The sequence below is a fragment of the Lytechinus variegatus genome, chromosome 12 (genome assembly GCF_018143015.1).
Source record: "Lytechinus variegatus isolate NC3 chromosome 12, Lvar_3.0, whole genome shotgun sequence".
Lineage (NCBI taxonomy): Eukaryota > Metazoa > Echinodermata > Echinoidea > Temnopleuroida > Toxopneustidae > Lytechinus > Lytechinus variegatus.
The window spans coordinates 20,693,532-20,837,710 of NC_054751.1; the positions used below are offsets into that span (position 1 = coordinate 20,693,532).

At 36.7% G+C, this 144,179-nt stretch overlaps 5 protein-coding genes and 1 long non-coding RNA gene across 12 annotated transcripts in view; 3 read left to right on the top strand and 3 right to left on the bottom strand.

Annotated features, from left to right (window-relative positions):
• Window positions 1-12,399: 12,399 nt before the first annotated feature.
• Window positions 12,400-37,679, bottom strand: LOC121424913 (PWWP domain-containing protein 2A-like). 5 transcript variants are annotated; one of them, XR_005971456.1, is made up of 5 exons: window positions 37,412-37,678; window positions 33,042-34,623; window positions 32,583-32,797; window positions 25,224-25,262; window positions 12,400-13,293 (listed from the first exon to the last, which is right to left on the bottom strand). XR_005971456.1 is itself a non-coding variant. In XM_041620801.1 (4 exons), exons 1-3 carry the CDS (start codon window positions 37,582-37,584, stop codon window positions 25,233-25,235), a joined length of 1,731 nt encoding a protein of 576 aa, XP_041476735.1. In that variant the 5' UTR covers window positions 37,585-37,679; the 3' UTR covers window positions 12,400-13,293; window positions 25,224-25,232. The 5 variants fall into 5 exon arrangements, 4 of the variants coding, with proteins under 4 accessions (XP_041476735.1, XP_041476732.1, XP_041476734.1 ...); XM_041620801.1 differs by lacking the exon at window positions 32,583-32,797 and having other exon boundaries at window positions 33,096-34,623; window positions 37,412-37,679; XM_041620798.1 differs by lacking the exon at window positions 32,583-32,797 and having other exon boundaries at window positions 37,412-37,676.
• A 4,427-nt stretch (window positions 37,680-42,106) lies between these two features.
• Window positions 42,107-46,260, top strand: LOC121425097 (mannosyl-oligosaccharide glucosidase-like). The gene is made up of 2 exons (XM_041621072.1): window positions 42,107-42,949; window positions 43,462-46,260. Exons 1-2 carry the CDS (start codon window positions 42,233-42,235, stop codon window positions 45,355-45,357), a joined length of 2,613 nt encoding a protein of 870 aa, XP_041477006.1. The 5' UTR covers window positions 42,107-42,232; the 3' UTR covers window positions 45,358-46,260.
• Window positions 46,261-52,325: 6,065 nt separating this feature from the next.
• Window positions 52,326-76,342, bottom strand: LOC121425699 (alpha-centractin). Its single transcript, XM_041621869.1, has 10 exons — window positions 76,202-76,342; window positions 67,210-67,274; window positions 64,923-65,037; window positions 63,022-63,108; window positions 61,983-62,107; window positions 60,557-60,773; window positions 58,644-58,736; window positions 57,632-57,868; window positions 56,920-56,960; window positions 52,326-56,268 (listed from the first exon to the last, which is right to left on the bottom strand). Exons 1-10 carry the CDS (start codon window positions 76,244-76,246, stop codon window positions 56,166-56,168), a joined length of 1,128 nt encoding a protein of 375 aa, XP_041477803.1. The 5' UTR covers window positions 76,247-76,342; the 3' UTR covers window positions 52,326-56,165.
• A 491-nt stretch (window positions 76,343-76,833) lies between these two features.
• LOC121424919 (suppressor of fused homolog) lies at window positions 76,834-97,400 on the top strand. The gene is made up of 10 exons (XM_041620809.1): window positions 76,834-77,179; window positions 83,774-83,908; window positions 85,142-85,281; window positions 87,742-87,884; window positions 88,288-88,373; window positions 90,506-90,702; window positions 92,395-92,626; window positions 93,169-93,307; window positions 95,759-95,827; window positions 96,413-97,400. Exons 1-10 carry the CDS (start codon window positions 77,034-77,036, stop codon window positions 96,482-96,484), a joined length of 1,359 nt encoding a protein of 452 aa, XP_041476743.1. The 5' UTR covers window positions 76,834-77,033; the 3' UTR covers window positions 96,485-97,400.
• Window positions 97,401-131,967: 34,567 nt separating this feature from the next.
• Window positions 131,968-137,733, bottom strand: LOC121424947 (melatonin receptor type 1B-B-like). Of its 3 annotated transcripts, none has more exons than XM_041620847.1 (2): window positions 137,601-137,733; window positions 131,968-134,146 (listed from the first exon to the last, which is right to left on the bottom strand). In XM_041620847.1, exon 2 carries the CDS (start codon window positions 134,067-134,069, stop codon window positions 132,933-132,935), a length of 1,137 nt encoding a protein of 378 aa, XP_041476781.1. In that variant the 5' UTR covers window positions 134,070-134,146; window positions 137,601-137,733; the 3' UTR covers window positions 131,968-132,932. The 3 variants fall into 3 exon arrangements, with proteins under 3 accessions (XP_041476781.1, XP_041476779.1, XP_041476780.1); XM_041620845.1 differs by lacking the exon at window positions 137,601-137,733 and adding an exon at window positions 135,636-136,121; XM_041620846.1 differs by lacking the exon at window positions 137,601-137,733 and adding an exon at window positions 135,955-136,118.
• A 3,331-nt stretch (window positions 137,734-141,064) lies between these two features.
• The window catches only part of LOC121424837, a 6,776-nt gene continuing 3,661 nt past the window's right edge, over window positions 141,065-144,179 (top strand). The window contains exon 1 of the long non-coding RNA XR_005971435.1: window positions 141,065-141,196. This is a non-coding gene — a long non-coding RNA (uncharacterized LOC121424837). The remainder of the gene's footprint in view (window positions 141,197-144,179) is intronic.

Genomic DNA, 144,179 nt, shown 5'->3' on the forward strand with positions numbered 1-144,179 from the left:
AGAAAAGGGTCATTTGAGATAAACCATGAAGTTGGCTTTCAAATTCACTGACATAGGCATTTGTGATCTGATGGTTATTCATGTATTCCTTTCAAAATATTCATTTTATCACATCCACGCTGAAGAGTAATAAATAGAGCCTTCATAATGACTGGTATTTGACAGTAGCCTAAACAATAGTTACATGTGCCAAAGGCAGACAATAAAACAGATTTCCAAACTTTATCCCTGATGTACTATTTTAGTCAACTGGTCTATACAATGTGTTTTGTTCTTAGAATTTGAATATTCTACCAGTGAAGCTTATGCAACATCTACATTTGAAAACAATAGTGCTTATCCTAATGAAAAATCACAAAGGTCATTTGAGAAAAGTTGATCATGAGCTAACCGTGAATTGGCTTATTGGAGGTTTTCTCTACCGATTTTGTGACTTGGAAGTACTGGTCTCGAATACATACCTGCTTATAAACTGTACACTTTCCTTCATGAAAATCAATCTGAATGATTTTGATTGATAAGTCTGTAAATATACTGTGAATTAACCAAAGTTTAACCATCTTTACTTTGTTATATCTTTTAGTTATGAAAACTAAATTCTTGATATTTTTTCACAAGTGCAATTACTGATTTGTATTGTAAATATTTATGTAACGGCTTTGTACAAATGTGCATGTGAGTAAAAATTTGCTGGAATGTTCGTCAAGTGGCAATGTACATGTACAATCATATATATGATTATTAATTTGTTAGAATGTTGTTTACAACTCCATCCCTGTGAGTGTCAAAGTTATGGTGCTTCTCTACTGATCAATTTTGACTCCCAAGTTTCATAACCATTCAAACTAGTGTGCAAAAAAGAAGAAGATTAAACAGTATATGAACGAAAGAGTTTGAAATAAGAAGGGGTTTGAATTTAATTTTAATTTTTGCTATATTAGACAATAAAGCTTAGCAACATTTGTGAATAAAGTCAAAGTGTTACAAGGTGGACATCAATGTTGTAGAGATGCCTAGATATTTATATTGCCAGACTGAAGTTTAGGCTGTTGACCTTTCATATACTGAGTTTGAGCAAAATATGTTGGTATGAGTTGTCAGTGCACCAATTCCACGTGTGAGCTGTTGCCATGGAGACAGGTATGGCCATTTCTGTAGCAATTGTCACGTAGAGTGACATTATTATTTCTATGACAAAAGAGTTTTACAATCAATTCTGACATATATGAATCAATCAAGTCAACATATAGTTTTGCATTGGCGAAATTCAATTTGGATAAAACACAATAAATATAAAAACCAAAAATTAAACTTTTCACTTAGTTTGTTCTACCTGGCAGGATTTACTTTACCAAGATGTCATTTTGTGTGTATAAATATGTGCCACTTTCGTTATAAAATATGTAAATATGTTTATATACAAAAGTATTAACAGAGCAAACTGTCAAAATGATATAAAACTGTTGCCTATTTTGTACATAAGTAAAAAGCATGGCTTTGCAACAAATAGTAAACAAAAATGGATTTGTTTTTTATCTATATTTGCCAGCCATTTCATCAAAAACATATCCGCCTTTATTTACTCCCCCCCACCCTCCTTGTTTACTGTGTCCTTTGCCTACTGTTGCCCCAACTTCTTCGTAGTTAATAACCTCCTTATATATTCACAAGGGAATTCCTTTTGTTAAGTTCATTCATGAATGATGCATACTACCCTCTTCATGACATACTAAGTCTATTACTCTTCTTCTTTGGTCGCTATGCTTAAATGTTTGCAGCGTTTGTTTACACCATTACAGTAGAACATAAAACTTCAGCTTTGGCTTAGTTTCATATGTTACATGTACATGCAATTTGTAATGTGTACCTTGTCTCTGGGCTGTTGTGATATGCTCTGGCTACTTGAAACCTGGCAAAATAATTTCATCTGACACCATTTGATATTAACCGAGTGAGTTGCAAATTGGTCTGTAGATGTATGTGAATATACCGGTCATCAAATTTAATTTATACACATTCTTAAAAGTTAAAACAAAATTACACATACTTGCAATGTATCAGACCTTGTTCACTTTAAAATGCCTCTTGAGAGTAAAATTGTATGTTTCCTTATTGAACAGATGGCAGCAGGAGAAAAAAAAAACACATTGTCATTCTTAAATTGAATCAAAATGAGCTGTTGTGTTTTGGGGTCATTAAAACGATGCTCGACTGAGATCAAAGTCCTTATTCAGTTTTTCTTTTTAATTTATTGTAACAGATTTCCAATAGACAGTGTAAACATTGGAGAGTATCATTGTCAATTGAATTGTTAAACTCCTAACGTTTTTTTGCTTGGGAGCCATTTCAATTTGTTGTGTTAAGAATCTTTTGATCTTTTCTTACAGTAAATGTACATCAAAATCATTCATTGCCTTTCGTTCTATGTTAATTTATGGTATCACAGAACTTGCCTACTTTTTTGTTTCCTCTGGTGGGTGGTTTTTGTTTAAGAGCATCACTTTTGTAACTCTTCTTGTTCATTTGTGAAGAAAATTATTAAACTTCTTTCAAATAACAAAATTTAAATTTGTGTTCTTTTTTGCACCGATGTTGAAGGAGCTTCCCAGTAATGAGATCTTGTGATAGTTTTCATGTGTGACAAAACTTGCAGAGCGAATGTTCAAGCTTGTCCTTTACATGTGAATGAATGTTATTCAACAAAAGGCAAATTGTTCTTCTTTCTTCTTCCTCTGTATATGTATAAGTGGAATATATAGCCCTGATTGAAATTGAACTTCCTGAATTTAATCACCCCACACCATTTAAGTGATAAAGTAAAATCCCTTTTGTGTTAATTTCAAAGCAATGAAAAACTGGTACTTACACATGTATTGGTAATATATATATTTCACTTACTTGAGTATTTTGCTCTAGTTATTGGGCTTAGAAAGAATGCTTTGTGTGTTTCATGGGTCTCAGATCTGTAACATGTGTTCAAAGCATTTAGATGCCAGAGGACTGTACACAAAACAAAAGGGCGATATTTGAATCAGCAACAACTCAAATTACACTTTTTTTGTATTTCAGCGAAAACAAAGTAATACATGTAGAAATGAAGAACATTACCATCAGGCCATATCTCTAGAAAATGGTTACAAGAAATTTCGAAATGACAAAAAAATAGACACGGAGACATGAGTTGTCCCGACCCCCGATATTTTTGCTTTACAGATTTCGCATTAGAGTTCTTCATTCTATCACATTGAGATATCGTAAATATTTTTTCCCTGCAAGCTTGAATTGATGAAATCTACAGCTTTTGACTAGTTATTGCCATATCTCACATCCCGACTTCAACTTCTCTTAAGATTACTCTCTTATCTCATTTGCGCATTTCAATTCTCAATCTCTTCTTTCATTTCTCATTGAATTCCCTTCATTCCATCATCCTAAAAGTCCTTCTCAGTGCTAATTAAAGCCTCCTCTACATTATTCACAGGTTCATTGGACTTTTGTGCTCTGTATTATCCATCAGCACACAAACCTACAATTAATATTGAGCTCAACATGTTGGCTATGTAAATACACATGATCCAGGGCATTGGTCTCGAGCCCTATGTATCAGACAAATTGTACTTGCCATGCTCTATTTTTGATGATTTCAAACTAAATGCTGACAAATTAAATAGCTAATATAAAGAGATTTGCATCACAATTAACTGACCATACATTCGAACAAGGTTAAGGACGTTCTACTGCCTAAATGAAGCCCTTGTTCTCCGGCTGTTCACTCATTGTGACGTCAATGTGCACAGTGTCAAACCAAAATCAGGACATGCATAAACATGACTGGAACATCAATGTTTGTTTTGACATATGTGTACATAAGAATGTTGACTGTCTACAAACATTAACAAAACATTGTAAACAACTATTAAAAAAAAGAAGAACAAACCATCACATATACATAACTGCAGATGGTACTGCAACTTTATTATTTTTTACAAAGAACTACAAACTGAAACATACGACTCATATCAACAGAGGAAAACAAAAATGTTTTCATATTTATGTCTCTGCATTTAATTACACACATGGAATGAATCATCTCTTTTTTTCCTTTACAAATTTTTTCCTGTTTTGTACAAAAAATGTCTAGAAATAATACTTCTACTTGGTTCCTCTTTCTCATCTACTATACATAGTTTTACATATTCACAGGTTATGTTAGTTCTACAACACCGAGGACAGGTGTTATTTTTACAAAATGTACAAGATAATGAACAGAGTACTGCAAGATAAGTTTTGTTTCTAATGATAGGTTTAAACCTGAGATATGAGGAGAGAAGTGAGGGGTGAGAAAATAAGTTACACAGTGTACACATTAAAAACCCAACTGCAAGTCTGAAACATGTATGATTCTCACTGCCTGCACAAAGCCAAGCCTTTCTACAGTGCCATGGAATTTGTGCTGTCTACTCGCACAGAAACATGGACACACAGCTACACCAGCAAGGGAGGGCACATCTCCCAGTCGCTGGCCAGGCTGAGGTATGTAAATGAGCACTGAGCACAGTCAGGGATCATCTCAACAGTTCTGTTAAGCAGTAAGCACCAACCGGCACTCTTGAAACTTGTCTGAGTGAAGAACATGTATATGGAATCGACATGAAGTTTGGGCCTGTTTTTCAGTGATAAGAATTTCAAACCCTGAATACAATAAAGATATTAGTGGAAAAAATATACTGATAACTTGAGCATTTATTGCATAAATCTTTCCTATACATTGAAGTAAAATACAATGCTAAAAATAGATGGCATGATCTTTTACCTCCTTGCGACAGATATTTGAAATATTTAATATGATATGAATTAAAGCAAATGGCCTATGTTATGAACACCAATTACATAAAACAATATAAATCTTTTGATTGCTGTTAAATCATCATTCACACTTTGCCGCTCTCAACCCAGGTATTAAATGGGTGCCCTTTAAGGCCTGGTCACACCGCCCGAGCGTTGTTAGAGCGGTCGTAGAGCGGTAGGGAGAGAGGGTCTAATTTCGCTCACAAAATTGGGGAAAAAATCGAAAACAAAATAAAAACAATTGAAATCGAAAATAGAACAGTAGCGAGTAGTGATGATTTTTTCTCTCCACTCCACAACCGCTCCAACAACGCTCGGGCGGTGTGACAAGGCCTTTAGGATGTGAAAGCCTTATGTTGTATACCAAGCAATTGAATCATTGTACTCTTATTGGAATACTCTCCAGGACAGTGGAGAAAGTGCATACATTGTGTGTGAGCATGCCAGAATATGATGACCGGGGCAATGAATAATTACAAAGTAAAGCACTTTAATAATGCAACTAAATCATTATCATTATTATTATAGTGCTCGTTTGATTACTCCTCTGAGTCAACTCATTTGCTTTCCGGTTGGATAATATTTTGACAAAAATTATCATCTTGCATAAAAAAAATTTATCACTACAACAGACAGGTAGACAAATCAACGCTTAATAATCATACTTTCCCACAAGTATGTCTTTGCAATAGTGCACGATTATCACAAAATTATTTGTCATGACATCAATTAATTACTATTTTTCATTCATATTATAAGCATTTTTTTCAAATTCATGACTGGGATAACCACTTCAGGGCCATACAACATTAAAATTGATTGCAACTTTTTGTACAATGTCTGCTATTGACTTCAGTTTCTCGTAATTTTACATCTTTAGTTACTGGGTCAAGGGATAATGAGAAACCAACCTAACGGTGAAATTATGCTAACCCGATTACATCCAAATATACATATACTGTTTTTTGAAGGGGGGGCACATAACCTTTCCTGACCGAGCTTGGCATTGGGGCACTCTTGCATTTTTGTGAGTCACTTTCTTAACCCCCCCCCCCCCCCCCCCCCCGCTGCATGCGGTCATGTATATATATTACAAGGCCTTGTGTAGGCTCCAGTAAGAATGATACATCTTGCCATGCAAGAGGAGAAAAGAAAATAATTTTTCAATGTTACTTTCAAAATTACATTTCTACCAACTACTACAAATGTTCAGGAGGATTGTTCAAACAAAGAGGCTCACTTCATGTTCTTTTTTTTATTTGAATAGATTTGTTGGTCGTTACTTAGTAATACCCACAGAGCGTGGAGGACAATCAGAAACTAAAGTAATCCACAAGCCACAAGACATGATCATGAAATGGTCCTAGAAGTGCATGATATGATTGTGAAAGAAAACAAATCAAGGACTCGGGGTCACATGATGACATGTTTACATGGATAAGGTTTCCAAAACTAATGTTACATTTTTCCAGTTGTGATAGTTCAACTGTACAACTTCAATCGTATAGTCACTACTCACTGAATAGATCACCGAGTCATGCATTCCTACTGGGTGACTTGCTTGCTTCAGGGGCAGTCATATTTTCCCTACGGTGGCCGTACAGCGAGTCAAAAACAGGAATTTTAATCATTAAATCACCATTTTTATACCAGGTGGTTCGTATAGGATTGCATTGAACGGCCGTTTTGGACTTGCCATGCAGGCACTGTAGGGGAAATGTGACTGCACCAATACAGTGGGACACGTGTTGTCCTTTCAGTTGATCAATCACTGCTTGCCAGACATGGCACTCACCATGTTGTGGCCTATATGTTAAACTTGGCCAAGGACTGTGACAACGAGGCTAAAACAGAGCCATCAATTGGGAGAGCTAAGCCAACCAGGGTCCCGTAACACAAAGGTTAATAGCGATTGATCGTACACTTGATTTTCACGATTGATTGTACGTTGTAGTCAATGGAATCATCATAGAAATATGTTCTATGATCATTGCTAAGCTTTGTGTTACGGGCCCCAGGTGGGTGTTTCATAAAGCTGTTTACAAGTTATGAACGACTGGTGATCCTTTCTAAGGCGCTAAACTCAACTTCAATGAAAATTTGGTGTATACCATTTACCACAAGAAAGGACCACCAGTCATTAATTAGTCGCTTGTAACTTACGAAAAGCTTTATGAAACAAGTTGGGAACATATGGCTGATAATGCTTTGTCAATAAAGACATGGGGAAATACATACACATCTGTTCTTGGTATGTTGAGACTCAACCTATTTTGGCCAAATGCAGAACACATCAGGTTTGAATGTAGATTTATGATTAACAATTACAACAAACGGATACAAATTATGGATGTTCATTGTAAAATTGCTACAGGTTTCAAACTGTTGCACAATCTTCAAGTTTTACAGGATCAAATGAATACATTTTGGATGGCAACATACAATTTAGAAAAATGAAATAAAACATACAAGTACTTGTTTCATATGTCAAAGTAATCCCTTTAAATTTCTTACTTGCCTATACTTGCCCACCTTGCATATTCCAACAAAATTTAAGAAAATTAGACATTGACAGTAGATATGTTGACATTTTTATAATGATGAAAGTTTTGTTAACACATGAAATCGTAGTAACACAGTGCTTTGCCAATCTGACACCCTATTGGGGGGACCGTTTCACAAACAACTGAATTTGAATGCACCCACAAAAATCAATCACAGGTCAACATTGTGCATTATATGCTTTAACATGCATCTGTTTCAGCTAAATGGATCCGTAAAAAAAATTCTGAACCACAAATCACAAACCTGCATAAAAAGATCGGATTTGAAAGAGTTCCTTGACTTTAAAGCAATGCTTGAGAAGATTACTGGCAATGATTGAAAATAAGTAATAACCATGACAATGAGCCAGTATGACATAACACTTTGGTATGCAATTAACAATAACTTAGTAGACAAAATAATACAAACTTGAATAACTTTAGCACATGGTATTTACCTTAAAAAAATATACACATATATACCAATAGAGCTGCAAAAGAAATACAAAAGCTCTCCTTCTCGGAACTCAGAATTGAAATATCTACATAAACAATTTTATTGGAGTTCTGAGTTGAATAAGCTTCTTGTGTCATGATACTTCTTATGTACAATATCTTGAGGTTTCCATTTAGTCATGATTATCAACAAAAATAAAAATGAGTAAATGATTCCCTGATGGTTTTTAACAATTATAAAACTACAGAGCATAACTAAATCTTAAGTAATACAATGCGTAAATAAATTAAAATACATTCTTTAGATTCTGGTGTGGAGGGTGATTAGAATTATCTGTACAATCTTTAAAAATCAGGCGTATTCTGACCTGAACTTCAGCTGTGAGCTTTTCGTAAAAAAATGAAAACATTCAAAGAATTAAAAGGAAAAAAAATATTTGTAAAGTATATTCCATGAGATGAACATGATTTTGACAAGATGGATGAATGGCAGAGAGAAACACAATTAGAGACTCAATAAATAAGAGAGTTGGATTTTCATCTGAAATAAGGCCCCATTGCATAAAAGTTACTATCATGGTAACTATCACAGAATCCTTGATTTTGATTGGCTGATGGGCACTGTTACCATGGTAGTTACCCTAGGAATAACTTTTATGCAACAGGGTCCAGATCTGCTGTTGTGACGTCAATACGCATGATAACATAAATCATAGTATAACATGCTAAATGTACATATTACAAAACAAACAAAAACATTCGAACAAAGTGCCATACATTTAATGGCCAATAACAAAATATTGCTACAGAACATCAACTTATTTTCCTCTGAATTTGGCATGAACAGTTAAGAATAAAGCTCTCTTTAAGCTATAGGAACAAAATTAACAATGAAAAATAAAAACTAACATTTTCAACAACTGCATAAGATAAAGCATCTACATGTATTGCTCTAAGTTTGTGGAGTCTTTCCAAGGTATAAAGAAATGTGCATACCTTCTTCTATTCACTCACCTCATACATACACATCTACAATTTGAAAAAGGAAACATGCCTGCAAACGCAAGTGTATAAATCGCGGAGCTTGGGGGCACTGAACAACCCCCTCCCCCCAAAAAAAAAGAATTCACAAATTAAAAAAAAGAAAGAATTCACAAATTAAAAAAAGAGACGAAAGGAAAAACAGTGAGTTATGACATTATTTTCTGAAAATTATGTCTGTTACCTATTACAAAATAAGATTTTCATTCTGTGGAAGTCAATGATTGCTCGCTCGTAACTTTTCAGAAATGTTGCCCTACACACCAAACTGTGCCCCCTCTGATATTTTGGCTCATCATTCCACTGCCTGCAATTTTAAGACATAAAAAGCATGGCAGTGTCAAAGTCATCTCTCTTGGACCAAAAAGAAATCAGACTAAAAAAGAAATTTACTTGCCGCCCTTTCACACGGTAAAAAAATTGTAATTTGAATGATTCCAGTGAAAAATTTGGCTAATGACGAATTTTTAGCACGTGTGAAACCAATCCAGAACATGATTAAAATTACGAACGCTAATCACAAATTCAAATTCTACTCCAGGGGTGAATTCCAGTTTAGTTTCACTCAAATCACAGTTTTTGATTGAGCGTTTGACAGTTCCGATGATTCTAGAGACGAACTGCAATTATCATTACAATGATGATTCAAGATTCATGTGTGGAAAGGACCTTAGAAATTGTAAAATACCGGTTTTGCATAAAATGGACCAAAATAGTGCTTCCACTTAGGGGATCATTTGACTAATGTAGGGAAGGTTGACTGATGCCAACTCAATATGTTTTTAAACCAAACATTTGAAAAGCCATTGTTAAGTTTACAGTAACTCGCTATAAACATCTTGACAAGATAATTTTAAAGAATTTTCACCTTTCTTTCAATTTGATAAGTGTGAAGTAGACAGTTCAAATAGAATTCCAAACCTCTTTTTAGGAAAACAGTTAAATTTATTGTGTATCATTCTATCATAAAATTACATCATGAAAGTGTAGAATAGGGGGGGTCTATAGGACTGTTAAGCAGTACTGTAACAGAAGGGGTTGCAATCAAACACAATTAAACAAAATTGATTGCGGGTCCAACATGCACGTGCCTGATTTGATGAAAATCAAGTTGCATTTGATTTGCATTTTTAATGCAACCCTCTCTGCAACGGGCCCCGTCTTGAGCTGATGGCATTCACCGTAGCTGTGACACCCTGACTGCTGACATCGCAACATAGGAAGTCTAACATGAATGTTTTCCCACAAGGTTAGGTATATCTCATGGGTGACTAACACAAAGAGCGCTAGAAGGAAATATATATTACCTTATCTCATGATGGCCTTCCCTTTACATGCATGATAAACCATTGCTCTGCTACTCTATAAATGAGTAATAATATACTACATGTTCTCTACCATTAAATATTCATGCTGGGAATTGTTACATCCATGGTTAATTGTACATCGTGGTCATCCCATATGCATCGTCAATCTCTACATACCACAGCAAAGAGCTCTTCTATTGCATAGATGTCCATAGATGTATACACATTGCTCAAGATGGGTTTTAACATATAGTTGGTCACATCTGTACAGTGTTTGTACAACATACATGTACATGTATTTCTCTTTTCCTTCAATAATTTGTCCCACAGAGAAAAATCTTGGTTAAATTTTATCAAATCCTCGGTAATGTGTTTAAAGCCAAAATTGGTTGCAGTGAGCTGTGAATTTTTAACTAGAAACTCTTCAAAATCGAGTTTAACTGTTACCATATCATCAATAATCTAAACCTTGTAAATTTAGTTAAACCTTGTGTCAAGGTTTATTGAAAACTGGATGTAATCGAAAATAGGCTGAAAATCAACCAACACAGATGAACATATGTCTGCAAGTGTATTCTCATTATGATAATCATTATTACTGTAATTAATAGTGTAAGCTCAAGGGCAAAGAAGGCTTTACTATGCACATCACTTCATTTCACATGTACAGATTGTTGCTGGTATAGATGTACCAGTCAATCATGCTACTGGACATCAAAAAGCCCTTTCCACAGTAAAAAACATAATATGGCCCCAACGATTTCAGCTATATTTCTAATAGTTTGAATATCTCAGAAGAGAACAGTTGCAGTAGATAGTGCTCTTCTTTCTAATCATAAAAAGAAGTTTAATCATTATGTTATAAGTACATGTAATATAAGGGAAGATATTATGTCACAATGAGAGATGTCACTAGTAGACACACAAGATTGTGCATTTGATGTGCAGTAGCGACATATTGGAGTCTCGGAGAACACAAAGATATTCTATCATGACCTGTACCCTGTATCAAACACAAAGTTCAGCAATTGCTCATGGGGATGTGTACTTCTCCATGATCAATCGCTATGCTATGTGTTATGGGGGTACTAGACCTAAGCCCATAAACCAGTAGGGCCAAGAACAGGGTCATTGCAGGAAAGGCGTCATGAAACGGCTTGCGCCATCTCATTGGGTTGTCGCTTCAGCTCGGCCAATCGCGAAACCAGACCATTCAAGAGGACCTCCTAAATTCCTGAAAGGTCGGGTCCACTTACCCGATGTTTTGCGAAAATTACAGCCAAAACTCTCAAATGTTCGGGTAAACTGGACTGATGTTTTAGGAATTTTGGGATTCTTTTTCTCGAATGGTCAGGTGCACGTCATTCCGCAACCCGATGTAATGGCACAAGCCCATGAAACTGGTTTCACATCCAGGCCTGTGTGCTTCATCATTGCACGTACATGAACATGAGCACAGTCATGCTATGCGAATAAGAAAGGACGGACCAAATCAACGAATTACATTATACATCGAGCAGAGGGACGTTTTAGAAATATTTAAGCATGGCTAAAACTCACACTCAAATTCCCAGCTGCGTGCAGCATACAACGCATCACCAGGTCAGTCAGAGGATGTGTGCTACTGCGCAGTCATCAATGAGGTTAAGCATACCGGTATATACCGTATGTGCATTGGCATCTAAGCATGACTTTAACTCGCACTTAAGTCTTTGTGGAACCCCCCCCTTCAGTCAACCTGCCTTACCTTTGGATGTCACTTTTTCATGGGTTATCAGCTTATCTCAAAAGATCTTTGATTTCCCATTGGTTCCTGTTCTGTATGAGGTTAACCTGTTAACTGCCAAACTCTGTAATTCCTGTAGGGTTAGTACAGGGACCATCTGGTTCATGTAGGGAAGAGATTAAACAGATATTATGACTCATTGCTGATGATCTCTCTCTCTCTACCTCAAAGAAGGAAAAAAAAAAGAAAAAGAAAAAAAAATGCAATTCTGGAGTTCCCTTCACTGTTTCCACTTCTGCATGAATACGTCTTGGATAGAGAACACACCATTCCTGTCATCCACAATAACAATAACTACCCGATATGTTATTACCACATGAAACAAAAATTCTGGAAACGAGCAGGTTTTTCTACTACTATTCATATGAATCACATCTTGTTCTAAACCAAATATCATTTTGGGGAGAGGTCATACTAGGACATTTAAAGGGCAAAATTTCTCAACTCTACATATTTTTCTTATTTGGATCGTGTTCTATTCTTTTACAACTGATACTGTACTTTGCTGTAATACTAAGATGAAAACTTTCATTCAAGTGAATTATCTATTTATCAGAATATTCTTTTGGTGGTGTATGATGAACCATCTATAGAGAAAAAAACAAATCTTGAGATCATAAATTCTCCCTCTAATCCATAAATAAGTGAACACACTATCATATACCTCCCTGGCAGTTTGAATTCATTGTAAACCTTGTAAAGAAAATGAAGCAAAGAATCGAGACCCCTCTGTAGAAATACAAACAAATCATCAGGTTCAAGACATCAATCCTCTTCTTCATCTCTAATTTCAAATACCTTGATATCACTTTATCTTGGGATCATTGATATCATCATTACATGTGGGGCTCACCGTAAAAAAGTAGTGATTGATTTCATATCAATTGCAAATTCATTTCAACTGAAGAAACATCAGTTGAGATCAACTCAAAATCATGACTCATTAGAATCAATTGCAACTTGATGGCATCAACATGTAAATGGTCAGTTATACCAAGATCATATTTTCAAAATGAAATTTGTGTATTAAACAAAAGCTCATGGAAGATAGGCCACGACGCCCCCTTTAGTTTCCTCTGCGGTTGATATTATCTGCCTCTCCTTTAGTGATGGTGGACTTTGACCAGCCTTTCCTCATGGTGGAATTCCTTGCATTCTTGAGGTTTGATGGAAGCTAACAAGGTCGGTTGACAATCCCCTTCTGCGGTTTCACAGGAGAGGTAGACTCGGCTCGTCAAGGTAGGCTCAGCGAGGGTCAGAGCTGTCTTCCACACGTGGGCTCCAGGATGACTTGATAGTGCTGTCGAAGTACCTGAAAGATACAAGCCAACATTCTTTCACATTATTCAAATTGAAAATAAATTGTAGCTGAATTGCTTTTTAGTCATTCAATGTAAATAAGATTAATTATGTTGTAGCTACACCAATTAAACTGACAGAGATCCGACAGATGGTATCGCATTTGGAATAATGCAATAGCTTTTGGTCAGTTTGGAATGGGTTTCATGCACTTAAATATGCATGCAATCAAAATTATGCTTGGGGGTATATAAAACGTCCAAGAGCATAAGGACTAGGCCCTGGGGTTCAGACCCCATCACAGCACTTGTGTCCCTTGGCAAGGCATTTATTTACATATGCCAATCTCCATACAGGTATAAAATGGAAGCCCATGGGCCGATTGCATGAAAGGGTCTTTGCAAGGACCGTCTTTCGTGTCGCCCATCTTTTATGATGCGCCATGTGAAACGCATTTTAAATAAATCATCTGCAAACATATTTCATTGTCCGTTAAAATAAGCAAAATATTTGTTTATAAAATGATATATCATGAAATTGTATAAAATTTGATTTAAAAGCAAGCCCTAACGAATCTTATTTTTTGTCATAAATTTCAGAAACACCCCGCTTATAAGCGTATCATAAAAGATGGGCGACACGAAAGACGGTCCTTGGAAAGACCATTTCGTGCAATCGGCCCCAGGATTCCTTGAGTGCTTAACCGTCTGATCAGGGTAGCTGTGCTAAAGCTGGGGTACAGTTAATTGTATGCAGCGATTAGAAACATTATATTACGCGCTAAGAAATGTTGCAAATTGTATGAGAAATTTTGAATGATGAATAATTATGTAAGCGCCAAGCAGTTTTAAAAGAGCACCCATTTCAGAAAAGATCATGTGATCTCAATGTGCATGGGTTCGAGTCCCACGCATGCCGCAAGAAGTTTTAAATAAACTGATGCTGGCGTTGTCACCGCTGTATTCAGTACAGGTGTGAATGCAGTTACAAAATACTCTGTCCATCGGAAAGGATACCAATGATGGTCCAATATATACAACATTCATAACCTATGCAGATTAAAATCATAAACAGTATAAAAAAAGAGAGAAAGGCAATTGCATGCCCAAAGTACAACTGCAAAAATATTGAGAATTGAAGTAGGCAGTGTAACTCAAGAAGAAGGAATATTAATTTGTATCAATAATACAACTTCCTTCCTGTCAATATTCAAAGTCAATTTTTAAGGAAGTTGATAAAAACAGAAGAAATGCATGTTGAGTGAATGATGGTATGCAGTTGTATTTTCACACATAAATTGGCTGTGATATGTGGATATTTTAATAAAACCTTAAAACCTTATACAAGACAACCACAGTAAAAGAGGCACAAAGGAATGTGATTTATCCCAAAAACTCAATAACAAAAGAAACCATTGAAATACTTCCTACATTGTTCTATATTGAAATTCAAGCTAGATGTAGAACCAGTATCAAGAATTTAACAAATGCACTCTACCCCCTTTAGGAGAAGTTCAACCTGTATTTTTGTGGAAAAATAAGAAAAACATGAAGGTTTGGCAAAATATCAACAAAGAATAACAGAATTATGTAGGGGAAGGCGGGGTAAGTTGAGCATAGGGGCAAGTTGAGCCACCAGCCCCAGGCCAATAATGAATGAGTCAGACATTGTGGTGGTGTCATGTATTGATGACCCATAGCATAACCCCTAACCCCACCACATTGTTTTCAACTTTGAAACAAAAAGTAGTTTTTTAGAGGGAAAAACATGAATTTCAGCCAAAAAAGTAAAAAAGAGTGTGAAATAGATAAGTGCTTTATAAACACACACGTCTTTGAATATAATAAAGATATTATAACAACATTATTAGTCCAGGTATGGATCTTCATTCTTGTCATAGTCATTTATATGATGGATGCATAATAAATGCGTGGATACAAAATTATCGCACTAAGTTCGGACTGGGGTAAGTTGAGCCAAACAGCATGGGGCAAGTTGAGCCATGGTAATTCCTATGGTAATATATCTTAAAAAACAAACAAACCATAAAAATCGATTGAAATGCTGGCTGAAAGGAGCAAATTTACATGACTGCCCTTTTCCTTTTAAAGGATGTTAGTATTTATAGAGAATTAGCAAGTGAAAAGACTTTAAACAAAAAATTTACATGCTGGTTCTCCCCTCATACATTTTGTACATAGTTTTTGTGGCTCAACTTACCCCAGAAGGTGGCTCAAACTTACCCCATATATGGGGCAAGTTGAGCCATTTGACATCGTTTTTTTCAAAGGTCACGATGACTTTCAGTGTGGGGATAGAAAGTTATATATAGGTGGAAAATATTTCAGAAGAATTAAATTTCAAGGCAAGGTACTTATTTCGACAAGATTATTAATCATATCAATTCTAACATGCAAAAAGCAAAAACTGTCACAACTTACCCCGCCTTCCCCTATATGTTTTTTTTTCATCAAAAGTTTTTATTTTGTGACGCAGCTCCCCAAAAAATGTGTGATATGAATTCCATGACAGCCACTTTCTAAGAAAATAGAAAAGATTTCTCAAAGTTTGCATGTCTGGTACAATATATAATAAGCCATATGATTTTATACACACTTCTCTGAAAGGTCAACTCCACCTATGAAAAAATGTTGATTTTAATCAATGGAGAAATATCAAACGACCATAATGCTAAAAATCTAATCAAAATCTGATGTAAAATAAGACAGTAATTATATTCCCCTTATTTCACAGAACATTTACATGCACAACTCAGTGACATGCAAATGAGACTGTCAATGATGTTCCCCCACGATTTATTTTTTTTATTAATAGTTTGAATTATACAATATTTCAATTTATCAATAATGACCGAATTGAATGAACAAAAAAATGTTCTTCAAATCAAATTTTTGTTGGGGTGGACTTTAACAACCTACAAAGAGAATCATGACTGTTGTATTCTTTTGATTTCTACCAAACTTTCATTATTAACATTTGTCTATGATTTAGAACCCACATGATGTATGCATGCAGGGGTTCTTTTCAGATAATTCCATGTCAGAGCGACTTTTCCTTTAATATAGGCTTGCAGGGCTATATATTTAGGGCCTATATGACAGTGTTATTTGCCTCAAGGAAGGACTGGCTTAATTGTGAAAATCTGAACCAGTGAAATACAAGCTCGAAGTTGACCAGCATCAAATCAGACAAAATTTTAATAGATCTCTGAATGCAGAGGCATAAGCCTTCATTCAGAAGTATCCATTAAGTACATTATACATGTACAAGAGTGCATGTGCATGGTCTGGAGCAGACACGCCCACTATATCATGGGTCAAGGAAAGGTCACTTATGAAGGACTGAAGGATCAAGGATTGGAAGGAGAATTAAACAAAAGACATGTTGCTGAGTTGAGATGTGTGTTGATAACAAAGAGGTTCACTAGATGATATGAATACTTTTCCCTGTGGTGATACCTAGGTACTACAATTACCATGCAAGTTCTTGGTGAAACTTCTTTGGTCAGGAGTACAGCTGCAGTGAACTTTGCACTTACATGTATGTGTGGCCACTGGTTTAAAAAGTCCCCTAAATAAGTTCTTTTTATTGGGTAAATATCTACTAACCATCTATATTTGAACATGTTTCCTTGTGAAATGGATCCTGAAGATCACTACTATACATGTACGGTACATCTCATGAGGGATTTTTTTTTTTTAAGTTGAATTCATTTTTTAATAGGTGAATTCATATCACTGCATGGCTCATGTAAGCCTACATGTATCACAGTACACAAATGCATGCATCACCCATGAATAGACCAATCAACATGAAAGCCAGCAGGTACTTGACCTTTGACCTCAGTGCTACATGTACATGTAGAAACATCCCTCATTGCTGCTGTAAATGTTATACAAAGCATCAGACTTTGACTTTGATGTGCAATGATCCATGGATTTGGAAAATGTTGAAATTAGCAAATAGAGACATGAACCTATTTAAATTAAAATGTAAATAACATGGTATAGCCTACTTTGTAGGCAATGATTTTCTGCTTTTTATTTATTATTACATAAAGCGTACCAACTAGATAATTAACGCCTCACAAAATTACCATTTCCTCCAACCTGAATGTATAACATCTTTGTTTTCAAGATCCCCATAGGTACAATTCTTGAGTATATCAGTGAAATTTTATTTCCATGAACGAATTTGATAAGGATAGGGCTCTCTCCTATCCTATATATATCTCAATTTCAATTTGCATGTCGAGTGTCTTAATTGCCTTAGAGAAATGTCAGAATAAACATTCTTTGAAGCGTGCATCAGCATTTCATTACTATTAGTCTATATTAATTTGTCCTCTGGACCTCGGTCTTCTCGAAAGTATGATAAATGAGATGGTTATATGTATAAACCTAGTTAATATACACCTGCTTTTCCAAATTCCATGCAGTTATAAAATGGCCTTCAGTTTTAGTATTTCATGAAGGAGTGTACAGAGAACTACACTGGCTATTTACCGCCAATTTATTTTTCTTTTTCAGAAAATGAATATGAAATCATGTATGGTACATATACGTACTTCAAAGACTTACATGTAACATTCTGTACACAAGAGGATATGTTTTTAACCATTCAAAATGGCATCTAAGAGGGTGGGATTGATCACATTCAAATGTAATGACTCATCTTAAATTCCCTGAACAAGCTTTCAGTCAGCAGCAAGCCTCCATTATTACACATACATTGTACCATGAGCGTGAGTTCCTCACAATGCACACACTGCAGAAACTCACCGTACAGTGCATTATTGTGCAGTGTGTTGTGTGGGTTGACAGTACACATATGTCTTTTTCACTTTGTACTCAAGGTTAGATTTCTTCACTCCCTGCATGCACAGTGGGCCCTTTAGAATCTGGCAGCCATATTGGATTGGGTTGTAATAAAATAAAGTGACACAGAAACATCAACTGATGTCTTGCACACAGATCTACATGTATTTCTCATGCATTTATTGCAGTTTACTGTATTCACAAGTTTGTAGAATATGCATTCTCATCTCACCTACTTACAGCATAAAGAGTTATCGGAACATGAAGCCCAAATAAGGATATAATTCCAAAATAGAGATGCAGAATTCTATCTGTTTCCTTTTGCAATCTACATTGTAATTCATCCCATTAGTCATCCTTGCTGTGAAACCCTTAGCTGCACTAATAAAGAAAACTAAAAAGCATTTCATTGTCAAGATTTCAAAGAATTATTGCTACTTATATAAACTGATGAAATAAAGCTAAATTACAGGAAACATATGTGTACTGTAGTGTGTTATAGATTTTTCGGAAACAACACGGAGTTCCTGGTTGGAAAAGCATATCAAACCATTTTCTTCAATTCTAAATGAGTTGAAATATATGCTCTCTTGCTTGATATAGGCCTATAGCTCCCTCAAACAGCATGAAGCCTGGAAACAATATGCCTAGTACATAGGCTGACATGTTAATAGAAAACATTTCCCTCGGCTAAAGTATATGCATTATGCTGAATATGTTGACCAGGGGCCAGGCATTCTGTATTGGTATGTGATTGCTCAGTATTCATAAATCTGCTGTGACCTTTCGTGGCATTTTAACATCCAAATAGAGATAAATTGAGGCAATACTTTAGATGATCTTTCAATGTGAATTACTGCTGACAGAGAATACTACACTATTTCCTCCCCCCCCCTCCATTCTTTCCTAAAATGTAGAATCTACGAGGACATCAAATGTAGACATTTGTGATTGTTTCAATTATTAACATAACAACGTTAATGTATGCCATGCCCATGTGTGTGGCACAAACAATATGATGTCCATTTCCTGGAACATCTGTTGTACTATTTCCACTAAAAGATACAATTTCTGAGAACAAGTCAAATCTCATAAATGCATCTTCAAAGGATATAGTATGAATGAAAAAAATATCACGTATGATATGGTGGTTGGTGGTGATTTTTTACCTGATTTCTAAGAAAGCAAGAATGCTTGTAAGCAAGCAACCAGAGGACCGACGGCTTAAGGTCCTCTCCGAAGGACCTGGTACTGAGGATTAATGCCTTACCAAAGGGCACTAGCGCACCAAATGGGAATCGAACCCGGGTCACCGGTATACGAATCCCCCGCTCTACCGACTGAGCTATCGCGCCTCCTTCGGTTATATTTTCTGGGTGACACCTCTTGTATTTACGCTAAAAAGTATTATTTAAATGGATCGGCTTGCAAGAAATTAGAGTTTGGGAAGTTGCTGCGGATAAAGGTATGTATATCAACTTTTTCCAACTAACAGAACTTAGTACAATGAATGAATTGATGTTTTTCCAACTGATCAGAAAGTTTGGAGTCACATACATGTATGTATATGTAGGGCTGCCCTGGTTCCACGACATTTGCTCCGGCGACAATTACTCCACTCTAATTTCCACACAATGATCAAATAACCAACTTCAACCCTGGGTTTCACCCTTTACCCTACCCTAAACCAAACACTTAACCTAACATGAAACTCTAACCCTATATCGTAGACAAAATTAAGCCCACAGCAACTGTCAGGAGCAACTGTATGTCATCCGATATAGAATACAAAAAGATTTGTTTGCTAATCATGTTTTAAGACATTCACAATCAAACAAAATGTGCAAACTGGATAAAAATATCCCTATGGAGATATCTAAATGGACAAAATTCCTGGTTTCCTAGCCATTTTTCAAAGGACTATGATGAAGTATAAAACTGCAAGTTGCTCAGATCACTGCAATTATACATGTACATGTACCTGTATTAACATTATTGGGTTAATGCCATTATCATTATCTTGGGTATACAAAGGATAAAGACACAAAGTGTTAAAGTGTCAAGAGTAGTGTAATGTGTAGACACTCAACAGCCAATCTTGACAAGGTCTACGGGTCTTTGTTCTCTTTGTTCATGTTTAAAGCAAGGATTGCTGCACCCTTCTACAAAGAGAAATAAAGGATGACTTGGCACCAGACAAAGGAACAAGCCCTATTGGATCAAGCATATTGTCCTCTTTAATCAATGCTATTCACCTGTATACATGTGGATCCTTACAATAATCTGGTTGTGTTGCCAAAATATCTCTGGGAAAAAAACCATGTTGCCCCTATAACTCTCCTGAATTCTGCATGCCAATTTTCATGAAAAATTCAACTTTACAATGTCTGTAGTCTATTACATCAAGGAAATAGAAATCAGACCATCATAATCTTGATTGATACTACAATATCTCACAGATATATGTATACATGTACATGAAATGTACAGTGTACACTGTGCCACCACAGAGATTGTTGGAAACTGAAAATACAACTTTTCAGTCAAAATGCAAAAGAGTGAGGAAGGAAAAATCACAAGTTCTACCTCAACTTTGAGCTCAAATATGGCTTCCAAATCCATAACTGCTTACATTGGAATTATAAATCCTTTTCTAAGATAAGTGCTACATTGACTTAACAAAGATGAAATTGAGTCATTAAAAGCTTTATTCATGTCCCTTTATGAACAGTTAAAATTGGTTTGCAATACTGGCACATTGCCTGTTTAACAAATAAAATATGCATCAACGGACATTGTTATATGCCAAATCTTTGTTACATTTACAACTTTTTTCCCAGGAATATAAGCTACAATGTAATGTGTTTCAGTATGTCAATGGAGAAACACAAAACAGTGCACAGAGATCAACATATTTTCTTTTCCGCAATTTCTAGCCCTTTCTCATAACGCTACCAAAGAGACAAAGGGACATGACTGAGAGAGTGAACATACACCACAGGGAATACTCCCAAGTAGTTCTTTGTGACATGAGAGATAATCTTTGCTTGGTTGGCAATGCAGGTCATTGACACTGGGGTCAAAGTTCAAAGTGGATATTGAGGGTGTGGGGTTCCTATACTTGACATTTGGCTCAATGCCAAATACACAAGTTATTTGTCTCTGAAGATTCAATCTCTATCATGTATGCCTAATACTATTTCTCTTCTTCTTTCTCTCTCTCTCTCTTTCTTCAAGATCTTCCAGCCTCCAAAGTTCTAGATATCTCTATCTTTATGTACTTCTTCTCTCAATATGGCACATCTCCATCAATTTTATGATGAAAATAAAACACAAATACATGTTCAGCATTTCATCATGCACTATAAAATTCATTCTGAGGGATGGGTAATAATTCTCTCAGGAGGCATGTTGATGTTTTAATTGCTTTTGTAGGAGGATTATGCACGTACTGTTGTTTCTTCTCTAAAAAAAGAGAGATGTCTTCAACCTATTTGAAGTAATTGAAGCTATAGCTTTCTTAATACTTGATACAAACAGTCAAGGAGGGAGATTATCAAACTTAGGTAATTCTTCAAATTAAACACTGCCATCATAATTTTGTCTTGCATTCTCTCTAATACACAGTAAACACAAGTATATGGGCATTGGGGTCTGCCCCTACATGCAGCCATAGAGAAGTGCTGAATCATGCAGTTTAATTGACAAAGATGAAATATTTATACTATGGGTTATATTGGGTAGGCTACCAATAATCTTAAATTGTCCCTTGGACATAAGTTATATTCAGATTTAAAGCAATTGTGGGATTTGGAGTGGTGGCAAGGACCCTATCTGGTTCAATATACAAATTCAAATAAAATGAGATCTGTTCAAAATGTTCAAATTTTTCACCTTTTTATACAAAGGAGCCTATTTCATTCTAACCTATAGTTTAGCCAAGTTTTAAAAAAAAGTCTCTCTTCCATATTATGTTGCAGGAATCCTTGGTCAATATTGTTGTTAGAACATTAAAATCTTTATAATGTTCAAGCAGATACACGAAGATGCAAAATTCTGATAGCACATATCATGATTAACTTTTGCAGACAATGACTGACTGAGACAACACAATTGGTTTTATAAATCTTCTAGACCTCAGTATTAATTTTCCTTCAACTGCAGTGCTTACACTTTTGTAGAACAAAGCCCAATTTGATTCAGTTTTTTCTTTTTGGCTCACAATTGGCATTCTTTCATGGTGTATTTGCATTCGCTATTAAAGCAAGAACATTACAATCATCGTAAATTTGCGCTATATGGTATACATGTATGTATGAGCCAACTTCAATATCACTGACTCAAGGATTGCTCATGTAGTGCAACCTTTATCACATATCTACTGATGTATTCCAACTGCTTTTCAAAAAAGGAATAACTGCATTGCCACCTCTTCCTATTCCCCCTTCCTGAAATGCTGATTTACTTTTTCTCCTTCTAAGATTTCAACTAGTGTCCTTCATGTAGCTATGCAATACATGTGCAATACACACACATGTAGATAACAAGCACTGAGCATGCCAGTAATTATTGAAGCAAGAATCTATTTCCTGATGTAGAGGTCTACTCCATCTGTTAGCGATCTATGAAAATAACTTGTGGTCAAGCACATCAGTGGTTTCAAGGGAAATTTCGAGAAGTGATTGGACAATAGGTGGTTTCAAACCGCCTCGATCATAAGAATCCCCATTAAATTATGAGGACTCTTTTAGGCTAAAAAATACCAATTAATTGTTCTTGCATTCACACCGCCCCGAAACATACCCTACGGGATAAATTCCTAAAGTTAGGAGCATGCGCAGTATGGTCTGATAAGCAGGCAAGGCGCGAGATTCAAAACCACTAGCTCAGCAGCCACCCACGGCACCCCACCCAACTATACGCTTGGCTAAAAGTTCCCGTAAATTGCTTTCACATTGCCAAAATACCTGCAACCTTGGAAAAATCTCCATGAAAGTTCTCGTAATTTTTTATAGATACAGATAGCAGCGAAGACTTTGTGGGACAAGGAGTGACCATTAATAAATCATCACAGTGTTGTGGCAATTCTTGAAATCAGAGGGTTGTGTTCAAATTCCTACATGGCACTAAAAGATTTTACAAGATGACAATCAACAATTCGCTACTCTCGACCCAGACCTTGGTACCCGGAGAGTACAAAAGTAAAATTATTATGCCTCTTAGAGCCTGGACGTTCATATTCTGATATTGTTGTCCAATACGATTCGAGATTCAAGAACAGTTCATTATGTTCAATTGGCCCCATCATGTAATAGTGTCAAAGGTACACACTGGTACACAGGGGTTTTATATTGTGCATGTATGGTGTTATATAACTCAATGGCATGCAAGGCATCAAGTGCAATTACTGCACTGTAATGTTTTTTTCTCTCCTTACTTCAAGAGTGAATGCTCTATACATGTACATGTATGTATCTTAAGCCTCTAATTCAGAGCTGCTGACCTACATGAATGGAAAAGCAAAATCTGTGTTCTCCATCTCCAATATTTGTAGTTTAATGTTTTTCCATAAAAACTTGTATGATGTCAAAGAACTATATTTTTTTTGTAATTTTCAATACTACCAATTTGCTCCACAAGCTACAATGTGTTCTACATGAATGATAACACAGATTCTAAATGCCGCTGCTGAAACTTCCAGAGAGGTTTACTATGAACGTTTGCTATAAAGAGCACATGTACGCTAAAGAAAATACTCCAATCAAGTGAGTGCCCAATCCAGCTCTCTCTTATTCAGCAGACAATGCATAGTAATATGTATACGTTTATTCTGAGGAAAGCTCTTTCATCCCTCTTTGCAGACGACAGTCCCTGTAAAAGACTCTTCTCTCACTTCTAAATTATATCTGTAAGTCTTCAGCATGTTTTAAAGCAATGTTTCTAAATCATAAAATTCAAAGTGATTTTACCTCCCTGGGATGTCTCCTAGTCATAGATCAAAATAAAACTATTTTTGAATAATAATGACAATACAGGGTATTCATCTTGCGCACATATCCACCTTGTTAGGTGCTCAAGGCGATCCTATATTACCCGGCTAAGCTAGACGTTCATAGCGCACACAGCTTTTCAAGGAATTACTTCCTATCGGCACCCATTTACTTCACCTGGGTTGAGTGCAGCACATTGTGGATCAGTTTCTTGCTGAAGGAAATTACGCCATGGCTGGGATTCGAACCAATGACCCTCTGTTTCAAAGTCCGAAGACTAATTCACTGGGCCACAACGCTCCAAGAAGGCACGAGCGCCGCAAGATGGAGAGATAGGCACTCCCTAGATGCGCAGAAGGGGGCATGGGCAGGCCCAGGTGTAAAATATAGATAGCAGCAGTCAGAAGAGCAATAAAACAAAATACAATATAAATGAATAGCGCAGGTGACAGGTTTTTTTTTAATATTTTAAAAAATATTTCCATGAATAACAGGTATAGGGATAATGGGGTATTCAAACCCTGAAATCTATCTCATTTCGAATTCAATATAATTTTGTTTTTAAATAAGTTATCGGAATTCTCATGTAAATAACAGGGGCACTAATCAGACCTAGACTCAAATGAGGATTTAACCAGCACTGGGTAAAATCGTGTAGAATATAGACCAGGGGGTGTTTTACAAAGATTTAAGTACATGTATGACTTAGAGTCCCTCTTGAGTGATGACGCGTACATGATAATTGATGAATACGCAGTAATGCGCATGCTAAATGAACGATCTGACCAATGCGGTCGAGCCTTGCATATCGCACACAACTAAGCATTTAAGTACGACTCTAAGTCATACTTAAATCTTTGTGAAACACCCCCTGGTGGTGTTTCACAAAGAGTTTTGTGTGACTTAAAGTCATGCTTAAATGGCGACGCGCACGTTATATTATAAGCGCAATCCCACTCATGAAGGCACAGTAGCATGCATTCTCTGAGTATGATCTACCCAATGAGGTAATGTGTTATATACTGCATGCAACTGAAATTTAAATGCAGCTCTGAGTCACACTCTTAAATCTTTGTGAAACAAACCCCGGACAATTGAAAGACTGTTTCACTCACCTGTAAAATCTAAGCAGATTTCCCTTGAGACAAGGCCATCTTGACGACGAATCAGAAGGGAGAGGAAGATGAAAGAAGAAAGTGAGTACAGGCATGGATGATGAGGATTGATCTTCAGCAACGATCTGTCTAAATTAACACTTTGGTCCGCCACTTGCTTACTGCTGAACAAAGAATGCTCCAGATGGAATTCAATATTAGTAATTATCAAGTTAGACTTTATATGACATACATTGAAATATATATGTCAGTTGATAAAATAACAAGACACAAATATGCATATGTGATACTGATAGATAATTGAATGTGAAAAGATTAGCACATTCCTATCCAAACCTCCCCCCCTTGAAAATATTAAACCTATCATCTACAAAAAAGTTTTTAAAAAATGAGTTAAATTCATATCCCTGTAAGTAACAAACAAATTATTTCATGATTAAATTCAATTTGGTCAAATGATTGTTCAATTTAGGCCAAAGTCCTAACGGTTAAGTATCAATCATTGGTTGTTTTTGTAAAAACAAAATTAACATCTGAAATACCCTGTCAATATCCGTATTTCTTTGAAAATATCTTTATTTGGTTGTTGTCTACCAGTAAATGAAAATTTCATTACATGATGTGGTACAAGATCATAATCTTGTGGTAACGACACAAGTTATGTGTATTATATTTTTAAGCATAAAATAAAAAAATACATTTCAAGAAAATGGCAAATCCAATAATCAATTGAAATTCAAAAAAGTCAACCTTTCTGAGTCCAAAAAAAAGATAACATCTTCATGTATTTTTCTTTTATTAAATTAAACCAAAATAGAGACAAATTGAGGGGTTGGAATGTAAAAATAGGATATGAATTTTAAGCAACTTATGTAGAAGTTCTCTTTTTCCCATATGATTTTTATGGTTTGCAAATGGCAAACAATTATGCTTTTAGCAGTCATATAAACAAACATTTTTGACTCGGCCCTAGTTAAATCAATGCAAACAATTAAATTTATGAATGAATTCTGTGAAAATATATTACTCGCAAAACCATGACAGTTATAAATGAAGTTATAAGGTATGAAAAGCAGATTTTAATAAATAATTGCAAATATTATATAAGCTCAAATCAGATGTTAAGCAGATTAGTTAGAGATTAAATGCTTTGCTTAATTTACAATCCAGTTGGGGAAGACTTTTCTTGAGAGAGGTTGGGGGTCATTTTGAACAGGTTGAAGCCTTGCATGAAAATGAATTGAAAAAAAAATTCAATACAAGTATTTAGAATCAATTACTTCTATATCAAATGAAAAAAAAAGAACATGAATAGTTGAACAAATTCATTCTATAAGTGACTGATACAGATTATGCATATACGGCATTTTTGTTGACTAAAATGATATAACAGAGCACAAAAGAATTTTATTTCTCTGATTACATGATGATAGTGACAATACAGTTAATGAATGTACACATCACGCTAATATTGGGAATCCACATTATCATGACAGTCTGAAGGGAAAAAGGGAACGAAATCTTGCTAAGGCAAGCACATAATAGCCCACCTGTAACATGGAATTATTGGTCAAGCAAGAAAAGTTGAAGGTGGCGACTACTATAATGCAGCATGATTACACTGGCTTTAGTTCAATTATGTATGAAATCATTGCAGGGGAACCAAATTAAAAAAAAAAAAACATTGCCCTAATCCACTCACTTGGGTCCAAAGCAATGAGTTGTAAGATGTTCAGCTACATGTTAACATTTTCCCCTTATTTCTTGAACCTGCTTTCTATACAATCCTTAGCTAGCAAAGAAAAATGGTGCACATTGATAATTCATGGAAGCGATATTGCTACATCATAGCTTGTTATAATACTCAAATAGGCCAAATGTATGTACAGTACAGTGCTAAACAGTACTCCACCCCTTCCATATCCTTCCTCCTTACTGAACCCAACCCCTGTACAATGTCTACAGTACATGAACCTCCAACCTACAGTATATATCCCAGAATATTCGGCCTCAATTACCAAACCGCCTTCAACACCATCCTGAAATGGAAAATTTACCCCCCCCCCCCCCTTTCATGAAAAATCTTAAGAACTATTTATACACTGCCTTCATTACCTAAAGCCCCTACCCCATGACGTTCTTCATTCTTGACAAACCAATCCATAATATATCTATGTATAATCATTACAGTATGTGCCTCTCCCCATAAACAACAGGTTCAGACTTATCTAAGGAACACCTCTCCCACCACTTAACAATGAGTTTCATGTATGACTGAATCCTTCCCATTCCCCATGAAATATTGTCTGACATTATTTTCATTTGTCTTTATTCCATATGCAAACATCCATCAATCTTCATTACTCTTAACAATGACAGCCTCCCCCCCCCCCAACAATCATCATAAAAAATATCCAATACATGTAGGAAGCGGTTCACATCCAAAGTTGTAACAAGTCTCACTGCAATACGAAGCATGTTTGATTACTAGCTAGCACTGTCAAGCTATGCATCTCACTGAGATCACAGGGTTCTTTCAGTCAGCCAGCCTCCAGGTACTTCCTGTTCATCAGAAATCAAAGAGCCTGAAAATCATATACATGTCTATAGCCAGGAAAACACAGAGCCAAACTGCAACTTTACCGTACATGTACTGTACGATACTATGAAGTGTTTTGTTAACAAACAACATTTTGTGCATAAATTTGAATGATTAATTCAAATCCAAGTATTCTATCTTCGTCTGCATACCGGAATGGAGTCTATGCTGTAATTGTAAAGAAAATGCATGCCAAACATTGGTGTGGTTGACTGCTAAGATCAGATGGGGATATATGTAACCGTAATGGTCCTCGCCACCCCAATTCCTCAACATCTATAACTACCCAGTCCTGTTATGTACAGTTAAAGGGTATTATAAAATAGGTGTATTATTTCAAGCATCGCGATTAGCCAATACGCATCACATGACATCCAACATTTTTGGTGCACTGCACGGCAATGCAAAAGGTGTGCAATGAAAATTGTCATTGCACGCTCAAGCAAACCAGTGCGGTAGAAGTCCCGGGAGAAGTCCAACAAAACTGTACTGTAACTTTTTAAGAATTTGTTTCTGTGTTGCTGTTTTATAAAACAAATAATGCACTTGCTCTGTCGTGAGTAAAAGTAAATGCAGAGAAAGCTCGGTTTCTTCAGATGGTGCACACTGGGCACTTGCTGCCAGCGCCTCATGCAGTGCAGCACCTACATGTATCTAACGAAACCTTGTGTGCTCTGCATTTCGACTAATGCACTCGGCTGCATCCATTATTTGTATACATTTACAGTTTTACACATATACTGCCAACTGACCAAAGTCAAGCACAGGAGTCAATTACTATAAAAATTGAGTAAAAAAGGACAAAATAAACAATGGCCAGTGAATAATTATTTGCAGTAATGACAAATGAAAAGATCCAAGACTTAACATGTATGTGAACTTGAAAAGTATGGTTTTTACATGCTCACTCAGTCAAATTCACAAACACATGTACATCCATGTACTTCACATATGAATTCCATGTAGACAGGGCACCAGAATGACTTCACGCTCACCAACAAGATCTATGAAACAGTGATGAGAAATGACCTTTGACCCCAAATTCATGTTCATGAGTCCTATCCAGTAAAGTAGTCTCTTGACAAGTATAGCATGTAGACCTAAATGAAGTGTAAGATGTCTTCATAGTTAGGCCTATATTGAAAATACCATCACAACTACATTATGTTAAATGTTTAATGGTAGGCCTACATTATTATTCAAGGTCACTATTTCTACTCTTGTTTTGCTAGACATAATTTCCTTCCATATTCATAACAGATTCAAATAAATAACTGTGAGAAAACTGTGAATTACCAACTCTGAAATGTTCCATATTCCTCCATGGGAGTGGAATTTGATCTTACATAGCCTTTGACCTATTAAAAGAAAAGAGCTATCTTGCCACTTTTTTAACTATTAAGACAGCGAACAACTTTAAAGATGAGGTTAGAGTCAATGACCAATCTAATGTAGACTTTATGGAAAATTTGAATACAAGATCTAATTTGACCAACCCATCTCTCCCCCCCAAAAAAAGAAGTTATACATTGCCTATTATCACCCGAGCGTGCAAAATCTGAGCTGGTCATTTACAAAACCGTATTGCCCTACATTTTCTGAATATCGGGAAGGGTAGGTATATTACTAAATAGGTTCATTATTGCGGATTGAAATAATCGCTAGAGGGTATTCATTTGTCTCGCAATCTACTATGGTCAACAAGGAAATTCGTGATCACTCTCGCAAAAAGTGTTCACTGGCTTTCTAGGAAATTCGTGATCACACTCGCAAAAAGTGTTCACTAGCTTACAAGTTCACGAGCTTTCGAGTGCCGCTGCAACTCTTTATCAAGTGACACGGATTGTCCGATATCGTACTCTATTTATACTAACCTCCAAGACCGTACGCACAAACGCGAGAACAATAGGTGGGCACTGATCCGTTGTGTGATTGGTCAGGAGTTATGCAAATAAGCCGGGGGTATATGCAAATACGCCGTGGGTCGGCAATATGCAAATGAGACCAAAATTGGTAGGTATATTGTTTGTATTTTCCTCGGTCTCAATGCGCGTATTTACTTTGCATGCAGAGACGATGCAAAATATACCTTTGTATTTTCCCTGGTCTCACATGCGGGCATTTTAGGATGCGTATAAAGAGATACGCTTCATAAGGATCCACACACCAACAATATACTTCATAATAAAGACAACGCTGGATCCGAGCGCTTGCAAGTATGTCATAATGGTTAAGTGCAGAGCCTAGACCGACACAATAGAACTCTATTTTTAAAAGAAATATCACCATTATCATGATTTTTGCTCTAGATATCTGATTTGGATGATAATAAAAATATTGACTAGCTCTTCTTTCGGAGAACATCAAATATATTGCCCTTAAATGACCCATATTGCCCTCGTCTAAAGACTCGGGCCAATATGATTCATTTGCTGGCAATATATTTGATGTTCCCCTCAAGGCCAGTCAATATTATATAATCATTGCCCATCTATTGTCACATTAGAAAAAATAAGTTAAAAAAAATTACCAGTACTGATCAAGATGAGGTAAAAATGAGTTATCAACTTTAATCACCCTAATTTGATATTTCAACAACAACCATCCCACCCCCCTCTTGAAAAAATCATTCAAAACATGATCTGCATTTCAAATGCACATTTTGATTCGAAAATAATATATCAAAGTTCCTGTTGTCTAATCCAAGGGCACTGTATGTTGATCATCCGTTACCCTATTTTGCTTTTTTTGTCTATGCAAGAATTATTGTGTGCCGACTCTTATGGTAATTCTAAATGTAAATGCTCTGAAAAGAGGATACAGGAGAGATTGCGCTATCGTCAGGTTACAATAAGGACAATGGATGCAAATTCAGAAGAAAACTACCAGTGACAGCGCATTAAATACCCCCCCCCCTCCCCCGCCTATAGCTCACATTTAACCTTTGATATTAGAATGTTTTTTCCACAGTAAACTCATGGCATTCTCTTTTATACTTGTTTAGTACCATCTATTTAAGTTTTCACAGAAAAAAGTCATTAAAGGCAACTTCATATCATCTAAATAATCCCCCACCAAAAAAAAAAAAAGATGAGAGGAACAGCTAAAGGGAGATCGTAGTTTAATGCTTGAACGATAAAACTTTCTTTTTGTCAATGTTAATTGACAATTTTTCTTAAAGAAGGTAGTGAAGTGATAACCAACAAAAACGTATGAGTACGGATAAATTTAAGGTGAAAATGTTGTGTGTCGTACGGGACTCAGAATTGTCCCGTATGACTGAAACACTTTCACTCCTAATTCATCAATGAAAAACATATTTTGGTTGGTTCAGTAGTTTATTATCACAAAACAACTTGAAGTTCTTGTTTGTTTGGACAACAGGTTGAAAAGTGTTGTGAAAAAGGCTGATTTTTCTAGCACGGAATCGCCCAAAACAGATAGGGCCAAGAATTTTTTACTAATTCAGCAAATTTGTGTTCAATAAATTTTTTCAAAATTCAAAATCATAATCTTCCTTTATATTTTGAAAATTCATTCCATTTTTTTTTCTAGGTGGACTTCCGATATGGAGCAAATACATGTATCTCAAGAATACATTATTCAGCATGATGTAAAAAGGGTATTAGTCTGACACAGGATGTGAGTCAGACACAAGGTCTAAGATAGAATAAATATCCAGTAGCTCAAGTTCCTATGGGTACAGAGTTCTCTTTAATGCTACACTGTATGTTGTCTGTGTGTGTGTGTTTTGAGTTTTGTCAGATGTGTATCAATCAAATATGATTATTCACGTCTGGGACCGACCTTTAACGTCACCATCACGTGACCAGGGCTTGAACCCCGAACCTCTGTATCAATTTGTAACTTCCCCACAGCTTGGATTACAGGTGCACACCCAGTGTCTCATGTAATTACTTCCAATATAGACCTCATTCATTATTTATTATATCATGTATGTAAATGTCATGGTTAAACTAAATTGTATGGTACATCTGATAACGTTTGCACCCTAATATAAACTACCCAAAATCATTGTGGACAGACAGTGGAATTTGATTCCTCATAAATTTTGGATTAATACAAAAAAAAAGAACATATATACAAAAGTTTCCTGCGAACACAACCACATCACATGAGAGTTCATAATGCTACCTGTATGTACATGTATGGACCATTCTGGTGTGGACTATAAGATGCCCAGCCGAAACACGCACAAATATGAAGACGTTGAGAGAAAAACACTTGTAAGCTATCAAAATAATTATAATGGCATATTTACCCAGGGGAGCCACTATAGTTCTGAAAACTGTTCTCCCAGTGGGCCCTGCTACTATTATTACCCGGCTTAGCTGGGCTGCCTAGGCACTCAAGCATTCAAGGAATTTCTTCCCATCGAGTACACATTCACCTCACCTGGGCTGAGTGCAGCACAATGAAGGTAAATTTCTTGCTGAAGAAAACATGACATGGATTGGATTTGGACCCATGTTCATCAGATTGAAAGACCAAAGTTATAACCACTAGACCACAACACGTCATCCCCACCAATGTCAAATATTAAATGCAGAGCAAATGTAGATGAGTACAGCCAACACAAGATGATAATGAAATTAGATGCCAGTGCGTTGGACTTTTTTAACAATCAGATCATATACCAATAAATATCCACATTATGTCAAGATTTTTCTTTCTATCAACATATCAACTCCCAGAACTTATGAGTACTAAACCCAAAGGGGGAAACAATGATGTCTTACCTTAATACTGCACATCAAGACCAGCCCTACATGTATATCAATCAGATCATTATTGATACTTCACAAACTGTTTTCTACACAAAGAGCTGAAATCTTACAGGATTGATGCTCACCAAGTCTGCACAATAAGGTTGGATGACACCCTTGGAGATATGTTGCTAACAGCTCTTTGACTATTAATAACATGTTATCTTAGAAGTGTCCTGGATGAGAGACTACCAAAGAAAAAATACTCTGCATAAAAAAATCTGGAATAGGTAAATTTGCTAACATCTATGTAAACAGAAGAGCTTGAAAGTATAAAAGTTATGATCCCTCAAATTTAGAAAGCAACTACCTGCCACAATTTTGTGTCATATTACAGAAATGGTAGAAAAAGAAAATGTCATGATAATGTGGATTCCACTGGAAAAAAAGAGCAATGATGCAGGATTAGCAGATGAATCTACAGTGACTCACCTTGGGTTAGGATTTGTTAAGTGGAGTTTCAAACATAGTATGAAGTTCTCGTACTTCACTGGACAGTGCCTCTGCAGCTTTGGTTGCCTGAGTGATAGCCTCCTTGTACAGCCCCTTCCTCTTCTTGTCATAGTACTTCTTGAACTCCCCCAGGAATGGTGGAAGCGTGGTGAGTGGCATGAAGGAGATAGAACGTGATGCAAACCAAGTGATCTGAGCCTCCTGCAGAGTGATGCTACCTTCGTTGCTTCGTGTCACGATGATCTGGACGATGCGACCTGGCCACCAAGGGAATCCTCTTATTTTCCCCCAGATGATGTCACCTACACACACTGTCCTGCCACAAGGCATGATGCTCTTTGTCACATTCTTCTTGTGGATGTTGGGTTTCACCTCCTCTATTTTCTTGGAAGCTTCCTTCGATGAAGCATCAGAGTCGAACTCACATTCTGAATTGTTGTTGTTGATAGAGCCATTCTGCTTTCCTTTCTTACTCCCTCTTCTTGAACCCCTACTAGTATGAGATGAACAATCACTGGCTGTATCACTGATATCAAATGGTGGCAAGATATTAGGGGCAGAAGGCAGTTTCTCTTTCTCCTGTGGACTGTTCACTGACCGATACCCATTAAGTAATGGTATCGGCTTGACAGTGACATTTGCAACCAGTTTGTTTCCTCCGTTCACTATCTTTGGTGACCCCGGGAGAGGGCCATAAGTTCTTACAGGTAACTTTTCTGTAGGAATTGTGTAAGTTCCTTTGGACTTTACAATCCTTATTTTGTCATGCTGGGTTTTCACTGGTGAATTATGCAACCCATTCGCCAACGGTCTCTTCGTTAGGGAGTCAATTTTATGCTTACCAAGTGAAGATAGTGGTGATAATGGAACAGTTAGTACTCTGTTCTTGCTCTTAGATCCTATCCCTTGAGAGGTAGCACTTTGCTTGAAATTGTTTGTGCGAGGTGGTATCCTCACAATTAATCTTTGTCCTTTCCCAGGTGTTGCATAAGATATCTTTATCGCAGGGCTGGTTTTCTTGATAGACTTGTTTTCTGACTTTGCTGGAGTACTCAACGGACGGGAACTTGATGCCCCTGCATTTGTTTTACCCACATTAGTTCCACCATTTGTTGTGACTCTCGCGTCAGGCCTGGGCTTTTTACGGACAACATCTCCTGAAGAATCTGCTTTCCGCTTTTTAAGACTACTCTTGTCAGTTCTGTTTCTTGTCGCAGTCTTTGCTTTAACTGACTGACAAGTTCCTTTGCAGTTGCTGCAAAGCAACTGCCGAGGCCGCAACCGAAACTGTCTGGACCTTCCATGAGCGATTGTCTTTTGTTTGATTTCTGGTGTCTTTTCTTTCTTACCAAACAGAAGTGGTCTTGCGGGTGGCAATGGCATATTCTGGAAGTAGGATTGTCTAAAGCTCAAGGCTGAATCCTCTACTTTTGTAGCAGTGTCCCCTGTCCCTGGATCTTCTTTTGGTAGGATGACAGCTGTGTCCATGACCTGCACCCCAAATTCCTTATTCAAACGTGAACCAAGGTTGGTTGTATCCGGCACACCTACAGGACATGCTCTAAAGAGCATAAAATAACAAAGAATTATAATTTAGTATATTCTTGCCTACAGAATTAAATATCTTTCAAAATGTGAATCCCTAAAAACGGTTTCAATTGTTGGAAATACCTGGATATCCGCTCTATTTCATTCAATCGGGCATATTTCATCTTGGCCTACATCTATATATGTGTACTTTTCTACAGACCAAAGTTGTCATTAAATAAATGGAGGAGAAAATAAACTTTAGACAGATGATGTTACAACTAGGCTGTTTTATACTAACTTCAAAAAGTAATACTAATACTGTAGGTCCCCACAAGGTGATAATTGGACTGAAAAATTACAATTAGACTAAATTTTTCTCAGATATATACCAAGGACAAATTCCAATTGAAACCCATTGAATTTTCAATTGGTTTCAATTTGAATTCAATTGGTATCAATGTATGTATACTATTATATGGTCAATTGGTCTCAACTGGGCCAACTGGCCCCATTAGAATTTGCAATGTGGGGACCAATTGAATCCCCATTAGATTTTCAATTGGTTTCAATTTGGATTTAATTGGTATCAATGGGTTTCAGTAGGTCCAATGGGTCCAAATTAGATACCAGTCGAGTTCCTGTTGTAGGGTCAATTGGACTCAATTGGGCAAACTAGACCCATTAGAATTTAATGGGGGACCAATTAATATCCAATGGGGCCAATTGGTCCCAATGTGTCTTCAATTGGTCGCCGATGGAATTAAAATGGGACCCTGCAAATGTCCAATTAGTTTCTAACTCGTTTTAATTGGAACCACTGGGCCACTTGGTCCCCGAATTGGTTTAGTTGGGACCAATACCCAATTGGGTTCAACTGAGACAAATAGCCAATTGGTTTCAATTGGGACAACTAACCTATTGGTTTCCATTAGTAATCAATTGGGATCATGTGATACAATTTTGTTTTTGCAATGTACTTTTTAATCATTTTCCAGTGATACATTAGTTTAAGAAACAAGAATGAGTATTACAAACAAATACCCATAAATGAAAAATGGCTCAATTGCAAGAGATCAAAAGTTTATATGGAGAACACTATTACCATAACCAAACCACACCAAATAAGAAAATATCTGCCCTTCACCAGATGGAAGAAAAATTTGCACAATATCTCTGCCCTTTAAATTGATATAATGCAGACAGATGTAGTACGCTTCTGCAGCAGCATGAGCAGATATTGGTGGAATTTCCTCATTTCCTACTGAGATGATATTGTTCTACTAATTTTCCTTGTGCCAATTAGAAGTTCCCATTGCTTCCAATTGAAACCAATTGACTGCAATTCGTTTCAATTGGTGTCCAAATTGGGGACCAATTGAGACCAACTGGCTTTATTTCAAGTTGAAACCAATTGGTTCCAATTGGGACCAGTAGTCAATTAGTTTCAATGGGGACCATTTGGTTTCAATGGGTACCCATTGTTTCACTTTCCATGTACTCCAAATTGATTTCAATTGCCAATTGGTATTCAATTTGGATATTCAATGGGTAATCGATTGGAAATTTGTCCTATAGGCTACTGCCATCAAGACTCTCTTGAAAAGAGGCAAAATTTTCAGACCAAGTGGCTACAAACTTGGGAGTTGGGACTGTTTTTTTTCCTAATTTGGAGTATTTGCCCTAAAGATATTGAAATTTAGGGCCTGCACACAAGAACAAATCTTTTTTTTCACAAACTAGGTCTGAATTGATTCTAAATTTTTCTGAAGAGCACTTTTCTTGTTACGCTATCCTCCAGAAGTACAGTGTGGGTGCATTAAATAGCCAAGATCTCCAAGCTTTTCCTTTATCTGAACTTCGACAAAAAGTCAAATTTGTGATTATCCAAAGGTAAACAATAAAACACTGGATTATCAACAGCATCAGAAGACAAGAAAAGTTGAAGATTTTTCCAATGATCCAACCAGACCAGGGCTCTCAGCTTGATATCCTGTCTAAATCAGGGTAAAAAAAGAATTACAATAATCATATTCACATAACATGTATCTATCCACATATATATCTATTGAATATAGATTAAAAGCTAGATATATTGTAAACCACATTCATTAAGGATCTCAGAAACAAAGAAAAATTCTTTTGTTTTGGCTAGCCTAGCCCTAGGCCTAAATGTAATTTAATCAAAAGAGCTGGCCTTTCAATTTCATTAACCACCATAACATAATTTCTGAAGTTTCTGAACAATACCGTATTAACATGGCACTGCTTGGGTACATTTTCATGATGTGACACATAGGTCTACTTTAATACTATACGCAGATCCAGGCATAGGCCTATCAACGACAACGATCTAGACCTAGGCTAGAGTACCTCCCCTAAATTTGTTTATTATATTGTTACATTAATATTAGAGAGGTATTACTGATTATTTATGTTTTCTTGGAAAAAAAGAACATAAAAAGGCATTTCGGCCATCAATCTGAGAAAAAGACTTGATTTGGTTTGGCATGTCATTATCATAGTTCATATACACACCCCAAAAAAGTGACATGATTTTGTGATTTCATCACACACATAATTTTACAAAAACTGCAGAATATCACTTCCCCGTCACATTATTTCATCGTTCCAATTTCATAATGATGTAATTTTATCATACTTCATAAAAATTTACTTTAAAATAAGAATACTGACAACTGTAACAAATTTGACAGCACCCCTTTTCATCAACAAAACATCTGCACTTCATAATCTGTCATGTCAGACACTTCTCAATTTTCCAAATCCATAGACGTGCTTTACACTTATTTTATACTTACCCTGAATTAGTGTCAATCAGAACACCACGAAAAACTTTGCCTCCAGACTTCAGTGATACCATTAGCAGATCTGGGAGAGCTTGTTCTACTTCGACCGGCAAGACAGATCCAATTTTCGGACCGTCTTCAGCAATTTGCGAAGCCATTTTTGGCTTCTGTAATACAGCTGACATAGCCAGCTTTTCTGCGGGATACTACGGCTCTCTCGGCAGCTAGCCTAGTATTTGCGATCGCTTACGCTTCATAAACACAAACGCAGCATCGAGAACAAGGGAAAGCTGAGTGTGTCCCGCGCAAGATCAGAGAGCGCATGCGTAAATGTAATGCTCCAAACCCAATCTTGATTTCGAGAGCTGTCAATCTGAATTTTAACCCAAGATTGCACAATTTTGTATGTTGAATAGTGTAAAGCGGATGGTCAAGATATATAATTTCAAAATCACAGTTAACTTTTTCATAAGAGTCAGAAGACGAATTATTCTTAATAAAATGTAAATTTGTTTTCAATCATTGGTGCACTTTGCGATTTCTATGTTCATAGCAGCACATACAACATACCGAGTGTAGTATTATATGAAGGGATCAGCTTGGAAGTTCAGAATCTTGCAACTGGGCTCTCCATGTCGATTGGTATACAAAGGCCTATGATAGCAGCCGACATGATACAAATCGGGTACAAACTATTTGTCAGTTTGGTAAAAAAAAAATAAAAAAAGAGTTTCATGAATATTTAGATAATCAGAAACCTATCGATTTAAAACACATTTCATGTAGTTTATTTCCATGTTCAACAATTACAGTTTGTTTGGTACATTTTATTAACAAAACATATAAAAATACATCAGGTTGGAGATGGAGGAGGCTGCTTCCGAAAAGAGGAGCTTGTACATACAGTGCAGCTATAGCCTCGATCCTAATCAATATTCTTGTGATTACATAGCATATAAAAATCAAAATAACAACTTGAGCATAAACCATGAAAAAAATAGGGGGGAATTAAAAAAAAGGAAATACGAAATAGAGAGATTATAGGTCTCCAGAGTCCAGCCCCCGAAATATATACTCACAAACGGACCTCGCGTGATCAACAGCTAGATGTAAAAATGTACGTCACATGATGATGTTTGATTTAAAAAAACCCTCAAGAGTTTGAGTTATCCAAGTGGACGGATGCCACCGACCGGCAGATCGACCCCGCCCCGCCCCCCCAAAAAAAGAAAAATATGATACTCATGCACCCCACACACATTCATCATGCAGGCCTACATTTATAATGGTTCCTAATTGACAGAGTTATTCTCAAAGTATTTTTATCTCCACTTATATACACGACGCAGAATAAGGCCAATATTACTATTGACCTATGAATTTCAAATAGGTCGGCTTATTAAGTGACATGTAACTTTGGGTTAAAATTAAAAGGGCCGAAAGTGTCTTATATGGATCCAAGATTGAAAATCCCAGGAGGGATGGAGGGGGGGGGCTTTCTGATGAGGTGAAAAGATCAAATATCACTCAGGGAATTTTCCTGCGAGTAACCCCCCCCCCCAAAAAAAGGAAGAAATAGAAAGTATAAATGAATGAATGAAAATGAAAATAATTTTTTCAATGTGAATCTAGTCAAGCAGAGGGGGGGGGGCACTGGGGCATGGCTGACAGATGAAAAGAGCAGGCGAATGAACATAATGAACATAAAAGACCCAAAAGTGATCAGATCCAGTTGCAAATATTCTTCTGCAACGCGGGCAGGGGGGGGGGGGTCGGTATGCCGCCAAACAAGAAAGAAAGAGTGAAGTTAAAAGAATGTGGATTATGTTTTTGATTTCTGTATAAACTTGAATTTATAATTGATATTTAGATATTCATTTCAAACCCATCAAAAGTCGATTCAAAACCATTAATTGGCTTTATTCAAAGGCACAATCAAACATACAAATTTTCATTTTCTAATATACTCCGCCACTTTGCTACGTTGGATAGAGGTCAGTCATGCTTTGAACATACAAGATGCTACAGCGTATGATGCAGGCATGATTTGGAAGTAAAATAAAACAAATATTTATATGATTCCTGTTCAGTTTCCCCTGAAAAGCCGATAAATGACTTTTTAAAATTTTACATAACTCACCACCAACTCATGATCCTAACTAATGCGTCGGAATTTTAAAGTGCATTTTACTTCATGAAATAAGAGGGGGACAAAGGCTCTAATACAGATATGAAATATTTTTGTGATTAAATTATTTATCGGTTTTGTTTTTGGTGGGAATCTAGCATACTGGCCTAGTGTTTTTTATCTGCCTAGAGATAATAGACATTGCAGCTGAATGTTTATCGAAGAAACTGACTTATACAAATCTGTGGCTGCCCTTTTTAATATTTTAATCGAAATCACTTGAATACCTTTTATGGCAGGTTTGACGTAGGGCCGACTATATTTTTATTTTTTGCTTTCATTGATGGGGGGGTCAAGGGTTTCACTCTGCATGTGGGAAATTTGTCATTATTACAGTCCCCTGGATTTCTTTAACCAATGATTGGATGCTATTATACCTTTCAATTACCAATTACAATGAGGTACATGTTTTTTAACTATATGAAATCAGACCATTATTTTGATTATCGTCGAATTCCAACCCGACTTAATCTTTCCCAGCATAAAGGTGGATAAAAATGATCAACGGCATATATGTACATCAATGACAATAGCGCCATCTCCGCTTGTGAGCAAAGTCATGTGCACCTTTTAATATGATTATGTCCATTGTACAGAAATCTTTTTGAAAAAAGTTGAAAAAATTATAAGTCATGCATGCGTATGAAACATGAGTCATGGTCCTGGGAAACGGGGGTGCTGCGTCCATTGTCGTACGCAGCGGGAGGGGGGGGGGCAATTTCCCCCAGAATTTTTTTATTTAAAATTTTTCAAAAAATTTACCAAATATGCAAGTATTACTTTAATTTCAGTTTAACAAAATGTAAAAGTGCCCCAAAAGACAAGCTCGGTGTTTACAATCGCTACCTCACTTTCCAGATTTTTTCGGACAATTTTACGCCCCCCCAGCGAAAAATTTCTGTGTATGGCCATGGCTGCGCCGTCACCTCGCCTGCATGTGTTATTTACCATATAGGCAACATCCCCTGTAAATAAAATGGGGCAAAATGTCGATCACCTTCATTTCTTATATTGGAAACATCTTTTTTTTTTGCATTGCTTTTTCATGGACCAAAATCAACTTCATTTTGTAGCAAAACAAATTTTTTTGGAGGGGGGGGTGCTTTTCAAATTTCTCTTGACAGAAATGACATTCGCTGGTAGTGAAAATACCGTTTTTGGCTTGTCAAATTAAACCAGCACCCCTTTGAAAAAAAAATGTTTCTATAGGGCCCTGGCATGAATGTATATTGAATGATTGAAAACCATAGCTGCTGCTGCTGGAAGTAAAGTTTATTCCCTGAACATTCCTCAACATTAAGTTAACTTTACAGGGGCCGCGGAACAGATTTCAAAGCGGGGGGGGGGGGGGGGGGGCTGACCATCATGCAAAAAATCACAATCGTATGGTCATTTTTACGTTTTTGTACATGGTTTTGGGAAAAAGGGGATGGGGGCTCAAGCCCTATCCCCCTGCTTCCGCGGGCCCTGCTCATTTTTAATCACTTTTATTTTCGAAAGTCAAAAGGGGCCTAAGCTTTCGATCCTAGCAGAATCTTCGTAGGAGGCAAGTGTCACTATGATCCCTGTTACACAGGGAGCCCGTCTAACAGAGAGTTGTGACTGATCCGATCAATCACAACTATGGACAGCCAGCAACATCAATATCTATTATGCATGTTTGTTCAAAATATTTTTTATGATATATATTCATGCATTCATTGTTTTCTTGAAAATTCACTATGCTTCTTTTTGTTTACAAAGGACATTGTGCAAATTTTCTGTAAAAAAAATATTATGACACTGATGGATTTCCTTAGAGTTACGATTGATCGGATCAATCGTAACTCTTTGTATTAAGACAGAGCCGGGTAGGCCTATATGCATAATGGTGAAAGTTTCACAATATCTCCCGTTCGGGAAAGTGCTCGAATTTTGGACCGACCAATTAGCCTCATAATTTATACATATAATTTGTATGTATTTATTATTGCCTCATAGTCAATTTAGTTGCCCAAAACTGATTTTAGAACCAGCACCCCAACGCGGTCACGATCGTGGAGCCAACCCCTCCTCTCCTGACATCTCTTTTACATTTCTATTGTTAGGTTATCTACAAGGATTTAAAGTCGAATAGTTGTGTCTCATAAATTAAAACAAGAGCTTTTACTGAAAAAAATGTCAGAGTATGCCTAGACAGAAAAAGCTAGGCTCATGAACACATACATGCCTCAGTAGCATACTTTACAATATAATGGGTCTCTTTCAATTCAATTCTTGCTTTGAGCGTATTATGTTAGCAACCAATGATTCATTATTTTTTATTACTGGTTAGTGTGTTGAAAATTGAAAATAAAATGAAAAATGGGTTTAAAAATCTAGTTATGGGGGCTATATATGCAATCTTACGTTTATTTACTCCCGAAATTTGAGACTACGGACACGTGGCGACTTAGTTATACATATATCCGAACGAACCTGAAAGAGCCGGGTGCAGCAGGTGAAAGACTAATAAACCGTACCGATACGTATACCGGTATACCGTATGCGTAAGTTTAACACTAAGAGAAGGCGACTTGTTTGAAAAAAAGGTATGAATGTTTAGCCATCGACCAGCATTTTGCGGTGCAAAATGCTAAATTAGCTGGAGTGGAGCAGAATTGTTCATGAGTATTATATTTCAAATTTTGAAAATTACTTATAGAAGTGGCAAAAACCTTGCGAATCGCGTTGCTTTCAAACACCTGATCAAGATGCCGAAGCAACGTAAGCAAGCGGGTGTATCTCCCCGATCGCGGTTCACTGACGGAGTGGGAGGAGCCCGCAGCCGTGAAACTAAACATGCGAAACTTGGAAATGGAGCACAGTCTCGGAAGGCAAAGGATGAGGCGGCACAATCATCTTCGAAGTTCATAATGTTTCTGTTGACATCTCTGATGATTAGCATACCCCTCATGATCATGTGGTATCAGCATGTCCTTCGATCAGCTGTGAAGACGCCGCTAAGCGCTCCACTTACCATAGCGAGTGATGCCAGTTCCGCCGCCAAAAGTCCCGGGCGGTTTTGGGGTACATACCGCCCCGGCGTCTATTTCGGCTTAAAGACACGCTCTCCAAAATCACCTGTCGTGGGTCTTATGTGGTTTCGACAACCAACTTCTCCTAGTCAAAATCCCGATCTGAAATTCAGGCACACATGTGAACAAGGAGATGGGTTGGACAAGTATGGTTGGATTGAACATGATGGTGTTAATTTTGGAATTCAAGATATTTTTGATGGTCCATTCCAAATAAAAACGGCTTTTGCAAAGAGTGGAGGTGGACTTCAAGGAGGGGACTGGTCGGCATCTATTTCTGTCCGATACAAAGATGGAGTAGACACTGTAAGTAGTAGTATTAAGTACTGATTAATATACTATCTAGTTAATGAATTTAGTTTATGAATTTCTACAAGATAAAAATTTGACATTTTTTATATAGGTTGATAAATAACAATGTAGATCTGCTATGATGAGTTTGAAATATATTTTCATAAGAGAGTTAATTATCGGCTTTCTGTTCCAGACCTATTTTATTATTCATGGATTAATCATTAACCAAATCTTGGCACTGTTTTTTTATTTATATTTTAATTCTATTTCGAGATTTGCAGTATTATAATTATTGCTACATCTAATTGGTTTCTAATTCGGGCGTTTGGAGAATTGTATTATATTTGTGTTTATGTTTAATTCCTATGCTACACCCTAGGCTCTTTCTAAGGGGGGGGGGGATGTTGGCAGAGTGATTTGAATGTTAGTGATCTTTTTATTTTTTCTACCTTCTGAACTGGATGAAAATAATATACTGATAACTGATTATCATTAATATTATATTTGTAATGTTATTTCTGCAGACAAAGGAGAAGAAAACACTGAGCCTCATGTTTTACTTTGCTCTCGATGGTCAAGGATCAATTGAACCAATCCTGGATGGAAATCAACTGCTGGGCATCAAGGGCACCACAGAAGAGCTCGGGAAGTTTGTCCTTCGATTCCCACAACCAACGAAAGTCAGAATGAACAACTACTTGGTGTCCTACACTCCTGGTCTCCATGCTATCAAGGACCTTGTCATGCGGCGGTTGAAGTATCATGAGTTGAAGAAGAAGATCCAGCTTCTTGGTCTTGTCGGGAATGACCAGCAAACGATTGCAGCATCACCTGACAAGATGGCAAACATCATTGTCTATCAAGTGACTGTAGAACCTCCATACATCATGGATGTTGTCTTTGAATCAGGAAGCAAAGCGGACAGGGAAAAGGAGCTTGCTGGTTCCGAGTTGACAAGTCTTGTGCAAAGCTTCAGCAATAATTTCAACCAGCGTTTTGAAGAGAAGTTCGGGTTGATTGAGAAGGGATACGCACCTGATGAAGTAGCGTTTGCAAAAGCAACAATGAGTAACATGATAGGAGGTATTGGGTATTTCTATGGAAGTTCGGTTGTCCAATCCAAGCATAATACTGAACCGGTAGCGTACTGGACAGCTCCTCTTTACACTGCAGTGCCTTCACGATCGTTCTTTCCTCGTGGTTTCCTGTGGGATGAAGGGTTTCACAATCTGTTGATTAGCAAGTGGGATCCTTACATCAGTGTAGACATCATAGGCCACTGGCTTGATTTAATGAATGCAGATGGTTGGATACCTAGAGAACAGATTCTAGACTCTGAGGCTAGAAGTAAGGTGCCTGCAGAGTTTGTAGTTCAACATGATACAAATGCTAACCCTCCAACATTTTTCCTACCCCTCCAATCAATATTGAGGGACGGATCATCTGTAATCCCAAAGAAAGAGTTCACATCCTTCCTAAAGCATATCTATCCCAGGTTAGCTAAATGGTTCCAATGGTTCAACACAACTCAGTATGGTCCAGTCCCAACATCCTATCGTTGGAAGGGTCGTGATAGCAAGACAAATCGGGAGTTAAATCCTAAGACATTAACCTCTGGATTTGATGACTATCCTCGAGCCTCCCATCCCTCAAGTGAAGAACGTCACATCGATCTGCGTTGTTGGATGGCATTGGCTTCAAGTGTGATGGTTGAGATAGGCAAGACCATTGGGTTACCATATGATCAGTATGAGCATACATTGCATGTCCTCACTAATAATGCCCTTCTTGAGAAGCTTCATTGGTCGCCAAAGGCAAAAATGTTTAGTGACTTTGGGAACCATACAGCTAGAGTTTTGTTAGAGCGCCCTCACCCACCGCCCCGCCAACCAGGTCAACAACCTGTCCAGATGGAGATGGTTCGTGTTGTCAAATCAAAATTTGGACCTACCAACAAGTATGTCAATTCCTTTGGATATGTCAGCCTCTTCCCATTCCTTCTCCACATCCTAGACCCTAACTCTGACAAACTTGGCAAGACCCTCACCGACATGAAAAACCCTGACATGTTGTGGACAAACTATGGACTTCGATCCTTATCAAAGAGCGATCCATTGTACATGAAACATAACACTGAACACGATCCACCATACTGGCGTGGAGCTGTTTGGATCAATGTGAATTACCTAGCTCTTCGTGCCTTGCATCATTACGCTAATGTTCCGGGTCCTTATGCTGCTCAAGCTAAAGAAATTTACAGTGAACTCAGGGCAAATGTTGTTAGTAATATTATTAAGCAATATAATAGGTCAGGGTATGTGTGGGAAAATTACAATGATATAACTGGGAAAGGGCAAGGATGCCACCCTTTTACTGGTTGGTCAGCTCTTGTTGTACTGATGATGTCAGAATCTTATTAGTCATGTAATTTTAACATTTTTTTCCTGAAATGAAAATATTCTGTTAAGTGTTATCTGTATTTGTTTCTTGATTTTATCCCATTAGATTGATTAAATCTTTGATGCTGATACTTGGAATTTATCATGTGAATATTATCATTTTGAATGATGAAACTTGCCTTTGACTGTTCTTCTCTGGTATGTAATGATAATTTTAAGATGAAATACTGTATTTCTATACCATTTTGTATTTCTGTAACTTCCCAAAATTGATCACCCGACTTTAGTCAGCCCCCAAAATGCTACTTTGATAACAACAGCTTGATCACTGGGTCAGAGAAAAGAAGCAATACTTGCCCTTCAAAAATACAGTGTGATGGGAAACGTAAATATACGTTGTGTCCCTTTGACAGACATTAATTTTAGCAACAATAATAATCCTATGTGTTTTGTTTATAAGTTTTGAACAATATAATATGAATGTCAATCTGTCCTTGTGTGTAGTGATAGGTAAGGATAGCCCAATAGCTTTCTGTTTTCACATACATGTAGTGGAAGTGAAGAAACCCTTATCAAGTTTGACATATAAACTTTGCCTTTAGGTGCAAAGAATTTGAATCTACAAATATTGGATTTCAAATTACGCTGATGGTAAAGAAAAGGAATAAAGAATCTAATAAAGGCACCTAAGAAAAGTTTGCCAGCTTCATTACCGCATTACCCTGAATACTATTGGACACATATTTGGTGCAGGCATTAGTTGGTTCTTGAATCAACAGGCTATCAAAGTCGAATTATTCTGTTGATACATATGCCCTCCAAACATGGTTATTGTTAAATATGTGTATTTGTGGAGCATTGTGGCCCAGTGGATTTGTCTTCGGACTTTGAAACAGAGGGTCGTAGGTTCGAATCCCAGCCATGGCGTAATTTCCTTCAGCAAGAAACTGATCGACAATGTGCTGCATTCAACCCAGGTGAGGTAAATGGGTACCGGTAGGAAGTAATTCCTTAAGAAGCTGTGTGCGCTATGAACGCCTAGCTTAGCCGGGTAATATAGGAGCGCCTTGAGCACCTAACAAGGTGGATATGTGCGCAATATAAATATCCTATATTATTTTCTTATTTTCTGTCTAATTCAGTTCAATTCCATTTTGATTTTGCCATAACCATAAGATCAAAATGTGTGTAAGCATGTAAAGGAGGAACATTAACCCATGTGATACTGAATGATTTCACCATAACACATGTTCTCCATAGACCCCAGCCTGCATATACTGTATGCAGGCTGTCTCTTCAATGGGTTAATTTGATTACCGGTAGTTTTAAGGTATCTGCTAATGAAGTACATGTGCAACTTCAAAGCCATTGTACAGTACCTGCGAATTTCTTGTTCCTGCAAAAGGGTTAGTTGTTATTTGTTGGATAAACCTCAGACTTTGCCCTCATGTGTTATAGGATGGACAATGATCAATCTAATTATTTTTAGAGTAACAAGTTCAAAAGGTCATAAAAGAACAATAAAAAGGGATTGTTTTGCAACAACCTGATATGAATTTGGCTTACTAACAGGACTGGAAATTTGCACACTCAAATACCTTTCTTATGATAGACCTATCTAGTGATATGTTGATTTTATTTTCAAAGCAAGACATGTTTCAGTGTGTGAAATTCTGGATACATTCAGTTTAATGTTTGAATAGTAGCACTCTGATAGGAGTACAAATGTTTCAGTTTTATATATATATTTTTTCCCTTTGTGTTGTGACTTTTGTTGTATAGTGATTAAACATTTCACCTACTTGAGTATTGTGCTCTTGTGTATTTTAGATTGTATCAAGGAGCAATACAGGTATATTTGTGTATAAATGTATTTGTCAATTCTAAAATTGTGAATTTTCTGTGATATTTCCTTACTTGATGAGAGTTGTAGGTTTTCCCTCCAAATTGAAATTTAACATTTTAAAATCCTCACAGTAGATATGGTTTAGTGCTTTCTTAATATTTGAATCTTAGGACATGTTTTTAAGATAGCATGCACACTGGTTATGATCCAGTGTATACTTTTTGAAGGTGAAGGTGTACACATGGGCTAATATACAAATAATGCACATAAGCGCGTGCCTGCAGGGCCAAATAATGAACGGTGTGCGAGAAGAGCAAATGGATATACATGTACCTCACCGAGGTCCGCAGGACCGAGTGCGGTATATCCATTTGGCAAGAGTTCATTATTTAGGTCCTCTATGCACAAAAATGAGTGCATTATTTGTTTTATACACCCCTCCCCTATGTAACTGAGTTGCCCCGAATGCTATATTTGATCTAAATTCTGGATAATTCCAGCCAGACCTCGCACCATCCTGCACACTGATGTCAGAGTGCAGGATAGTGCTTTTGGTATGATGTCAGAGTGCAGGATAGTGCATTTGGTATTACTTCAGAGTGCAGGATATTGCATTTTGGATGCCACAGTGCAATTCGCTGAATATCATATGATCGAATTGAGACCAATCAGATAACAGAACATTCTTGGGAGTTGTATAGGTGTGATATGCACTTATTTGCATTCATTTTAGTTATCTTCGTGAAAAAACATAAATGGGGTTTTTATCCCCCTCTTGGCTCTTACATATTTGTGACTTCAACATGTACAGTTGAGGCCAAAAGTTTACACTACATACACCCCTGACACTTGCCAAACATCGTAAAATTTACTGTATGTTATAAAATATTTGTGCTATCATGACGAATTTGCTATCAAACAAATGAGTATGTCTTGCCCCTTTATCACATTGCTTTTTCATCAGGAGCTGAAAAATATTTAGATGTAATTTTTCCCCAAAAAATACTTTATATTTTAGATAAATTAAAAACAAAAACTTGACAAAAACATTTCATATTTGTACTACATGTAGTTACTTCTCAACACATTTCAGATTACACTTTTTTATTCAGTGTTGACATATGATAGAAAATGTAATATAAATCATAAATTTATCATTTCTGTATTTTTTTGAAAATATTATTACAAACAATAGAATACAGTTAAAGAGCTTAATACGCTCTTTCATTTGATACCAAATTCATCATGGTAGTATTTATATTTCTGAAGATATAGTAGATTTTACAATGTTTGGCAAGCGAACACTGAATTCCAGGGGTGCATGTAAACATTTTGGCCTCAACTGTATGTCTTTGTGATATGTGTTATAGACAAGTGAAGGAATCACCCATTGCCTTTCCTCCTGTGCAAGAAAAAGGCTTTTCTCACAAGGAAAATTAAGAATTGCAGTATTCAGATTTCACTGTGATATGTATATTACAATTACAAATCACATTTACAGAATTATAAAGACTTGCCAGATTGATGAAGTGATGTCTTAGCAATTTAAATTCAAGTCCATCCATTCTCTTGATCAAGTGTGTATATTTGTATCAATTCTTAGACAGGAATGTGTTGTTTTGCATATTGAAATCATGTTTATTCCTTGAATTCAATGTTTGTAATGTATAGCTGAGTTTATCCTACTGTATGCTACATGTATGTTGTGGCATTGGCCCAATTCTGTACACTCCTAATATAATTTAATTTAAAGTTAAAACTGCATTGTATTTGAAACTCAAGCATTATGACCTTTGTTATCTGGACATAGCAAATGTAAACAGTTTATTGTGATTGAAGCATTAGAGGAACTGGGGGGAAAAAATCTCCCAGAATTATACGTTCAAGAAGTAGTAATCATGCAGTACACAAAGAAATGACTGTACAGTATATGAGGCATTTCCTTCGGTGACAAAACATAAAATTGAGCTGTATGAACTTGCACATATGTTTCAGTTTCACTGTGAAATACATACAGAGACATTGATTTACAATCTAAGACATGTATGTATTACAGTGTATCTGTAGTAATGTAATTTGAACTGGATAAAAGATGGTTTGTGTAGGGAATATGTGCATTTTCCTTCAAATCTTGTATGAAACCCTCAGCAGAATTATGATAAAAAAAGTGGAACTGCATTTCCTTTTATGCTTTCAGCTTTCCTCTTCTCCTTCAGTGAAGTTTGTAAGGAGAGATAAAGGTCTGATATTATTGGCAAACTCCTTGTACCTTTTTTAAGGATCAAATTATATTATCTGCTCAAGATATCACTTTAATAATTTCCTATACTATTTGAATGTTTCAGATGAAAGCTTGGGAGCAAATGCGGGTATGAAATTCTGCAAAATGCCTTGGTTTAAAACTTTAAATTACCTTTTTGCACTGACTTTATTGCAATATTTAGTTTAAGTGAAATTATATTGTTTTGCCCAAGCATTTGAGACATCTTGCTTTAAAGAAGAAATAGATATCTGATGTATTGTTTGTGATTGCAGTGCTAATGTAAAATAGCATGCAACTTATTAATCTGTGTATCCTACCATACTACTACATACACCTGTTAATGTTGATGCTTCCAAAACCATATGATATGAATCTTGTTTGGAGGGTTCTGAAATCTGAGGTATTTGGGGGTTTATTCCAAGGAATTTATTCCTTTAAATGTCATCCGAGCTGTAAAAGGCTGAAGGGCTAATGCCAGGGTATTAATATCCAAGTCTTTTGGAAGCACAAATGGACGTTATGACATAATGTGATATGCGCTATACAAGAACTGCGTTAGTATATTATTAGGGTTTGCTTAGCATTTTATCTCCATTAAGTGGAATCATTAGGCGGTTTCAAACCGCCTCGATCACAAGAATCCCCGTTAAATTACGAGAACTTTTTTTGGCTAAAAAATACCCATTAATTATTCCTGCATTCACACCGCCCCGCGACGTACCCTTCGGGATAAGTTCCCGAAGTTACGAGCATGCGCAGTATGGTCTGATAAGCAGGCAAGGCGCGAGATTCAAATTCACTAGCCCAGCAGCCACCCACGCCGCCGCGCCCAACGACACGCTGGGCTAAAAGTTCCCGTAATTTGCTTTCACATCGCCAAAATACCTGCGACCTTGGAAAAATCCCCACGAAAGTTCTCATAATTTCGCCAAGTACCTACTATTTAGCGGGTATTTTCTTTCGGGGAGATTACGCGTAGTTTGCTTTCACATTACCAAAATACCTGGTATTTTCTGATCGGGGTAAATTTCCCGATCAGAGAATACCTGGAACTGGCGAACTTCGAGGCGGTCTGAAACCACCTATTGTGGTGGAGGGGTTTTAACTCTTGTCTTGTAAACAGAGGGTCATGTGTTGTTGACATGGCATGAATCCACACTTCCCCACTCTGCTAAGTGCTAAAAGAGCCTTCGAAGTGGGAACTAAAAAAGGAGCCATCCCTATTCATTGCATTGTGAAAGTTTATCCAATAATGCAGATTTAGGAAGTAAAGTCTTATTTTTTCTCTTTTAAGTGATATATTTTTATTTTGATTGGGTATTATTTTTGTTCTTTGATGTAGACTAAAGTATTTACGAATCTGTTTGGGCATTGTATTTGAATATGATTTAGGTTTGACGGTGCTTCGTGGAAGCTGATGTTCTTGTAAATGAGTATGACATCATGTTGTGTAATGTCACAAAATAAAGATTCATGAAACTAATATTGTCTCATTTGTGCAGTTCTTGGTTCTGCATGGTACATGTAAGTTATCAATTGCAAATATTCAGATTACACTCCATGCTGCAAGAAGCAGACCAGGGCCCCGTCTTACAAAGATTTGCAATTGATCCAATCAACCGTAACTATGGCAATCCACCAGGGTCATAATTTTTTCTACAGGAAATTTGCAAAATGTCTTTTGTAACCAAAGAGAAGCACTAAATTTTCATGAAAACGATGAATGCATGAATATACATCATAGAAAATATTTTGAACAAATGTGCATAAATAGATGTTGACGTTGCTGGCCATCCATACTTGCGATTGATCGGATCAACCACAGCTATGGAATGCCAGCAACAGACTAAAATGCAAGTTTATTCAGAATATTTACTAGATAAATGCTGCCTAGATATGATGTACATTCATCAACATCATTCTCTTGAAAATTCAATGTGTTTCTCTTTGTTTACTAAAAAGGTTGTGCACATTTCCTGTAGGAAAAAAATGATATGGTTGGATTTCCATACAGTTGAGATTGATTGGATCAATTGTAACTCTTTGTAAGACGGCCCAGCATACGATTGATTTAGGGTCCGAAAAGAGACTTGGAATTGATCACATTCTTGCAACACACTACAAGTCAAGTACATGTAACATAATTCCTGGTTTCATTTGAAGGGGGACACTGTAGATGATGATTGATACATTGAAATGATTAATTTGCTGTTGGTCGTTTCCTGGACACCATCATCACCTACATGATAATGGCATAATCCTCACCAGCATCAGCTTAATATCATCTTTATCATCATCATCACCAGTGGCGGACCATGACCCGGAGGAGACAATGATTGGAGGGGCACTGTATTGTTTGTGAACAATGCTGTGCCCCTCCAAGGCTTTGTCTCCTCCGGGTCACGGTCCGCCACTGATCATCACCACCTTTATCCTCATTATGGAAATTATCGTCATCCATAAAAGTGCAGTCCACAGGATCGGTGTATCATCGTACTTGTAGAATTGGGCAGGAGTATGTACAGTGCTGTGGAAGATCTACTCTACGTGCGGTTCAAAACATTCAGCGCAGTCTTAGAACAGTTGGATTTTCTGCACCTCAACCTTGAAGCTGGCCACTGAAGTGCAGTTTACTGTAGCAGCAGAGGGAATATTATATATTATTATATAATCAACATTATCTCCATGACTATCATCATCATCCTCCACTGACAGTTTCCCTCACAATAATGTTCTGACGTTATTCACTCCATCTCTCCATTCAGAGCAATCTGCCATTCAATTTCATTACCCTATCTTTGATTTTTTGTTCTTCCTCATCCATCCTTAACACACATTAACAAGACAGCAAATGCCAAACCATACAAGATCCGGTATTCAGAGTCACAGTTACTTCTTTATTTACACTACATAGAATTGCAGAAGTATCAATAATATTTTTCAGCAGTAATGCATTTTCTACAGGGTTGATCTATTTTAAACATGCCATCCATGTATTATACAGTGGATACAACTAGATTGGTAACAGTCTCAAAGGTGTATCTTCAAAACTCAAGTAACAGATCCATCAAAAATTTTCTTTTGGGGGTAAAACCCATCACGTGTCAATAAATAATGCATAAGGAACGCATCTGCACATTCTATAAAGCAAGTATCTTCAGCTGTTTACTATGAGCAAGATGCAGGAATGGAAGGTGCGATTCATATGTTATATTCTAAAATGTGTTCACAATCAGTGACAACAATTTAAGTATGAAGTGTCACAAAGTATAAACAAAAAGAGAAAATTAAAAATTATAGAAATAGCTTATGTTAAATAATGTGTAAATGCATTTCAAAAATCAGAATATTAATCATTTACACAATTGTAGTTCTGGCCTACTGCAGAAAGAGCCGTCTTAAAACAGATATCTTTAACAACGGTAGAAAAATGAACAAGTATAATAGAATTTTACTTCATGACAAGCTCCTTGAAAAAAGATTTTGACTTTTCTAAACAATTAGAGATTACTTGTGATATGATGGACAGAATACATTCATTACATGTATTTCTCTCATTGACAGATTTTGTTTCCATGATACCCCCCCCCCACAATAAAGAGTGATCAATTTGCTGAGATACAGACGATAAAATTACTCAAAATCACTGGAAGTTTTTTTTTTCACTCCTAAAAAGAATGAAAAAGGACAACACAAGCACTTGTTAATAATCTTCTATGTAAGCTTCATTTCAGCTTGAGAAAGAAAGAGCAAAACCAAATATTGTTGTCACCAACCAAAACATGGTATTAAGAGGCATACAACTTATTGTAGGGTTGAGTATTAAGTCCGTTTGGACACCAGAATTTATGCTTTTCTCAGCAACAGAGTAAAATAGACAATGGATCACTCGGTAGGACAACTACAAATAACATGATACTAACAAACTAAACAGCAATTTTCATGAACTAAAACAGTGATCATTATCACTACAAATCAAATACTCATTCCTTGATTCCCCAAACAAAACAAAAACAAAACCGGTGTAAAATAAAAGGTTTTAAAAAGAACTTTGTTATTTCTGTACATCTTTAAATTCATCTATTGAATTTTCATTCTTAAAATAAGACATATTTCATAAATAAAAACAAAGAATCAATAGAAAGGGAACATATCAAAGAGAAAAATAAAAGTTTACAGTGTATTTACAATAAATAATAAATTAAAATTAAATAATGCTAAATGTTCTATGAAGACTTGCCATGATTGCTAATCATTATCCAAGTTCTAGATAAAAAACAGGGCTCAAAGTAATCCATGGTCATTAAAGGCATGACTGTGGATGCCCTTAAGTTTGATTTGGCTGAATGCCTCTCTCATTTTGCATGCCCTTCATAATTTCATTCACATGCAGTGATATTGTGCCCAATAGATTATATCAATATTTTATTTTCATTTCCTTTTTTTTAACAAAAAGGGTGTGTCTGAGATTTTTTTTTCTTCCTCATAATTTTTTTAGTATACAGGTGATCAGTTGAAGCAACAAATAACAATCAGGAATTTTTTATCACCTACAACATAACATACGTTCCGCCTAGGAGTATAATGCAATTCATCATATATTTCTGGTGCTTAATTTTGATGTATTCATGACTACACTGTACCAAACCACTCCAAATTTTCAATACCAATACACCTAAGAGTGGCATACGCTTTGACGCACATGCCTTCATTTAGTTTTTGCTAATTCCACAATAATAAATCTGTTTGTTTGGGTATGGGGCAATGAAACCAAAACTAGTATGCAGCACAAGATATTGGTACTAAAAATAGAAACAATAACTACATTTGTTACTAGTTCTTGTTATCAGAGTTTACACTCAAAATGTCTATTTAAAAGAAATGGAAATTAATTGATGGTGGATCTGATGTTTGTTTGATTAGTTATGGGTTTTGATCAATTACAAATTTGGGGGAGAAATTCATCAAGAATCTTGTCAGTGGTTTTCACGAACAAATATGTGATAAAATCATATTATATTGACGCAGAATACTGTGAAAGATATAATCATATCTTAAGAATGAAGCATTAAATATGGAACACTATTAATTGGTGATACTTGGTCCGGTAACATAAAAGATACAATCAGTTGTACCATCGATTGTAACTGTAATGGGGTGTTGCACGAAACATGCAATTGATTGCAAGTCATTATTAGGTCCCAAAATCAAGCATAAGTCTTGCTGCAATTAATTGCAAATTTAATACTTATCAATGGTCTTCTTCTTGCATCAACAAGAATAAATTGATTTGTTGTATCACTTGTAATTTTGCAACTTAAAATTGATTGCAAATATTTTCTTGCAACGTCCTGAAGTCCGTGATAGTCTTCATAAAGAAGTTACGATCAATTACAAAACATTGATTGCATCTGTTTGTATTAACTGGCCCCTGTTAAATATATTTCAAGGAGACAAGACCACAGCACACATTACATCACTACATACATTGGTATCAGGTATACAACTAGTCATAGGGAACTGACAGAGGAAAACATGCTCCTGGCTCATGGGATTTTTAACAAAAACAATGAAAAAAAAGAAGAAATGACCCCCCTCTCAAAAAAAAAAAAGAAATGGGTAAGAAATATATAGCACATTCATTATTATATTCTTTATAATTTCTTTATAGCATGCAGGTTTGTAAATTTTAAAAGTTAGAAAGAAAAAAAAATCTCTCTGAGAAGCTTTTGGCTTTATCGGTGCAGAAGAAAAGCATTGAATGTGCATAAAGGGTAATCTGTGGAATGTCATACACAAATGATTTCGATATTAAATGCGCTATTATCTTTTTCTGTCTCCCAGCTAACACTGGGATGGTACCACTAAAATATTACATATTATTTTCTATAACATAATGACTAAAAAAAGAGACTAATTGTATAACATAGCATAACTTTCTTTATCACAATTATAAACCAGATCCTGCAGTAATACAAGAAAGTACAAAGGAAAATTCCACGAGGAAGGTTTTTATTTCTGAATGTTCCCGCCTGGAGCACACTTTCACTCTGCATGCATGTCAAATAGAAGTGGACAATGATATCAACATTGAATAGAAAGCTCTGTATACCGGTAGGCTATTTATCATAGGCATACATGTGCAGGGCGTGGCAAACTTCTGCTAGGACTAGGAGAACTGGTGACTACGGAAATTCTAAGACTCAAGTAAAACCCAAAGTTACCTCGGAATACAGCGATACTCAAACTTGCAGATTTCTTGGAATGCTGAATAGAAGATATGCAAAATTTCTTTTCCATTCTACCCCTCTTTTTCCAGTTCTTCCAATTCTTTGAAATGAGATAGTTTCTTCTACATTCCTTTGGTGTCAATTCACAAGGCAAGGGGGCTATTCCATAATGTATGTTTGGGTATAACATGCAACATTGGCAAGTATTATTCCATTCACGATGTAGTACCCAACCTTGTGAAAACTGGCCTTCATGATCTAATGCAAGTGACCAACTACCTGAGGGTTACAATTTTCACTAGCAATGGAATATGTTTCCCTTTTTGTACATAAGGGAACTCGGTGTTTATCTACACTAGCTAAAGTCTGCCACACCCCCCATCCACATACAATTGTTCATTCATAATTAGTAATAACTGTACAGCTGTAATTAAGTATCTTATTTTACTGTTAAAGTTACTTGGTGATAATATTACACAGTTCGAGCTTGCTAGAATGTTTTCCGATGGATCGCTCTTACTCCCTCATCATCGTATTCTTTCTTGGAGACCCACATCTTCTTGAAGGTATCCAGGGAAGCCAAGATAGAGCCTCTGTATGGTGAATTAAACAGGGAGAACACATAAATTACATGGTGATGAAGGTGGGAGGGTGATTGTGGTGATGATTATGGCGATGATGATGAAGGAGTAAGAGCGATGACCATGATGGTGATGATGGTGGTCATGATGGTGATGGTGATGATGATGGTGGTGATGAAGATGGTGATGATGATGGTGATGATGGTGGTGATGATCGTGATGATGGTGATGATGATGATGATGAAGGCGACAATGATGGTGATGATGATGAAGGTGACGATGATGATGATGATGGTGATGATGATAATGGTGATGATGATGATGATGGTGACAATGATGATGGTGATGATGGTGATGATGATGACGGTGGTGATGACGATGAAAGTGGTGGTGGTGATGACGATGATGGTTGATGATGATTATGGTAATGATAATAATTATGGTAATGATGGCGACTTTGGTGATGATGGTGATTATGGTGATGAGGATGACTATAACAAAATTAAAAATGAAATAATTATACTGGATGGGTCAGAGTGGGATACCAGAGATTTTCCAAGTGTTAGGGCCAATATTTTACAAATCAATTTTCATTGTAGTATGATCTCTCTAAGAAAGGTTTATGAAGTATTTCAACTAGAAATAACAAAGATGTACACTTACCCTATCCACGTTGAGTATAACCTCTCTTGGGGAGCTGAAATCTGTTCAAATTATTACCAGAAACAAGTTTAATTAAAAAAATCTACATAGATACACACCTATCACAATGCATACTATAGAAAATGTTAATACAACAATGTGTTTTTTTTTATTGCTTATCTAACTATACAAAACAATTAAACAATAGAATCTGAAACCATATCTTAATGCCAACTTCCAAATGTTCTTTTCTTTTTCTCACTGTCACATTTGTCATTATTTTATTACTTCTTTAGTAGTGTAAGATTTTTGAGAAAAATAACCTGGTAATCTCAAACCCCCTATACTTTCAAATGGGCTCAATGCAAATGATAAAGATCAAACTACCTTTCTCTTCCTCTTAAAAAAAAATATCCCTGCACACATGAAATATTATCCTTTATCTGTATTTAGCATGCCAAGCTAGTGAATCAGATCGGGGGGGGGGGGGGGGACTCTATATTTGTTGTTAAAGTGTGTACATTACTTTCAATTACCCATGTGGTGTTTTTTCTTCATCGATTTGATTAACACAGACAAAACACTTCTCAAACTGATAAGCAACCTGCATAATTACGAAGTTCCCAGTTTGAAGTTTTCTAAGATGCAAATTCTGTCTACTTTGGTGACACGTACAAAACTTATACTTCTTAACAATCGTAAATAATGAAAATCTTATGAAATGAAAGCTTACCCTAATTTTAACATCTTTAGGGGCAAGATTTTTGACCTCGCTTAGCAGACGATCGCCAAAGCCTTTGAAGAGCGTTGAGCCACCAGACAGGACAATGTTGGAGAAGAGCGTTCTCCTTAGGTCCATGTCAGACTTGTCAATGGCAAAGGTCAAGACCTCATGAAGACCTTCACATTCCTCTCCTATGAGGTCTGGTCGGAAGAGAAGCTCGGGTGCTCGGAACTTGGCTTGACCAACCTGAGAATGAGAAAATAATTGTTCTGTAACATTTTGGTCTTTTGTATTGAAATGTACATTATTCATTAAGTAATAGAGAGAACACTATTAAAATCATTGTGTGGAGCGTTGTGGCCCAGTGGATTAGTCTTCGGACTTTGAAACAGAGGGTCGTGGGTTCGAATCCCAGCCATGGCTTAATTTCCTTCAGCAAGAAACTGATCCACAATGTGCTGCACTCAACCCAGGTGAGGTAAATGGGTACCGGTAGGAAGTAATTCCTTAAGAAGCTGTGTGCGCTATGAACGCCTAGCTTAGCCGGGTAATATAGGAGCGCCTTGAGCACCTAACAAGGTGAATATGTGCGCAATATAAATATCCTATATTATTATTATTATTATTATTATTAAAATAATGGGATATGGAAGTGGATAACATAAGGGGAAAATGAAGTCCAATATTACATGGCAAGGTATATTGTGAAGAAGGAAAGTAGTAATGTTAGTCTGAACGAGGAGGATGCTCATGACTGAAAAATTGGAAGGAGGGTCGCTAACCCTTCATAACAAGAATAATAGTGACTGAAATAAATGATTATGATGTATTGCAGTTACCATTACTAAAATGCACATGAAAAATAAACAATTGAGGAAATCAGTATGTTTTAAGCAAATTCCTTTCAGTGAAATAAAATGCTGCTGGAGACACAAGACTTCGGACAAGCTAGGTGGAATCTTGACTGCAAGTGGAAAGTTATGCCTCTGCCAGAAATCAAATGAATTGCAAATATACTAACCTCTAAATGGCTGCCGTCTGGTAGAGTATATACAGTCTTTTCTGCTTCTGAAGTCTCATCCTTCTGAGGATTTATTGACAGGTAACACGATTGCTACATGATCAAAAGTAATAGAGAGAACACTATTAAAACCATTGTGTGCTATGCCTCTACCTCTGTCTACAATAATTTGTTTCTTGAAAGGCCAACTATGTTCTCAGTTGATTTTAACTACAAAAAAAAAAATAGAAAGAGCATATCAATATTTTGATTTAATAACCCCGCCTACATTATTTAACTACATTTAGTTTTTTTATATGTAACAACTTTGTATTTGTATTTCTGTGATTTTCTGGGGGGGGGTTTACGTATAGTTTTTTTGTAATAAATAAATGAAATGAATATGAATTCAAAGTTGGGTGAGAAAGTGTTAATTTATGGCAATTTTTAGTTCTCTTAGTTTAATAATAGAAATTTGACATGTCGAAAGGACACAGATACCCAAGCTTAACGCGATCAGAAATTCATTCAATATGATTAAACTTAATATCGTGCAGAAACCAATATGTATATAAAATGAACAAATTTAGACCTTTGAACCAACTCGCATATTTAATGAGCTGTGACCTTTGACCGGCAGACTCCGAATTCAAACCAAGCCTGTATTTTGGTGTCATCTACCTACACACCAAACTATTTTAAATCCATTAAATATTTCATAAGCTATCATGCGGAAAACAACTTGCATATTTAATGAGCTGTGACCTTTGACCTGCAGATTCCGAATTCGAACTCAGCCTGTATTTTGGTGTCATCTACCTACACACCAAATTTTTTTTAATCCATTAAATATTTTGTTAGTTATTGCACGGAAACCAACTTGGATATTTAATTAGCTGTGACCTGTGGACTCCAAATGTAAACTTAGCCTGTATTTTGGTGTCATTTACCTACACACCAAATTTTTTTCAAAACCATTGAATATTTTTAGAGTTATCGCGCGGAAACCAACTCGCATATTTAATGAGCTGCGACCTTTGACCTGCGGACTCCAAATGCGAACTTAGCATCTATTTTGGTGTCATCTACCTACACACCAAGTTTTTAAAAAATCCATTAAATATTTTTCGAGTTATCGCGCAGAAACCAAGTGGGGGGACGGACGGACGGGGGCAACACTTAATGCCCCCTCCATACTCTGTCTGCGGGGGCATAAAAACAGTGATAAGGGAGCTGAGGGAGGCAACTATGTTATTGCACTTTAATTATATTCATTTGTAACTTTATTGCAAAAAGACAAAGGGGAATAGAGCAATGATGTCTGTCACTTTTGTTGGTCCATTCTGCACACATTGTTTACAACCATAAATAGACTGGGCTATTTTGACAATTAAGAAGACTGGGAAGGGGGGCTGAATAGGCCTCCCCCCTTATGATCTCGGCCACTGATCGCGCAATCACAACAAAAATTGGCACGTGCATTACCCATGGCATAATCTACAAAACTATTTGATCAAATTTTGCAAAATATATCTTTGCTAATTAATTATGCTAATTTATGCATAAAATAAAAACTTTGCTCTAATTGACCTAAATGTGTATCTTATGTATTTTATTGTTTTCTAAATTTCTTATGTATTAATTAGTTTTTAACCTTTTTTTTTACCATAAGATGAAATTGATTTTAATCAGTAAAACGAAAAATAATGAGATATTCATGAATTTTGGCTAAAACACATAATTAAATGTATTCAGTTGCCAGACATGATTTGTAGTTAACAAGCTTGGTAGATTCACCAAAATGGATGGTTTGTTAATATTATAAGTAAAAAATTAGGTAAAAGCAAGTGAGTGTCATGTAAGTTTCCCTCAACTACAAAGAGTAATGTTTATTATTGCAGAGAAAGACTTTGGAAGAAAAATTTGAGTCTTACCTCTTTGATGAACTTGACTATTTCTAGCTCAGCTGACGTATGGAAGTCAAAGCCCTCTTTCCTGAGTAGAAGTCGCAGATAGCGTGTGACATCTCTCCCGGCTAGATCTACTCTCATGATTGAATGAGGAAGCGTAAAACCTTCATAGATGGGTACGGCATGCGTAACACCATCTCCTGAATCTAATACAACACCTGTCGTTCTACCAGTAGCATATCTAGGAAATTATAAGAAGATAAACAAGTGGAACGCCTCTGGCAGTCTCGCCTGCATTACGCGATTTAATATAGCAGCAGTGCTAACTTTGAAAACTACTATAAAATAATCATTCACAAAAACCCCATTCATATGACATAATACCACGTTCATTGACCATAAATGACATTTGAACGGTGACTTAAGACTTGTCAACTACACCCATGTCCACATTTCATTCACTCTGTTGATGTTGACGCTGCCGCCGTTGGAAAGCGGCGCCTATAGTCTCGCTCTGCTATGCAGGCGAGACAAAAATGAAAATTATGATTACAATACAAAAAAAAATCAGAATCATACAAAACAAAATGACCAGCCATACGTGTTTGTATGTATGAATAATAATCATGCACAAAACGATTCTGGTGAAAAATTAGTAATTCGCAAAATAGGCATTTTGCTGGTTGATAGGTCTTTTTCCAAGCAACGATAGTACGTATGCCAGTGCATTCATCTCTCAGGGCTCTAAACTTTCACCATAGATAATAACATAGCAGTCTATTCAATAAAGTTACAGCATCAGGAAAATTCAATCTTATCCAATCTGTTTGATTGATGACAAGATGCAATTAAAAATCCAATTACACGTATCAAGGACATACGTATAGAGGGATGAATGTATTCACATCAGTTAATAAATTGACAATAATGAAGGATACATCACAAAATACAAAAAATATATTTATCATGGAAAGAGGGATATGCCATGAATGAATTCAAACTAAAAAATAATAAAAAGTTACTGGTACTATCTTCAAAGTTATCAAATAACAATAAAAATTCTACTCATTTGGTAATAATTCTTTATAATTTGAAACATATGATACATAATTTGTAATAATAGTAAAAATAATAATTATTATGTGTAACATATGATTTGAAACAAGTTGGTATCATTCACATCCATGTGGAACCAACATGATTTCAATTTAATTAATTTGACACACAGTTCTGTGCAGGAGCTGGTCACACAAGTACAGACTACAGAAGTAGATAGATTTTTACTTCCAGTATAATTAGGGGCAACTTGGGCATTCAAGATGTGGTGCAAAACCACTTAGCTAGCATCCCATGCCTCTTGCATAATTGTATTATCAAGTGCACGTCTTTAATTCCCTTTGATTTGTTTTCCTGTTACTGTTGTCCATTACATTTTTACTTTAATACTTACAAACTAAGAATGGCTTGCATTGAGATGTAAAGAGCTGGTACATTGAATGTTTCAAAGAAGACTTCTGCTGCTTTCTCTCTATTCTTTCTGGGATTTAGAGGGGCTTCTGTCAATAATACTGGATGCTGTATCAAGAAAGAACAATGAAATACATTACAGGTTACAAAGTAAAGGAGGTTAAGGAAATGAAGATTTGATGAGGCAAGATGCCCCGAAAAATGTTCAAGCTACCAATGCTATCAATGCATCTATCTATTTTATTGGCACATGGCCAAAAATATGGACAATTAGACGATATAAATTTTCTTTGCCTCCTGAACTATTTGATTTTTTTTTTAAATATCATTTTAAAGCATCTTCTATTGAAGAGAAAAATATAATTCATATAACTACTTGGTTGTTTTGTTGATATGTCACACTTCATGTCAATAAGCATTCCCCAACTATTCCAACATGTTAAATACATGCAAACCAAAATAATTGCCATTCTCGGCAAAAGTCTACCCTCAAAGGTCAGGAAAGAAATGCAAAAAGTTAAATTGACCTTATATTAGACATAAAGAGCAAACATCTAATCAAGTTTAGCTCATTGGGGCTGCATGTAACACCTAAATTCTCAAATGATGTAAAAATATTGTTTGAAAGAAAGATGTCAAAGGCCTGGTATAGTGCAGGCACATTGCTATGGACCAAAAATCCCTTGGGCTCTTCTTAAAAAAAAATAAATTGATTCTAGGTGGTTTGTAGTTTCCAGGGGCCCTTTCCTATTAAAAGAACTTTAAATAAAACTGTTGTAATATTCCAATTATTGCAACTACCATGGTAACAGGACTCAGCAGCCAATCACAATCAAGGTTTCCAAAGTATCTATCAAGTTACCATAACAGTTGCTCTTTATGAAATGGGCCCCAGGTGGTAGGTGATCTCATTTAAACTTTGTAACAGGGTTGTGCTCTCCAAGATCAAGATGCCTTCAGTAACACATAAATGTAAACAAATTCAAAACAAAAAAGAAAAAGAATGAGTTAAAGCACCTCACCTCTTCTGAAAATGTCTGTAGTTGATCTTTTGAATAAATATAGGACCATATCCTCTCCATATCATTCCAGTCTTTAACTATACCATGCTGCAAAGAATAACGAGTGAAAATAAGACCACAAGCAGATATAAAAGGTTAAATTTAATTAAACAACACCCCAACCCCACCCCCCAAAAAAAATGTGAATGAGCAATCTTTTTCCTTATAATACCGAGATACATGTATGATTCAACTTAAAACAAAGAGATTATCATAAATAGAGTTTTGCAATTTGTGGGTTTCACTCTTGCTATAATCAGAAAATATAAACCTGTAGGCCCTACTCACATTCACACTTATTGCCAGAAATGCAGAAGGAATATTTAAATGAGGTCACTAACATGCATATATTCTGTCATCACTTTGCATGGGTAACACTATGTCATGTCAGTGCGGGAACGCCCTTAGCACCACACTTACGTGCATTGCACACGCGCAGAAACGCCCTTAGTAGTGTGCATAAGGGCATTGCGCAAAGGCGTTTCTACACTGATGGGGTGCGTGGAAGTGTGGTGCGAAGGGCGTTTGGAGTTTGCTTTCTTGGTCAGGTTCACCTTTTTGTGGTGAAATGGTTGACAAGAGACATCCATCCATCCAAGCAAAAGTTAAGTGCACCTTCCACCACGCTGGGCAGCCCACAAAAACTGCATTTCTGCGGTTTTCCAATCAATCAATTTTTTTTTCCATTTAACATCAATGTCATGCCACATGACAAAGCAGAAAATTCACAGCACAGCATCAACTTTTGACACATCTGTTTGAACATTTGAAATATATTTTCTTTTAATATAATTTAATATAATTCCATGGGTTTTCTTTTTTCCTTTGTTGATGACTTGCAGATCTTCAATTTTATCACCTGTAAAAGAAGACTCTTGTGTTCTAGTATAACAACTACCTGTGGGTTAATCAATATTTTTTAAAGTCATATTCCAGAGATGCTAACTGATAGCTCAAAAAAATCCTGAAAACCCAGGCCGGGGTCCAGGGGCCCGCCCAGGGCCCCTGGCGGGGTCAAAGGCGAAGCCCCCTGAAGCTGGAACGTTTTCTTATTCTTTAGAGGGCTGAAATCATTAATCTACAGTAGTACATAACAAATAATTAATGACATAATAAACTTCATATCATAGGCAAGAAAGGTGCTCAAAAAAAAAAATCATGTAACCCGTACTCATTACGGTACGGGTTAACCTGCTGCGGGTTAATGCTGCGGCCAATGGGTGCGACTCGGGACGGGTGTATGTAGCAGCTGGGGTGCCCTTTTTCACTCACTGTACTCATCAACAAGACAATCCTATACTATTGAAAATCCATAAATCACAATTTCTATCAAAATGATGGATAGTTCACACATATGAATTGATGAATACGCACCAGAGAACACATATTTCATGGTAGCAAATAGGTTTTCAGCTGAAATCCCGCGGCAGACAACCAATCACTCACGCAGCAGCAGGCAATTGCAGCCACACCGGGCCGTGCTTCGAGCGGTTCTACCGGGCAATCGCCCGACTGGGATAGCGCTGACACCCATATCCCTGCAGGGTATAGAGCGGCGTTTGCAACTGCTACAATGTATTGCTCGCGCGTACCGTGCAAGTACAGTACCAGCTAAACTTCATGCTGCGCACAACGCTAATAATTTTCCGTCTGCGCAAATTGGCCATCCAAAATTGAAATTGCGCTCTCCGTAGCGAACTCCGTGACAAGATTTGGAGGGGAAATTTTTACGGATTTCACTTTGACAATCGATTTTTTTTCCCGGAATATTTTTCTGCAAAGGAAAAAATCCGGAAAATTAGCAACTCTGATATTCATACATCTAAACAAAGCTTTGATTAACAAATCTGTTTTTGACTTACCTCCATGGGGTATTTGATACTAAGAAGTCCTCGATGTTCCTCCGCCTTTGGACCGATGAATATATCGCCCTCTAGGGCACCTGCCATGACACGTACATGCTTTGGTCGACCAACACTTTAAAAATAAACCAGAACTTATACAATTATATAATCAGTACATGTATGCTTTCGTCTGAACTGGTGAGAATGGAAGACTAACATAGCAATGACAGGACACTATATAGCTATAGAGTGAGTTTCACTGCAAGTGCAATGGGGACCAAGACCCCCATTTTAATGATAAATCCCTTAGTAGAAATTTGAGAGTGCAGTCTGAGGAGGGGCAAGGTGCCTGCTCAGCAGACATTAGCATATATATGCAGAACTTCATTTTTGAGGAGCGCGATCGCGCCGGCGCTCCTTAAAAAAAATAAGGAGAGCAAAAAATCGCGCTCCTCAAAAAAAAAAAAAATGAAAAAAAAATGCTAAAATTTCACATTTCACATCTTTAAATTCATGAAATAGCCTTCTTTTTTCCATAATTCCTTTGATTTAGTTAAAATACATCAGAAAAATATAAGAAATATAAGAATATTCATCTCTTTCCCGACTCTGATTTTAATTTAATCTCGGTAAATATTGCAGTCCCATGTAGTCTCATATGTAGATTTTCATGGCAACACCATGGAAGTCTACATGTGGGACTACAATATTTACCGAGGTAAGTTCAAATCAGAGTTGGGAAAGTGGTAAATATTCTTCATTTTTCTGATAGTTTTCAACTAAATCAAAGTAATTTCAAGGAATTATTGAAAAAAGAAGGCCATTTCATGGATTTAAAGATGTAAAATGTGAAATTTTAGCAATTTCTTTTTTTTTTTTTAGGAGCGTGTACGACATCTTGTAAACGTATTGACGTGACACAGGCTTAGCTTCACCACAGATTAATTAATAGCTAACACAGCTATTGCATATATACAATGTTAAGAAAAATCTACAATTTATCATACATCATTGTAATGAATCGATTTGAGCTCCTCACGGAGAGCGATTCTGAGGAGCTCAATTGAGCTCCTCAAAAAAATATGGAGAGCGATTTATTGAGCTCCACGAAATTATAAACGTGAAGGACTGTATATGCAGGGGGTGGATAGAGGGGTTCAAAGCCCCCTAAATTTGTTTGATACCCCCAAACCCCTCCCCTAAAAATTTTCCCTTTATTTTAGATATCTCACATTATCTCCTCCTGGCCTTAACATATATGTTAAGGCCAGGAGGAGATAATGTGAAATATCTAAAATAAAGGGGAAATTTGGAGGGGAGGGGTGGTCTGAATTATATTTTCCCATGACATATGTTGTACTCAGGAGGCAAGATGCGATTTGAAAAAAATTAGGAAAATCTGAAAATTTGTGTACAAAACAAATGGAGAGTTGTCCACCAAATCAGCCATTTTGAAACATGTGCCTATTTGAGGATCCCCATAGAAAGTACAAGACTAAAACGTCCATAACTTGCTTACTTCATAACCGATTTTGATGAAACTTTTTAAAAATTGTTCCTCTAATTTTATTCTTTCCAATAAGATTGCTTCTCTTTTTGGGTTTTGGTTTCCTTTAAATGAACATCATAGCATCATCAATTTCTTTAAGACTAGTGAACTGTAAAGTGTTTCAAAATGTCTGAAAGAGTAAACAGTCATGACTCATTGTCACATGATATAATGCATGAAACTTTATTGACATTTTAAACACATGGTGAGCAAGCTCAATGCTCTTTAGTCTTTTAGTATTTCAATGTATCTTCAAGTATCACTTGACTGGATACAGGTTATAATCATTTGAAGCCCAAGCTTTATTACCAAAGGTTGAATTATCACTATGAAAAGGTGTAAAAAATCCCAGACATTTTATATTTGTAGACAAAAATAATGAATATAACATGACATTATAATGAACAAGGCATGTTTCAATGTAATCAAAACCAATGCTCAGTCTGAAAATAATTAACTTTAACTAATTTTTCTGAATAATTGAATTCACACTATATTACATATCTTTGTAATATAATGTAACTACATTCTTCATATTTACTTGACATCCATTTACTTATAAATTCCAATGACTCTATTCATAATTTTCAGGCTGAAAATGAGATTTAATTACCTTGATACAAGTTCTGTTTATTAAAAATTAATGTTCAATTCATTATTTTTCTCTTCAAGTTCAACATCTCACTCTTTTGGTATAGATTTGCATGTAATGAGAATTTTGTATGAACATTTTAAAAGTTATAATTAGTTACTTACAAGTTTGGAAAGTGATATTTTGGAATTTGGTCACCAGCGAATCCCGCCTTGACAACGCCAGAGCCCTGCAATCAAAATAAGGATTGTAATTATTGTATATTTTGTTACAGTTTTAGTGCTGAACAATAAATGATTTGAGTAATAAAAACAAACAAATGCTACCAAGCAAGATTGCCAATGCCAGCATGGCTACATGTAGCTCAGAGAAGTAAACCAGCCAGATTCCTGGGAGCCGAAGGCCGCGCTGATGACCCGAATGAAGCCAAGCCGACAAGTGCCAGCAAAATTATCCCAAATGAGTGCAAATCGTGCTTGGACTTCGGTACTCATGGGTGAATGGGTACCCGGCAGGATTAATTCCTTGCATGCATGTGCGCTGAGAGGCAGCTCGAGCTAAAGCCGGGGTAATAATAATAAAAACGCGCCTCGGAATAGAATATTTCTAGATAGATGGCGCTATATAAATGCCTATTATCATTACCATTACTCATACTTATGTGAATTGAAAATGGACAATCCAGGAACAAATGGGAAAACTTGAAATGCCAGACTTCTTTTTTCAGCACTCTATTAAAAAAAAATAGGAAAACAAATTATTGCTCATCTTGTTAATACAGTATGTGGTTTTTATTTGGCGGTGCATGCAGTGACAATTTATTCAACCTAAAGAGAACCATGAACATCATGTGCACACTGCATTGTACCAGAAATGCACCGAGTCGAATGATGTTCAGACAGGTACTACCCACATGTACTCTCTCAACTCGCAGCAAAACTTTCTCGCAAGGAACAGTCAATTTCACAAGGATTCTTCCCGGTGCACCAAAGCAACTAAATTTGCCCTTGATCAGGTGATGAGGTCTGAACGTGCAAAAGACTAGCTCAAGCAAAGGTCTTTTTTGAAAGACTGTCTGCATGTGAAGTAAACACAACTGCTCCAGCACATGATGAAGTGTTGGACATGTGAAAGAAGTATGTGGTGGCATTGAAGAATAAAGATGACAGATTATTTGAAGACTAATTGCCAATAATCCGGTTTTGGAATTTTAAATCCTGAAGATATTGTTGAGGACATGCATCACATGGCTTTGAAGTTCTTATTTATAAAGTTCGAATCTTAAAAGTTAAAAGATAGTTAATTACATTGGTATCTTTTCATGTAAATTCAATGATACGTTAACAGAGGCCCTTTTTTTAAGATGCCAGCAAAGTTTAAAAAGCAAGTTTTAAATGACAGCTTTCATTATATCCTTACAAGGTGGTAACACCTTTTTTCTTTGAAAATCATAACACCTTTTTTCTTTGAAAATTTTTTCATGTAAATTCAATGATACGTTAAAAGAGGCCCTTTTTTTAAGATGCCAGCAAAGTTTAAGAAGCAAGTTTTAAATGACAGCTTTCATTATATCCTTACAAGGTGGTAACACCTTTTTTCTTTGAAAATCATAAAGGAATGAAATTGATGAATTACAAAACATTAATATGTTAATTTCTAATTTTGCATTGTGTACTTTCACAGGTACAGACTGCAGGCTGAGGAAGAAGACTAGCAAGGTGACAATTGGGTTGAGCTCTCTTGGCATTCTAGGTCTGGGTCCTGTTGCATAAAAAATATTATCATCATTGTAACTTTGCCATCCAATGGTATCTACCATAGTAACAATGCTAATCAGCCAATCAAAAGCAAGGACTCAATGAAAGTTGCCATTGGATTGCAAAGTTACCATGATACATGTAGAAGCTTTTATGCAAGGGGGCCCTGCCGGGGGGGGGGGAGGGGCACTCACATATTGGCGGTACTGGGATGTGTCGCTTTGATGCCCCCTTTTTCAGACCGAATTTTCAGATCTCTGGATACTCCGGATGACAAAAGTTCCATTCAGAAGCCGCCCCATCCCGCTCACAAGACCCCCTTTACGAAACACCTCAGTTCCCTAGCCCTGCCAAACTTGCCCAGTGCGAGCACCGCATGTGAGAGCTGTACGCAAGGCTTCACTATTTTCTCCGCTAAAAGCTACATGCATCGCTCGTGCACTTATGCACATTACTAGCATGTTCCGTACCTACTATACTGCGATCTTGTTCCTTAAACCCTGTTTTTCACACTGCTTGGTATATATTTAGTTCCAAAGATGGCCTTGTTTTACCTTTTTTACTCTTGTGGTCAGTTCCTTAGACCCCCATTTCAGGGTTTCTGGAGGCATAACCCCATCAAAATATAATTTGAGTCCTGCCCCCCCCTTTGAAAAAGGTACATGTACTATAACATGTTCCTTTTTTCAAGTACTAGTAAGTTTACATATATATCTTAATCTTTGCTGAAAAGGTTATACACCTTTAAGAGTTTGTGGTGAAGCTTGATCATATTGATCAATGTTGCGAATTTAATCTATATCTTCCTAAAAATATTCTGAGTCTGGAAATGTTCTTGAAACACATCAGCATGACGATAAAATCCAAAAATGGTCATAGATGCAGAGCTGCGAATCTTCAATGTGAAAAAAATCCTACTCCTTACTTCTTTCTATCTCAATTTTTTTTAGTTTATAATCCTAGTTTTCTTTAAAATTTGGAAAAACATACCAAAAAACATCATTCTTACATGTTTCAAAAATCCTATTTTGATGGAAATAATCTACTTGGTGTCACTTTCCCCTTAAAAATAAAATCCGACTTATTAGCAGCTCTGATGGTTGCTAGCATGTCTCTAAACTTACAAAGAGTTTCTGGTTGAAATTTAAGTTGAAACATTAATGTGTTGCAAAATTATCATCTTTGACATTTTGAACTGAAAATTATTATATATCATATGAGTCACACTTTTCCTTGAAGCACCAAAGCATGAAATTAAGATAAAATTAGTAGAAACAGTCGATATTCCGATATTCATCTATAAATGTAATAACTTCTTAACCATAAATACACAAATACCTACAACATTTATAATATACGTAAACAATGTTGCCAAGATCTTTTTTTTTTCTTTTTACAATATCAGCTTACAATTGCACCCCTCTTTGTATATGAAATATGTTGGTCACTTGAAAATGGTATCATTTTTTTAAGATGCCAGCAAAGTTTAAGAAGCAAGTTTTAAATGACAGCTTTCATTATATCCTTACAAGGTGGTAACACCTTTTTTCTTTGAAAATCATAAAGGAATGAAATTGATAAATTACAAAACATTAATATGTTAATTTCTAATTTTGCATTGTGTACTTTCACAGGTACAGACTGCAGGCTGAGGAAGAAGACTAGCAAGGTGACAATGGGGTTGAGCTCCTGTACTATTTTCAGTTCTTCACTTCAGGTATTGATACTTTATCTAAGTTAGACAGTTTGAACTTTTGTCACTTTGTCTTTCCTTTGTTTGCATGTAGGCCTACATATCTGGGTTAGTAATAGTATGTACATGAAGTAGTGGATTACCATATCATGAATCCCTTTATATCAAACACAATAGATCTATTCTCATACAATTCAACAAACTGTCACCATAAATACACAAATACCTACAACATTTATAATATACGTAAACAATGTTGCCAAGATCTTTTTTTTTCTTTTTACAATATCAGCTTACAGTTGCACCCCTCTTTGTATATGAAATATGTTGGTCACTTGAAAATGGTATCATATTACTGAATGTGATTTCTTTCTGAAAAACAACACAATCACTGATATGAGCTGTTCTTACAATATTCTTATTATTTTGAGAATATGAAGACTGAAAATGTGTTTTTGATTATTTTACATCATATTCCTATTTCCTCTGTATTATGTTGCAAGGTTTTGAGCGTATGAATAATGGGCGCGTTTGGTAAACAGGGCTGGTTGGCCGTTGGTAGGCCTAATACAATCACTCACTAGATCTAAGTTTCAATTCAATTTGAAAGTAATCTGCAATTACATATATATTATAAGGGTTTGTCTTAGTCTAACAACTTTAACGTTACATTAGACCGAGTCAGAACTTCACAAGGCGAGGGACTCTCTCGCCTTGTGACAGGTTTTTGACCCTGATCATGCTTATAATGACACAGATGCGTTAATCCTATTATTTTCATTTGATTTTTGGCTTAACATTGTTTTGCTCTGGAAAATGTAGTCAAGGCCTACCTAAACTTTTAGTAAAAATAGTCTTAAGAGACAACCAAAATTCTGATTGAGTGCTGCACAATGGCTCACTGCCTTAATTAACCCAGGGAGCCCAGGACTCATCTGTGTAATATTAAGCAATATTCTTCAAAATGGGGGAGAATGGGGTCGCAATAGCACCTCAAATAAAAGGGGGAAAAATAAATCATGCACTTACCTCGATTATATGGATGAAGGTCTAATATTGTGACACAGAATCCTGACATCGAGGCACAAACTGGACCCTCAATAAAAGGAAAAGTTCTGTCTCGTTCATTCTCCTTCTTTCAAAATTGAAAACAAAATGGCCGATTGATACCAAAAACGAACTCGACATAGAGGGCTAACTTTTCCTTTTTTGAGGGCCCAGTTTGTGCCTCGATGTCAGGATTCAGTGTCAGGATAAACCTTCATCCATATAACCGAGGTGATTAATTTTTTCCCCCTTTATTTGGAGTGCTATTGCGACCCCATTCTACCCCATTTGGAGAGTACCCATGTCTGCCTTATATTTAATTTCACAGACGAGTCTTGGGCTCCAGCCCGTGAAGCGGGCTGGAGCTCCCTGGATATGGCTTAAAGGGATCGTTTAACTTTGTAAGCAGGTGATTTAAAAAATTCTCAAACTGAGACGAAACATGTGTATGAGTGCCTGTATTTGTCCTCAAAAACCCTGAAACAGACTTCAATATAGGATGAAAAACTCTAATTTAGATACAAGTAGCAATTTATTAGCTTGATTTTGAGAACCGTCTAGTAGACAGGCTCAGCTTATGACCAGTTTTCTCCAATTCAAAAAGTCCGTTGGCTATGTTGACTGCCTTCTGCTGTGTGTATCTCCTATACACACGCTATTAGCTGCACTGTACATTCAGTGTATACCTTGTATACACTGTATACCTTGTATACCTTGTATACACTGTATGTAGGTCATGCTGTGTTCATCTGTGTTGTGTTGCACAGATTCGCTCTCTACACATAGTCATTGAAACCAACTCCCAATTATTTTCAAACTTTGGTTTACATCTCCAAGGTTTTAAAATTGATCCTGTATATATAATACTTTGAAACTTTTGGGATGGTATTTTTACACTATAAGCCTAATGTTTAGCCCATTTTCAAGAACCAAAATGAGAATTTTTTAAATCAGAACAAAGTGAAATGATCACTTTAATTAGACCAAAAGCTTGGGTCTCTGTTTTATTGCTTGTTCCACTGAACTCTGTTGGCTCCATGCACTCATCAATTACAGAGACCGAAGTTCTAACTCTATCTGTATAGGGACTCAATGGCCATATGTTTATGTATTAAGTTCGGATAAACCAGGCTGAAGTAAGTCACTGTTTTTTCCACTTTTAAGTTTATTTTTTCCTGTTTTGGTGCATTTCAGGTCAAAAACTTAAGGAATGATTATCTTTATTTGGCACAGTTCTTTTTATATATTTTTATGAAATAAAGACAAAAATTGATGAGCCTCGTTGGGGGGATTTTGCATTGTTTACCGCCTAATGTTAATGGCAGCTGCACGTTTCATTGCGAGCCGTCTGTTTACGACTAATAATAATAATAGGCATTTATATAGCGCCATCTATCTAGAAATATTCTATTCCGAGGCGCGTTGTTATTATTATTATTACCCCGGCTTTAGCTCGAGCTGCCTCTCAGCGCTCATGCATTCAAGGAATTAATCCTGCCGGGTACCCATTCACCTCACCTGGGTCGAGTGCAGCACAATGTGGATAAATTTCTTGCTGAAGGAAATTACGCCGTGGCTGGGACTCGAGCCCACGACCCTCTGTTTCAAAGTCAGAAGACTTATCCACTGGGCCACAACGCTCCACACGAGTACAAGAGAAATAAATAAATTCTTAAAATGTAAAAAAAAACTCCTTGAAACAGACACTGAGACAGCTGCCATGGCCAGATATGCCTTAATTAGACCAAAAGCTTTGATCTCTGTTATGTTGGTTGTTCCGCTGAACTCTGTTGGCTCCACTCACCAAATACAGAGACCGAAGTTCTAGCGTGATCTGTATAGGGAACTCAATGGCCATATGTTTATGTATTAAGTTTGGATAAAATAGAGAAGTGGAGGTGCGCGACAGCTGAGGTAACTCACTATTTTTGTTCCTATTAACTTGATATTTCCCAGTTTTTTAGGCAATTAATTAATGCCGAGTCAGAGGGAATATTAATTTGCATTTTGGTCACGTTAATTTTCAAAAGTTTGATAGTCTTGTCTTGTCTTTCCGTTAATGCCCACAATCATTATATTGATTATTATGGCATATGAACGTCAAGATTGACTTGACCTGAATTTTGCCGGGACCGGCAGGTGCAATACACCGGGTGAACACCTAGACCAAAAGCTTTGGTCTCTGTTATGTTGGTTGTTCAGCTGAACTCCATTGGCTTCACTCACCAAATACAGAGACCGAAGTTCTAGCGTGGTCTGTACAGGGGTCTCAATGGCCATATGTTTATGTATTAAGTTCGGATAAAACAGGAATTGAAGTTGCGCGACAGGCGAGGTAAGTCACTGTTTTTGTTCCTTTTAACTTGATTTTTTCCCCGTTTTATGGCAATTAATGCCAAGAGGGGATACTAATTTGCATTTTGGTCGGATTCATTTACAGAAGTTTGCTTCATTACAGACAAAAATTGAAGAGCCCCGACGGGGGGATTTTGCATTGTAAGTCTCCTAATGGTGGCTGCACAATAGCGAGCCGTCTGTGTACGAGGAGAAATTTAAAAAATAAAAAAAATGTTTAAAACTCCTTGAAACAGACGGCTGCCAGCTGTCTAGTGAACACCCTACTCTTTGACGAATAGTGTATTGGTTTTAACGTGTATAGGTTGTGACTCTCCTATACACGGGACCAACATTTGCGTCCTTTCCGATGGACGAAGTGTTTTCCAACTGCATTCACACCCGGGGGGGGGGGGCACTCGACCAAAAAAGTGGTAGGGTGTGCCGCGGGCGAGACAAAAAACGGGGGCCTTGGAGCAGGCTTAATGTAAAAAGGAGGGTCCTCGGAACGGGCTTCTGAACTACAATTTTGTGAAAACGGGGGTCCTTGGAATGGATCGCCAGTGTGTGAGTATGCACCCCAATGGAACATGCAGGCGTGCATGTAGACCAAAAGCTTCAGTCTCTGTATTTTGGTTGTTCCGCTGAACTACGTTGGCTCCACTCACCATACATAGACTGAAGAGTTAGGGGCCCGTGGGCTACAGACAACGTATAGTGAACTAGCGTTATAGATCGCGATTTAAAACTGTTTTTTTAGCGAAATTTCTAGTTTAATTATCAGGGAAATATAAATAACTTAAGTAATTGCATACCTTGGACCGGAGTTATTGAAAAAAAATCCACTGGATGATTGATAAATCTGTCATCTAAGACATTTTCTCCTGACCTGACGGTTTTTCTTGCAAGTTGCCATCTTGAATGACGTCATTATCGTTAATGTCTCGATATATCGCGATTATAACTATTATCATTTGTCTTCGTGTAGTGTATCGTATTATTGCCTTGGAGGTCTGCTGGTGGAATGCAATATCGATATCACATTCGTAAATTGTTGACGCCCTCTCCGTTCGTTTGTAAATATTTCATAGTTTGGCTGCCTTAATTTGGATCGATTTAGCTGTGCTTTTCCCAACTAAACATTGGTAAAGTATAATTTTCATGCATTTTCATCTATATCGTTTAAAGTATTTTAAAATTGAATAATTAAATATTTTCAATTTGTAGTTTACATATCCTTAGATTGTAACCTCGATGTGTTATATAACCCCAAACTTTGGACTCTGGTCGGACAAAAGTGCTGGTGTTATAACAAATGGGAGCCCACACGGACACTTTACCGTCGGTGAATGGGGATTACAGTAAAATGTCAGAAATTGTTGAATAAATCCCCAGAAACGACGGTTATTCCTGTCTAGCGTGCATGATGCACCTAGCGTGGCCTCCGCTGGGTGCGCTCGCGCAGAGATGATGGTCTGACAGCGCTCCGCGGCCGCTTTTCACCAAAATTGCAGCAGATCAATGCGACCGGAACGGCGTAACGAAAAATATGCGAAGCTTTGGAGCGGATTTCTTCCTTCTTTTTTCTCGATAAAAACAAAATGCTATGCATTGGAGCGGCTTTCTTTGTTTTTTTTCCTCAATAAGACAAAAATTCTATGCCTTGGAACGGAAATTTGGGTGTGAAAATGGGGGTCCCCTCCACGGCACATACCCACTATGCACTATATACTGAGTGCCCCCCCACGCATTCACACCTGCACTGAGTACAGAGGCGAGGCACGCTAGTTACACACAACGTTATAGCATCAGATTTTTTGTCAGTCGCGATTCATTCATTAAAGACAAAAAATCGAAGAGCCCCGACAGGGGATTTCGCATTGTAAGTCCCCTATGGTGGCTGCACGATACGTCGATAGCGAGGAGAGATAAAAAAATAAAAATGTTTTTAAAAAATCCTCGAACATGTCGAAACAGACCGCTGCCAGCTGTCTATGCCTTAATCATTTTAATCAGATTTGAGTGTTAGGGTTTAGTCATTCACAATCATTAGTACAAGTAAATCACTCGATCTGTATCTCTCATTTCGAAAAATTCAGCAATACAGTCAATGTACACATGCATACTGCACAGGCACAGACACACTGGTGACATTGCAGTCTGTCTCACATTCATTACGCTCAACCGCCCGGTCAACAATGTGTCACCGACTCAGCCCAGCGAGGAAAGAAGTCGCAGAATAAAGTCAAAACTTAACATTTCATCATAATCTACATGGAACATTGTAGTAGCTTAATGAAAATCTTGTCGCCAAATCAAACTTACATTATCAATAACGACTGGTTGATTTGCAATAACATCATAAGACATATTTAGGGATGTATCTCACACGCCCAACTCAGGAAAACGATCAATTATGAATTAACCATCACAGATGGTCGATCCAGTGCGTGCATGCAGTTACAATTGAAATTTATCGGCTATTTTCTTTTCGTACAATATTATGAGCTAACTGAATAATGACTAAAGTTAGCTCTTAATATGGGCGCAGATATTATTTCAGCTGGGGTGTTATTTTATTGTAACATTGTTTAGGCCCGTCTTTAGAAAAGATTTGTAGATTAACTATCTATTCATATTTATGAGAAAATTGAATTAAAACTAAATATTCAAGAACTCAGGATAAAACGACAAAGTCAAGTTGATTGCTAACAATGAAATGTTTTCATTTTCCCCCTTTGAAAGCCTAAAAACTATGGGGCCATTACGAGGATGGTTAATACTGCGATATACCTTAATTCTTTTATATGATATTCCTTCAAATATGCTCAAAATTTTGATAAATCTCCTTTTTTAGATCTAATTTTAATACAAATTGTATTTTGCACCAAGACAATAAAATATTTGCGCATTTTTTAAAATTTATTTTATTTTTTTAAAAAATTATACAGGGAGTTAAGATATACATTTCAACAGCCAAATACCTGAAACGGGAGCTTCCAATCCCACGCTTAAAATTGTTATTGAATCACTAAAGATCAACAGGATTAGACTTCAAACTCGTACCATCCGTTTCAAGAGAAATTTCGAAAATCTGAAGTCATTTTTTATGAACATCTGATGATTTGTTGACGTAATAATTCATATCTCTTCTTAAATGGAGCAGCGGCAGAGCGGAGCGGAACATGGAACAGCACCTGTGCCTGCACTCCCGGCGGGACTTGACGCTGTTTATTCGGCCTGTCGGCGGCTGTATGTTGATCAACCAAATCCTTTACAAGTGACTGCCGTTGTGAAATACTGGTAAAATTAAAAAAAAACTCTGTCTTAAAATGTCCCCTCTTTGAGTATTCAATATATACTTTCTTGAGAATGTGACAGGTGTGGTGATAATCATGATAATTAGAAACAATAATCAATAGTCAATAATGAGTGCTGTTTAGGCGCACGGCCAATATATGGGAGACAATCTCCCATATTGGAGACTTGCTTTGCAAAAGGAAAAAAGAAACAACACCAACAAAAGCATGATTTTTCCACCCAAACTTTTGTCCCACTGAGGTCAAAGCCAATTTGTTTTGTGTGTGGATGACAACAAAAATCCTTATAAAAACAAAAGTAGACGGTGAATTTTCAAAGTAGATGGTGAAAGGGGCATGAGGAAGGCGCTAATGCAGTTTCGCACCGGCCGATTACCAGCACACCTATTCACCAATACTTGTTAACAAATGTCATGACAAGTCTCTCAGTCACATTTCGATGTCAATATATCCACCACTTTTCAAAATATTGTGATCGGGAATGGCTGTATTTCGGCTTCGATCTCAACGTCGTTCGCGACACTTTCACCGTGCACCGTAATGTTGATATGAACTGAAGTTAGCAACCAAATCATGCAAAAATGTGGTGAACAAACTGCCAGCATGCCGCATGCGAATCTATGTTTGCATGATTTGGATGCTAACTTCAGTTCATATCAACATTACGGTGCACGGTGAATCCAAGCGATCCGCGATCAACGACGTTGAGATCGAAGCCGAAATACAGCCATTCCCGATCACAATATTTTGAAAAGTGGTGGATATATTGACATCGAAATGTGACTGAGAGACTTGTCATGACATTTGTTAACAAGTATTGGTGAATAGGTGTGCTGGTAACCGGCCGGTGCGAAACTGCATTAGCGCCCATGAGGAATCTGCTTATCACATTTTTATCTGCCGCCAAGGTAATCCTTTTTAAGTAAATGTAAACAAAGAAAATTGGTCTCCCAAACTGGAGACTGTCTCTGAAATTGGATACCCAAATTCTTTATAAAAGTCTCTGATATTGGAGATAATCTCTCTCATGGGAGACAGTCTCCAATATTGGCCGTGCGCCTCTACTGTTCAAAGGTGATCGAAAGTTTTCCATCAATCAAATTAGTTACATGTTTAGCTTGTAAACTTTTGGAATCCATTTCGCACAACGAGATCTTAGTCATATGAATTCAAATGGATTTTTCAGTGATAAGCAGCATGGCTCTTCATTTTTGCCTGGTCTTTTTAATTAGTAATTAATGCTTCAGTTGAAGAACTTAAAGGTCAAGTCAACCTCAGAAAAATGTTGATTTGAATCAATAGAGAAAAATCAGGCAAGTACAATGCTGAAAATTTCATCAAAATCAGATGTAAAATAAGAAAGTTATGACATTTCAAAATTTTGCTTATTTTTAACAAAATAGTTATATATGAACGAGCCAGTTACATTCAAATGAGAGAGTCGATTATGTCACTTGTTTTTGTTTGTATTATACAATATTTCAATTTTCACAAATTTGATGATTAGGACCTCCTTGCCTGAAGCACAAAATATTGAAATAATGGAGTTCCCTGAGCTACCAAGTCTCACGCATTATGCGTGAGACTCAAGCATTTTGGACTCTTGTTCATCCCCTCAAATTTCTGTCTCACGCAACTATCACAGCCTATCCCCATATATATTGTACACAATGTCTGTGATCTCACTCAGATTCACAGAAAATCTCATGCATAGCTGGTCTTTGAACTTGGCATCTCTATAGTTCCACATTTTCAGGGAGGAATGAAACTTCATTTCACATGACAATGACGAGAAAATAAAAATATTTCATATTTCATAAAATAAAATACAAAAGAAATAGTAAGTGAGTGATGTCATCAGTTCCTCATTTGCATGCTGACCGAGATGTGCATATAACTGTTTTTTAAATGAAGTGAAACTTTAAAATGCCATAACTTTCTTATTTTACATCTGATTTTGATGAAATTTTCAGTGTTGTGCTTGTTGAATTTTTCTCTTTTTATTCAAATCAAGTTTTTGTTGGGGTGGACTTGTCCTTTAATGTCATTAGTGAGTGGTCTAAAGCTCTTGAAGAAAGGGGTACAATCGATGTAATTTATTTAGATTTTATGAAGGCCGTTGACAAGGTACCTCACCATCAACTGCTTGAAAAGGTCCGTAGTTTTGGTATAAATGAACAGATGCTAGGTGGTTAGTTTGATCGAGGCATTCCTTGTTAGAAGGAGACAGAGAGTGTGTGTGAATGGCAAGTTTTCAAGTTTGGGACATGTCAATAGCGGAATTCCGCAAGGGAGTGTCCTTGGCCCTGTGTTATTTTTGTTATATAGCAATGATCTCCCAGATATTGTTACTGGAAGTATTGTTTATCTTTTTTCTGATGATACCAAACTGTTCAAGTATATAGGCCTAAGAGATCAGAATGATTGCAATTCACTCCAAAGAGATCTTGACCATCTGAAATGCTGGTCAGAAAAATGGCTGCTGAAATTCAACCCCAAGAAACATAGTGTTCTCTCTCTCTGTTAGTAACAAATAGGACCGGCAGGAAGCTTTTGCATACACTTTTAATGATGCACTTGAATATGTCACTCCGAAAGGGTTTTGGTGTTGTAATTGATGATAAACTCGGCTTTGAAGACCATTTATGCAATTGAAGGTAAACAAGGCCAACAGGCTTATGAGCTTGAACAGACAAACTTTTGTTTATCTAGATAAAAATAACTTTGCATTGTTTTGTAAAAATTGTAAGTCACTTATCCGACCACAAGTTGAGTGTGCCCATGCTGTGTGGAACCCCGTACTGAAGAAACATACATGCATTTATAGAGAACGTACAAAGAAGGGCAACAAAATTAGTACCTGAAATCTGAAATCAATGACTTAAATCTCAACTCTGGCATATCAAAGAACTAGGGGTGATATGATTGAAATAAATAAACACTTTGATAGTTATGATCAATGTACAAAACTTAATGTAGAAGAAAAATATAGTGAACATACCAGAGGCCACAGTAAAACATTGTTCATACCAATGTCAAAGACCCAGAAATATAGGAATTCTTTTTATGTTAGAATACGTAAGACATGGAATAGCCTAAATAATGAAGTTGTCACTGCCCCAAGTGTGCGCAGTTTTGAAGCAGCCTGGATACATGCTGGAAAAATAAGCCAATGAATTATGACTATGAAAGCCCTGTTCCGGAAGTGAGCAAGCCATCTTGAGGAGGAAATAACTAGTTCTAACTGAATACAGAGGCATAACATGCATACATTCAGAAACTTCTCTAGGTATCCCGAGGGAATGTTGATTCAATTCTGCAGGCCAGCCGCCAGAGTACTCTGAGTGAGAGCTGCTGGCCAGAGCCCAGAACTTAAGGTAGCCATAGGCTGCCACAGTTAACAAATACTAACATGGGTACCTTCAAGGTTGTGATACCAAAAACACTCAAAATTAAAAGAAAAAAAAAGAAATCATGCACCCACCTCATTTCTATGGATGAAGGTCTAACAGACTGCATGAATCCTGACATCGAGGCAGTAGCCAGACCCTCAAAAACCGGGAAAAGAGGCCGCATTTGTTATCTCTTTTTCAAAATTGCAAAAAAAAGTGCTTTGATGTCTCGATTCATGCAGTCCATTAGACCTTCATAGAAATGAGGTTGGTGCATAATTTATTTATTTTTTCTTTAACGTCACCATCCGAAAGACGTGACCAGGGCTCGAACCTCGACCCTCTGCATCAATTTGTAACTTCCCCACAGCTTGGATTACAGGCGCACGCCACAACACCCAGTTAAAGTCTTGATAAGTTGATAACCTTTTTTCAGACTTTAACTCATGAATTATTTCAAAATTGTCAGGTTAGGGGCCTATTTCTTGAATTTGAAACCAACAGGTATACTACCAGTCATAATTCTTTGACTGAATCTATTGCTGTCTGATTGAAACTGTACTTAAAGAATTGTGAGTGATTGTTACTGACCGGCCTTGTATTACCGAACGCGCACATCGTACGCGCCAGATAATAATTTCATTTGTTAGGTATGTTTATTCTATAATAAAGGATCCTGTATGAATGGCCGTCAGAATTAGATTTTCTGCATTGTAATCTAGACCCAATTCCACTCTGTTTTTCAGATTGTCGGTACGGTAATTTGGGCGAGAGCTTTTACTTTTTATGTACTTTTCAGGGAGCATGCACAATTCAGAGTTGAGAGAAAATATTGAGCATGAGCATGCGCAGTTCTGCCCATGAAAGTATATCGAAAAATATACCGAGCTACAAGAAAACTATACAGAGCTAATTGCAGCGATGTGTTTTCCTGGTGAAACTATACTTTGTCACGTGATAACAAATTGACCAATCGTTTATCTAGAATACTCCGGAATATTCATAAGAGGGATATAAAAGGAGATATCATAGCCTACTGCTTTGAAGTGAATTCAGAATTTATATTTCAATAATAAATCATTCTGATAAATTAAATGGAAAATGAAGTGAAATTTTTATCAGATTTCCATTCAAACAGACAAAAGATCACATTTTTAATTCTAGATTGAACAATAACCAATTTTAGCATTTGGTTTGGATGATTTTAGTAAATCCCTCTCCCCCTCTTTTTGCAATAAATGTGTATAAAAAACTTAAAATTTACCATCTGGGCAATTCCACAGGTTGGTGGACATGAGCTTGAAAATTAAAATTCAATATTTTCTTGAATTTTTTAATACTTTAAGTCCTTCATACATGATAGTTTCAGGAACAAGAAATAAAAAGTTTATTTTCATATGTATACTTTGGAAAAAAATGGTCAAAAGTTGTGCTTCCATTGTGTACCAAAATACAAGAAAAATAGTGAAAAATTAAATATGCCTTATTACCATTTTGTTGTTGCAACAACATACCACTTTATATATTTCTGAAGTTTAGAAGAGTCAAATTACTTAAAATACACAACCGCTTTTCAAGTAAATTTGTAGTACTCATTCAAAAATAAATATTGAAACCTGTTCAGGTGATGTAACGTGAGTAACCGAAAAAACTGACTTTGTTTTCTGAGAGAAAAATTCTTCACAGTTAATTGGTGGGATTTTAAATTCTCTTCCTTCAAACAATCTTTGACACAGTGATGACTATCAAAATCATTAAAAAGTACAATTTTTTTATAAAATTGATGAAGAAAAACTGTAACGTGTGTAACTTTGTAACGTGAGTAACCATCATGTAATGTGAGTAACCAGTAAAAATTCAGTTCAGTAACATTTTCTGTGGGATGTCAAGTTTTAAGTCTCATGGTTAGTTGTGAAGTTATTTTTGATTAATTAAAAGCAAAATGAGGGTACATCTCTTTGATGCGACTCTTTGTTCATCAAAATATCAGTGGTCATACAATCACACAAAAAATTGAATATTAGTAGAAGTGTTCACAATGCGAGCGTGCATTAGTAAGACTTGGTTTTGATTAACCAAACTTTAAAGAGTGTTTGAACAACACATTGAATGCCCTTACCTGTAACCCTATCTAGGCCGGGGTATTTTGGGAGTTGATATGGCCCGGGGGGTGGGGGGAGGGGGGGGGCTCCAAGGCCCCCCTTAAGATCTCGGCCATTGGCCGCACGATCACGCCAAAAATTGGCATGCAGGTTGTCTTGGACATAATCTACAATACTATACAGTAATTTATTTCATGCAAATTGGTATCAAGCGATTATGCTAATTTATGCATAATTAGTAAGCGAAATCATACTTTTCCCTCCTACTCCCTAATAAAGCTCAAATTGTTCCAATTTTTGGTATAAAATCTCTTTTAGATGTTCCTAGCAATGAATTTTACACACATTATTGAATTTTTAATGACATGTGTGTTGTTAACCATACATGGACAAAATGTAACGTGAGTAACCGTAACGTGAGTAACCATATTATCTGCACCCCAAGTAAAAACCATGTGTTCTTTATTTTTTTAATTATATACAAAGTTTGTCTCCCTAATATACTTCTTTGAAATGGATATAATCAACTTTCATAAAAGCCTTGTATGAGGAGACTTTTCACTTATGTTGACTTTTCATTTTATGCATGTCCAAATCATGTAACGTGAGTAACCGACACATTCCAAAGATTTGCCAGGAGCATAATAGAATTTCCCAAGTTTTGTTTTTATACAAAGGATAGTCAGACTGTGTACTTTGTTGTGATAAGGAGATGTTTAGTTCCTATCAATAATAATGGAGTTACAGCTCCAAGTATGAGTCAAGGTGTCTCCAAATGTAACGTGAGTAACCGTGGAATAGCCCATCTGATTGTAATTTTCATGTGGTCTGCACCCCTACTATGGGCTGAGCCCCCCTCCCCCCACAACTTTCAAACCATTGAGCGGCCCCTGTTAAATTCCATGATGATTGACTGATTTTAGCATTGTTATGTCACAAAACAATATATTTATCAATGATTTTGATTCATTGATATTATTGTTGCATGCATTTTGTATGGGCTACTCTGTTCAAGGTCTGTATAGCAATATAATGCTAATCGGTTCATGATTGATTCTCTTTGATTTGACTACCGGTAAACAGGTTAAATGGACCAGACCCACTAGACTTTATCAGTATGTACAGTAACCCAGGAGAGCCTGGTCATGGGATCCCACCCCATTGGCATTATGTTAGCTTTGGCCTCTCGGATCTCTTTGGTGATGGCAGAGTTCATGAGTGAGTAGAAAATTTTATTGATTTTTTTCTGACACGTTTTTGACATAATAATCATGATGGTTTTAACACGTTTGAGCATAATACAGTTCTAGAAGAAATAACAAATAAAGGAGCTATAAATAAAAAAAAGCATGAATGTTTGAATTGTTTAAATGTTATTTTATATTAGCTTTCCTGAGACAATTTCATCAAAGTTGCCTGAATGTAATGTTTAGTATTTTGTAATACAATGTCAGTCTTTGATAAGAATGTTTTCATTTTGGTAATAATAAGAATCAATAATAGGGACAGTGATTTTCCGTTTCAAAAAATGGCCTTTTCCGTTTCAGAAAATCTCCAATTCCGTTGCAGCATGTCAGAAAACGGAAATTCCGTTTCCCCATAGACTTTGTACACACGGAAAAGTGACAATTCCGTTTACACATTAAATAGCAAAATCACAGCGCACTCGCACTGGCCAAAATTTGTATCTGCTTCTGTACCAACAACACAATAGAATCCATTCTAATCGGATCTATGCGGGTGCATTTAATAATTTTTAAAAGACATTTGGAATGCATACATCCTCACCTTTCACATTATTAGCATTATTTTACGGTGAAATCAAATTTCATCGGTAATTTTGGGGTTTTTTGGACATCGTTATCATCACTCAACAACTTTCGCCAATCCGCCATCTTGGATTTTAAGACCACTATATCGTGCTGTTACATCTTCAAACGTAGAGGGAAGCAACACACGACCGTGCAGTTGAGCGATATGAAGCTCAACACGGCTGGGCGGTTATGGGCGCGGGGTACTATCGAGTGTGCTGATGTCGAGAGCGATCACGATGTGTGAATTGTCATGATTGTAGCGAAGTGAGATCGTGTTTTCTGGAGTTTTGTGGCCATTTAATATTCTCATTTTGTTGTTATTTTGGAGTAATTTCTGTTGCTATTCTGTGTATTTTGAGGGAAAATACATTTTTCGTTTGAAATGCCACTTTCCGTTTCAAAAGGCCTTTTCCGTGAATTCCGTCCGTTTTCCGCAGTCGCGGAAAATCACTGTCCCTACAATAATACATGTTGAAAAAATACTGGTCAAAGACACGATCAAATGACTTCAGATCAAAATTTACATGACATTAAAGTACCAAGTTTAATCCATTTAGATGGAAAAATATGGTATATTACGTGATTTGGCTGCTGTGATGATTTACATATTAACTCTCTCTCTTTTCGAAAAATAAAGAATACCTACAGGTCCCAATGGGCCAAGTGGTTTTGGCTTTGAGTTAACGTTCAGGTTGAAGAAAGAACCAACTGAAACAGCGCCCCCTACTTGGCCGGCAGAGCTTATGCAAGGTCTAGCCAGATATGTCTTCCAGTCTGGTGAGATATAAAATCTTTCTCATTCATTCCATTTTTTTTTTTTAATCTCATTTTATTATTAGGGTTTTTATTTATGAAAAAGAATCTCTGATGTTTAATTTCAATATTTAGAAACTGATGATCACAAGTCAGTCTCGATTCCTCAAATCAATCATTTTTGCTATTTATATGGAAACAGAAAGTATGAAGTGATTCGCTATTGGTAAAATTTACCTCTTAATAGCAAATTTTGCATGTGATATTTGCTGTTGATTGTAATTTTTTTTACAACACCCTCTTAAATGTCTGTTATGTTCAAATATGTGTTTAAGCTATCTTTACCCTAATGTTTTCTGTACAATTATAAAATTACATAGATGTACAGTGTATCAAACAATTATTTGTACACCCATAAAACAACGATTCAAACAAGGATAAAATAGTTTTCACTGAAAACATAAATTTATTAACTGATAACATTTGACAAATGATGTATCCTCTTTGTTCAAAGCAAAGTAAAAACATACAATTCTTATTACTTTTAGAATTTTTCCCCAAAATGTGATTTTTTAAGGAAAAACAATTATTTGTACACTTTGAGTTCTTTTCTACTTAAAGTCTCTTTCTAGTACTTAGTGGGTCCTCCTTTGGCGTCAATAACGGCACGCAGTCTCCTGGGCATACTATCAACCAGTTTCTCACATACGGCAGGATCCAGGCTGCTCCATGCTTGCTGAAGCGTGGCTTTCAGGTCTTCTTTGTTGCTGGGGGGAGTCGATGGGCGATTTCTCTCCATTTCATCCCAGAGATGCTCTATTGGATTCAAATCCGGACTCTGCGCTGGCCATTTGAGCACAGATACCTTCTTCTTGGCCAGAAATGCTTTCACAACTTTCGCCGTGTGCTTAGGATCATTATCATGTTGGAAAATAAAATGGCGTCCAAGCAGTTTGGCAGCAGATGGCATCATCTGTTGTGAAAGGATGCTCTTATACAGGTCAGCATTCATGATTCCCTCAATGAAGTAGAGGTTGCCTACGCCAGCAGAAGCCATACAACCCCACACCAACACGTTTCCACCTCCATGCTTGACAGTTGGTTTCAAGCACTTAGGGTTGTATGCCTCCTTCGAAGTACGCCAAACTCGCTGACGACCATCTGAACCGAACATATTAAACTTGGACTCGTCAGACCAAAGCACCGTTTTCCAGAATCTAGCAGGCTTGTCAATATGCTCCCTGGCGAAGTTCAGGCGTTTCATCTTGTTCTTCTGACTGATAAATGGCTTCTTACGAGGAATCCTGCCATGCAGTCCACGTTCTTTCAGTCTGTTCCTGATTGTTTGGGTGGAAACCTTGGTGCCTGTACTTGCTTCCACCTGCTTGACAAGTTGCTTGGCAGACAACTTCCGGTCTCTCATCACAACCTCTTTGATGTACCTGTCCGTCCTTGAAGATGTCGCTCTCTTTCTTCCTCTTCCCTTCTTATTTTCAACACTACCTGTCTTCTTGAATTTTTGGATGATATACTGCACTGTTGTATGCTTCATATCAAGTCTTCTTGCTATCTTACGTACAGAAACTCCATCTTTGTGGAATTTTACAACCCTTTCCCTCAAGGCTCTTGGTACTTCACAGGTCTTAGCCATGTTGAAAAACTACAACTGACCCTTATAATGACTGTAGTAAATGGTCACAGATACTACAGGAGGGAATAGAAAGGACTGCCATGGAAAAGAAAATCAGTTGTACACAATAACTTCAAAAGATGTTGCTATTTCAGGCATGTTTCTGTATCAATAAGGATTAACCAGGGTTGAATGGTAAAATACAAGAGTTTTCGACCTTTTGATATGCGAGGAACCCCAGGAGACATTCCTGCTCTTTAACAATAAGCAGATTAATCCCCTTTGTATGATAAACCATTCTTTTATTAGAATTTAAGATCTGTAAACAGGGAAAATGGGCTCTAAATGCAAAGTGTACAAATAATTGTTTGGGGGTGAAAATTAATATTTTTATGAAAAAAGGTATAATTATGAAATAATTATGGGAAAATTCACTTAGGTTCAAAAGGTACATGTATATTCTACAATGCAGTCACTTTTTGGGGTCTAATTTTCAGTACTTTATATTTAATTTGCTTTGAAGTAACAATTTGAAAGGTGTACAAATAATTGTTTGATACACTGTACATGTATTAGCATACAATAAATATTCACAGGTCTTCCACATACATGTAGCTGTGTATGCATTTTTCACATTACTAATACTTGTATTGCATAAAGTGACCTTAGAAAATGTAAATTAACATTCCAAATTCCTATCAATAACAGTGATATTTGAAAGAGGAATAACAAATGCATAACTTACACCAGGGATATACTGATAAAGCCTTTTTTTCGATGCAGTCCTAACTACATCACAGAATTGTGAATTTAGTAGGACGCTTGTCCAACATGTACTTTTGTTTTCTTAACAGGCAATACTCTTTGTAATGGAGACCATGTTTCTTGGCACAGTCCTTTAGATAATAGTGAATCTCGTATTCAGCATATGTTAATGTCAGATGATCCTCAATTACCTACTATCACTACACCACATGGAACAGTCAGCTTCGTTCAGGTATTAAAGAATTCTCCCCCCCTGCTTTTCACTTTTAAAGGAGCATAGAACTAATTAAAAAGTTTAAGCTCTTTCTGTAGCTCTAGACTTTATTGTATACCCTTTCATTAAACAGAAATTTATCATGAATTTGGTTTAAACAGTATGACAGTCACTTGATATCTATTAAAAAAAATAGGGATGTCTGGAAGTATATACATACATGTACCTTAATACCACTTAATCAGCTGGTGCCACGCCCATGTAAATTAGTTAAGGTCTTCAGATAATGATGTTCGTATTGACTTTGGCATAGTGGCTTTAATGGTAAGTTTCACGGGATAACTGATTAGAGGTACATTTATTTGAGTGTAGACCTTAACTTCTATGCGATGTTAATGAATTTATTTGATGTTGAATGTAGATTATTGGAGTGTGTGCCGAGGAACTGCAAGCTTCACAGAGGTGGAATGGTCTTGGCATGCTGGAATTACTCAAATCTATGGAAGTGTAAGTTGACCTTTACATTTTTAGACTACCTTGTATTCTAGACATTCTTGATGTCTTTTACCTCTTGACGGTGTAGTTTGCCTCACCGTGTCTGAAATAAATTGAAAAATGTTGCTGAGATGTGTTGCATTATGTCTGATTGTAGTATTGCTGTCTGGGATATATGGTGGCAGTCAGAAATGGTAGATGGACAATTCCATGAAATAATCAACCTTTTAGTATGACCACCCCCCACTTTCTCTACTTTAACTCCGCTTAATCAGCTGTTGAAGCCATGATAACTTGGGAACATTACAGTGCTGTAGCTCGGATTGTTTACCGGGCTGAATCCTGCCGAGTTGGCATTGACCGGCTCGGAGCTTTACGAGCCGGGTTTCACTTTGAATCCCTCGAACCCGGAAAATAAACCCGGATTGTTTGATAATATTTGAGGTGTCATTTGTCACCGCAATAAAAGTTGTGAAACTATTTTTAACAAGCAATCCATCCACCTAGTGTGATGGTCGAGGGGACAGGTCAAAGGCCAACCATCCCTACCTTATTTTCATTTTTCCCCCGATCCTGTCTGAGTTATGGCCTTGTGTGTGTGAGGGATCGAGATGATATAGCTAGCCGGCTAACGGCGCACATATACATGCACACAGTACCTGCCATGTGATATCGTCTGACTGGTCATGTGATTGGCTGAGAGTAATGGTTTCACTGGGTGAGAATGTCCAATTTGTTTACAAGTAAAGGCCAGTTGGTCCATTAGGCATGGTCATAACTCAAGAAGTTTTCCTTTTGATATTATGACTGTGATGACATGCAGAATATTTCTCTCTTTTTTGGTAAAATAATCTGTCTGGTTTATTGAGATATCTTTTATACCAGTTTTTTCTGCTAACCATAAAAGCTCTCCCCCCCGAACCCTGTTGTGTTGACATTTTCCACAAAGTCGGTGATCCGAAAATAATAGCTCAGCTGGGAGTGGGTGCAAAACATTTTAATTCCCATTTAAAGGATACATTAAAGAGGTTGGACGAGATGGACGAGAAGAGGGTGCCGTTACCGGGAGAGAGAGAGAAGGGGGGGGGGTATGTGTACAAGAGCAAAAAACAAAAACAAAAAAACGTGAGAGATGACTAAATGGATGATATTGGACCGATTGTCAAAGTTTAATATGAAATAAAAATGTATTTTGATTCATTTTTTTATTAAAAATATTTTTACTAAAAATATTATTACCGGTAGCTGAAGGCTAGAATAAGACAGATAAAAATAAATCATACACAAAAAATAGTTTGAATAAAATATTCTATTGCTTCAAAGCAAATATGAAGAATGAAATACGCTCAGAAATTAACTCTTTCTGCCACCTCCACCCCTCCGAAAAAAATCTGCCCTATAGACAGAAACAATCTCTGTGAGAGCCTGTTTGAAAATTGGGTCACTAGAATAACATAATAAACAATGTGGTTTGTAATCTGCCTCTTGATTTCACACACACACACACACACACAACAAAAATCAAAAGTCAAAGCACATGTTTCGTAGTAAATCACTAGCGGTGCACAGACTGTGCTGTTGACCGCTGCACTGGTGATAAGCATGTGAGAAATTGCGATTTGGCCTTGTATCGTCTCAATCCCCTCTCTACATTACTACTGGATGATATAAACAGTGAATTAAATATTTTGGGGGTTTGTATCGTCTTTTGAGAACAAGGTCAGAAGGTGATGTCGGTCACAGATAACAGTCAAGTAGGTCAAAACTTTGTACTTTTGCATGGACATAAATCAATTTTAGCCGGACCGGGTTACCGGGCCTCTCCGGGTCGAGCTATGATTCTGATAAGATTTACGAGCCGGGTTCGGACCGAGTTGAAGGAACCGAGCTACAGCACTAGAACATTACAGTCTGCCAGGATTATCTTGCTTGTCACATCAACATAGGTGCAAAATTCTTGAATTGCTATGGGTGTAGAGTTTTCACGCTACACCCTGTATTCTTTTGTGGGCATGTGTTGGTCCTGAAAAGAACCACTCAAACGCAATGTTTCGACAAATGTTGTCATCTTCAGGAGAATGTTGTCTTCAGGTGAATGCTTGAATTGCTATGTCTTACAAACCAATATCTCTCCTTATTCTCAGTGCTGGTGGATCATGGCTTGTGACTGATATGCGAAGGGGTGAGACCATCTTTGAAGTCAATCCGTTACTGATGGAGGAAGTAGAGAGGGGGATAGATACAGAAGGCTCAAATCTTAGTGGCGTCTGTGCAAGGTGTTCCTGGGACCCTGTCGGTGACTGGACAGATGAAACAGATCCACCAAGGATATCACAAATAGGTGAGTCCCAAGTTATATTTTTCTAAGTGACATTACTGATCTTGTTTCTGACATAACTCATGATTAAAGATAAATGCCAGTCATAATGATTTTGCAAAGAGATTGTACAGAATCCAATCAAATGATCACCCATATGTCTGAATGTATAAGATTAAAAAGATATGTGCCAAAGGATTCAGTAATATATTCTGTAATTGCTGAGAAATTTGCAAATCAAGCATGAAATTCAAGCGAAATGCCACGCTTTTTCCAAGCAATAGTGATACAATTCCCCACATTTGCTTATCTGTATTGGTGATCTTCAATTGTACCAGATCTAGACGTTCAATGGAATAGGGACAATTAACCTTGGTTTTACAGACTTTCTCATGAAATGGGTGTTTACTACTTTCAAGATAAAGAGATGTTTTGGACTTCATAACAGAAAGGTTTGCAATTGATTGCAATTATAAAATAAGACTCCTGGGGTCCGTCTTACAAAGAGTTGCGATTGATCCGATCAAGCACAACTATGAAAAGCCAGCAAAATCAACATATAAAATGCATGTTTGTTCAAAAGTTTTTCTAGATATAAATGTATATTCATGAATTAATTGATTACTTGACAATTTGGTGTGTTCTCCTTTGTTTACAAAAGAAATTTTGCATATTTCGTGTAGAAAATTTTTTGGCACTGATGGCTTTCCATGGAGTTACGATTGATTGGATCAATCGTAACTCTTTGTAAGACAGGGCCCACTGATTGGCTCCTGGGATCCGGTAACACAAAAAGTTAGTGATTAATTGTACTCTTGATTTTCACGAAATCTTAATTGTGCATGGTAGTCAATGCTATCAATCATAGAAAAATGTTCTGCAATGAGTGCTAATCTTTGTGTTACAGGCCCCAGGTCAGTGTTATGAACAAAATGAGCATGCTACAATGATCTTGGTTGTCACTGTCATTTAGTGATTGATTGTAAACTATTGTGTGATGAAGCCCTTGTCTTGAGATTAAGTTGCAGAAGAATCTCTTCCAAATTACAATGCACCTAAGATCCTTCGTTTTGAATGGTTGACAAGGACTGGTCTCGTGACTGTTGCTATGGTAACTTCCCTAGTAAGGCAACTTGTCGTTGCAGCCAAGCTTCATGAGGTGGTGCCGAGCTTTTCCCGTAATATGACCTTCGTGTGTCTTGAGTCTGGTTGGATTTTACTGCTTTATAAGTTAACAGAAGGTAGAGGGAGAGTTACTCTTGTTTATGGGCTAACTGTTAAGATTTGACTCTTTTAGGTATTAACATAGCACCCACTCAAAGATTCATTACATACCGCCGCGCACAGAAAAATCAAGCCATAGAAGTTGCATGTCGTAGACACCAGAAGTGGGATCGCAGCACATGCAATCCTCTAGTTAACAAATTAACTGCCAAACGCGGTTCATGGTGCGATGTTAGTATACTACTAACCTTGCGATACGTGTGAGTGCATAGCACCTGGTGTAGCAACCTATTTTGGATTTATTAAGGTGGGAAATCACATTCTGGAACACAAGGATTGTTTCCCTAGGAATAGATTTGAAACATTCAATGGTTTACCCCAGTCACACTGGCAGCATCAACTCTAAACCATTCAAATCTAGTAGTTGAACTTTTGCATTGCTGTTTTGACATCAATTCGATAGTTTATCTTTCGTTCTTATGATCTTCCCAGAAACTGAACAGATAAGACAGGCCTTGACCAGAGGCCTATCCAACGACAGACCTGTCCTTCCACCCATCTCTGGTAGGGAGGACACCAACCAAGGTTTGAACCGCCGACCTTCCACTGAGAGCGAGACAGACACCCGCAGTTCTATCTTTGAGCTTGGTAACTCAAGGTACCTGGACGGTGTGAGCATTAAGCTGAACCTCGAAGCCGCTGCACTACTGTCACTAGCAGTTAGGTGAGTATAGTGGAAAAAAAAGTCTGTTTGAGCAGGGGGTCTTTATGGGAGAGCGAGTTAGATCAGTTGGTAAAGTGTCTGCCTGTTGAACCAAAGGTTGTGGGTTCGTGTCCCTCCCATGTCCCATAGATACAGGCTATGTTACAAAAGAAAACAGTGTCCAGGCCTAGGCTAGGATGTCCAATGGAGGCCCCGTGTAGGGCAGAGTCACCACCTTAGCACATTAAGAAACCACTGCACTATTTGTATAAGAGTAGGGAGAAACCCTATTGTAGTGGACCTCCATCACCTGCAGGTCATGGTGATTCAGTTCTCTTTTAGTCTCCAAGGCACAGACAGATAATAATCATTAACGGGGTCTTGAAGGGTCATGTGGTAGGAAGATAAGGAAGTACATGAATGTGTAGAAGTTGTTTAGAAAGACCTCTTGTCACATATTTTACAGTGTATTTTCATATATTCACTTCTCATGTTGATTTGTCTAGTCCCTATGTAACCAATGAAAACTAATGGAAGTGTAAATCTCTCATTTTTATCAACAGAGGGCGTCTTACCCATGGCCGTCACTTTACCTTTAAGAATGTTGCCAATGACTGTGCAGTTACCTTGGTCTCACCAAGTGTTGAGGGATCCTTTGTTGAAGAGACTCATCCTTATGTGGCTAAGGGACCATGGCTGCAGGTAAGGCTATTCCTCTTTCATGCCCAACATTTGGACCCCTTTTCATAAGATAAAGACCTAGTCAATAATGTTCTGTTTATTTATATTGTATATTTCTCATGTTACTGTGCCTTTTCCCTTTGCTTCAATGATGTAGAAAACTAGGTTATTATTCCCAGAGAGTTCTGAATGGCAGAGATGCCAACCCTCCCGATTTCATCAGGAGGCTCCCGAAAAATTCATCCCAACTCCCGCCCTTACGATTACCATCCTTATCCTCCCGAAATTACGATTTTTTTGCATTGATCAAATTGGATTGAAAGTACATGTATCGTCTGCTAACTTTAGCATGTAGTAACTCCATTACGTTCGCTGCTACTAAATTCTGTGTGAAAGGCAGACAAATAAGGAGCAGCGAAAAGCTGGTGCATGTGATATGCCCAACGGGAATCCACTGTGCACCAGGCCGGTAGGCCCGGCTAGCTTCGCGAGGCGTGTGCGCTCCCGGCCGCTGGATTTGTCGAGTTGTGCGGTGGAATATCGGTGCGAGATTTTGGCGTATTGATGGGTTGATATCGACACGAAATGGCGGAAAATCAACAAAAGAAGACCAAGAAATGGTCTCAGAAGTATAAGACTGAATACAGTCTCCAGTACCCGTGTATTCGGAAGTCGGAAAGAGGAATTTACCATGCATTTTGCACAGTTTGCAGCGTGGACATTTCAGGGAATACGGACATTGCGAAGACGAGATCTTCTAGCTCCTGTTGACTTATTTCACCAAGCAAGGGACCAGTGAGGGGGAAGACGTTATCTGCGCTGAGCTTTTCTTTACTGGATTATTATAATTCCTCCTTGTTATTATTGTTGAACAGGTACTTTTCTTCTATTGTCCCCTCATTTTTTTTACATGTAAAAATGCATATTTTTCTTTAATTTTTATGTTAAAAAAGTGGGAACAATGTTTTTTTAAAAACATGTGAAATGCTCCAAAATAAGGGTCAGATTGCACCAGAGAGCATCTAGAAACCCAGAGCTTCCAGGGCCCTTCCTCTGCGCTTGAGATGTGTGCTACACGCACATAATTTCGTGTCGGTTGCAAATCCTCCCTAATTCTGATTTCCAAAAGTTGGCATCTCTGGAATGGTACAAGTTAAGTGAGGTGATAAATTGAACCAGTACTGTTTGATATTTGTATCATAATTAGCAATCTATTGGTCTAGGGTATTTTGGGAGGTCATATGGGGGGGGGGGGGGGTGCCTGGGACATGATCTACGGAATTTTATAATAATTTATTTCATTCAAATTGCTCTGAAGTGATTATGCTAATTTATGCATAATTAGTATGCAAAATCATAATTTTTCCTTTAACTCCCTATTAAGATCCAAATGTTATAATTTTTTGTATAGAAACTGTTTGTGGTGTTCTTAGCAAGTGTACATGGAAAAAATTGCAATATCAGATTAATTCTTTGTATTATATTTTTCATTGTTTTTTCATTGAAATTTGTTGGGGACTCTTCTGAGATCATAAACAGCACAAAATAAATACATTTAGACCAGCAAAACTACAAATAATCATATATTTATGATTAAGGTCATTTTTAGGTCATTTTGCCTCCGACGAAGATTCTGCTAGGATCAAAAGCTTAGACCCCTTTTGACTCTCTAATTTACTCCATTGGCTCTCTTTTATTTTGATAAGCAGTTTTCAGCAGCTTCTTTTTGCCCTTTATGATTTTTGGTTGAAAATTTGCATTGACTTTGTACATGAAATCATGTTTTTGAACAATATTTTGTCGACATGCACTTACATAATGTTGTGTAATTTCGGAACTGCGTACCTGGGTGATGCAAAATTAGTCTCAAATGTTGCGCAAGACTTAAAAGTAAAGAGTCAGCGAGCAGCACAGTAAAAAATTTGCAAGGCAAAAATATTGTGCGAATCGATGAGGGGGGCCACCGAGCCCCCCCCCTGGCCTAGATAGGGTTAAACCACAGCTTTAGACCAGAGTTTAAATTAAACGAGTTCAAATTCGGGCCATGAAGACTCACAACTATGGTAGCAGGGCTGGTTTCTAATCACAATCATGGATTTCCAAGGTAGTTACCATGAATCTACCAGATATTTGACCATGACTCTCATCACAGAACCTTCTTATTGGCAGCCATCAAGTCATCTTTGATGTTTGGCTTCATCTTAAAAACTATCTTATCTACATCTTGAAAACTATATCTTATGTTATTTAAAACTTCATTTTTGTATTCCAGAGTAACAAGTCTCTGGGACTGTTTCATCCAGTCCTTCTTAACCTTTAGCCAAGGGGGGGGGGGAGTCAGTTTTAATGTGCACAAATATTGTTATAACTGCGACTGCAAAGTCAGCATCCCTTTTCATATATTTTTGTTGTTGCAATTTCCCTTTACATTTTTTTTTTCATTCTGCCATTCTCCCCATCTTGTGTCCTAAGCTCCTCATCAGATCAGAATTTGCAGAAACTATGGCCAGCGATTTAGAGTTCTTGCAATCAAAAGAAAAGGTCAGTTATGCCACCCCAACCCTACGATCTACTTCTTTGTGAGCTAATGTATCAATGAGTGCCTTTGAATTATTAACACCCTAAACTTATCAGATGTTTTGTGTTGTGTGTGTCCCACAAATTAGTTTAATGCCCCCTTCCTGTTTTTGTCACCCTATATGTCACACATTAATGCGCATCTGCCAGCAACCTCCCTCCCCATTTTGTATGTTTTTCTGGGTGTGTTTATATTTTTAGAGGTGAGTTCCCCCCCTTCCATTTTTCACCCATAAATTATTTATTTGTCAATTCATTAATTTTCAATGTGTTATTTTTACTGTGTATGATGAAATGAGAATAAAAATGGATAAAAAACACCCATTTCATAAATCTGTATATTATCTTTTTCGGGAATATAAAAAAAGTTAGATTAAACCCTTGTATATTATAGGAGTATGAAATAAAACTTTTGTGTAGTTTGGATATAAAGCTTGGTTAAATCATGAAAATGCCACCTATTTCGTGTTATTCCTCAGAGATTAGCAGAGAGCATAACCTATCTTTTTTTTAATGAAATATACTTTCTTTGTTCTTTTTTCTTTTCAGTTGGATCTACCCAAGGTAATCGACTGGAGGGACAAGAGAATAACACTGACCATTACTCCTGATGAGACGTAGTGACCGGTGTGGAGTGACCAGTTGATTGGTCAAACCCTTCCATAGTGTGCTTCATGACCCCCCAATGTCACAGGAGAAGATATATATCATGTAAGAATACTTTTCTGTCAATACATAGCTTTAATATAGAGATTTCTAATAGAGTAGTAGAAATATGAAGTTCTTACATGATATTCTTTCTTGTGTTGTGTTCATGTTAGAGTATATTGGGTAATACAAGTATAATAATGTAAATCATTATACTAATTTTTCCTGTTCTATAAAAATTTATTATTTCGTATGTGTGATAAAATTTTTTGTAAAGAATTTTTATTTTATTTTTTAGTTCTCATGTGTGATGCAGTAGTATTTCCCTTATTTTTTTAACAGAAAGCTCTGTTTATTAAAGGGTTCTGATTGGTCAGAATATCTTATTGATCCCTCCCCCTCCATACAGTCTACTGTTTCATTGGATTGGATTGCTGACGTGCTATTGATCAATGAAGTAAGGGTCATTCATAGACTCAATCCAATCAGTTGCAAGTTTATTAGACTTTCAAGGTATTAGGAGAAAAATCTTTTCAATGAAATGGTATTGCAGAAATATCTGTCTCAATTTTTTTTATGCATGATCAAGCAATACAGGTTACTACAGTAAAAGTTTCATACCACTATAAACCTCATTCATTCTTCATTCTGCTGGGAAAATGTCTCAAAATTTGTACCTAAAACATGCATCACTTTTCATTTGATATTAAGAAGAAAATATGGACTCTTCATGATCTGACTGCATGTTTTACTGAAATGATAACTTTGTTTAAGTCTGTAGTTACTAGAATTGAGAGTTTTCAAGCTGTAATTACTGACAAGTAACAAAAGCTGGTAGAATTCCCCCCCCCCCTGCAATGTTCTGTTGTTGAATTATGCCCAGTGAATCCAGGATGTTTTTGGTAAATCAGTTTCAAAGATCAAGATTCCCACCAGTCAAAATATTGATGCGATTCAACTCCATTTTCAATATGAAGATTGACAACGTACTGTGAGACCTGTAGCTATTCGATCAGCTCTAAGAGAAAGTCATGTGTACTAGCCAATTAGGAAGATGAAATAGATATGTCATCCTCCTATCGGTGTAAAAAGTAATGATGATAATTAAGATAATAGGCATTTATGAAGCGCCGTCTATCTAGAAATAATATATTCCGAGGTGCACTATTATTGTAACACTGGCTTTAGCCCAAGCTGCTTTCCAGTGCTCAGTGCATTCAAAGAATTAATCCTGCCAGGTACCTATTTGCCTCACACCCTCACCTGGGTTGAGGGCAGCACAATATGGTATAGTGAATGTTCATTAATCAGCTTTGAGAGAACGATGGGAAACATGAGAGTGTATGACTTCAAAAGTTTGACTTTGAATGGAGCAACCTTCAAACTACATTTGTGTTTGCGTGCTGATCAAGGAAGAGGGGAGGGAAGCCTCCCCCTTCCTGGTCCCATTGGGGTGGGGTGGGATGGGGCTTCCTAAATGTTTAAGAAGTTAATTCTATGGGTTATATTATCCTCAAAATGTATTCTGTTGTATCGTTATAAATTTTTTCAATGATTGACGCCCTCATTAAATTAAGAACAGCTCCAAACTATCCCCTTATACTTTGTGATTAATACATGTTATAATAATATATGTTATAATCATTGTATAGAATTGATATTAACTACATTAGAAAATGAATATAATTTCTGTGACGGTAATGATAATGTACTAAGTGTTTAGTATTATATCCATTGCATCATTCATTTACGAAATATTTTATCTGCAATTTGGATACACATTGCACATGTATTCTAGGTTATTTCCTTTCACCCTTTTAATGAACTGCATCAATTTGAAATAAAGTGCTTCCATTTTCTGTCACCTTGACCATGTATTTTGCCAGTTTTAATATTTTCTGCTATGGATTTATTTTGATGATACTGATGGGACAATCTATGATAGAGATTGTTAGTGTTTTATTGAAATATGTATCTTTTTATTTTATTGACTATAGGGCACAACTTTCGTGCTTGCCGATTGAAGCATTTATCATTTATTTATTTAACATTTGTGATCTGGACCCCGTCTTACAAAGAGTTACGATTGATCCCATCAATCATACCTCTATGGAAATCCATCAGTGTCATTTTTTTCAATGAAAAATTTGCACAATGTCCATTGTATGCAAAGAGAAGTGCAGTGAATTTTCAAGAAAACAATGCATGCATGGATATACAATATAGCTAGAAAATACTTTGAACAAGCATGCATAATAGATGTTGACGTTGCTGGCTGTCCATAGTTGCGATAGATCGGATCAATTGTAACTCTTTGTAAGACGGAGCCCAGATATGATTTTTATTCTCTGAGAAGCAAATATGTAAAACAAAGTTGTCAGAAAAAATCACATCTGAAAAGTCCTTTCATAAATCCTCCCCGAACTGCTGTTTAAGGACATAGGCACCTCTGTATGCATACTTCTCAATGAAAACATTGTTTGAATGTGCCATATATATCAATGTTCATAATTTCAGCTGAATATTCGGATGAAAGAAACGCAGCTATAAAAGACAAGTAGTAATTGATAAGCTTTACTTATTTGGAGATTGTTTTGCAGAAAATAATGTAATTTTTTGATAAATGCTGCGAGCTAGGACTGTTTTTTAAAAAATTTTTTAATGATGTCTTCAATAGTTGAAAACCCAAAGAAAACCTCTGCAATTGTTTGGCTTGATGTGTATGTTTCCGTCGAGGTAAAGTTCTGTTCTGTTGTTTGTGGGGTTTATCTGATATAGAATGAAAATCAAGTAATACTTAATGCGAACAGTAAAGAATGCCAACCATGAGATAACATACACTTGTGGTAATACTGATAAAAGTGTTTGAATTGTTGGATATTGATTTAAGACTTGAGTGAATGAAAATGTTATTGTATACCCAACAGAAAGTTGTAATTGAAACATTTGAGGATGCTGCATGTACCACCTCTGTCATGCCTTCAAGAGCTGAAAAAAAATTATACATAAAAAATTATATATGCTTGAATATTGGAATATTCTCATAATTTAGAGGTGTCCATTCTTATGATTTGTAATTTTAATTGAATTGAATTATAGATTTATATATAAGATGAAAAGTTGTGTGATCGGTTACAGGAAATAACATTTTTTGTATGTATTACGAGATATCTGTTTGGAGAGAGAGAGGGTGATGATATTGTCATATTAGTTTGATGTAATACCTGCCTACATTATATCTTACAATGTATGTATGAAATGATTTGAGTGGGGATTTTCTTTTATAGTGATACAAATGTACTGTAAACAGATTAATTTTGTTTTGGGGTACTCACGTCTTATGTGTACTTCATGTAGGCAGTAATTTATTGTAATATATTGTGCACATACATGTAATTAGAAATGATATGTGTCTTACATGTAAATAATAATGTATTTTTCTCTTATACTAGCCCAATATTGAGACCTTTCTTCATGCCTTTGATATTTCCATATATTTTTGTTGGAATGACCTCATCATACATAAGATGGCTGACTGGGGCTTTTTATTATCATTATTATTATTATGTTATTGAACCTGGATCTGTGTTCATCACTGAAAAGTTGATCTTTAATGACCAGTGATTAGTAATATTTGAATGTTTCAATTGTGGAAATGAGAGGGGGCAACGTAATAGTAGAATTCTTCTTGTGAGGGTCATTTTTTGCATTACATAATCAGATCTTCCCTCCTTCATGTTATTAGAGTTGTCCCCATTTCCGAGAGAATTTGTATGAGATACATTTTTTTGGGTTAAGCCATGTTTCATATCAAAGGGAAGAAAAAGCATTTACCTGCAAAGAATAATGAAGCAGATTATGAATCATGTACATCATTATATTCTTTTGTTTTGCAAAATTTATTTGCCCAACCCAACAACTTGTGGCTTCATGAAATTTATTATATTACCATTGAAATACAACTGTTTTTCACAGGTAAAGGTGATAATATATTTCGAGCCACTTAACAAAGTCGCATACCCGCTTTATAGATATTTTTTAATTTGTCAGTTGTTCACTTCTTGTATGTATTGCCTGTTTATTTTAATTATAATATTTATTTTTATTACCGTCATGTTACTGAATTCTTGATCACACAATTTTTGTCTCACCTGCGAAGCAAAGTGAGACTATAGGCGCCGCTTTTCCGACGGCGGCGGCGTCAACATCAAATCTTAACCTGAGGTTAAGTTTTTGAAATGACGTCATAACTTAGAAAGTATATGGACCTAGTTCATAAAACTTGGCCATAAGGTTAATCAAGTATTACTGAACATCCTATTAGAGTTTCATGTCACATGACCAAGGTCAAAGGTCATTTAGGGTCAATGAACTTAGGCCATGTTGGAGGAATCAACATCGAAATCTTAACCTGAGGTTAAGTTTTTGAAATGTCATCATAACTTAGAAAATATATGGACCTAGTTCATGAAACTTGGACATAAGGTTAATCAAGTATCACTGAACACCCTGCATGAGTTTCACGTCACATGACCAAGGTCATTTAGGGTCAATGAACTTTGGCCGAATTGGGGATATCTGTTGAATTCCCATCATAACTTTGAAAGTTTATGGATCTGATTCATGAAACTTGGACATAATAGTAATCAAGCATCACTGAAATTTTTGTGCAAGTTTCAGGTCTCATGATTGAGGTCAAAGGTCATTTAGGGTCAATGAACTTTGGCCGAATCGGGGGTATCTGTTGAATTACCATCATAACTTTGAAAGTTTATTGGTCTAGTTCATTAAACTTGGACATTAGAGTAATCAAGTATCACTGAACATCCTGTGCGCGTTTCAGGTCACATGACCAAGGTCAAAGGTCAATGAACTTTGGCCGAATTGGGTGTATCTGTTGAATTACCATCATAACTTTGAAAGTTTATGGATCTGATTCATGAAACTTGTACATAAGAGTAATCAAGTATCACTGAACATCCTGTTCGAGTTTCAGGTCACATGATCAAGGTCGAAGGTCATGTAAGGTCAATGAACTTTGGCCATGTTGGGGTTTTTGTCTCACCTGCAAAGCAAAGTGAGACTATAGGCGCCGCTTTTCCGACGGCGGTGGCGGTGGCGGCGGCGTCAACATCAAATCTTAACCTGAGGTTAAGTTTTTGAAATGACGTCATAACTTAGAAAGTATATGGACCTAGTTAATAAAACTTGGCCATAAGGTTAATCAAGTATTACTGAACATCCTATTAGAGTTTCATGTCACATGACCAAGGTCAAAGGTCATGTAAGGTCAATGAACTTTGGCCATGTTGGGGTTTTTTGTTGAATAACCATATCTCTGTAAGTTTATTGGTCTAGTTCATAAAAAGTGGACATAAGAGTAACCATGTATCACTGAACATCTTGTGCGAGTAGTATTCAAAGTCAGCACTGCTGCTCTATTGAACCGCACGATGCAGGTGAGACGGCCAGAGACATTCCACTTGTTGTTGAATAACCATCATATCTCTGTAAGTTTATTGGTCTAGTTCATAAAAAGTGGACATAAGAGTAACCATGTATCACTGAACATCTTGTGCGAGTTAGAGTAGTATTCAAAGTCAGCACTGCTGCTATATTGAACCGCGTGATGCAGGTGAGATGGCCAGAGGCATTCCACTTGTTGAAGAATAATGTATTAATAAGCATAAGGTCAAAGGTCATTTAGGGTCAATGAACTTAGACCATGATGGAGGAATCAACATCGAAATCTTAACCTGAGGTTAAGTTTTTGAAATGTCATCATAACTTAGAAAATATATGGACCTAGTTCATGAAACTTGGACATAAGGTTAATGAAGTATCACTGAACATCCTGCATGAGTTTCAGGTCACATGATCAAGGTCAAAGGTCATGTAAGGTCAATGAACTTTGGCCATGTTGGGGTTTTTTGTTGAATAACCATCATATCTCTGTAAGTTTATTGGTCTAGTTCATAAAAAGTGGACATAAGAGTAACCATGTATCACTGAACATCTTGTGCGAGTTAGAGTAGTATTCAAAGTCAGCACTGCTGCTATATTGAACCGCGTGATGCAGGTGAGATGGCCAGAGGCATTCCACTTGTTGAAGAATAATGTATTAATAAGCATCCCCTGTTTATAACTGTGTCAGGTTCAATTCTAATATATGCCCAAATTCACAAAAGAATATTAATCACCTTTATAGTTTTTTGTCTCACCTGCATAGCAGAGTGAGACTATAGGCGCCGCTTTTCCGACGGCGGTGTCAACATCAAATCTTAACCTAAGGTTAAGTTTTTGAAATGACATCATAACTTAGAAAGTATATGACCTAGTTCATGAAACTTGGCCATAAGGTTAATCAAGTATTACTTAACATCCTATTAGAGTTTCATGTCACATGACCAAGGTCAAAGGTCATTTAGGGTCAATGAACTTAGACCATGTTGGGGGAATCAACATCAAAATCTTAACCTGAGGTTAAGTTTTTGAAATGTCATCATAACTTAGAAAATATATGGACCTAGTTCATTAAACTTGGACATAAGGTTAATCAAGTATCACCAAACATCCTGCATGAGTTTCACGTCACATGACCAAGGTCAAAGGTCATTTAGGGTCAATGAACTTTGGCTGAATTGGGGTTATTTGTTGAATTACCATCATAATTTTAAAGTATGTTGGTCTAGTTCATAAAACTTGGACATAAGAGTAATCAAGTATCACTGAACATCTTGTGTGCATTTTAGGTCACATGACCAAGGTCAAAGAACTTTGGCAGTAATGGGGGTATCTGTTGAATTACCATCATAACTTTGCAAGTTTATTGATCTGACTTTTGAAACTTGGACATAAGAGTAATCAAGTATCACTGAATATCCTGTGCAAGTTTCAGGTCACATGATCAAGGTCAAAGGTCATGTGAGGTCAATGAACTTTGGCCACATTGGGGGTATTTGTTGAATTACCATCTCTGTAAAGTGTATTGGTCTAGTTTATAAAATGTGGAAATAAGAGTATCCAAGTATCACTGAACATCTTGTGCGAGTTATAGTAGTTTTCAAAGTCAGCACTGCTGCTATGATGAATCGCGTGATGCAGGTGAGACGGCCAGAGGCAATCCACTTGTTTAGAATCTGCACATCCTAAATATGATCCAATTATACAACTTATTTGTGTTTATTTTAGTACTTAAATTTTAGAGGGGTATGCTTGGAAGAAATATATGGAGGGTGCATGATGCCCATTCTGAGTTTAAACATCTTTTGTGAATTTGGGCTACTGTGTGTATGTATGTGTATGATGTGAAATGTTGGGGAACAGAATTTCTCCCTTTTTTCTTTTGATTGGCTTAAATTGGTAATGTCATGTATCAAACAATCATTGTATATTGTAGTTTTTATACTTGCTACCATAATGGTGCTATTATATTTGTATGAACAATTCTATAGAATAAATGAAGTTGTCATTCTGTCATGGAACACATAATTGGTAGTAATATATTCAAAGACACTATTTTGTTCATAGTCATGTTTTCTATTTAAATATTCAGTAAGAGAAGTGAACTGTACCCAGAAGAAATGAATAAATTACTTAGTACTGCTGAAAATAATTCATTCTCCTATTGTTTTTGTGTTATATGTTGTTGTTTTGAGGTCAATGCTAGTGTTTTCTTTGTAATGTAGGTAATGATAGGGGACTTCTTGCAGGTCATCTGATGAGTTTCCAAAAGTCTATTGCATTCGGCTATGCAGTGATTTAAAGAGAAAACAGTGAAAATCAAAGTTTAAAGACAAATTCTGATAATGATGATATCTGATGATGATATCTGATTATGATGATGATGATGATGGTGATAGTGGTGGTGGTTTTGGTGATGGGTGAGATGATGGTGATTATATGTTTATTTCAACTTGACAATTATAACTCTAATTATAATCATATTCATTAGGGTTACGATCACACCTCTCACGGTAATATATATGGTTATAACAAAGGAGATAATGAATAAGATTAGTATCTTTAAGAGAAATAAAGTGTCATCAACAACATCAATAATATTGAGTACGACTACACTCTACAAAGAGGATTGTACTTAACGCAAGAAGAAGAAGAAGAAGAAGAACGAGGGGGAGGGGAGGAGAGGAGCATTTAAAGTCATTATTTCAACTTACTTATATCACTTAATTTGTCCAACTTGTAATGTTACTATTTATATCTAAATATTATTTAAATATAAATAGTAACATTTTCCCGTTTAATTACAGATGAAGATGTCTTGCCATCCCTCACTGTTAATTGATAAGTGTTTTATTTTGGTGTTTCAGGATTTTGATTTTGAAGATGATTTGATTTTGTTCTCATTTTATCAAGATTCTTTTTATATGCATTCTTTAACTCGTACTTGTTTGATTGATGTTTGATATATGTTTGATATCATTTGGAATTAATACAATTAAAATTCATTGAAATACAATTTGTGGAAAAGTTTATAAGGTTGAAATCATTGAACTTTATTGTCTGAGCCACTCGTGTACTTACACGTGCATACCAGGAGGAGAGTAATTGTTTTTTCAGTGGAGTTCTTTTACATCGATACCTTTGAAACACTTGCATTTTTATATTCAAAATATTATTTCAAATCTTAAACAAGTGCCTTCTGATCCGATTTTTATCCGTCAACATCTGAAATTAAATGAATGTGACGGTTAAGGTGTGGTGTAGCTGACTTATGATTTTTTTCTTTTATTTTGTTTATCAATATTTTATGTGTTATTTTAACACTAAACACGCCGTTTTAATACTTTTTTTATCACATACGTTCTATTTGGCCCATGATCATGATTCATTCATTTACATTGATTAACCACCCATCAAATTCTTCATATCTTATTAAATGTATAATAATGTTTGCCTGTCAACAAAATACCCTCGGATCAGGAAAAAAACATACATGTAATTCAGTCATGATTGGGTGCGTTCTATAAAAATCCTCTCATAACTTCGGCACAGCTGGTTTGATTTCCGCAGACAACAACCTTCAACTTGGATAGCAATGCGTCGCCCATGGCAACCGAATATGATTCCTGAGCTGCCCGCTGACACATCTAACGCTAGAGATAAAGGCAACATACTCAAGTATCATATTAGCGAGCGCATTCACAATACCCCGAACAAAAATGCCGTTTGGCGGGACTTGTCAAATCTCATCAGTGGTCGGAATACAAAAGAAAAGGTAGTGCCTCAATAGAAGAGGAGCACGAATTCATCAACTTTAGCCTGAGGAGAGAACTTTTAAGGTTTTCGGATTATTGGGTGGTTGGTGTGTGCGAACCGGTTGCGTACTCAAGGGTGAACTGAGCCACCACATTATTGTCTCGGTTCAGAGCTATTAATTCTATTGACGACAATACACCCCCAAACCGGCTTTTGAATCACCGAGATTGCACAAAAGACATGTTTATAGCAAAGTGGCACCGATTTACCATGTCCACATAGTTACGGACTACATTTATATAATATCGGTATAAGGACTGTAGTAATTGGATCCCAGTTGGCATTGAAACGCACAGACAAATATCCTCTTGAGAAAATGACTTCAAACTAGAATTACTACGAAGAATCCACTTCGGCATGAAGATTCTGCCAAAGGATTTTAGGATGTCGACTTGTTAACAACACCGTGTAGATCGACTACCTATGCTACGTGATGGCATATTTCTTGACAGGAATATCAAGCAGGAATTTTGGTGAAAATTAAGCCTGATTGTGTTTGCGGCACCTGAAAAGACAAACTGTTAGTCACGAGTGGCCGCTCTGTATGATGGCGGATTCTTGATTTCGAGTTTGGATTTAATGAGTAAAGTTTTGGAGGAAGTTTACATGTTTACTCCAAGGCCGTTTACTGATGTCAAATGGAGAGTGTATCGACAACATACAAGTACATTATCCATGATGTGGAATCCAAATCATCTGAAGGGGTTTAGAATTCTCGTCGGTCTTGACAGCGAAATTGATTTGTGCATTGTGGTTTAGAAAGAAGAGACTATCTCACATGGCATGGATTTCTTTCCAACGTTTGGACATTCTATAACCTGCATGATTATGTTCTTCAGCAAACAGACACAGATATTGGCGTTTTACCAGCGTCTTGCGTTGGTGAAGACTGATCAACTAAAATCTTAGATTCCTATATTTCGAGAATTCCCTCAGCACTCTAATGGTCATCATAGACAAAGTACAAGGTGCATTTTTGCTAAGTCTCCTTTTTATAACAGTTTATGGTTTAGATGTCATAATGTGAGATGTGAATTGTCGATAGAAATGGCGACAATGATCGGAAGATTCGATGAACCCCCTCCCATTTCTGTTCCTCGAAGATTGAATTACTTTCCTCCCATCACATCCCCGGCTACCATATTTAAGAAGAGGAAGAAACCATCTGCAAGGGAGCTCTATCATCTTTCTCCTCAAAACCATGATCTCATTCTCAGCAACCCACCGGTCACCCCTTGGGATGACCCACCGGAGTTTTTCAGAACTTTCATCCAAACACCCGATGACGTGAAACACAAAGGGAAATCAACATGGCCGTTCCTGCGACAGATCGGTCCAAAGTGCGCGTTTAAGGGAATGCGCAAGAAGACGAGAGATGACGAAGACGCGCATGAGGTCTACAAGGCGCCGAACACGAGAAATTCATTCAATGAACGATTCTTAGAGCCGGAGTGCGTCGGAATCGCCCGGGAATACCCGGGCCCACAAATGCAATTCTTCTCGCCGCGTTACGTAGATTTGCGAAAAGTTAACCATGATAGGCATACCAGTTCTGCTCAATTTACCGAATCAGCCGCCAGCCATCGACAAAGTTCGTCAACACGAAAGGTAAAAGCGCCGCCACCAAGTGAAACGAGGAGCGTAAAGTCGGACGAAAGTCCACGCGATTACGACCAGTACCATCTCTCCCCGCCATTCGGCAGTGATAGGCATTTACTCTGTAAATCTTATCCTCAACGTCCTATCCGTGTCAACGATGCCAAGATAAGCTTTGAAGCTTTCAAGAAGAAACAGAGAGGATTCGCAGATAGGAGAAGGGTTGTTCGGTTTGAGGATTCGCCACTCCCTGAGAAGCTTCAGAACTTGAACGTCCAGAATCCAGAATCATTTGAAAGCGCGCAAATGAGTAAATTAACATGGCACGATATCGTACAAGCCCCCGTAGTTGGGACTTTGATATCGGTTGATGGCGAAAAGAAAACGTCCAACGTTGATTCGGATCGCATCGAGGTCGGCAACGAGACTTCTTACATACCTTGGCGACTACCGAAATCAAAACGAAGGGTCGTCACCCGGATCGAGCCACCGGTCAGTTTGGAGACACATCAAGTTGGAGTAAAAGTTAGCGATCGCGATATTACAACTTGGATCGATAATGTGAGAAGAGCACAGCCTTCAAATGGCGAGATGATGCAGTGAATTTTATTAGTCGGGGTTTTCAATAGTTGTCAGATCTATGAAGAAGTCCATATATACCAAGATGTGTTATGCCTGGACATGTTGTAAATTTATGGTTTCTTAAAACAGTATTCATAAAACATTGTTTAGAAATGTCGGACAATAACCTATAACAAAACACATTGTAATAGGTATTTTGATAATTATGGAATATACTATTTTTTTTAACCAGCCCTAAAAGAACAGCTTTTGGGGTTTTATACTATTGATGACTTTGAGGTACACCACCCCATCCTTCGTACTGTTCTAGAAACTTAAGACTGAATTAGTTTCAGTAATATACCATTGCAATTAGCAAACAAGTCAATTGCCTATAAGTCTATTATGCGACCTAATTTTCTGTTGACTGTGTTATATGATTATGAAAATAGATGCCGATATCTAATCAATGGAAGTTGCCCTGGTATGGTCATGCATTAATATGATAAGTTTTCACCGTAAAATACGGTGTACAAATTTGTATACAGTAATTTACCAGCTATCACAGTATTCATATTTTTCACAAGTGGTAAAAGGGTCAGGTTTGATATGAATAAATCGTCAGTTATCGGAAAAAATATGACAGTGCTTTTCTATTTTTAGCCGGTAATTACTTTTTGTAAAGATTTTTAAAGTATACGGACGCAAATTGTTCACAGATGCGACAAAACTTGTAAAGATGTAACTTGCAAGCACTTTGCTCTGGAAAATCACGAATCATCCATAAATGCTATTAGAATAAACTACCTCCGATATATAACCTCACACTCTCTTCCGTCTTCCTGAAACGAAAGTTCTCCAAGCAAACAATGTAATCTGAAATCCATTTTCGATGTCTTTCTAAGTACTAAAAGACACCAACTACGCTTTTAAGAGACCTCAATTGCAGCAACTTTTGAACAGTTCTTCCTAAACTATAGTGCTGCATGCAGGATCATTTTCACATTCTAACATCATTTCTAATAGATATAAAGTGTGTTTTAATACAAATCACCATTTTCAATCGTTATTTTTTTATGGTGCGCACTTGTGATACATTTTCTGCAAGCATCCATGGTATTTATTCTAAGATGATTATATCAATATTGTATGAAATTATATCAATAGTGAATTGTTGTGAAAATGAAAGAAAATATGTGTTAATATGAATAAATGAATTTGAGAAAAGTTTCCATGGATACAATTTTTCTTAAAGCTACACAACCTTTGATATAATTTTACTCTCTATAAAACATCGATCAGAAGGTTCATTGAATCAAGGGGTATAGGGCTACATAGTTGTGATTTTAGATTTTATTAGCCTTCACTCACGATTTCCTGCTAAATCATTAATGATTCTCTGTCATTTTCTTGAATTAATTACGAAAGCTTTAAAGTGTCATGACGAGATGACGATTTCATTTTCCCTTGTCAAAATGCCTAGTCGACTCAATAGCGTTATTGTATCCATGGCGAGCTATGTTATCTTGCCGAGTCGACTTTTAAAAAGTTGTATGTCGTCACTGCGAGTCAATTATCGCCGTTGTCCCATACAATGTATCTCATGTTGATTTATTGGTCCATTTGATGGTTTTTCTTTATTCATGATCTGGTGAGAAAAAGTTTTAAATTGTAATATTAGTTTTGATGTATTTCGTTGTACAAAGTATTTCTATTTCCTTCATACTTCATATTTCCTTTCTCTATCTTAACCGCTTAGAGGCATTTTGCGAATTTGCGGTATATAAAATTATTATTATTATGTCGACATTATATATTCAATATGAATCTCATCGACGAGATAATGTATCTCGCCATGTCGACATAATCATAAATTTTTATTAGTCAACTTGGCAAGATAACGTATCTCGCCATGCATGGCAACATGATAGGGGGTTTTCGCAACTACTATACGCGGACGCTTTCCGGAACGTAGAGAATCTATTGTCAAAAGCCCTTCATGGCGATGAAGTCTTTGTCGAGGATTGGTGAATAAAAACAGCAGTTACGTCAATGACTCTGGACAGACGACACAATATTTTGCAAGTTTTCGTCAGCTCCGGAGCATCAGACGATTTTCAAGTGCTGTTCCAATTCACCACTCTTTGACAAAGACCTCCCAGGTGGGTGTTTCATAAAGCTGTTCCAAAGGTAAGAGTGACTTTGAGAACGACTGGTGATCCTTTCTTGCGGTAAATGGTATATGCATTGGCGATTTGGTTAAGCGCGTAAGAAAGGTTTAGTCGTTCTTAAAGTCGCTCTTAACTTACGAACAACTTTAGGAAACACACACAGTTTTTACTGTGATTTGACTTGCATTTTCAGCGCATTTGCTGCGTGCTAGGATTCATTCTGCGTCGCAATGTAACAACTCCTTAATAACGCTATCGAGACGACATGGCCAGGTGAAATATCTCGTCATCTGGTCAAGTTACATGTAGATAACACTCTCAAACTTCTGTTAAGGGTTATAATTTGAATGTAATATTGCTGGGCTTCTTGGTATTGTGTGCTATTTTCACATTGGTCTAAATGCGATGGCTTTATGTGTGCTACTAGTTTTCATATTAATGTTTACAGTTGGACGTTTTGGAATAAACAATGTAATGCCTTCGTGTGGCCCTATTTCTAAGACTGCATGGTTTAACACGATCTAAATTAAGGGATTGCCAGATGCAGCATTCCCTACCTTGTGGTGGATTTGTCATGGTTTTTTATTCTTTCCTCAATACTATTCAAAAGAATTGCCTGGAAAAGAGAGGTATTATTCATTTCTTGAAGTTTAAAGAGAAATGCCAGTAGTTGCAGTAAACACTGATTTCATGAGAAAGTCTGTAAAACAAGGCTTAATTGTCAGAATATTATCGAGGATCTAGATCTGGTACAGTTACATAAACTGAACTTTGTGAAATCTTGAAATCTACGCTGAAAAATGTTCACACTGAAGATCACCAACACAGATAGGCACACGTGGGACAGTGTATTAATATTGCTAGAATAAAGACCCGACGGAAGTGACCGAATCCGCGCTTATTTTGCTTATTTCTCAGCAATTACACAATTTCTTCCAGAATCCTTTGGCACATATTTTTTATTCATACAAACAGACACTTGGGTGGTCATTTTATTAGATTCTGTAAAAAGTCAGTTTGAGATCGTTGCCAAAACTGGAATTTATCTTTAACACCAAAAATTCTATCAAAAAATATAAAATCAAATACAAGCAAAGTTCGATATTTTGCCATCTATACATTAATTTTTAAACTTGTGAGATTAGCCGATTAACCACAGGAGTAGGTGATGTGGAACTATAATCTCTTATTGTTTCACGAAAGACGAGTTATCTTGTAAATTCGTTACCCATTTTATTGTGTGCTTCATTGCAATATTACATATGCAGCAAATAAAATTCTGTCTTGTCATAATGATAGCTGGATTTTTCGCGTTTTTTTAATGTGCAATTTTAGGCTTATGTGTTTCAATTAAACTTTCCTGGAAAATTTAATTGTTTAAACAACTGGAAAAGTGATGTCATTGGTTTCCGTGAAGTTCAAGTAAAATGTAACAAGTGAAAAACTGTCAATTTCATTAAAATCAGATGAAAATAGTATTTTAAATATTAAAACGACTGATTGGTTTATTAGCTTGCTCGGCATTGCATATTTATAGGCCATTAATGTACCGCCGAAAATACAAAACTTTAAAATGACTTAAGTTTGTTAATTTCATCAACGTTTAAATTAAGTAATTTGCTAGTTTAGTTTTACTCTAATTGTTCAAACAATATTATTTTCATCCGTTAGCCTCCCTTGGATAAAAACGGTAAGAATTATAGAATTAAAGTAAAAATCAATTCAATCGAAATTAACGGATAAACAAAGATTTTCAATTAGGTATATAACCATCATATCAGTGAAGTGATGTCTTCCCTGCTTATTTTTAAACCACGTCTTCTTTCTCTCTTAAAAACGCGACACATGAAATAAACTGTCATATGTGATGGTAAAGGTTGCGATGGCAGCGATGGTAGTGTTGGTGAGATGATGATGTTGGTGGGATGATGGTGATGATGATTCTGGTGGTGGTGATGACGTTGATGTAATGATGATGATAGTGATTACGGTGGCGATGGTGGTGATGACGATGATGGTTATGACGGTGATGATGATGGTGATGATTATGATGATGGTGATGATGGCGATGATGATGGTGGTGATGATGGTAATAATGATGGAAATGGTGATGATGATTATGATGGTCGTAGTGATGGTGGTGATGCTTTATTACGATGGTGATGGTGATGTGTAAAAGTGGAGGTGATGATGGTGGTGTTGGTAATGGTGGAGGTGGTTGTGGTGGTGGCATTAAGTTTATGCGTAAGTGAGAACATTTTTGCGAAGATGCTTTCCGGATCAAATGCACTCCGTCTTACGATAAAATGCATGTAATGGTGGCAGCCACAATTTGTTGCTTAGGAAACTACTGGATGTTCATATCTTTAAAAATCTTCACCATCCTAGATAATAAAGAAAACAAAGACTGGGTGCATCCGAAACCGATCCTGGTAGAATACCCCTATACCACGTCGTCCTCCACTGGATCGCTCCCGACGGGGGTAATAACCTTTGACTCCCCCAGAACCTCTCAGCGATGCGCTTTGCGTGGGGTAACATACAATGTGGGATATCGACCGGTTGCTATGACTACCATACTCTGCTGCGTGAATAAAGTCATGTAAGCTTTTGTTTCACATGATATTCTGTATTATTGATGTATGAACAAAATGACATTGGTAAAGCGCCTGTGCGTTGATTCTCGCCTCACCCCTTCCGACCAACAACAAAAAGGGGGCACATAAACATAATAAAGTAAAAAATAATTCTAATCACATTGTTTGCATACCCGATTATGTGTCTGTATACTTATAGGCCCGAATTCACAAAGGTGGACGAAAGTTATACCGGGGTATAAAACGCGTCATTTGACGTCGTTTTAATCCATGGACTAAAGTTAGCACCTAGGGGCTAACTTTAGTCCATGGATTTTAGTTAGTCCACCGTTTGTGAATAGCGCGGCGGACTAACTTTATAACCGGGTATTAGTTAACCCCGGGCTAAATTTAATCCCGTTATAACTTTATAGTCAACCTTTGTGAATTCGGGCCATAGTTAATTACTGTATTATATCATATTTATCATTACTGCTATTGTCGGTGTTAACAGGGCATCGTGGAAGCATGTTGGTGAAGTGTGGCACCTTCCACTAGCGTACCTAGGGGGGGGGGGCAGCTGCCTCCCCCCTGATGAGTCAAAACTCATGTAGGGGACGTGTCCCTGCCCCCTCCCCCTGACGGGTCACAACTGATCCCCAAATTAATAATTTGTAATGTGAAAATGTAATGAAAACAGACGTGTGCCCCCTCTTTTGAACCTGAAGACTTTTTTTTTTGCTTTTTAATTTTTTTTAGGTAACTTTGAGGTAACAAATCCCTTATTTTCGGTTGAAGACCCCTTTTTTTTGGCTTGTCAAATTTTTTCGCAGACGAGATACGAATTGATGAAGAGCGAAATAATATTCCATTGATTTACAATGCTATGTACTTGTATGTTTAGATTGTCACTTCCCACTCTAAATTTTTTGATGTTAATTGTTTCTGATGTTAAATAGTTTGTATTTTGTATTTTTGACGTTGAATGTTTTTTGATGATATATTTTATAGTTATCTTGACATGTATTTTAAACTGCAGGGCGCCTTTGTATAGCAGTTTTAAGAACTGAACAGGCCTACCCTGCAGTATAAAATAAATAAAACAAAATAAATAAATAATAATAATAAATATAATATACATATCCTAAAATTACCCCCCCCCCCTTGGAAAATCCTAAGTACGCCAGTAGCACCTTGTATAAATGTCATGAATACATAATAAATCGAATCAATCAATCAATCAATCAACCAACCAACCAACTAACCAGCCAACCAACCAACCAATCAATCAATCAATCAATCAATCAATCATCAATCAATCAATATCAACCAACCAACCAAATCAGTAATCCATTATCAGAGAGAAAGTGAATTTCTTTTGGATATGCAAAAGAAATATTCCCGGTAAAAGGGGGTATAACTACAAATTCATTTGAAATCACGAAGTTCTGTTTTCCTTCCTCATTCTCTTTCTCTCTCTCTCTCTCCCTCTCTCTCTCTCCCATACCCGTCTCATACAAACTCAGCATATTTTCTCTATTAACATCCCTCTTTTTTCTATTTTCTATCCTCAACCAACCCCCTCTCTGGACCAGCTCTGTACCCAAGCTACAACTCACCCGTTTTTATCTCTCCTGACTACCCCTTCCATTCTATCAATTGGTTTTGAATTGATATTTATACTGTACTATACACTATTATTGTCTTAAATCATAATGATGGCGCTCTTTGTCAAACTTTTCACGAGTCCATGAGTCTTCCAGGCGTCTGGGTTTCATTGAGGATGAGAGGCGTATAATGAGTCAATGATTTTTTTTTTGGGGGGGGGGGGCTAGACATTGTGGTGTACGCCGAAAAATATTTCAGTAGTAGCGCGCGAGCTAATATCTTACGTTCTTAGAATGAATTAAAAAAAAAAACAAAGTTTAAGATGACATCCATATTCCTTTCATTTCCGTACCCCTTCCCTTTCAGTCAGAAATATTTTAACCCCCCCTCCCCGCCGCCCCCAATCCCAAACTAGTGATAGACTGATAGTGACCATCAAATGTTTTTGATAACGAACCAGCCAGGGTGACACCAAAGGGTATGCGGGGTGGGTGTGGTGAAGGTAGGGTTGTGTTGGGGTGGGGGTACGGTTCTGCCCCTATACTTCTGAGGTATAGAGGAAAGGGGGAAATGAAAAAAAAAGCGAAGAAAGAAGACAGAAAATTAGAATAAATAATTTAATAGAATATTGGAAAAGGACTAAGGAGGGTTGTCTGTAGTGTAGCTATATTTTCAATGACCCTCTTTCTGTCGGTCGGTTCCCCCTCCCCGCCCAGCTCCATGGGCGGCTTTGTTAACGAGGGGGGGGGGGGTGATTCTGTTGTTGCATCCCCCAAAACAAAAGATAATCCTCTGCTCCGCCGCACATGCCCCGCCCAAAAATAAAAATGACTATAGTAATAATAACAATAATATTAACAAAAATGATAATGAAAATAACAATAATAATAATAATGATAATGATCATAACAATGATAATAATAATAATGATAATAGTAATATGATAATAATAATGATAATAATAATAATAATAATAATAATATTAATAATAATAATAATAAATCGCATTAGCCATTATTTTTTCTTCGACTTCGGAAAGCCATTTGTGAACGTCGATCCTTTTGGAGACGACATTAACTTGTGGTTCAATCGCATGCAGTCTCCATTATGTACATGTAAAAGCAAAAAAAAAAAAATGATCATAGAACACCACTTATCCATACCAAGTGATGCTCTCATATTGCTCCATAAAAGTTATAATTATCAGAAAAGGACATAATAAACAAGAAAATTATTACGAACACATATCTACTACCACCTACGTTGACTACTCAGAAGCATAAAAAAATCATAGTCTTGATAGAGCTTTCAAAAGCAATCTCATTTTAAAGGAATACGACTATCCAGACTACAAAGGAAAAAAAGGAGAATTTTCATATTATCAAATCTTACCCTCTGTTTACTTTCTCCAGTATGGAACATGTGCATGGAGTTTTGTTTTGTCTCCTTTAAAAAAATGTGTCTATTTGTTTGTGGCTTTATTTATGACTAATTAGTACTATGTAATAAAATAAATCATCTTGTACAATTTGTTGTTTGTATGCTGTTTGGAGACGTTCTGTTTATCCAAGGAAACAAGTGTAGCTTTCCAATGGGCCCTCGTTTTATTATTTCATATTTCGCATTAATTTCATGAATTTGTAGATTATTGCGTTGTGAGTTAAAAGGAAATCAAATCAATCAATCAATCAACTACAAGGTTAAATGTTGAGTTGCATGTAAGTTGAAAACCTACATGCTTTTCAAGTTTGATATATTCTCCCTATAACAGTGCATAAGTCTGCTCATCATAATTATGAAGGGTGTGAGCCAAGGAACACAGGGGAGATGTGCCCCCGCCCCCCTTTATTTGCAATGTATACCCTCAGATGTATTCACTCATCCTCTCATGATGAGTGCTCCCTCCTTTGCCCTTTTCTTATTTGGTTGTAAAAATAGAAATGTTTCCTTTTGGACAAATGATATCTTGCCTTTTTTAATATGTTTTTTGTTCCACTTTGTTTTTTTTTCTACACAAAATAGATCAATTTGCTCTGCCACCTTAATTACCAGGTTCCAAAGTTTCGATGTTATGCAGTATCTATTTGAAAATAGTTGAAAAGTCTGACAAATCGAAGTTAATTCTCATTTTCAAGTAGTGAGGAGAGAAAGGGAGGGCTTGAGTATCCTTGGACCTACTTATTATGTCATACCAAACAAAGAAAATCAGATGAAATATTATTAAAACACCCACACCAAATCCACACCTGCCTGTAAATATACGCCACATCCTTACACATTCAGACTTCGATCTCGTTAAATTTCAAGTGTCGACTGTCGTCAAATAAAAGAGATGTTACTCAAAACAAATAATAGCCAGTAACCCTTATCGGGTCCTATTTACAATTCTTGAGCCCATGTTCTATTTGTTTGTTTGGAAACAAATTTACCCACTTCTCTTAATGAGACGTTAGGAGCATTCATGGTACCATTACCCCTCGGCAAATACGAAACTTAAAGAGAAACGAAAGGAATGGCGTTAAAACAGAACCTATCAAAAGATTGGTCCAGAACCTAGTAATAGATCTTACTATTCATGTTTAAGAATGGTTGCGTATAGTGATCACAGAAATAATTTGTAATAATAACTCAATGAGCCTCGTCATCACGAATTTCGAGGGGCGCAATTTCGGCACTTTCCACCGGCATCATGGGGTGCGGGATTTTTTTTCTTCATTTTACCCGAGAGTTAATTTACCTATATTACATTCCATCGTCCCTCAGCTTTATGTTGCGGACCAAGTTATTGTGTGATTGGATAAATACTTTTAAATGTCTTATTGATATACAATATTCTTTAAAGTAAGGACACCAGAGTTTCCAGGTCGATCTAGATAATCATTTCATGTCATATAATGATTTGTATGTTTGATCTGAGATGAAAGACCGAAACAGCATTGCTTAAATTGTCGAACAGCGTTTTCACTGGATAGGATTTTTTTGTCTGTTTTCAATCAAGGAGAAGAACAAAATACTTGGTGCAATAATTTATTGACGCCACTACAAAAGAAATATATGCATTGTAAAATGGCAGGAATACTAGTAACAACACAGTTTCTCATCGAGGAAATAATTGATTCCGAAATTAGTATTCTTTGATCAAACTCCGATAACGTGCCATACAAGCAGTGTAGAATGTTCAGAGAGAACACACATAGTACAAAGTTCTGTACAAGGTTAGTGTATCGTTCGAATCATATCATACCGGCAATTAAGGATTGATATTTTGCTCAAACAAAGAGTAATAGACAATGAAATATACTGATATCCTTATCAGTTTAATGTTGCCTTCCAATAGAAATCAGTTATTAACCTTTAGTTAGAGGTCATCATTCACGTGTATCCAACCCGGTGACACTTGTCAGTCTGAATTACAATTATTACATGCACGATCGGGACATCCCCTCCTCAAGCCATCGAATAAGTATACAAACATTTACACAATGATTGCATTTTTTATCATTTTGTACAAGAGGATTATACTACTGACGATGATAACGCCACTGCTTGAACTCACACTCCTGTGAATGGCGCTCTCTCAAAATCATAATGTTTAATCCCACGGTTGCATCACTCGTGGTGTTTCACAAGAATGCTATACCATTTTTTAATGGAGAACTAAAGGTCTTTCTATTCAACCAATATGCATATAATTTTGTTTTAAACCATACTATATTCAACATCTGCCCCTGTATGAAATCTGCTTTATTCCGGCGAAACATATCCCTTTTTACTTACTTTCTAATTCTGTAATTACCATCATAATGTATCAAATTTCTACGCCATGAGCAGCCTTTCATGATGAATACTGGCATGACTGGCGCAAAGTCTCCTTACTATTATTTCCCTGAAGTAAACCTCACACATTTATTAATTCTCATCCTTTTATACGTACTATTTTTCACAACGCACTATTATGCGCTTTTTACTATGCACTATTGCTCCAGACAACAAAAATAAATCATCGATGGGGGGGGAATCATGCTTCCTCAGTTACAGGACCAGAGCTATGGAATCAACTGCCTCTCTAATAACGCCCAATTTCATCAACAGAAACATTCAATTTCCAACTAAAAACTTGTTTAATCATCTCCCATTCACAATTATTTTAACAGTGTGCTCTGTTCAGGAGAATTCAAGTTTCTTTTTTTTGTCTATCATTTCAATTACTGTTCATGTGTATATTCATTTTCTTGAACCGACATGAGCACTAAAAGGTAGACCTGTGCGCTATACAATTAAAACCACCATTGTTATTATTATTATTATTAGTAGTAGTAGTAGTAGTATTGTCCTCATCATCATCATTAGGCCTGTAAAGTTAAAATTTATACTGATGAAATAAATACTTGTTTTAATGCGTATAGCATTTCCATTTATTTGAATGCAGGATGAAAAAAGCATTTCCGATTACATACCTTGATCACGGACATAGTGCAGCGGCCGAGGATCGAACCTCGGACTTTCTATGTATAGTCAGGCGCCTTAGACCAATCGGCCAAGGCACCTCCACTTTTACTAACTTTTACGAACGAATATCAATGAAAAATACTAAAAATTAGTAACATGAATGAAAAATTTCAATAAATACAAATACTAATTTTGACGACAACTGAGAACCGACGATTATTTTGATGAATTAAAGAAATGTAAATATTACATTAGGGAATAACCATCATTGAACATTTTTCTCACATCCCCTGATCAATATGACAATCAAATAAATTCATAAAAATAAAATGATTAGACAAAAATGATTACTTTGTATTGCAAGATTGATTTGAATGATATGCGTGGAACTTTTGGCTGCTGTGTGGTGAAACAATAATATTTATTTTCATCATGTTAATGAAGCTCTCTATCGGGGATCGAACTTTTTGCTACTATTTGAAAAGACGAACAAAAATTTCGACTCCGCTCGTTCCCAATATGAAGGTGGAAAATTTTCAGTGCATTTGACGATTGTGGTCAATATAAAAACTAATTGTTCTGAGTATACTGAAATACTTCAAATCCACGATTACATTCTTATTAACTTACCATATAAAACACATTCTTTAAGAGAAATCAACATTTGTTTCTATTTTGAATCTTTGTTTCTTTTCTACATAATTATACCCACTTCTAAATTCGGACCATGTCTGCAACTTTCTTCCATGTTGGTGATAATTGAATGAGTATTTACATTTCCCACTGGCCTAACGAACTGAACAAACACGGTCAGTCGGAACTTAATGACTCTGTTTGTTCATCTGTTAGTAGAACTCTTCTGCCGGTATTGATACTTTTAAATGACATGCCAATAATATCGTAGGTAGGCAGAGTTTGATATTCAAACAATAAGAAGGACAGGACTGCTTTCTCCTTAATGCGAAGATAATGCACGGAGAAGGTGTGATAATTTGGATATTGACCGAAAAGGTGGGTTCATTGGTTACCAATGTCGTCTGCGCCGTTTGAGTCAGGATCACCATCAGTTCTTGTCACCCGTATGGATGAGAAGAGTTTGGTTTGTAACTAAGATCTTTGAGATTGGATTATTAAGGCCTTGAAAGAACTGGCTTTTGTACTAGCCGAAGACGAATATTAGCAAAGATAATGCTTGAATGGTCATTAACTGTAAGCCGGGATTCGGTGTCCAAGAGCTAATCATAATGTCGCTTCGGAAGTCAATCTTCTTGATGGAAAACTAATTGGATGAACGACATCTTCGAACTGGCTTCATCATCTGAGATAATGGAAGACAAAGAGATCTGAGGCGATAGAACTTTAACAAACTGCCAGGCTATGTATGTCACGTTTGTATACTTTGTGAAATAAAACATCTCTTAACTGTGCATAATTTTTTTTATATTTGCAATATGAAGGTGTTTGTTTCTTTTCTTGGATTTACAGAAGAAGATAGCTGGCTCATTTTACAGATGAGCGATGTCAAAGGAACGTAATAATCGGATCTGGAGTATGACGCTACGCAACTCGTTGCAGATATTAAGTATTTATTGATTTAAAAATATTTGACTTCGTTGGAAAACCAACTTTGACATTGATTATAAACCATTTGGGATAGATATTGTATTCGACGTGGGAACACTTTTTTGAAGCATTCTCTATACACAATGCGGGAGCTTGGAACGATAAAACAAAATGTATACTCGATCAATAATCAGATAATGTATCATAGTCGGTATCATGAACTCGAAAGATTGTCAATATATAGGATTGGAAATGATCGACTACTATAAATAAACATACGAAAACGGTATGCGTTCGTGCTTGTATTTGCATCTCTCTTTAATCTTCAAAGAGGAGTCATGGATCTATTTGCCTTTTTTTCAGATTTGTTTCAAGCGACTTTATCAGCAAGATTATTGAATAAACAAATTAATGGATTATCAAAGTTCACTTGGAGACAGGAAGACGGGCGTTCGTAGTAACCACTTGTTAGATAGAACTGCAGTGAGGGGTATTCTTCTAGATTACAATCATTCAAGGAGTTGAACCGGGATTTCTCGAATACTTTTCATTTATCATTTATTGATAGTGGAGAAGTTCATAATGTTCATCTCGTTCTGCAGTAAGCGCAACTAGTTTTCTACTGCATTCGATGCGGGTTATATTCTCCTTACTGACTACTGATTATGGAAGATATTTACCAGTGACTAAACGCCCGTGCATTGAAACAAGTGGATGATATTCATTATATCAATTAAGGGACTCCATGTTTGAAAATAAACTTCATTATTTACCATTTGAGAATTATCCGAATTGAGTGACTGGTAAAATTGTCATCGTTCTTTTTGACATTATTCGGCAATATCGAAATGTTGTTTATTGATCCAAATTGGGATCAAAGTGGACCGGGGAGTCGATGTTAAAACGCATTATGTATGTTATAAATACATAATAACAAGAAAAGGTGTTGCTGATGATGTTTAACACGCTGTATTAGGACATTTAAAGGGAGCCTGATTAAAATACTACGATATGAAGGGAGCTACTGACAAGATCGATTCGCGATGGCTGTTTCATTAATTCGCTCTGCATCAATCTCGGAAATAGGACTTGAAAAGACGAGCTTTGATCTGTCCGTGATTGCTCTGAACCCTTCACGCCTCGCTCGGAGGAAAAGCGCCATTTCCTCTTCACCTTCTCTACACTCACTGCCTCCCGTCACCATGGCTACGGATGAAAATGGAAGCGCGCGAACGTCAAGACGGGTTTCGATCGTGTACGGAACGAATGTTTTGAGCCAGAGATATCAAAATTATCGGCATTTATCGATGTCTGAAGATGCGAACAATGGCGAGTACAAGGTGATGGACAATGACGATGTCGAACCAGCTGCAGTGAAGGGTAATGAAATCAACAATAACGGTATTATTGCTACCACTGGACAAATGCCATCACAATCTACCGGAGATATTAAATCTAATGCCACTTTTGATTCCGCAGACGATCGTTTTAATCGCTACTTTGACCAAGACCCTAAACCGAATCTACGTCAGCAACGCCGCAGGTCGTTACCGGGTAGCTTCACCCGTGTACCGACCCGCAGGAGGTCGACATTAAGCACGGAGATCAGGGAAGAAGTGGACATTGATTTAGCTAACGACATGGCGAAGCGATCGAACGCCGTTTCTCGCCGGCGACAAACTCCCATCCTGTTGGAAGTCAATACGAGCAAGAGCTCTGTTGTAGCGGCTCGCAGGCAGTCGACCACGGGGTTGCAGCCGTCCACTAACTTGCTGACGACCAGTCAAAACAATACGAATGTCCATAGGGGAAGAGATAATTTTTGTAAGTCTGCCCCGCCTGTGATAAACCTACCCCGTCAAGAACCGGAACATCTGCGACCAACGCACAAAACTTTCAACTTTATCTACAACGACGATCAGCATTGTAGCGAGATGATTGATCAACCAATCGTAGGTGGAATCCCGACTGGTGACGAGGAGACTGAAGGGGTAAATGATGGGGTCATTGATGGCTTATCGGATTCCTTCCCCGTGTTCAGCGATGGCGGTGACGATGCACCGGACGAGGGGAACTTTTTGGCGCCAATTACGGAACGGGCGTTGAGCACGACGGGTGAAGAATCACCCCAGGATCGTGGTCTTCGGATCTTAAGGTGGATCATGGAGGAACAGGATCAACCTCGATCGCCGACGGGTGATGATAAGAACGATGACGAGAAGAACGTCCCTGTCCGACGATCGAGCGGACAGAGGAAGGCTGAAGCAGAACAACGCGAACCCTCGTCAACCGCGAAAAGTCGAGAAATGAAACGATCGTCTTCACGAAGCAAGCTTATAGGAAAAACCTGAGAGATTTCAATGGTACAGGTTTTGCTTAGCGACACAGAATTCTTTTATTTAAGGAATCTGAAGTTGGATGAAGATGAATATAGATCCGACATCGATGATCGATTGTGTTAGATGAGATGACTTTTTGTTTAACTTTGACTCACGGATGTTGATCTTGAATCTCGACTCGACATCTCGAATCAATAAAGTGGAATTGATGCTTTTTATGCAAATATTTGAACTAACTCTCAATAGTTAGATCTCTTCTATGCAGACTCATGTGTCCTTAGATTGTACATTCATTGGAAAATATTATTGTGACGATTATATATTTAAAGATGTTTCTACTTCAGAAACAAAGTTGGGTAGCCATTGTTAATGGAGAATTTGCTGTACCACCTGGCACAAACTTATTGACACTGCATTATATCTGTTGTTTTGGTTCATCGAAATATCTGTTTAAAAAGATCAGAACTTTATACATTATATTTATCAAAATAATGATACAGGTGTTTTAACATGTTTATTGCTTTGATGATGTAGAACATTTCTCCTCATTATGCTTCCGCTGTTCCAATTTGTTTTGTTCAAAAATACATTCGCCTAATAGCAACTCCGTTTTAGGAGCATTACATCCAATTCCCCCCTCCATTTTATACACAAAATTATATCTTCTACATGCTTGTGTAATCATTTAATTTGTTGGTATTTTGATATTCAAGGTGTTTGTTCCTTAGTTTCAGAGTTCCCGAAGTAAAAAGCAAGTTTGAACACATGTTTTTTGCAACATGTATAACTTTGGAAGTGTTGTTAAAAGACGTTATATATCTCCATTTCTGTTCCATAAAAAAAAACAGATATTGTTCTGATATCAAGGAAAGCAAAATGAAATGGAGTATATTTCATGATTGTTTTTAGAATCTAGATTACTACTTGTTCTTAAAATCTAGGTCGGTAATTTTGGTCGATAATTTTGTTCTAATAATATACAGAAAACAAGATGACAGCTTGTATTGATGAAATCCAATAAAAAATAATTTAACTCCTGTTAAAATTATTTGCGATTTGTGAGGCACGACTTTCGTATATGAGTGATTAATAAGAATTAGTTATTACTGAAACCATGAAAATACTCTTTATTCTTAATTTATCTCTTGTTTGTTATCTCACAAAAAAAATACCACTTTCTCTCTTTTTCTTTTCTTTCTTTCTTTCTTTCTTTCTATCTATCTATCTATCTATCTATCTATCTTTCTATCTTTCTTTCTTTCTATCTTTCTATCTATCTATCTATCTATCTTTCTTTCCTTTTCTTTTTTTCTTTCTACCTTTCTCTCTTTTTCTTTCTTTCTTATTTTTCTTTCTTTTCTCCTTTTTCTTAATTTGATTTATATCTTTCTTGATTGTTGATTGTTTTCTTGAAAATAAGACTTTGTCAATAGTATACGATTAGATAAGTTAATTATTCTAGTCTTCATCATATTCAACAATGGTCACAGTTTTTTTCTAATTGATTTAAATTTCGCACATCTGCAAGATGCTATGTGGTGTCAATGAGTGTGTAGAACGAGTTGAATTTATGTGGTCATAAGACAATAACGGATGGTTACAAAATAACAATAGACAACTCTGAAATATCATCAAGCTATAATGACAATGTCACACTATATGTATCAAATGCTACCTGAGCATATTGAGTAGGAATTTCTTATCGTCTGATCTTGGGCTCCTCAATGTTTTCATCACTCTATGCAGGGTATAAAAGGTACATTTCAATTGTTTAATTTTCTTTAAAGTTTTGTGCGTTTTGTTTTATTGCAAAATCAGATACGAAGCAAAATACAGTAGAGAAAATTATGCAAAGATTAGTAGTAAAACACTTATTTAGAAAGCAATCGGGGGATAACCCAAATGAGCAATGTTGATACAACATTATTGTTCTTCTTTGTGGTCCTGAAAATGCCTTGTTATTATGGAAGCTGCCAGTATAAAGTATTCCATATATGTGTTTCGATAGATGATGAATATTTACCATGTATTCAATTATTGTAGACTGAGAGAAAGATTGAGTCTTATTTTATGACAAAAGATGACTAATCATCATCGCAAGCATAACTATTCATGCATTTTCTTTCAAAGGAAGGTACTCGAATGTAGTTGGAGATTGAAGAACACTTTTTAAAATTAATTTCTTAATGGATGTCAAGATGCATAATCGCCTATTTTAGAAGAATGTTTCGAAAAGCAATAAATGAAAAGAAACTTGTAGGTATCTTTGTGTATTTTTTTTCTTGTTGTGGTAAAGTTTGAAACATTTATAAGCCAGGGCTATTCATTTGAGATTAAGTTATTGGGTAATGAAGCTGACGGTGATGCTGGCGCCGATTGTCGTGGTGCTGCTGCTGATGACGATACTGCTTGCGGCGTGAAGGAGTTGATGATGATCAGGATGATGATGGTGGAGACTTTGATGATGGTGATACTGTAGGTGGTAGTGGTGGTGGTTGTTGTTGTGGTGATGATGATGAAGAAGAAAAAGAAAAAGAAGAAGATGATAGTGATAGTGAGTGGTTTTGATGTTGGTGGTGGAGATGATGATGATGGCGGTGCTGTTGTTGTAAGGTGGTGGTGATGATGATGATTATGATGATGTTGGTGTTGATGAAGAATATAATGATGATGTTGGTGATGATGATGTTGGCGATGATGATGAAGATGATAATGGTGATGATGGTGATGATGATGATTATGATGATGTTGGTGGTGATGAAGAACATGATGATGATGAAGATGATAATGGTGATGATGGTGATGATTATGATGATGTTGGTGGTGATGAAGAATATAATGATGGTGCTGTTGTTGTAGGGTGGTGATGATGATGACGGTGATGATGAATATGATGTTGGTGATGAAGATGATGGCGATGATTATGAAGAATATGATGATGATTATGAAGAATATGATGATGATGATGTGGAGCGTTGCGGCCCAGTGGATTAGTCTTCGGACTTTGAAACAGAGGGTCGTGGGTTCGAATCCCAGCCACGGCGTAATTTCCTTCAGCAAGAAACTGATCCACAGTGTGCTGCACTTAACCCAGGTGAGGTAAATGGGTACCGGTAGGAAGTAATTCCTTGAAAAGCTGTGCGCGCTATGAACGCCTAGCATCATGAGCATAGCCGGGTAATATAGGAGCCCCTTGAGCACCTAACAAGGTGGATATGTGCGCAATGTAAATACCCTATATTATTATTAATATGATGATGGTGATGATGGTGCAGTTGTTGTAAGGTGGTGTTGATGATGATGATGAATATGATGATGATGATGAATATGATGATGATGGTGGTGGTGATGAAGAACATGATGATGATGTTGGTGTTGATGATGAAGATGATGATGATGATGGTGATGATGATGATAGTGATGGTGATGATTATGACGATGATGATGTTGGTAATGATTATGATGATGATGGTTGGTGATGACTTTGACGATGATGAAAATGACGATAATTATGGTGATGATGATGTCTGTGGAAAATGTTCACATCTGTCCGCGGGGGAAGGGGGGGGGGGGCTGCTGGATCCAGCACTGTCTTAGGGTACGTACATTGCCTTGACTGCATTTTGTCAATAATTAATGAATTAAAACTTTGAGTTCAGATAAATCAGTATAGAGACAAAAAATTCCCAATCCTTGTTCCAATACAAACATTACCATACAACTGCATTGATTTCCACAAATCACAGACTTTGTGTTCATTCCCATAATACATGTTGTTATTTGGTCAGTTGTGTCATTGATTAGTGATTGACCGATAAATGGTCAATGGACAGTGGCCGGAGGTATTACGTCACACACACGTTTATGGCACTATTTGCATAAATGACCTATCCATTCTCATGAATAATTCATGAGGCAATCGTTTGTCAATGATTATCGCAATTCAACCAAACATATCGATTAAATGATTTTTTTAACCCCCACCCCTTTTTCAAGAAAAATATTTATCCGTTTTTTTTATCTCTCCCTGAACCCCCCTCCACATTTCTCCATCATATTTATTTCTGCCACTATTCAAGTACGTATCACCTCCAATCTATCCTATCTGTTCTGTATTATAATCATTCTTAAAAGTCAATGAACCATTTACACATAATCACATGTATTATTATTGATAATTGAATTACAGGGTAGTAACAGAGATTCTATTAACATACTCCTCTTTTTTTATGCTGTTTATTTTGCTCTTTTCCCTCTACCCCTTTTCTTCCCGCTCCTCCTTTTTTTCGCTACTTGAAGAGTTGAAAAATAATGGGGAGAGCGGTCACCGTCTGCACCCAATCCTGTGATACAACCCTTGTCAGATGTCCGTTCTATCAGCCCCGCTATCAGCATAAATTTCATGAAACAGTCTTAAGACTGAATAATTATTTTCAACCAGTTGTAATGTAAATCGATCGTCAACTTTACGCGTCAAGCCAACTGATGGCGTGATGCGAGAAGTTGATCATGGTTCTTGCCAGTTAGTACGATGGCAAATGATGGTATAAATGACAAATCTTAAGTCCATAATTTGACTGAGTCTGTAGTTCAGTCTTGAGAATGGTTGGATATCTGGCTATCCGGGGGTCGGTAATTTGGGATTTGGACAGAAAACGATGAATGAGGATCGTCTCTACACCCCCCCCCCCACCACCACCACCTCCATAACCACCACGCCGCAACTGGCCGTGACTAAAACAAATCAAAATATCACGAAACTGCCTTGTCATGATTTTGGTGCCTTTATAACAAATTGACGAAATTTTGAACAGTCGGATCAGTAGAAAGTTATGCACCATAGTCATGATGAGTGGACAATCTTGATAGTCAATTAATCTTTAAATGGAATTTCTATTCCAGACAATAAATATTCATTTCGTTTATTTCCATTTTCAACAATTACAGTTTCTTTTGTACATGTTGACATATATAAATAACAAAACATATTTCAAATATTCCTGCACCGGTGTGTTGGCTTAGTTGGTAGAGCGTCCGTCTCACAACCGGGACCAAAAGACGTTAAAAGATGGGAGTTGCTGCTATACCCTGTTTGGCGTTCAACAATCAAAGGGATAGAGCCTCGTCGATCTGGCGCTGCACGGTGGCTGCCGGGCCCACGATCAATAATGGGCAAAGCAAATTTTCTGAGTATTTCATTTCATGTCTATTTCGAACAATAAAATGGATAAAAAAATATATATTCAAGATTATTGCATATCAGGTTGGAAATGGAGGAGGCTGCTAAAAAGCGGAGCTTGTAGAGATCAGTCTCCTAATAAATATTCTTGCAGTTGTTTAGCATATAAAAATCTAAATAACAACTTGAGCATGAACCAGTTGAATTAAAAGGAAATAGGGGGAATTAAAATAGAAAAGGAAATAAGGAAAAAGAGAGATTAAAGGTCTCCAGAATCCAGCTCCAGCACTCACAGACGGACCTCGCCGATCAACGGGGAAACGAAAGAGATGTAAAAGTGTACGTGACATGATAAACATGTTTGATTAAAAAAATACAAGAGTTTGAGTGATGAAGAGTTAAATTCAATGGTTATCTTGGAGAATTTTTTTGAACTTATATTTGAAATAACTAAGGCTTGGAGATTCTTTGATGTTACTATTAATAGTTCCCCAGAGTCTAGGGCCTTCAAAAGTAAAAATTGATTTTGCAAGGATGGTCCGGGGTAGTGGTAAATGGAATTCATCGGATTGACGTGTGGGATATTTGTGAAGGGTTTTGTTTTTGTTAAATGAAGAATGAAATATGGGTGGTAACATATTATTATTTAACTGATACATGAATTAACCTAAATTATATTGGTACAGTGTTTTTATTTTTAGAATGTTATTGTTTAAAAACAACTCGTCTGTGTGAGATCTCCAGGACAAGTTGAAAATAACACGCAACGACTTCTTTTGTAAAAGCAATATTTTATCTAGGTAGGTTGAGTGTGTGTTTCCCCAAACAATTGCTCCATAATTTAAATATAGTAAAATTGATGTTGATTAAAGCATTTTAAAGAGGAAGTTGGAAGAAAAAAATTAACTTTGTTGATAACACCAATATTGCGGGAAATTGTACGACATATAGAGTCAATATGTGTTTTCCAAGATAATTTGTTGTCTATTATGAGACCTAAAAATGTTGTTGTAGTAACAACATCAATGTCTATATTGTCCAATTTGATATTAAATGGCAATTGTTCCAAAGAATTGCTAAAAAGCATGCATTTCGTTTTTTGTACATTAATTGTCAATTTGTTAGCCCTAATCCATTGTACCAATTTATCCAATTCAGTGTTCAATACATTAATTAAAATATCGGGGTTAGGATGAGAGTAAAGTAAATTTGAATCATCTGCAAAAAGGACATAAGATGATATTTCAGAGGAGTTCTGGATGTCATTTATAAAGATTATAAATGAAATAAAATATTCTTTAAAAGGGCCTCTTAAATTTGGAATAAAATGGATGAATTCTTAAGTGGTGTTACGGTTTATCTCATATTATTTCAACCATTGGTCAGGTCGAATTCAGGTCAATGTAAAACCCTTTTTAATACCTAGAAAAGTCTAGAGCATCTTACTCCTTGATCGAAAGGGAAAATAATTACACAAAATATTCCACAAATATTCACGAAATCGCTACTGCACACTCTTCATGAATGCACAGAATACTATTATATTTATAACCATGAGCAATTTGATCGTTTTCCATTTTGGTTTGGTATCAGTGCGGCTATGGCAACTTGGTAATGCGGAAGTGAATGGTGGCGGCCTGTTCTAGTATGACATCATAATGCTCATTGGATTCATGTTGATTGATTGTGATGTCAGGATTATAGAGATGAATATTATCCGTTCTGCCATTTATCAACCCTTTTATTGATGATTTAAAATTTGACTGATTTTATTGACTCCAATTTAATTGAAGCAATGAAACTATGAAGGGAACCACGACAATACTGACGTGATATAAAATTTGATGAAATGAAATTTTTAGATATTTATTTATGTTCTTATAGTCACAGCAGGTGATATTCCTTTTTATTGGCTTTTCTTTTTGCGTTAGCAAAACCTTTAAAAAAATTGTGACCAATCTTTTAAGGTTGTATTCCGTAGGCCGTATAAATACAAATAAGGAAAGGTGGATATGGTTTTTAAATCCCGGAAAATAGCAAATAGATGAATAGCGAATAGAACATCCGATACGTGAAGAGTCAGCACGGATGAAAAATCTACCGACAGATTAATCGAATTCATTGAATGATTGAAAAAAAAACATGTAGACGCAGACGGGTTGATTTTCAATCTGACAAAGATATGAAACTTTCATTTTTTAAGATTTAATATCAATTGTATATGTACTCTAAATGTGATGTGAGATGGTGGCTCTCAAATGGAAAAAATAGTTAAAGTACATCGAAATGCTGTTTTCGCTATGCTTTTAAATATCATGAAAATAAAGTATTATCATCCATGTACGCATTGTGACTTTTATTTCTCTCTTCAAAAAATGTCTGGTCAGAATTGATTTATGAGTGTGTCGAGACAAAAGATTCGAAAAATTTACAACTTGCGTCAATCAAAAGTGGGTTATTCTAGATTGAGAATGGCTATTTTGACGAGCCCACCCCCCCCCGCCACCTTGCAAAAGTAAGGGTGCTGAAATGAGAAGTGGGTGGGGGAGTGGCTCGTTCTATGTACCCACCATTACGGTCGACTGTCTTGCAGTGGTAAAATTGATACAATGTCCCTCTTCTGCTGTCAGGGTGTATGGCCAATTATTCTTCCTTACCAACACTGGTTTTACATAATTTATGTTCATCAATCCTCTCAAGGATTTTATTCAAGTTACTGAAAATAAAACCAAGTCTCCGGGGTTATGCAACTAATAAAGGCTTTTATATTAATGGTTTCTACAAATTGACCGGTTCATATTGTGACAGTTGTAGTAAAGGTGGTTATGCTTTTTTTAAATTATATAATGCAAGTATCTAAGTTAGAGAGGAATGCGATAAAATGTAATAAATGTACAAAGCGTGACGGCCATTAAAGATTTGAAAGCATCCTCGAAAATTGTCCCGGCAAAAATCCCTATTAAACAAAAACACTCTAAGCAGGGATATCGTAATTTTTTTTTTTTTGGGGGGGGGCGTTTATGACAAATTTTGATGGAGGTAAAAGGTTTTAAAAAATGCCAGCAGACGTGCATTTACGACATATCAATTTAAACAATAAAAAATAATTCAGAATGAATTCACATTTTATTCTTTTATATAAATTATTTCACGTACACCATACACCTTGTAAACAATGTTGATGTAAGCATATCTATGAACAGTAAAATGCATTATACAACCTCCTTGAAGTGACACAAAGGTTAGCGATTGATCATACGCGATTTTCGCGATTAATTGTAGTCAATGGAATCAATCGTAGAAAAATGTTCTACGATAAGTTTTGTTATACGGGCCCCGGGTATTGTTAAAAAATTCAAATAAAATAATTGAAATTCAAACAGCAATGTTAAATTTCTAATACATAATCCTTAAGCTAATAGAATTGATGGTTGAAGTATTGTTGTTTTGATATAAAAAAAAATATTTGCACTCTCTTTGAATATTAACAAGTTCATATAATAGTAAACAATTAAAATCGTGTAAAATGTATTCATGTTTTTTATTTTTGGTTTTTACTGTGTAGAAGCTCATAGGATGTGTTCATACTTTCCTTTAAGGAGGGCAGATATATCAATTTACTCACATTATGATGTAGAGCACATATTGAGTCGAATACAATAATATTGTCGATCATTAATTTCGTATAATCATAGTCAGTGCGCCTAATTATGTCTAGCGTTTATACATGCTCGTTTGTATATTACACAGTCTGATAAAATTTTATTTTAAAAAGTACATGTACACAGTTTCCATCACAATGTGATCACCGTGTGAACAACACGATGGAAAAAAGACAGTAAATATCTCAAACAATCCATCGTGAATATTAAATGTAATCACATGGTAAAAGTATAATCACCGTCGCTTTTGTAACATAATACCATCAGGATGCAGATACGCAATACTATCAACTTCGTAGGCTCTATTGGCACAAGTAAAAGCAATCGATTTAACATGTAAACATACTAATGTGCATCACAACACAGTCGTTCGTGGACGTAATGTTTGTCCTGAATCTAAACTTGATGTTATGCGAGTGTGATCTTGTCGTCTTCGGGGGTTACAACTTTTACATTGACTAAACGCAATAGTAATACCAAGGAGTTATCAGCACTCCTTGATTATACATGGTTGTTTGTCGCATTTATCATTCTGTATATCACACTGTGATAAAATGTGTGTCACATGTTATCAACGTATGGTGTGGACGTATTTTACACAGTATCGCGACCAGACTGAGACCTCAGAAAATCTCTAAGTCGCAATGTAAAAATTTTATATATTCTTGTATATGTTTATATTCGCTTACACACTCAAAGTCTTTGTTCTTAAAACATTAAAATTACAGGGCAAGAATATCATTATTAATATAGGAATATATCGGATCACAAGTACCGGAGTTTACTGATTATGAAAATGTTGAACGAATTCTTTGAAAGAAACATCCACTGATTTGACTCACGTTATAAACTGGCCTATGTAGGAGATATTTGGATTAATAATGGGAGTGAATATGAAATATGAAATTGAAATTATATATATTCATGGGCGGAAATCTCTCCTTAAAGGTAGGGGGGACACAATTGTGTTTTCCGTTCTACAAGAACTCTGGAACTCATATCGTATATGTTAGGGGCTATGGTAGCGCAATGGAACGAGTACGAGAAACACAGGGTCTCTGGAACGGGGAAAACTATAGGGATTTATATAGCTTTCTAGATGTTCTGGAACGAAAATTTAGGCTGAAAATGGGGGTCTCGACCGCGGTACAAAGACATCATACTTTTATCTTAATAGCATCCCCTACCCAGAGCTGTCGAGTTCCTGTGGGAGTTACAATAAACAGAAACATAATTTGATAATCTATATCAACTCTATCCTGTCTACAATGATTGAATGAGTTGATTATTGAGTCGTATTACGTTATACTGATTTAATTCTACTTGGCAAGCACACATCACTACACCACATCATGAGAACAATATACTGAACGGTTAAAAGCCAATGCCAGTTGGTTCCATCTCCCAGAGTATCCTTCCTAAGTCATTAGACTTTAAACTATAACATATCTAGCATCTCTATCGAGTCTGATACACCTTGAAGAGCGACTATCTGACTGACATTTACAGCGTATAAACACGCCATCGTAACGCTCTTTTCCTGGGTTTTAGCAAGATAGCGACTATCTCCTGCAGGAATCAGCTTCTTTGGACAATGGAAGTTCTTGAGGACGCGCATGAACAGCCTCTCGAAGAACTTCTTAAAGACAGGATGTCTGAAGGCGTAGAAGACAGGATTGATACAATTGTTAAAGTAAAGGACAGCGGTGGTGTATAACCCTGATAGCAGCACTCCAGGAGTCACAAAGGCCACTGCAGTTGGGATGGTACAGCAGATGAATGCGACGACGACGCTGAAGAGGTTCTTGGTGACCTTTACCTCTCGTTGGCTAAGACGCTTGATGTGATGCCGGTGCTCGAGTTGCTGGCTGCGACTGCTGCCGAAGAAGATATGAAAGAGTTTTCGCTGTTGCCGGACATGTACCAGAATTCTTATGTAACAACCAAGCATGATGACAATATGGCACCCGATTAGAATGGCTAAGAAGTTGTGATAAATATCGCTCGTGTCCGTCGGACTTGTGAAGCATTGTTTATAGGGAGGATAGTAGGAAAACTCTGTCAAATGGAAACCATAAATTGGGATGAAGTTGTATAAACAGGCTAGGATCCATGATAGAACAGCCAGGAATAGTTGTTTCTTGTGTGTGTTAAGACCCGTTGTGGTGTGAACGTTCTTGGTAATGACATAACATCGATTTATCGCTATCAGTACAAGGGTGACTGCGCTACAGGTGAACGTCACATAGATCACACTCCCTATGAAGCTACAGACACGAGGAAATTTCGCTCCAATTGCTTCATGGAGGATACCGTACACCTGAAACGGAAGTATCATGCACGTCAGGAGGTCAGCGATGGCCAGGTTCACGATCAACACATTGGTAGGTGTCTGGAGTTTGGGTGTGACGATGACGCCGATGATGACGAGACTATTCCCGAGGATACCGAGGATGGATGTGAAGAGGTAGATGGTCGCGATGATGTACGAGTGTGGATAGAGATCGTAATTGTCATCGGTGCAGTTGCTGGTGCAATTCTCAAATATTGATGACATTTCTGTGAAGGTCTCCATGATGATGTCTTTTTCAAAGACGATGTCGCGCTAATTGAGTTGTTAGCCTGTACACCTCATTCTTTGATGATTCGAAGCTGTATGCAAACACAAAACAAAACAAATGATAATCACGTAAAGTGATATAGCAATCAAATACACTTTGATTGAATATGCATGCCTACTTATGGGGCTGTTCTGTTACCCACCTTGACCTGAGAATTTATTCCACAAGAGTCTTGGAATAATGTAGCGGAAGAATGAAATGACGTCCTTTGTGTACACGGTTGCGAGGTTGAAAATCACATCTCAGAAGAAAATGATAAAATCCATAAAAGGATAGGCTGTAGTACTACTCACAATTCGAACAAATTTAGTGGTCTATTCAATTAGCATTGTTACTTCAAGTTATCTAATAGACCTATACTCTTTAGTGCTGATCCAAATCAATTTCTGATGACATTACTTTCCCTTTCCTTTTCCTCTTTCGTGTCAGCCGTACATTACTATTTGAAATGTAGAGGCAGATGTTCCGCGGAAAAGGTTCACTAACTTACTTAGATTAGAAACGATTAAAGGCATACGAGGCCTGTAATACCCACTTCCAGTTTCTTACCCCTGTAGACTCAGGAATTCAATCAATTCAATATTTATCTTATAAATAAATACCCTTTCATTTTTTTAGAGTGCTCGGACCTTGCATGGAAGTAAATGACATCAATAAAATTTATGGAAGGCGAACTCTCAATTTTTTTTATTTTTTATTTGAAAAAGATTTATTCCAAATTTGTGGCGATTATGAATTGATTAAGAATCAATAATGTATTGACTTACACAGGAGGGCTTGGACACTTCAACATAACCACTTTATCATGTCTCGCCACCTGCGTTCGTGGACACCCCTTTTGTTATTTCGAATAACTTCATTTTTTCCATTTTATACGATCTAGTTAACAAATCAACGCAATTAGATACTGTTGGTTTACAGGATTTACATCTACTGAGATAAATTGATTTTTTTGCAATAACTAAAACATGATTAAAAAGAAGACATTTTCTTGATAAAATACCGAGTATTACACTTTTTCCCTTAATAATGAAAAATCAAACATAGTGAGTTCTTTTCCTAGCTGATTCCAAAATAAACACAGCCCTTATCAAAAGAAATGACCGAAGCGAGCAAGGAATATCATACAGAGGCTTTGAATTCTTACTAATTCGTACTAGTTTTACTAATCAAGTATTGCGAGCGCGAAGCCCGAGCCGAAAATTTTAATATTATTCAGACCTGAAGAAGGTCATTCTAAGGCTTGTTTGTAGGAATTCATTCAGACCATACGTATTTCACTAACCAAATTCTTGACACTATTTGACGATCGCATTACGAAGATGAGAAATTGGTTGGTGGGATATATTGCAATATTACTTATTGGTAACGGCCAATGTACTATACAAATTATCTATCACCATGATCACAATCGATGTTGCAGATACATGTAGGCCTGTGGTCAGATACAAATCGGCAGTTATAACCAGCTTTTGAAATAAGTCACTTTAGACTTGTTAATATTACAACAAATATCTTACCTTAAAGTCGGTTTTTCTAATAATTTGTCTGTACTTCCTCGTCAAGTCGATGCCGGTAACTGTACAAGTGATAAATCATCCACGATTACTTCCATTTCAGACTCCTTTCACATTGTAAGAACTTCCACAAACATTATTAGCTCTACTACAGTCGCACAGACTTGCAATATGTACAATTAGTAGTTGAAGAACTTTCCCTTTTCATCCCTCAATCTCATTAGGCCACATTCGATTCCATATCGATGGCGTCAAAGTGGTTTGGTAGCTGGTCATTAATGGAATCCACAGTCCCAACAATTTCCAAGTTACATAATCCTACCTTCCGTATGACGATATAATTTGTTTGCTGATGATCACTCGGGCCTTCTCGCTTCCAGGACAGGGCTGGGTGTTAATGAATTAATATGTCATCCAAGTAATCGATCGAATTCTCTTAAAAATCCGTTAACCTTTTATGAGGTGGAGAGTTTGGGAATCATGTGATATGCACCTCGAGGACGCTGTGGCGCTTTTTGACGACGAAATCTGGCAACTCAAATTATTGACGAGTTGCTCGGAGGAAAATTTCAGATCGGTGAATCACGCCACTTCCCTTTGTGCATCTCCTGCTGAAACTGTCCTCTGATTACCGCCATTGTGTACAACCGGATATTGATGTGTGAATTACCCACTGATTTCTATTCTACAATGTTCTACGTAGAATACAGAGCTCAGATTGATTACGGCAATGAAAGTCTCATCCGCATACGAGATAAGCCACATTTGGCATTTTTTATAACGTCATGAACATCATTAGGTCCCAAACTGGACAGGGTATACATACAGTTAAACTTGGTGAAGTACACCTGTCATATCGATCGATGAAAGAGCATAGGTTTGGGTCGATATTGAACTCTTAGTTCAATGAAGACGTACAGGGCGGGTAGGTTGACGTCTTAAAAAAGGTGAATTCTAGACCATACATTCACCCTTATTCTGCACAAAACTTCTCCGCAATGCGTTGTTTCTTCACGCATGGTCACTCTTGTTCCGTTGTAATAACTGATCAGTCCTCTTTCAAAGTGGTGGTCACTCTTGTTCCGTTGTAATAACTGATCAGTCCTCTTTCAAAGTAATGGGTTTTCACGACTTCACAATACTTGTATACTTCATTTGTCCATGCTTTGATCATGCAGGCATTTTCACTCTATTTTAAATTTTAAGTCTAGAGCAGTTCAAACGTTTCGGTATATATTAATTAACAAATAAGCATGTGCCTAATATGCCTACTCTCGTCTATGCAAATCGAACAGGCCTACATGAAAACTTCCATTACGAACTCCAAAATCATCCAATTTGATGAACTGTTTGTCGGATACTGTCATCCAAAATATAGATCAATGTGGTCCAGATCTGACTATGGTGTTGGTATAAGTGTACAAAATCAATCCAAAACTAAAAGTTCAGCTCGCTCGCCGTCCTATATAGTCAGAGTGAAAAGGATTTATAGATTTATAGTCATATTCTCCATATAGGCCTTGGTGCATTTAAACACTATATAGTCCGCTCTATACACATCGAAATTTATTACCTACACCATGGAGCTAACTTGCGTATGGTGAACAATAATACCCAAAGAAAACCCAATTATTATACAGCCACTGACCACTGGTGGTCACTGCCTACACAGAGGAGACGCCACTTCAGGTCAACAAAAGGATCTCAGCAAGCTTAACAAGATTGTTCAGGCGATTCTTCAGTTCCTTTGTCGTTGTTTGTTTGGGCTCTTCCCATTTCGAATAACTCCATGTAACGCTCTGCATGCGTGGTGGTGGTGTCTTGTTCATTTCCAAGAATACAAGTTAGAAAAAGTATGTTGAGCTGTTTGCACAGACTACAGACGTTAATTAGGCATAATCTTTGGTTTTCATACTCCCCGTCATATTCAGTCTTGAGATGAGAGAGAGTTGTTCATATGTAACTTACCTACTATTGGCTTCACCGGCCTTGGAAACAATATATCAACAGACAGTCGCTGAAGTTGACCGATAATGTAGGTCCTTGCTAATAATGCATTCTAGACAGATTCATCCTTCGAGGTTTTGAGGTCTTATCGTTACATAATTCATCTCAATACTGGGTGGATTTGTACTCGTCTATGATCAATGAACCATGACAGTTTTATTTTGTCCAATCGAAAAGGTTGAATTGGTCCATAACCATCATCTGTCTTTGTTAAATAAAAGATTAGGGGACTTTTCCTCGGACTTTTCAATGCATGCATGACGTGTCCTATACAACGTACTTTTTTTGGGGGGGGATGGGGTCTATAAGGTATGGGTCTATATAGTTCAAATTTGAACGAGAAAAATCAGCACTCCGAAGTGCAGTCACTATACACGCTCTGTAGAGCAGAATTAGCTCTTCGTTGTTTAGAGAGTAATTTTGTTTTGTACGATATATCAATGAGTTTTATAGTTCATATTTATGTCGATATTGGAAGAAAAGAATCTTCAGTTTCTATTAGCCAATCATATCGAATGATTTCAATAGGTTAAACTGTTATTGCAAATTTGGTAGTTTTATGAAACGCGCCCCAGATCTGATAGCCAAGAAGTCTACATGACATGCATACTTCGACATGTTCAAATAATTTAACAAGATTATGACAGGAAAATCCCATATTTTCCGTATTGTATTTTGGTACTTCAGCAAAGTCTTTGTGACGACCAATCATAATCGTACCTTGTGATGGGGCACTCAGTGACATTAAATACCGGTTCTGAAATTATCTCAGAAACATAATAGAGGAAACAAATCATTTAATGAGTTCAGTTGGATTTTCAGTTGGACATGTGACGTAGCATAGGAATCTGGTTCTTTTTTTCTTCTTCACCCTCTTCTGTTCTTCATTATCCTTTTTTTGGGTTTGATTTATTTTGTTTGATTTATAGACTCTTCCTCAGATTTATCGAAAAGATGTCAACAAAATCAACTTTAAAGATATCAGGTAAATCAATGAACTTCTATTCTAGTGACTTCTTTCTCTCTCGATTTATTCAATCTAAACTTATACGTAAAACTAGTTCGTTTCTTTGCTTTTCTGGTGATTATTGTTTTCTCCACAATAATATAATGAAGTTAGTTGTATAATGAGTTAGATTATATGCAGAAAGCATTATCACATGATGGTAGTGCATTATGTAGAAAAAAAGAATAAATATTTCAATATATTCATAAAAAAGAAAGAAATTTTGCAGGTATATACTTACACATGTACATTCCGATGTCTGAATAAACCGCAGAAAACTTAAATGAAAATGCATCTATTATATTTCACGAAACATGTTCTTATAATTGAGAACAGAACAATTCCAGGCCGATGAACAGTTTTTGCATGATGACAAATTACTGGTATTTTTTGAAATAGTGTATATTCTAGACAAAATTATGTTCAGTTTCAATTGGAAGTTTATTTTAAAAGATCACCAGCTACCAATTCGAGGAGATAACCTTGAGTTTTCCTGTTCAGCACACAATTTCATTCATTGTTCCAAAGTGATGTTTTCGCCAAGGTGTTTTTTAATCAAAAGTTTCCCTCATTGATGCACGTCTATGCACTTCAAAAGACACCATTCCTGATGGGTAAATAGTCAGCTGACGGAGATGTTTCTGAGATGACATCATCCTATTGCACCCATATAATTAGACATGTAATTTAATTCTGAAATTAATGGCCAAGAAATAAAAGCAAGCATGTTTTTTTCAATAATATTATAACCCTTTTTGATCCTCTAATGACCCATTACTTGGACCCGTAACCGTCCCAAAGATAATTTACTTAGTCTTGATTTTTTTTTGGTGTAAGCCATATGTACTTTTTTATTATTACTTTCATAACTATGTCAGAAGCTAATTAAGTTAATCTGAATACACAAAAACATATGTATTGATAGCCTCCGTATTAATAAAAATAATGATGATAATTAAGACGACCCCGTAGTGGGAACTGAATAACCATCGTCGTCCCATTGGGTGATTTCAAGTTCAGTGTTGACATTTCGGTGTTGGTGTTAGGTCAATTTTTACATGATTATAACACCAAACGTAAAATGAAGATGGTCAAGAAAGTCACTCAATAGTTGTTGAGATGTCAATGTGACCTGGATTAGTTTTACAAATTCTAAATAAGTTTTGGAGCTAGAGGTAGCAATCCAAGTTTCAACACCAGCACCAAGGCCAACACCGGATTTGAAATCACCCATTGTATATATGTATGCCTCTCATTACATTCGCTATACATTATAACATTATAATGCAAAAAATAAATTAATTTTATGTATATATCCGATCCTAATTAAGAAATTTGATTAAATGTTTATTTTCAATATTGATATCAATGACAACTTTAACTGATTAATATCCTGCACTTATGTTACTCCAAATAATTTTTTATATTGGTATGTGTTACTTGTTTTGTTTTGTTTTGTAACCCATGTATTGACCTGCCATTCGTTTTGAATGAAACGGTGGACCTGGCCTCTCTATGTACATGTAAGCATTGTCTTGCACTTGAATAAAGTCATGATGAAACAACAATATTGAAGTTCTGAGAGTGATTCTTAGTTATAAAGTTATAAAAGAAAATTATGTTTCACCGGATGTTTCACCGGATAACACGTAAAAAAGGAAAATACGTGAGTTTTATGTGTCTTCTAGCATTTACTAAATGCTAGAAGACATGAAGGTGCGTTTTTCAAAAGCCTTAATCTTTGTCATAATATTTCATTTCTTAAAAAAATAAATGAATGTGGTTATTTTACTTTTATATCTTTTTTCCGATTTTGTCATTCTTCTCTCCTCGTATTGATATCGCTCTATGGTTATATTGTTTGTTTGTTTGTTTCTGTAGCATCGCATACAATTTTCGATTAATTTAATTTCATAAAGTAGATTACCCTGAACCAGCATTTGGATGCCATATGGCTATTGATAATAGGTCATCAAATGAAATCAAATAAAACAATGATGAAGTTCTGAGAGTGATTCGTAGTTGAGAAAAGTATTTACAAAAAGTTTCACCGGATAACACGTCAAAAAAATGAAAAACGTGAGTTTTATGTAAATGACAGAAGACATGAAGGTATGTATTTCAAAGGCTTAAACTTTGTCACATATTATTTCGGCTCAAAAATTAAATGAATGTGGTTATTGATAAAACGTCTTTAAATGAAATAAAATAAAACAATATCGAAGTTCTGAGAGTGATTCTTGGTTGAGAAATTTTATAAAAGAAAATGATCTTCACAGAATAACACCACAAGGAAACAGGATTTTTATGCAAATGACACAAGATATCCAAGGTACGTCTTTTCCAAATTCTTGATCATTTTTCAATATACGGCTCAAAATGAAATGAATGTGGTTATACAGTATAATGATGAGATAAAGATACGGGTTGTCTTTAAAATGAATAAAAGAGTTGTGACTTGTGCAGTCGTCTAACATAGAAGTCATTTGAAGAAAACATCCATGCACTGCAGACGTAGATAATTCTTTTAGATCTGAAAACACTTGAAGAGGTAAGTGATTTTCATTATAATTTTGCAAGGGGTACATCCATTTATCTATGCTTGCACCCCAAGCGTGTCTTTAATAATGATAATAATAATAATAATAGGCTTTTATACAGCGCCATCTATCTAGAAATATTCTATTCCGAGGCGCATTGTTATTATTATTATTATTACCCCGGCTTTATAGCTCGAGCTGCCTCTCAGCGCTCATGCATTCAAGGAATTATTCCTGCCGGGTACCCATTCACCTCACCTGGGTCGAGTGCAGCACAGTGTGGATAAATTTCTTGCTGAAGGAAATTACGCCATGGCTGGGATTCGAACCCACGACCCTCTGTTTCAAAGTCAGAAGACTTATCCACTGGGCCACAACGCTTATAAAACATGATTACACCTCTTTGGTCCCTCGTGTGTATGCAACTAATCGATGCAAAGTTTAGGGTGCAAAGTAGAGGCGGAAGAAGCGGGGGGGGGGGTCGTGTCCCCCCTAAATTTAAGGTGGGGGAGGGGACGACCCCCCTAATTTTTTTTGTTAACCCTTTTTTTTGCTTGTCAATTTTGTTTCCTGGTTCACCCTAGAATTTTTGGTTGATACCTTTTTTTTTTGCTTGTCAAAATATTTTGGTGGTCCCTTTTAAACTTTTGGCTTCCGCCGCCAATGGTGCAAAGAGGTAATCTCCTGAAATAGACGGGTACAAAAAGATTATTGTTTTTTTGCATTTTCCCACCTATATAGGATGAAAAGTGCCGCTATAGGGTGACAAGACATTTGCCCCGGTGACAATCATTTTCTCCGGGAATAATTTCGTCTAAGATAGTAGGGTTAGGATTGCAATACAGTTGTATGCTAGGTTTAAGGTTCCAGTGGGTTCGAAGATGGCTAAATAAACCAATCATCGCCCGAAAAAGTCTGCTGCAGTATGGACAAGCAAAAAGCGGCAGTGGGGCATGCAGGCAAGGCGGTAGTGCTTGTTCTGTCTTTTCGATCAGTGCCGTACCTTTGGTCATGGCATTGGGGGCACCAGCAAAATGTTGAGTCACTTAATTGAGCGCGAAGCGCGCTCAATTACCAGGTATAATGAACTAATAGGGACATATCAAGGACTATGCCATTAAAGGGATATGTATCTCATCAAATAATGCGAGCGCAAAGCGCGAGCTGAAAACTTTGGATATTCAGACCTAAAAAAGGGATATCATAGGCAAATTTTTGTAACCATGATACGTACCCCTCTCTCACAAAACAAGCAATGCGAGCTGATTTTTTTTAATATATATAATTGAACCCAATCAGAGACATTTTAAGGACTTCTGTTAAGGAATTCATGAAGAGCATACATATCTCACCATGGTCATCTAATGCGAGCGCCATGCAAGCGCTTGCGGATTTTGTTAGAATTACACCTAACCCATGAAACACTTTTTGTAGTCATTTTAATCCAGAACATGATACATATCTCACAAATCAAATATATCGAGCCCGAAGCGCAAGCTGAATTTCCTGGAAATCAGACTTGAGGAGTGGAATTCTAAGGCTTGTTTGTAGGAATTCACTGTATAAGATCATACTTATTTCACAAAACAAATGATGCGAGCGCGAAGCGCGAGCTGATTTTTGTTTTTATATGAAGAGCAGACATCTCGCCAGTTCACTAATGCGAACGTAATCACGGACAGGAAATGTGTGATATTCAGACCTTAAAAGGGGGCAATCACTTTAAGTTTATAGTCATGAAAAAGCACAATTTATACATAAAATAATAAAAACCGAAGTGCGAGGAAATATATTTGGTGTATATTGACTTGAACATGGAATGATATATTACAACAGGATTACATATATCTCATTGTTCAGACAATGCGATCACCAGAAATGATGAACACATATATAGGCCCTCTATATACACCCTAAACCAATTATGTTTCATATTGATGAAAAACAAAATTCTTATGTAATATGATGTAATATCATGTAATATAATATGATATAAAATACAATGATTTATTCTTCCCCATTACGTTTCTCTTTCTTTCTCCTCCCCCCCCGTTGTTTTGGCCAATCGAGGGGGGGGGAGGGACGTGCCCCCATGCCCCCGTAGTTATGTCACTGTTTTCGATGGTGGCGTTTTTTATCTTGCTTGTCCACACGTCTTGACTCGTAGCCCGACACACCAGCCCTTATCATGGTGCGCCAGACAGAACGGTTCATTTTCAATTCGCCCAATACCAATTCGTCCCGTTGCAAACTCGTGTACTATCATTTAGTCTATCATCAGTTCGTCTACTCACCACATGGTCTACTTTCATTTAGTCAAATGTCATTCTGTCTAATAACCACTTGGTCCAATTGCCTTGAGTCCACTTACCATTTGGTCTAATTGGACTAGGTGTTAAATTGTGCATAATGAATGAAAATGAATTGGATATTAGACCATCTGGTTATGAGACAAATGGTCATAGGGGCTATTCCACGGTTACTCACGTTACATTTGGAGACACCTTGACTCATACTTGGAGCTGTAACTCCATTATTATTGATAGAAACTAAACATCTCCTTATCACAACAAAGTACACAGTCTTACTATCCTTTGTATAAAAACAAAACTTGGGAAATTCTATTATGCTCCTGGCAAATCTTTGGAATGTGTCGGTTACTCACGTTACATGATTTGGACCAACCTGTGGAATTGCCCATAGGCGAAATGGTGATTAGACGAAGTGATAATATTATTGGACCAAATGGTTAATGGACCAAATGGTTGTTAGACGAAATGTTGATGGACGGAATGACATTAGACTGAATGAATTAGGTAGACCATGCGGTGGGTGGTCTAGTTGTAGCAGACGAATGGCCAATTTAACGGAAGAACGGTCCTCGGCTCATTCCTCCCAGGTGTCGAGGTTTATGCCACAGAGCTTCAGGGCACTGTATAGTGTTAATTATGCGTTTAAGTTGGTAACTCCGATAGTGTATGAAATTTAGAGCGG

Bases quoted from the DNA above. Each gene is read 5' to 3' on its own strand.
- LOC121425699 (XM_041621869.1), bottom strand. From the start codon at position 76,246: ATGTCTTATGATGTTATTGCAAATCAACCAGTCGTTATTGATAAT. The intron at 60,774-61,982 runs GTAAGTATTAAA...ATAATTTCCTAG, and splicing joins ATGCAAGCCATTCTTAGTTT to ATATGCTACTGGTAGAACGA. The intron at 57,869-58,643 runs GTTAGTATATTT...TCTCATTCTCAG, and splicing joins CAGACGGCAGCCATTTAGAG to GTTGGTCAAGCCAAGTTCCG.
- LOC121425097 (XM_041621072.1), top strand. From the start codon at position 42,233: ATGAGTATTATATTTCAAATTTTGAAAATTACTTATAGAAGTGGCAAA. The intron at 42,950-43,461 runs GTAAGTAGTAGT...TTATTTCTGCAG, and splicing joins ACAAAGATGGAGTAGACACT to ACAAAGGAGAAGAAAACACT.
- LOC121424919 (XM_041620809.1), top strand. From the start codon at position 77,034: ATGGAGCAGCGGCAGAGCGGAGCGGAACATGGAACAGCACCTGTGCCT. The intron at 90,703-92,394 runs GTGAGTCCCAAG...TGATCTTCCCAG, and splicing joins ACCAAGGATATCACAAATAG to AAACTGAACAGATAAGACAG. The intron at 92,627-93,168 runs GTGAGTATAGTG...TTTTATCAACAG, and splicing joins CTACTGTCACTAGCAGTTAG to AGGGCGTCTTACCCATGGCC.
- LOC121424913 (XM_041620798.1), bottom strand. From the start codon at position 37,584: ATGTCAGCTGTATTACAGAAGCCAAAAATGGCTTCGCAAATTGCTGAA. The intron at 34,624-37,411 runs GTAAGTATAAAA...TATGCTCTTTAG, and splicing joins CTGATTGACACTAATTCAGG to AGCATGTCCTGTAGGTGTGC.
- LOC121424947 (XM_041620847.1), bottom strand. From the start codon at position 134,069: ATGGAGACCTTCACAGAAATGTCATCAATATTTGAGAATTGCACCAGC.